Here is a 144,179-nt window from a genome sequence, read left to right as displayed (position 1 = left end):
TCAGCTCCAGGGTGCTCTACTTCATCCTGACCTCAGGTTACTGTCTGTGCAGTTTCTGTGCATGTTCTCCCTGGAGTCATATTCTCCATTTTTCACCCACTTCACAATTCTAAATTGTAGCTAGATGTAAATGTGTATATCATCACGTGATGCCTTGAGATGGACTGGCATCCCATCCTGCCTCGCACACACTGTTTCCCAGAATAGGCACCAGATTCATTGCGATCCCGACCTCAAACTTTAATCGAGTTGTAGAAGCATGTCAAGAATTATAAATGGAAATAGGTTGCAGCTGAGCTTGATTTCTAGCCTCATAGTAAAGGGTCTAAATACTTGTGTAATTTCAGTATTTATCTTGAGTGGGGTCCAGCTGCAGCCCTGCAGACCGAGTCTCCTCCTCCTACTAGCTTGTGGTTAATGTTGATTGGCTAACTCACTAGGTAGCAAACTGACATTGGGCCAAGATGTGCAAGGTTATAAGTACAATGTCGACCTTGCCAAGGCTGAGCCAACGCTGGCACAGTGCTGTACAGGGAAGGCACTAGCACGCTTATGCAAATTCAGAATAAAGCTGGCTCACCTAAAATCAGTATTTTGGTGTTTTTACTTGAAACTATTGTGCACACTTTAATACCGGTGAGTCATCAGTCGTGTGGTGGCCTGTCTGGCAGTCCACTGAAATGATTACATTTCTGCAAAATCTTTTCACATCTACTAGTGGAATGAAACATTACATTTGTTCTTAAACACAATTAGATTTTCACTTTTTTCTATCCTCTATACATCAAGGCCAAGCTGTGTCATGCTCTAGAAGGACGTTGATTACATTCAGTCGATTATCTAGAACAGTCTTCAGCTTTTCATCAAATAATTTTCTGTTTTCATGTTTTACCCTTATTGTTTTAACTGAAGTAGTAGCTTTACCATGTGATCTAAGTTGAATGATGGGAGAAATAACACATTTACAAACACTACTCCACATTCTTATGGAGAAAAATGTGTTCATTCAGGACAACCAAGTAAACATCGCTTTACAAATTCTTAATATCCTGTTAGAATTATTGTCCTTTATATCATAGTGCTGCTGAATTCTCCAACCGGATTGGTCGGAGCATGTTAATTTTCTGACAGTTGTTCTGAATATAATTCAAATGATAGGTTTATGTTAATGCGGATGCCCCTTCACAGGCACTTGTATAGCAGATTCTCAACATAATCTAAGGCTAATAATAAGCAGATTCAAAAATGTGTTATTAAACAGAAAACATATAATCATTGATAGGGAAAAGTTTTCTCATAGGAAACATTTATTTAAAATTTATGGAAGGAGTCTCCAGTCCACAGGTTCACTGAAACTGGATGGTTGTAGTTTTGTAAAAACCTCGACTAGACAACATGCATCTGTCCAGTTTTGGTGAGCCTGTGCCCACTGTAGCCTCAGATTCCTGTTCTTGGCTAACAGAAGTGGAGCCAGATGTAGTCTTCTGCTGTTGTAGCCCATCCACCTCAACATATGAGCTGCTGCACATTTTGAGATGCCTTATTGCTTAGCATGGTTGTAAAGAGTGGTTAATATCTTGAGTTACCTGTAGCATTTCTGTCAGCTTGAACCAGTCTGGAGATTCTCCTCTGATCTCATCAAGGAGTTTCACCCCACAGAACAGGATGTTTTTTTTTCTTTTTTTTTTCTCAAAACCACTGTGTAAAATCTAGAGACCATTGTGTATGAAAATCCCAGGAGCAGTTATTGAATTACTCAAATCAGCCTGCCTGGAACCAACAGCCAAGTTGCGGTTAAATTCCTACTGTGATGTATGATGTGAACATTAGCTTGAAGTTCTTGACTGGTGTCTGCATGATTTTATGCACTGCGCTACTGCTACGTGATTGGATAATTGCTAAAATGGCTTTAACTAAGAACTGGCATGAACCAAATCCACCACAAGCACAAGATTAGATTAAAGTCATGAAGGATATGTTTATTATGGAAAAAAGAACCTTTCACCTAAAACTTCAAAATGATAGATTTAACACATACTGGTCAAAATGGATTGAATGTGTTACTCCAACTCATCCTAATGTTTTTATTTTATATATACACATACTTTATTGCTGCTAACACCTCCCACAATTACTGTAAGTTTTCCAGAAAAAAATTCCACATCAGGATAAGGACCTGTTATGCATTCTTGACCCAGATAATCCCGAGAATGGACACTAATGAATTTTGCTGATGTTGAGAGTCAAAATTATGGAAAAGAAGCATTTTTATTTCAGTGGATGATGTGAAAGGCATTTGCTATATGTCCTTACCAATAAACATTTAAATAATAAAAGTCATTCATTTCTGAAATGGTGCTGCGGTAGTGTGAAGGGTACAAATGATGAAACAAAGTAATTTTTTGGCCTAAGTACAGTGATGGAGAAATGACACAAATGAGCACATCATTTTTAAATATCTGCAGTCTTTATTTTTGCAAGACTTTGATGTGTTTAATACATCTTTTCTCTTACGTTTTTAGCATGTCCCCCCCCTCCCCATGTTAAGTCTATCCTCTGAAAGAGCAAGACTTGTACTGTTATAACCTCTCTCAGAGACTGACTGCTCTAAACCGACTGCTCCATATTTACATTATTTCCTCTCTGTAGTCAAGTCTCTCGTAACTCCTTTTCAAAGATGGCGCTGTTCCAACTACACAAACTTCATTCTGTAGCTCAGTATTCCTGCTAAAGACCGTTGGATCAGAAAAAAGCAGTCATCCCAGACAAACTGTTCATCTCACCTCAACACTGAAGGACTTAAATGGCCATTCCTTCTTTGTGTGCAACAGATGGAAGGTTTGTTGTGGAGATAAGTTACATTGCTCTCTATTTATGCTCTCATGCACAACAACCTTAAAGGATACATTACTGATGTGTGTATCAGAAACTCGATTTTCCTCCATCTAAATATGAGTGAACAACAGACCATCCAAAAAAAATGCTCAACCACAGTTTAGGGCTTCCGAGTCACCAGGACTGGACTCGAATCAACAGACTGAAGAGATTCCTGCTAGCACTCCAAGTGTTGGGCATTGTGAATGGCAATTTAAAAAGTGCATAGGACACTAAGACACTCATGAGCTCATGGTTAACACTTTCCTTCACTCTGTAGACCTTTTACAACATCTTACTTACTTAACTATTGGAGGGGAAAAAAGGAATGACAATGATAAACTGGTTTATAAACAATAAGCTTTACATTACATGAAATTTGAAGCCAATACAAATTTAGGTAATTTATGAAACTGTTAAAATGCAACCATCTACAGATATAAATATATTTTTCCAATACTGCACTTTATGGACGCTATGACATGTTTGTAAAAGAACTTAGAGACATGCAGTTAAATAACTTACTGTACAAGAGCAAGGAGGGAGCAGTTCACTGAGAGACAGATGGGTTAATTTTAGAAAGTGTAACGTAAGGACCTCTGCTGTTTTCTAACATAACACTGTACTTGTCAGTCATCAAAAAGAAAACCTACAATGTACAAATGGCCTGCAGAGCAAAAGAACAGTCCACAAGCTGCAAAATAGTAAGCTATAAGCCACCGTTATGAGAGGCACCTTTTTCTCCCAATGTAGGGACACATTAAAATAACGTACCAAGGTTACAGGTTAGGGGAAACTAAGCTTCTATTGTAATGCAGAGACGAATATCAGATGGAAAGAATGGATTTAAATAGGGTACTCTCATAGGTCTTCAATAGACCAGTGGGACAAACAAATGAGAAGAAGTAAAACATTTACACACATACAGAAACCACTCCACCTCACTCAAGTCAGCATCATCAGTCATTCTGGACAAGGCACATTTGCTGTAGTACCCAATATATAGATTTACACCTTAGAATACAATTCTAACAAAATTAAAAACCATCAAATAAAACCCTGTGTTAATTTCATTATTATTCTTCCATGACTCAAACTCCGTCCTAACTAATTCACATGTACACTTTGTCCAGGTGGATGTGATTTCATCCCATGTGAAGCACCTGCGCACAGAACAGCCACCGTGTAGTCAGGCTGTTTCAATCGCAGTGTGCATGCTATAGCTGAATAAAGTTGAATGGTCATGTCTGTGCACACTCCTCACTTACAACAGGTCATTATCAGGTCACCTTTTGTACAGTGGCCATAATGGGCCTTTTATGAACCAGTCGGCATTCAGATGAGCAGAAAACATTCCAAAGTTTTCAGCTCCATTTCCCCAAATCACTTCGTACACTTTTCTGATAAGACATGACATCCCTGACAGAAATTTGTTTAAAAAAAGGGGCCTTTCAAATCTGCACATACTAGCCATTTTTACTCTGTACCATCTTTTGTGGCTTGGCCCTCATCTTGTAAGATTATAAACAGAAACACTTGGTGCAGGGATTTTGTTCTTAAGGCTTGCCAACATCTATGCCACACAAGCTGGCAATCCGAAGCATACACACATAACAGGTGTTTAACTCTGGTGATTGTGTACCTGCTACATTTTGCTTCACTCAGTCTAAATATGGTATAGGAATTTATTAATAAGCTATTTTAGGAAAGGCTCTCTCAAACAAAAAGTCATTCACACTAACAATCACACTCTTGCATGTGCGCATGTGCGCGCACACATGCACACAAACGCACGCACACATGCACGCAAACACCTAAATGTAGAGCAAATCACAGCCTGTAAAGCTCCTTTTGGAAGAAAAAAAGAATACATATCCATGTGGTACTGTAAACACTGATAATGACTTTGGGAAGCAAAGTCCAGGTGAGAATGGTAGGAAAGGGAGGTGTTTCTGTTTCAGAATCCCATGTACATGAGAGTCCTTTTGTATTAAAAAGAAAAAAAAAAATATTAGGGTGAAGTTATTTGAGTATTAATAACTTGAGAGTCTTTCCTAGATGGCAGACAGACCATAGTCTTAAAGGCGGTCTTTTATCTTTGTTTGTTTGTTTTTTTTTTTTTTTTTTTTTAAAAAAGGCTTCTGACAGTTTCTTCTCCATACTAATGCTCGTCCTTCTCCTCTGAAGCGCTCTTATCTGGTGTGGGAGGTCAGGAGGGTCAGAGCAATGCCTGCCAGGATCAGCACCAGGCTGTACGGTGCCAGCCGCACACCACTGGAGGACTCCTCTACTCTCGGAACTATGCTGGGTTTGCTAGGCGTTGGTGTGGAGAAATACATATCCTTGTCGTTATCACAGGAGGATGAATCACAGCCACTGCCACTACCCTCTCCACTGCCATCCTCTTTAACAAAAAGAAAAGAGAACAACTGAGTTAAAATGATTTTGTTCAATAATGTTAGTGATTTACTAAAAGGCATGCTACAAGGTTTCAGCAGTGTCCACATTGTAGTGTTTTTCCCTGCTCTAAAAGACCCATTTGAAACAAATCAATAGCTTGTTACTTCACCAGTTAGATAAAATTGATGTGTTGGAAGCAGGGAAAACACTAAAATGGGCACAGAGGTACATGAGGACTAAGCCTGGGAAGCACTGCCCAAGGAATGATGTAATACACACAGCAATGATGTCATGATGTTAAAGTACTGTATGTGTGGTCAATTCTTACCGTTGTCGTTCGTGATGTCATGTCCACTGTGAGCTGCTTTCAGCCATGTGGTCATTTCCTTCAGCACAGCAATCTGTCTGCGAATCACCACATCTGGCTTGGTGATGTCTACTTCCACATGAGGATTGGACACCTGATTGGCTAAGCCATTGCCCAAGACCACAGACTCATACCTGAGACAGTGAAAAAAGAAAAAAGAAAAAATAAAAAAAATAAAAACAATAAGCAGGTTTAAAGAAACGTCTTGCTGTAAGTAGAATGATAGCACTCAGGAATTGCTCCAGCTCACCTGCTCTTGGCTGTGCCATTCCAGCACTCGTCACCCTGAGTGACCCTGTCTCCAACACAGACCGTCTCCGGTAAAGTAGACCAAAACTTTTTAGCATGCTTCAGCTTCTTCTTCACATCTGCCACCTGGGTGAAGAGTTAAGTGAAAAATGCTGTTAGGTTTCTTGACTTTCACTTCTATCTTAGACGTAAAACGCCTTACAATTAAACTGGCAACAGTGGCAATTTAAATAGAGACTCGAGTTCCCTATGTGGAGCCAAGCAGTAAAAAAAGTGTTTTTACCAGTCTGTCCATGTTGGTGCCAGCTGCAGTGGTGGGTCTGGCATCTGGGTTGTATGGCCGGAAACGACCAGGGAATCCAGAGTCTTTCGTAGAACGCCGGGTGCGTAATTCTTTCCTCGGCTGCCCACAACCCTGGAATACCTGAAGGACCCAAACAGGATGAAAATTTTACAATTACAAGGCATTTATTCAGTTCACCTGTTCTTCTATGTGCCTAATATGAATAATAGGAATAGTGATAATTTTGCTTATTTTTTTTATTTTGTCCAATTCAGCACCAATCTAAGGGGAAATATAGAGTAGCAAAAGTCTCTTATTCATTGGTCAGAAACAATGCTGATGTAAAATACAAATAAAAGAAATCATGGAAATTAACAAAGCACAGAAAACAGAGCATGTGCAAAATAAATTAACAAATATTTTATTTATTTACAAATTATAAATATTTTTATTTTTACCTTTCCTAAGAGTTACAAAGTCATCGAGCGTCATTACTTACTCAAACATTTGCACGGATTGCTTCAAAAGTTAAATATAATGCTGTTGTAAACTTTATTTTTCACTCTGAGATGAATGAAGTTTATTATTACTGGTTGAATAATAAAGTAACCTGAGCAGTCACTAACCTTCTGCGAGATTTGCATGCTGTTCTCCTGCATGTTCATGATGGCCTCTGAGATCTTCACATCAATGGGGTCTATTACTGACTCAAAGTTAAATGGCCCCTCCAGTCTCTCAACCAGACTCAGCATAGCATCTAAAAGGCAAACACATGAGTGTACTACGTAAGAAAGTACAAAATTTTAACTAAGACATGAAGGACCCAAAGCACTGCATATTGTAATATTTTCTCAGAACCATCTGGTTCAACTTTGCTTGAACTTTGCTTCACTGGCCATTATTTAGGTTTGGTGGGAAAGGGTAAACAACAGAGTTGTGGCCCTTGAATACTAGAACTAAGAAATGCGTATACACATAGTTTCTAATTGTTGCTGTAACTGATGTTTACCACTGGGGGGAACCACAGAGCTGGATAATGGTGCAATACAGGCTGCCATACTTAAAGCTTGTTAAACAGCAAGTGGGCTTAACAAGGCGCCACAAAGCTGATGTACTGGGTGAACAAAGCCAGCCCTAGCCAGAAACTGTGTGTGTGTGTGTGTGTGCGCGTGTGTCAGAGTGAATCTATAGCAGTCTATAGTATAGTATTAGAGGCACAACACACTACATTTAACAGGAACACACTTGTTATGTTAATAACAAATATCAAACTAATCCTCTACAACTAAGCCATTATCCTCAGCTCTTGTAATTCACAGTGTCACAGTGTTTACGCTGGCAGTAAATAAATGGATTTGCCCGCACACCCGTTCCTTACCCAGGAAGTTATTCCACTCTGTGTCAAGGTCGGCTTGGTTGGCCAGGCAGCCACGCATCACATTGAGGCAGTAGTTTTTACAGGGCTTGAGAGCCACTTGACCTGTGCAGTATGGGCAGTACAGCATCTTCATAGCAGCACGCACACAGCTTGGAGAGGCACTCACCTGTGAAGGAGTGACCAAAAAAAGTGAGCAAGTGGAGGACTTTTAATCAGATTCAGCTTAAAAAAAAAAAAAAAAAAAAAAAAAAAAAAGTGCAAAGGTCTGCAGCAGAGGTTGATGAGTAACCAGACCACTCGATTACGGGAGAGAGCTTTTAATCAATAATAAACCAAAAGGTCAAAGAACCTTATTAAGGTCACATTCTCTTTCAGGATTTCCTTTGAGATGTACTCACCGTGGAGACTTTGCTGACCACATCAGGTATGAGCGCCAGGCCAAGGGTGAAGGTGCGGGCAGCGATGAAGGCTCTGCTCAGCTGCAGTCTTAGTTTGCGCGGCACATCACCGAACGGCATTAGCTCCTCCGTATGCCGACTCACGCATTCCATGTATGCATCACTGAACTCGTGCTGTGCATTGACCAGGCGGAACATCCGCTCAAGAAGTTCGGCCCAGAACACTGACAGCATGTTATCGAGTTGCACAGCAGCGCTGCCTGATGCATAGTAGAGCTGCAAGTCACGAAAAAAGTGCTTGAAGAGCTCCGCGTTCTTCATATACATCACCCCGTAGGTGAGTACGAACATGTCATGCAATGACTTCTCGGCATTGCTGAGCAACTCTTTGAAGAACTCTACAAGAGAGAATGGAAAAGGAAGAGAGGCTGGATTAGACAGCAGCTTGACATTAAATTTTGTTCATTATTTACTGGGACAGAATATTTAGCTATATCTCTCTGTTGAACAGAAAGGAATTTACAACCAGTAACACATACACAAACATTAAACATGGTTTTAAACATTACACAAACTTTTTAACAACCTAGACATGTAAACTGATTTACATTTCCAAAAAACTGCTCTATTGAGCCAAATTGATATTACTTTGTCAGATACTTTGTAGAATTACAATCAAGAGAGCCAGATTTCATAATCCACCATGTTTTGTTCTTTCTTGTCTGGAAAAGCCACTAGAGTTGCCAGTAAGACCAGATAAGTATGGGTGATTCTCAAACACATTACTGCATTTTCCATTCAACCCAACATTGTTCTATAAACACTTTCTTGCAGCTTCTAGGAAAATAACTTTTTATCATGGGAGAAAAGTGCTGACAGGGGGGAAAAAAGGGGAGTGAAAGGAAGAATGAAGAGCGGCCTACTGTTCAAACGGTAACATCTCACCCATCAAGCCAGTTGAGACTGACCACCATCAATGGCATTTTTCTGTTGTCACATTCCATTCGCTTTTTTCTTTGTCTCGGCGCTGCTCCTGCTCCGTCCTTCAGAGAGGAGCTTTCAATAGGATTACTGAATAATGCAGACCCCCTTCGCCAAAAAGGGACCTGTACCCTGCCTCGAGCCTCTCTCATTCCCTCTGCTCTGCTTTCAGTTCATCAGTTCCTTCAGAAAGCCCTCTTCAGTGGAGACAAGGAACAATGACCTACTTCATCCTGTGGAATGTCAACCCCCCCTCCCCACCACAAATAATCCAGCCCCTCTCTCCCATGAAACTCTCTCCCCATGGCCCAGGCTTTCTTAATCTGAACAAAATGAGAATTCCACTGAAATGCTTCACCTTTTCTCCCTCACGCATACACAGAAATAAGCGCTAACACACACAGCCTGTTTTCTTTGTATTAACTTTTCCCTTACTAATTATTTAGAGCAATTTGGTGCATTTATGTGTGTGTCTTAGTAAAAGAGTTGCTTACATGCCTCCATTAATTCAGTCTAAGCACCAGGACTATACCAAGATGGGATTAGGCCAATACTGGACTATATCAGAACTATACAAGCACACCACACACTGCTTTCAAGCACACTGACATGCACATATGCTCAGGTCAGCCAGGCACCATCATTTCCACTTCACACTGGCATCCACTCAGCAAAATGGCAGGTGGTGCGTGTGTGTACAGGGAGGGAGTTGAGGCCGCTCCTTTAAAAGTCGCTGTGTAACCAAGGATACCGGAAACACTGCAGTCTTTACGTTCATCAGTATTTCGGCAGGCGGCCATCAGCCCCTTACTGACATGGGAAGAGGAAAAGGGCATGCAGCTCAAGCTCTCGAGTGAGATTATAACAAATTCCCGCCCCAGCTAGACAGGGAAGAATGCCAGATCTGACAAAAGGTGAAAGTCACAAAGCAGAGCCATGACTGGGACAGAGGAGTGAGGGGTAGGGAGATAGCTGGAGAAGGAGAAGAGAGAGCTGGATCAAGTCATAGAAAGTTGGTGAAAGTATATGATGGAAAAAGTATAAATAAAGCCTACATGCATGAAATGGAGGGCTCTAGAGTAAGTCACTATTCAGCAGAGGGAACTAACGCAAGAAACCAATATATAACAATGAAACATTTTTTGCAGAGTTTTGTTTTTTCTTTTTGAACCAGCAAGGAAAGCTATTTTCCAAGTCACTCCAGCGTAACTAGTTTTAAACCTTGTGCACGAGGTCTGTTAAGTTTCTGTATACTTTCAGCTTGATTAAAAAAGTTTGAAAGATTTACGAATCTTGTTTCATCATTAAATACAAGTTCATGGAGCAGTGTAGTCTGCCAAAAAACGAACAAGTTTTGAGACCCTTCTGGTATTTCCATTAAAGTGAGCTATCCATTAGCGAGTAGTTATACGCTAGGCTACCCATTTGGAGAATATAAGTACATTAACTTTAGCAAGGGAACTTAATCTTTAAGCACAATTTTGCCTTACTTTTAAAAGGCGGCTCTTAAAATGGAAGCCTGTTTTTCTCTACCATTTTCCAGTGGTCTGTACACTTGTACTATTGCTAAGGAAAACTCAGGTAACATTTAAACGTGACTGTACTGTCCAGAACACAAAATGTTTTTTAAAAAAAAAAAAAAAAAAAGGACAGGCTTCTGGAAATCAAATCTCTATGCTCTCTTCTATCCATCCTTCAATTTATTCCATGTTCCTTGACCTTTCCTGTCCCAACCAGTAATTGCTTCCCATTTGTACCAATTAGTCGGTGAGTTCCTTTCTTTTCTTGTGGGATTGCAGGCACCCTGCTGCGCAGCTGTGGTGCAGGACATGAGAGTTTGGGTAGGGGGTTTAATCCTGCAGACAATACTGACCTGGCCACAGCTATCCAGGCCAGACACAGCAAAGGAGAACTATTTTGGGCTGTGATTGAAACCTCGAGACTACTCTGACCACGTCCCACACACAAACACACATGCTCATGTTCATTTTATCTTAATGACCATTTATCTTCAGCACTCACTGTAAATATTCTACTTTGTAGTTCTGTTTGCCTGATTGTGGGTGTGTCATTATCATCTACATCTCAAGTCCACTGTATACAATCTGTGCTGGTTCCTGTGGGCCTGCTAACTTGTTTGATGTCTTAATGTCAACAGTTTACTCCACGGACCTCTGATGGGAGAAACTCACCTACTTCAACTGCTTCATCAACTAAACCTGAGCAGCTCATTTATGTTTTTAAGAGTTTCAAAATCAAGTTAAAACAGATTCACATGGTCTTATCTACATTGTGTGTAGTCGTCATTGTTGCACCAAGAGAGTCTGACATATTACAGTTGTAGGGTTGTTTAGCTGGTTAAACAAAGTGCCTGTGCCGTTTTGACTGACTAGCACTTCTAAGCTTATTCCCACGGTAATAGTTCAAAAGAGCTGAGAACCTGGAGCTGGCACAGAAATGAAAGGCAGAGAAAAGGAACAAAGGGCAGAGAATGGGAGCAAGGAGGAGGCAAAAAGGTGGGGGGGTGGGGGAACAGGGTTGCCACTGCATTCCGAAACGTCACATTCCTAATCACATCTGGCTGCAATAGAGGCATTCTTGCTCACCATCACTCCCTTAAGCTTTTCTTGTAACAGTGTAACACAGATACACACCCTGCTAGAAAAACTATTTATCATAAACATCCAGTTTCCTAAATGCAAAATGCTATGTCTTTTTGTGTTGGTGTGTTTGTGTCTCTCTCCATAAAACTCCCTGACAAATTACTCTCCCCACACTATGAAGGTCACATGATACTCGCCCTGCACTTTCTCTTCCACAGAAACATATATTAATAAAGTGTCATGTGCCACCAGTGTACAAGTCAAATTCCACATTCATCCACACCATAACATTTCCTCAGTCTTGCCAGTGTGTGGGGGATTGATTCCATTTTAAAGCGCCCTGCATTTCTGCCAAATACACACCGACTCGACTGCCACTAACTAAGCTCTTGTTTCAAGTATGGATGTGCTGTTTTATTATTCAGACATCCACAAGAGTTAATGAACAGATATTTGGTTAACCACTAGGAGAGGAGGAAAAGCGTATTTAATATGGCATAATCAAGTATCATTTACAAGTCTAAAAAAAAAAAAAAAAAAAAAAAAACACACAGCAAAAGCTTTACTGAAAGTCAGCTCAATACATCAGAGTGCACGCTCTGGCATAGCTTAAAATTCTAACCTCATGTATGTTATAACTGCTACGCAGTTTAAAATGCTACAGCCACTTGGACATTTGGGGCAGGATTTTGGAAAATCTCACTGGCTTAATGAACTTTGTATGACCACAGTGGCAATTTTATAATAATCTTAAGGTTCATACAGATTTCTATGTTATATTTACTAAACCAATAAAGGAAAACAGAAATGAACGCTGCATGCAAGAGCAATGGCAGCATGAAATAAAAAGCATCACAGAGCGGTTGAGATGTGCTGTGTGCGCGTGTGTGCGGGCGCATCTGGTGTAAAACGGGTTTAATCAAAAACCAAGGTACCCGAGTTGCTTGCATTGTCACTTAAGCCTTGTAATGGAGTTGTACTGGATGTTATTGGAAATATATACTCTCTTTTTTGCCCCATGAGCTTCATGAGGTGCCCCTGCATGAGAGTGAAAACTGCCCATAACAGCCGATTGTCCCTCGTACCTAGCAGGCATCTGACATCAGTGTTAAGCTACGCATCAATCACATTAGCTCAGGTGAATCAGCTAGTAAGTGTAACAGCTCCAGTAATTTCCTATCCGAATCTGCTTAACTGGCATTAACAGTTAAGGGCATTATACTGAAACTCCTGAAGTGGCAGCTAATGGCAGCCTTCTTCATCCCAAACCACTTCATCTCACACTGTTTTGTAATTTACCGAGTTCACACCTGTAAGACTTTATGACATGAATGTGATGATAGGCACCCAGTCTCTCTTTGTGTCCATGCATGTGGGGGTTTTTCCCTCCTGGGTGAGTCAGCAGGGCTTGTCACGTGTTCCCATGCACCCCACCACCCTCAGCACAGCAGAAACCTGATCTCCCTCCCCCTGCTTGATATTTACAGCCACATGCGCAGGAGAAAGGAAGCCTGGCTCTGGACGTGTGTGTGGTCTGTCTGACAAGCTTTTCTGTATATGTGTAAGAGAATGTGTGTTCTGTGGGACAGGTGGAAAGACGGATGGGAACAGACAGTCTAGGTCTCCGGACAGCAGTGTTCGAATTACCATTCCCTGCTCAAATCTCAAATCAGATCCCGGTGGGTGCATTATTGACATCCTTCATGAAAATGAGCTAGCGTGAATAGATAAAAATATTATATATATATAAAAATACTGTAAAACACTGTAGTAAAAGATTTGTACCCCTACATTTATTTGATTAAGCCTACTCTGGGGAAAATAACAGCACTAAAGCTCTTCCTGTAATGTCTAAAATGGTGTAAGACACTTCTAGACTGATACCGGATGATTCTATTCATTCTTTCGATTAATTTTCTCTTCACAGATCACTTATTTATACCTTAGGACCTACTGACAGTAGAGTCTATTGACTGGATTCTCTTTCTCTTGTTCACAGTCTTTCTTCATTCTGTTAAATATAACCTATAAGATCTAAGCGATTTCTCTGGCATGTATGATTTACTTATATGATGTTTCTCTCTTATTATCTGTGTTATTTAAACTATCTGGGTCCTTAGCCTAGAATAAATAAAAAGTGTGCAGGCTTGTCTAGACTTTTTTTTAATTTGTATATGGCATGAATTTAAATACAAGCTTAATAAGAGGCGTAATGTAACACACCATTCGCCTTCACAACACCCTCTAGTGGGACCAGCCGGGAGTTTTGGTCAAATTGAAACGTTGCTGGGCAGAGCAGAAGCAAGCAGAGGTGGCCGACAAAACAACAGGAATGAACGTGACTCAGAATAAAAATAAAATCTTTGAAAAGCATGTAATGGAGTTGCACAGATGTGTTCTGGTGGATTATAGCTGGACGTAGGCGCTTGCATTGATACACACAACCTGGTCAACATGACCAACATGAAAAGTATAATTTGTGTAGATGTGTGTGTGAGACAAAGAGAGCATGAGCCTCACGATCAAAATGTTGGTGTCTCTGCGTGAAGGTGCTCTGCAGGTTGGCGCTCAGTTGGGAGACTGGGGCCTTCAGATCCGAGCGGCTCTGCTGACTCAGCTTCTCCTCCATCTCCAGAGTGCAGCACGAGAAGCCTTGAGGGCACACCTTCAGATGGGCTTCTGTAACAAACAAAGCAAGAGAGAGCTCTTACACAAGTGCTTTTTAAACCACTACTTGTTAAATCCTGAGAGAAGAAAAGGAAGCTTAAATGCAAAAATCCATGAAACTAGAGCTGGGACAGTAAGAAAAATTTGTGGTATGCTACGCATAGATCCCAGTAACCTGGGTTTCACTACATCATGGTACAAGCACTCCACCCTTAACTGAAATGTTTGAGATGTAGGTGATAATGTTGAATGTTTCAAAATAATCTAAGCTTCAGGTTTCCCAGCATGAAGGCCACTATAGATTGCCGTTTTAACTCATCACAAAGGTCATTTGCAAACACTAGCAGCTAGGAATCTAGCCAGGAGTAGTTAGGCAGGTATAATGTTTAGCAGCAAGATATGGAGGACCAGATACATTTTTAGATAATGTTAAGCCGAGTGCACAACACATGACTTTCAAGATCTCAGATACACAGAACCACTCACACTACACCACTTTAATCACTTGCAATCAGTTGTTTGGTGCAGGTAGGGGTGTGTGCACTACATCACAGACAAGGCTCTACACTTCGCAGACAAAACACTACACGATTTTACAGCTGGAGAGATCCCCGCCTAAGCACGCCTGATTCTCAAATCATGTTTTCTCAGGAAAATAAACAGAAGAGCTGTCTAACATGTGACTTCACCCCTTTTTGTACAGAAAAACGGAAGAGAAAGAAGAGAAAATGTGCAGGAAATATTGGTGGGGGAGATGCAGACCACAAGGACTGTCTGTTCTGTAAACAAAACTGGAGGTATAGTGCAAAAAAAAAAAATGCAACAATGCCAGGACTCATGTTATGTTTGTTCTGGGATCATGAAGTGTGCACTGGGCTTTAATAAGCTAGCAAAGGGAATATTAATTATTCTTTCTTCTAACTAACATTAAGTAGCTTGTAACCAGAAGGACTGTTGGTTTTGGTAGCACAGCAGTCAGTTATGAGTCATTTCGGATTCACTCCGCCCAATGCAAATTTGATGTCCAAATCAGACACTGAGGTTGCACATTAGGTACCACATATCTGTCTGTGTGTGTGTCTGTCTGTGTGTGTGTCTGTGTGTCTGTGTGTGTCTGTGTGTGTCTGTGTGTGTCTGTGTGTGTCTGTGTGTGTCTGTGTGTGTCTGTGTGTGTGTCAAGCTAATTCATGTGCACAGTAGATATGTGTGCTGCAGCAGGCAGTGGGATTCAGAATGAGTGGTGCTCACTACAGTTACGGCATGAAATGAGTCATACAACTCTGAAGCACATTTAGTCTAAATATACATGTCAAATAATAACTTTTGTTTAGTCAAAGTCAGCACCGAGTAGGGTTTTTTTTTCTTTATCTGGCTGTTGAACAAGAACAAAAAAAAAAAAAACCCTGGTGTCCACTAGCCTACTGAGTCTACTGAGCCCAAACAGCAATGAATAAAAAAACTAATAGCCTGGACACGTAATCTGCTTGTCCCAGGCATCCTGGCTACTGATTTGTCAACCCCTGAAAGAGGCATTATGAAACAAGACCGGTTTAGCCGGACCCTAGTCCACTGATGTGTCATTCGAGAAGTCATTCACATCATCGTACCAACCACAGCGAAACAGTGCAAGTTGAGAAAGCGTTGGGTCTACATTCTTTTTTCGTGCGCACTCATATTTCAAGCAGAGTTTTGCCTGGAAGTTAGTTAATATTGTGAATACTGTGGCAGAGCTGTCTAACATGTGACTTGCTATGTCTCATTAACATGAACATCAAATGAGATATGGCTGGTTCATTTAAAAAATGTTAATTTTTAAATAACTGGGTAGTATTTTGCTACATGTGCCTTTCAAATAACCACCCAGTGAACTTGACCTTTCACATATAGATTTATGTGATGTGAAAGCGGCACACTCATTTGGCAAGTACACTGATAGCCCTGTCTTCGGATTTGTTGCCAAGCCATGGTGACTGGTGCTGTTCAGCGGAGAAGTGTTTTCAAAGATGGCATAAACATTCAAGGCTTGGAGTCCAATATTTCTGCTGATCCACAGCCTCCGTGAGGCAAAGTGGGCTTGAAGAGTGTGCAAAACAAGCTGACTTGTTACGATAGTACAGGGGGGAGTGGGAGTCAATGCGTAGTCACAGCTGCAATAATGTTTTGTTTTTCTAACTTTTTAGCGCAGTTGCTGGAATTTAGAGACAACACAAGGGGCCTTTCAGTGGACAGGCTGTTTGGTTTTCCCTGCCAGCCTGCTAGAACTGTAGCTACTCCAGTCTGCACTCTACAGACAGACACGTCCACTCATTCACAGCAACGGCTGCTGCTGAGAGCCAAACAGGCCGTTTTACAATATTTACAACTCTGCTCAAGTGACCCAGGTCTTAAAGCACACAGGAAAACAGGCATAAATGGATGTGCCTGAGGGACATAAGAAATAAAAAGGCCACAGTTTTAATTTGATTTCAATTTAGGATTAGAAATGATGTTTTCTGAGCAAACATGTTCATGTTTTTAGCTTTTACGAAATTACAGAACTCTGGGATCACTGTATCTAGTCAGTCAAACTTCTGCGATGCGGCACTAATACAGTATTATTAAAAAAATTAAATAAATTTAAAAAAATAATAAAAATAATAATAATAATAAAAAAGTGATGATCAAGTGCTAACATGTGCATCATGGTGCTCACAGCCACGGCTCCATAGCTCACAGTGACTATAGCCCTGTCCCAAATGGAGTTTTAAGCCCAGTGGCTTAGTGAGGACACAGTCTTTAAAAGGAGCAATACCTGGTTTTAGTGTTGTCAAACGCTCAGTGGTTTATTACTCATTCAAATAATGTTTCATGTTGCTCCCTGCTTCAAGTAAAAGACTGCTGTTGAATCAGTACTGATGTAGGCCATGCCAGAAACACAACTTAACCATGCACATATACATGCCATACTCCTTTCCACACACTTGTGCTTGATCTGTTTTGAGATGAATCTGACTCACGAGATTTGATCCAGCTATTAGTAAACTTCTTATTATACATATATGAAAAGGAAATTCTAAGTCTAGAAGTGTTCTAGCTGATTAAATATTATACAGGAAGAAAAAAAACACTTCAGTACACAAACTCATGACACCACATTACAGTGAACACAAACGAGTTGCACGCTATCCTGTCCAGGCTCCAAAACATGTTACCCCCCATGCCCTCCTCTCATACACACACACACACACACACACACACACACACACACACACACACACCATTAAATCCCTCCCACCATCATATTTCTCCCTAACACTTAGCCCTTTGTATGGGGCAAAGTGTGAGGGGTGGGCAGAAAACCTGGGTGAAACAAGTAAAACACACAGAGGTGAAATAAAAAAAAAATGTGGAACAGAATCTTGGGTCTAGTAAACTGCTGTACCTTCAAGCTGTCCATAGAAACTAAAAACACACCTCTGGGATTTTGCCTACTTTTAAATGGGTATAACAATGTACTTAGGGCAAAATTCAAACTTATGATATCTTTATAAAGATTGTAGTATAATACATGGTACAAACTTTTAATCCTTCTAAAATGTTTCTAAAATCATGCTTTGGATCAATTAATGAATCAGTCTACTCTCTTACTCCTCTTTACAGTGCCACACACAATTCTGTAGCCCATGACTACTTGAAGAGGGATCAGTGGTCAAAGGGCTCTGGCTCACCTGCCTAATACTCCACTATCAGATGTGCTGACTAAATCTGGAATAAAAGACATGTTGTAATCAATTGGAGAAACACAGGCTGAGTGAATTTTCTCTGTCCACAACCCTTCCTCCAACACTTTTTTCAATCAATTAAAATTATGCAGAACCTGAAAAACACTGAAGTATTGCATATCGTCTATCAAGACCATCTGCAATGTACCACTCCATATAGGTGATACCCTCTTAGGCTCTGTGTGTGTGTGTGTGTGTGCGTGTGTGCGTGTGCGTGCTCAAGAGCAGTGAACAGGCAAAAGCACTGCTGTTAACTGTTAGACTGGGAAAGATGAGGCCACGGTTTAAAAAAAAAAAAAAAAAAAAAAGGCAAGCAGCGAGAATGGAGAACTTGGTACAGGTACTGAAAAACAGAAGCACTCTAGTTAGTACTATACTGAAACTGCTGATCACAAGCGCCTGTCTTCACTGATCAACTACCTACATTCCAGTCATTTTCATTCCTACTCAACCTATCACATTAGATCTTCCACTACTAATCACACTTTTTAACCAAAACTTTGCCAAAGACAATCAGTAATAAACCTTGCATGTTCCACAGAAACCTGGCAAATTACCAAATGATTTTCTACACTGTTCTGCCTGTTGTAATAGCCTTAAAACGAGTTTCATTATGTGACATACTTTGAGCCTGTGCTCTTTAAAGTTGTTATTCATAAAAAGGTAACTAACATGAACGTAATGTTCCTCTAGTTTCACCACTTCTACTTAGTGGTAAGTGACCTCACAATAAATCTAAATGAGCTGCGTCAGTTCTCCATTAACGAAGAAGTCACTTCCTGTTTACATCCTGCGTTTTTCAGCAACAGTCCATTTTGGTAGAAAGAGGAATGTGGGTGAAACCTAAATTAGCTCTCATGCCCTTACAACCCTGACCCCACCTTTTTTTGTGCCCCCAGCCTTTCTCCAGAACCCAGACAGACTTCAATGCCCGTCGCTCCACAAAACCAGCTTCCAAGCTTAACCATTAGGGTCAAAGGTTAACAGCCACTCCTCTGAGAGAGGCCGTGCACTCTGACCCTGCCAGGCACTGGCCAGCAGACCCACCACCCGCATGCACACACCAACACACACATTCTTCCACCAGCCCTGGGCCTTCTGAAGTCATAAATTCTCAAGGGGATTATTTCAGGCCGCCAGCCCTATAAATTCGCGATGGCCGCCACATCAATGTGCTGTGACCAGAAAGAGAGACTAATGGGCTCCCCTTGGTGTCTAACTAATTCTTGGTGTCTAACTGTCCATTCTTGTCTGCAGTGGGCCGGGGAGGCTGCAGGTTTATATTCCAGCCAAGCAAGAGCCACAACTGATAGTCAACTGAAGGCCAAGACCAACTGAAACAGGTGGAATCAGGCATGGCTCCTGCTTGGTTGGAACTGGTTCTATATGGATAAGCTAAACTTATGAAGCAGATCCCATATACCAACATATGGGCTACTGGAGTTGCGCTTAATTTTGTTCAAGTGTAAATCCAGTTTTTCAAAATCAACAAGAAAGGCAACTTCAATACTCAAAAAATTATTATTAACCCAACCCATACTCTATGAGAGCACTCCTAAGACATGCACCTACAAAACAGACTCAAGAGCAAATCTACAACCCCCACAGTCATATCTTACTGCTCATTTTCACTTAACATAAGCTGCAATTACTACTGAGGGAGGGAAACTCCCATTTGTCAGGGTACATCTTTCTCACCCAGTGCAACAATGATAAACATACCCTCCTGCAAGCAGAGAAACTACACATATGTTCCTATTACAGTAGGTAGAGAATGAAGAATTAAGATTAAAGGGATAAGCAGAAGAGTGAAGCAGAGCAGGAATAATAAGGGTAGATAAAGGCTGTATATTTGATTTGTAAATCATGGATATTATGCTGCTCTAGCTGTAGCTTCCCAAATCTGGCTTTCGTGTCAGGACAAGACACCACTGTTTGCCTTCAGCGCTCTTCTCTCTCTCTCTCTGTTCCAGCTGCTGGAGCAATATTTTTATCTGTCGTGCATCTCTTCCCTCCATGCTGTGTGGCCTGAGGCCATTTTGAGTGTGTCACTTGCATACACCCAAAGCACAGCAGTATGCGTCTCACAGGCTGCTCAGGAAAACAACCTCCTCTCAAACTTGCCTCAGGTAGCCACATGCAAAGATCATCCGTAAACTCTGGTAATCATTATATACTATATGGCCAAAAGTTTGTGGACACCTGACCATCATACCCATATGTGCGTTCTGAACATCCCATTCCAGATTTAGTTCCCCTTTTGCTCTTATAACAACAGCCACTCTTCTGGGGAGGCTTTCCACTATATTTTGGTCAGGCACCAATCCCGGGTGAGGAGGCCTGGTGTACAATCGGCATTCAAAATTATCCCAAAAGTGTTCAGTGGGGTTGAGGTCAGGGCTCTGTGTGAGCCACTTCAGTTCTTCTACTTCAACCTTGGCAAACCTTGTCATCATGTCTTTACTTTGTGCACAGGGGCAATTTCATGCTGGAACAGGTTAGGGCCTCTTAATTCCAATGAAGGGAAATTGTAATGCTACAGCATATGAAGACATTCTAGACAATTGTGTGCTTCCAACTTTTTGTCAACAGTTTGGGAACAACGCACATATGGGTGTGATGGTCACGTGTCCACAAATGTTTGGCCATATGGTGTACAAATCCTTTTTCGTATGACAACATGAGATAAAATTAAGCTTGTTAAAGTACACATTATTTGGTGTACAACAGATATTAATTATTGCTATATTTATTATGCTCCTGATCTGCAGTTAAAGTCCTTCTTAGTGTTTTAAACAAGTTAGTGCCCTCCCTCTAAAAGCTTGATGAGGCGGAAATACCACAAACATCTTTTTTTTCCCCAGCAAACCAGTGGTTTTGTTAAAGCTCTATACCACTTATACACCATGTTCAATGTGAAGTTTCCACCTCAATGGAAGTGCATTGAAAAGGGATGATTGTAACCTGAAACCAGTATTAGAGCCCAAGAGCTCATATGGAGCTGATCAGCATGGGCATTGTTATTTCTCCCCTATTTCCATCCAGTATTTCTAAAATACTAGCAATACATGTTTAGAACACTTTTGCCCAAACAATAATGACTCTCATGGCTTGCAATAAAAGTTCAACCAGACTAACAAAGGCCTGGTTTATACGAACTGTCACAAAATAGCAGATTACATCAAGCAAGGCATTTTCATTCATTTCCACCACAGAAATAAGTTTGTTCTACTTCAACAGATAAGTTGATTAGAAATGGGCATCTTCAGGACAAGCTAATGCACACAAGAATTCGAATAAGTACAAACTGTTCTGGGTAAAAAGAATTTAGAATCCTCAAAAGCAACTGCAATAGGACTGGCCACATTCCTAAAGGCTGACACCATGAAAAAAATGAGCTGAGAACACTTATTCTATAAGAGCAGCATTATTACCAAAGGTATTCTCTTTCCCAAATCCTCCCTCTATTCCCAGCACAACATTACATACACCCCATTTGTCACTTCTCCACTAAGCACAGGTCCATATAGCATATTGCAGATACCCAGAATCCTCTTCACTGGTGTACATTTTCTCCATCTGCCTGTCCTTAGAGAGTCACCAGATCCAATCCCAATGCATGGGTGAGCATTTGTATGGGTGCGCAGTTGTACCCCATGGGGCAGGTGTTGTGTTAGTGAGGAAGCAAATTAACAAGACGGATATCCAAAGCCAAACAATACAGCTGACATTCGCACTGGTCAGGAACTTTCAGAAAGGCACGGACAATTCCCACTGCACTAACAAAATGGACAGGAAGGAAGGTCAGAAAGTGCTTTTTTTTTAATAATATCATATGATCATGATTCAGATCCAAACTTTTCTCATTACATCCTTTATTATTCAATATAAAACGTTTTGATGACAAAGATTACAAGAGGAAGAGGATCTGAAATGTACTGTAGACTTGAAGCCCACAGAGTGTAGAACAGACAGTGGTGTACACATCTGCTTGTACTAGCATTAAAGTAAGTAAAATATGGCCTAGAAGAAATGTTTATGTTGAGAGTCCATTCAAGTCTTGACTAATATAAAGGAACATTAACATTCACCTAGAAATGGTTTAGGAATCGGGCATTACACTTGCAGCCACTATAATTTGCAACAAAATGTTTTACAGTAGGGCAGCCAGCCACAAGTCCTTGGAAAGCATGTGTGTAAAATGTTTCCTTAAATAAATCATGAATTAAAAATCTCTTGCCAAACACAGCTGTCAAAACACTAAGCAACCAGATTTTTTTCAGATGGCACTTGGTTGACAAAAAAGAAATGCATATGCAGAGGCAGATTTCATCAGAGACCACGTCTGTCTGTCTCTTTTTCAAAAAGTCAGCCTTAGAGCAGCACACGTTTAGTCACAGACTTAAGAGTCTAGACAGCTGTGTGATCATTAACCAGGGTGATATTGTAGCATGGTAAAGGCTATAGTTCCTCTCATCTTCTCTTTAACATTTAGCACAATTCCAGAACTTACCAATCAGAGCACATGGCTATGATACAACACAAAGCAGACTTGTGATGAAATGGATGGTATTGTGGGAAATTCTCATTAATAGCGCCTTACATGAAAGGTGTTAAACTGAATTGTTTGCGTGTACAGCAATGCACAAAACGGTCTTCTGCTTCTAGTGCGCCTCTGATACCTCTGAAACCAGCCAGAGCGTCTGACCAATTAAAACTCCCCACTGGTGAACATTCCAAAAGGTTGTCATCCATGAACATTCACCCAGAAGCCCCAGGAAGATTCTACAGCATGGATCTGGCCTCTCATTCTCTGTCTGGCTCCATCTCCCTCCCCAGTGTGCCGTCTCCGGCTTTGTCTCTGTACACAAAAGCTCCCTGCCTACACCACTTCCCAGGTCAGCTCATTGTGAAATGTTTAACTTGTTCCAGAATTGTCATAGAAACTCTATGAATTTGCTTTCAAACAGCTGACAAACGAGCATTTAGCTGGAGAGAGCAGGGACTTTCTGTTATGCATTAGGGATTTGGGATACGCAGGAACATTGGAATGTAAGGCCTCATTCCAACAAGGGAAGAACAATCAGGTCACAAGTTAACCGGCAGAGTTGTGTGTGATTGATGACCTTCAACCAGAGATACAGCACAGTGAGGCAGTCTAACCGAGCAGAGCCATGCAGCCTAGTGAAGCTGCTGAGGACAAGTGAACAGAGCAACATTCAGGTGGAAGCAATTCCACTCTCAAACCATACAACCAACAAGAGTGAGTTAATGAGTGAGTGAGAGAGAAAGCTAAGAGGCTAGAAGGCTAAGAGGCTAATTACAATGCTCTGGCAGGTAAGTGGAGACATTGCCAGCTTGAAATGCATCAAGACGACGAAGACAGTTAAAAGGGAAGGGAGACATGAACTCAAGGAAAAACATGGGCATAAAAAGAGGGCTGAATGAGCTGATGACACCAGTTGTGATCAATGGTGTTGAGAATGAATTCGCTATCCCCACCGAGAGCAAAAGCACACAGCTGTTTGCATACACGCAAACAAATGTGTGTGCGCGCATGTGGGCATGCGCATGCACACAAAAGTACACTCTTAGAGGATCTGAAGTGGGTCAGTTTGGTGGAACTCTTGGGGCAGACAAAGGGAAAATCTACAGGCAGTACCTTAACTAAATATTGGATTAATATTTGATGTTACAGGGATCAACAAACATGATCACGCTGGTCAGTAAAACTTGCCAAAATAGACTCGATTCAACTTTAGTCCAAATACATTGGGACCATCTTTGCTTTGTTGATAAACAAGCAGCACTTTGCTCTGAACCGGTACAAAGTTTGCGTTTGCCTTTTTGCAAAATTAACTGTAAAACGTGTATTAAAATTGTACAAGTGAAACACACATTTAATTGTACTCTTAAAAAATTTCATTCACTTTTACAACAATACTACTTCCCTTTAAATCACCTGGTCTATAACAGAAAAGAGAGGGGACAAAAAAGATTGCTAAAGATTTGTAGGAAAAAGCAGTGATTCTCCAGACATCACGTCACACAACACTTTGTTACAACAGAGGAAGAGCCTGCGCCAAAGCCTGGCTCATCCCTTGTCCCAAAAGACCTTGTCTCCATACCCTGCTCTTTGGTGCTTGAATGAAAAGAGACAAGCTAGGACTTTCAGCTTGAAAACAACTTTTCCTCCCTCTCTGAAAAGTGATTTAGTGTTGCAGGAACACCATAAAAGCAACTCATGGTATCAAAAGGGAGAAAAATGCATATCTGGAGAAATCCTAGTTCTTTTCGCAAAGTATATAATGTACTAATAGTCTCTCCACATATATCCTAAAGCCATTTTATTTCTTACACATTTTTGTGCAGGTCACTATTTCAAAACAAAATGAACCCATTAACCCTCAGAACATTCAGGGCTTCAGAAGTATTTAAACCCCATGTGTTACATCTTCCCTTCATCAGTAAAGCAAACCTGCAGAAGACTTAGATGACCGTTATAAACATTGTCAAAGTGTAGGTAAGAGGGGATGAAATTTGCCAGATGTTGAACCTGAAGGACAAGCAGTAGAACTGAGTGCTCATTTACAAGTAATAGAGCAAGAGGGGCCCACTGGCAAGATGAGGTCAAACCCATGATCATGTTTCCAAGTCCTCAATGCGACAACACGGCCACAATGATTCTGATATAGCTGTTGGGCTCAGGAAACTGGATAGCAGTGATGTTGGTGGGAAGAGCAGCACTATTAGCCAAGTGCAAAAAAGGGAAACTTACACCAATGTACTATGTTTTAGTCAGGGACATCCCTTATCTCATCTCCAATGTGATACAGGCAACCATGTCAATAAATTATTGAGACCTACGAGTAGAAGCCGCATACACAAAAGCTTTCAGATCAAACATAGCCATCTCCATTTACTCAGAGAAATCTATCAAATTCCTTCAAACACCATACTAAGCCTAAAACCTTTCCCCAATCCAGCCCTCAGAGTATTCAGGCTGACGATGGTAAGAGGAATCACTGATTGATTCCGTCTATCGCAAAGGCTATGAACTTGGATGATGCCAGAAAATGTGTCTGCAGCTTTAAGGGCTTTAGACACAGCAAATAGCAAACCTCTCTCCACTCTGCCTGATAATTCCTGCTGAGAAAAATCACCTGCATCTCTCCTGCAGTAAGCACAGTAACAGCAACGCCACATACAGCACATATCCAAAGAGGATTGTTGTAAACAACTGCCAATAAATAAATCTAAAAACTCCGACCACCTCTTCCTGCATTTAGACATGGCACTGATGCGATATCCAGTGTCAGTGTTGGGCTGATATTAGCAAAGAATGTTCGTTTGGATATCAGGGGGGATATCTGTAACAAATCTAGCATGAAATATCACAGAATTTCTTTTAGCAGAACGCAGACGTAAAGCAAGCATAGTAATAACCACCTAAGTTAATATAACAAAAGTGAGTAGCTAGCTATTGTGCAATATAATACAGAACCTTCTTTTATTTTATATTGTCTAATATTGTACACATTCACACTGTAGTCTTAATGATTTCAGTTATTTGGAAGAGTTTAGTTAAATTAAAAAACTGCAGTTTTGTATAAGGTTAGTAGAGTGTTAAATGTTTGAGTATGGTGATTTTAAATGGCCTTAAGTGCTTCAATTAGAATCAGTATTGGCATCCTTATCATGAAAAAAGTATCATCCATTCATCTTCAGTAACCGCTTTATCCTGACCAGTGTCGCAGTAAACCCAGTGCCAATCCTGATAAAACTGGGCGTAAAGCAGGAGAAGTCACCCCAGATGGGACACTGAATACTTGTTGCAGGTGTTTTGGGAGCAAAACATCTGGACCATCTGGGGGCACTGAGGAAGGGATTATGAAAACCATGGCTTGGTGACAAAGTTACATAACGATGTTCGGGGGAAAAATTTTTTAAAGACGTTTGAAAGAGTTGGCTTGTTTAAATACTTTTGTTAATTTCAGCCATTGTATGGTCAGTTTTAGGAGATGGCATCTAAAGTGGAATGCATATTCAAATTAAAAAGAGGTCTGTGAGACCCAGAGCACACATCAAATCAACACTGGCTTTTTATCCTCTTCAAAAGACTTTATGACATGTTCAGAAGGTCTGTAAAAGTGGGATTAGGGAAGCACATAGGTGGTGGGGAAGTGAGTGTGAATTACCAGTGTGAGCGGAGATCTGGTCTTAGGCTCATCAAGGCTAGTCCCAATGAAGCTTATGGGAATAATTAGGAGGGATTATAGAGGTTCTGGAACGTTAGCTAAACTGGGGATTCTGCCCAAAACCCACAGCAAATCCCTGGCCCATGTCCTTCCTATGTCTCCACAGCCACAAAATGTGTCTCTGGAACCATAAAACCACCACAATTATTGGCACCATCAGTACTATTACTCCCTTTAACATCATTAATAGCAGACGGCAACTGTCTCAGGGCTTAATCTGCAATGCCACAACAACAAGGGAGTTTCATTTGGAGCTGTGCCTGCTAAGGGAAGGGTAGCATGGAACACGTCAAATTAGAGACTCTGGGAGCTGGTGGACTCATGCTAGTGCTCTCTATTACATGCACAGATGAAACACGACAACACAATGTCTTCTTTCAAAAACTTCACATTTTCCCTGTTGTGCAGTTCGTCTCTGCAACGGATCCAAAGAGCATGATTAAACATGACCTCGTAATAACAATGTCTGTCAAGGCAAACATACAAAACAACGGGTTTTGGTATTAAATTCAACTGAAAGAGAGAAGAGAGCAGAAAGAAAAACAATGAAGGATAATAAAAGAGAAGGGACCAGACCTTGGATGAGGCCTTGGAGCAAGCCAGAACGGATAAAATGGCCCAACAGAATGAGGACAAAGGAAAGAAAAGCTTCTAGATGTTAAAGCTAGATAAAAAGGAATGCCTGCATCAACACTTCCTACAAAGCATGCTCTTGAAGACAAGGCAGGATGCATGAGCCAATTGAATGGGCCCCAGGGAGCTCCACATGCAAATTGGAAGTGTTAACAAGGAGCTTTGGTGGCGGCCTCTATCTGCCTTGTGGTGAGGAAAAGGCACAAATGTGCAGGCAGATTTTACAAAGCGTCAATCAGGAGTGGCTCTGCACTGTACCGCACAGCCTGGTTCACTCAGAGAAGAACAGAGAGTTAAACAATGTCACCAGAGACACAAGCTTCAAAGCTGTTAGAGTGGAGGGGTACGAAAAGGTCAGTATGCACATGCCTCATCCATACAGAGAGTATGTGTGTATATGAGTAAAAGCAAACACATCAGAGCCTGGGCAAGGCCCCAGAGATGTCCACCTATTCCCCAAAAGTGCCACACACAAGCCTGCTTGAATCACACATAGTGCCAGCTCCTTTTGGTAATTCCTGGGTTTTGTTCTCATCCTCAGACTAGGCTCCTCTTCCATCAGTCAAAATCCCCCTGTAAGTTTCACTCAGTGGTGCAGCCCGTCAATCCTCTGCTGGCACAGGCTTTGTTGCTGCTTGGGGCTCTGAGCTCCCAGTGTGTGGGTCTTGGTGGTCTCATGTGGAATGTATTTTGGGGGGAGGACACCCAATTGTTCCTACACACAGCATCCACCCCCTGCTGGGCCGTCACTCAGTGGAGGCTGTGCAGGGGGGAGTGTCGGGTAACCACGTAGAGAAGCCAGCTCAAAATTAATGTTACAGTTACAGTTGGATAACAAACCCCAGTGGTTTTCAGAGAAATACTGGAGCAAAACGGGACACGAGACTCATAACTTGAGTTACATTCAAAGACCACAAGCACAGTCAAAATGTTAACGCGATTTTTGGCTCCAAGCACGTTGACTTGACCAGCTGAATTAGTAGCTGATTTATAGCTTCCTGTATTCAACCACCTGGAAATATGTGCGTCTCAAGTCCACCGCTTGTTCCACACATTGTGAAGTAACTGATGACTTGCCCATTATCTAGGCCATGTGTTTCCAAGTAGAAACAATCCTAAGGCACTATAACATTCATGCCTTAATCTCAACATGTGCACTAACTAATCTACAAAGTGAGCCAACTTTCAAAAATGCAAAGCCAACAATTCCAAGACTCATACATCCTCAAACACCCACTCACACTTCACGCAATGTCTGTCAATGTGTTTCATATCTTCTTTCTGATAGCCAAATCGTCAGCCAGCCACAGGGCTTGGCCATGACACAGGAACAGGCTGCAGCAAGGTCATTTTAGCCTCGCCCATGGCCTGAAGCTTTAATTACCCTTACTCATATCTTCGTCCAGCTCAATAACGGTACCTTAAAAATGCTGCCAATGCCCTAAAGTAGAAATATATATATATATTTTTTTTTTTCGACTGAAATGAATTTCTCCATCTGCAGACTGATGACAAGTTAGTCTAAACCTATATTTGTACTGAAATAGCAAAAATGTGACAAAATGTGTAAAATGCACATTTTTAATTACACTCACTGCCAACTTAATTAAGAATACCAATTATCCAAACAGCCAATCATGCAGCAGAAGTGCAATGCATACAATCATGCAAATACAGGTCAAGAGCTTCAGTTATTCTAAAAATGTGATCTCAGTTACTCTGACAGTTTTGAGTACATTTGAGAATTTCAGAAACTTTGAATATCCTGGGATTTTCATACACATCAGTCTCTAGAGTTTACACATCCAGCAAGTGGCAGTTTTGTGGGTGGAAACGCCTTGTTGAGAGAGGTCAGAGGAGAATGGCCAGACTGGTTCAAGCTGACAGGAAGGCTAAGGTAACCCAAATAACCACTCTTACAAATAACCACATCCATGGTGTACAGATAAACATCTGAAGAACAAACAACACGTTGAACCTTAAGGTGGATGGGTTAAAACAGCAGAAAACACATTGGGCTCCACGCCAAGAAGAGACATCTGAGGCTACACTGGGCACAGGCTCACTGAAACAGGACAGTTGTAGATTACAAAAACATTGCCTGGTCTTTTTCCAATCTTCATCTGTCCAGTTTTGGTAAACCTCAGATTCCTGCTCTTGGGCTGGCAGGAGTGGAACTGGCGTGGTCTTCTGCTGTTGTAGCCCATCCACTTCAAGATTCGACGTGTGTTCTTCGGCTGCTTTTCCATTAACCACGGTTGTAAAGACTGTTGTCTGCATGCAATATTCAAATATGGTCAAATTCACTAAGATCACATTTTTCCCCCATTATGATGTTTGTTGTGAACATTAACTGAAGTGGCCAGTGAATTTACTTTACCTTTAATAACTTTGTAAAAAACCAATATTATATAAATATGGGACAATAATTCCCTTCCTCCTTAGACTCTCAGATGATTTTATTTCATGCTGATTTCTGATGGCATTTCCACCCACAATGATATGCTACTGGCTCCAGTGCTTCAGAAATGATTCTCTGCTTAGCAGAAACCAGCCAAGTCAAAAATTATCATGACAGCAGAAGCAGGTTTTCACACACTTCCAACACATTAACACACACACACATCTTTAAGCAACACTTCTCGTTTGGAACATATGCGTTTGAGGTCAGGGAGGTTAGTAGAAAAGAGGGCAAAATATTTTTTTGCCACATGTTCTTAAGCTTGCAATCTTACTGACAACAGGGAGGAACAGCTTCTGTTGAGCCAGGATCAATTTTCTTCATTGATACTGTTGATATTCTAGTGGCCCATTTCCTGACAAAAGAGTTAATCCTTAGTCACTGACAAAGAGAAATATAATTCCTGATGCATTTGCTCTTACCCAACACTACAAAGAACACGAGGCTGTGTTCACACGAGCCCTGCTGTTTAACCGCCACTGCATATTTTACATGTAGCAAGAGAAAACAGCCAGAATGCAGCCGGGTTTACTCAAATACGCTCTGCAATATAAAATATGTTCTCAGAGCCAAACGCGTCATGACTGGTGAGTACAGTCAAAAGTATCTTGATTGGTTTAGAAAAGTCAACTTCTGCATTCATGACATATTTGAATAAGTGAAATGTATGAAGCCTCTTTATCATCACAGCTAGGCTAAATATTGAAAAAAAAATATTATTGTTGTTGTTGATGATAATAAATCAAATCTAAATAACTAGTCCACACCAATGGATATGAGACAGAACTCAGAGGTAACTGCACTGAGTCTCACGTAAGCGAGACTTGTTTCAGGCAGGGTTTTTTCTACAGCAAGATAAATGCATGTGTGAACACAACCAAACACTTCTCTGCTGCAGAAATAACTACTCTGCTATCCAATTAAAATCTAGATGAAACTGATCAGGACACATTAATTCAATTGGTAAATTCTTATTACATCAGTTTGTGTGTATAAAGCAAAAAAAGGCTTTTTAGTACCTTATTTAAAAAAACTATGGGCATGGCAAGACCCTTACTGGACTCATGTCTTATCTCTGCAGTGCAGTGATATTACAATTAGTCAATTATTTACCGGACTGCAACTGTGAGACATATGGTGAGAATGAGATATGACCTCCAATTTAAAATGTCAAAAATATTTCAAGCATTAAGCATACCCCTGTAAGAACATGTATAGATGTACATTATAATATGAAGTCGAAGAACTGAGGTTGCCGGTTCTTCAGTTATAATGCACTAAAGTAATTAGGACAGGAACGGTCCTCCGAGCATAAAGAAGTACGAGCCTTTGATCTTCACCACTGTCCATACCTGAGGCATGACATAAGACCCAGCTGCCAATATGAAGCAAAACAGACTGCTCGAGCACAGGAAAAAGTGTTCCGCTGTCTCCCAATAAGAAACTGTTGACACAAAGAGATACCAATCTGGTCAGTGCTAACCACTCTCCTTTTGAAGAGCCACTGCGCAGCAGGAACTCAACACACACGTTTTACAACATCTAGGCCAATCATCAACCATCACAAACAGTGGGGCTTTTCTTTAAAAGGCCAAGACCCTCTCTGCTTTGGTTAGGAATGGGAGGGTGTGAAAGCTTCAGACCTTAGTGGGGAACTGTGTACTTCAGGGCTTAAGTAACTATGAGGTCCCCTAAGATATTATAATCCTTGGTATCTCACAAACAGAAGGGATCTGAGGAGACCAACTGGTTGGCGAATAAACATCTTAAACCCCAGACAGTGATGAGAAGCTCAACAAATGTACTCCATTAGACTGTGGAAAATTAATTCCACTGCTTTTTTCACACAGGCAGATAGTTCCTCTGTTCAACCTCCTCCTCAAACACTAAACACAGTTATTTAAAGTTAACACAACTTCCAACAATGGTGCCCAACCCTTGTAAATGACAATAAAGGGAATGGGACCAACTACAACAATATAGAGAGCCAAATATGTCAGTGTTAGTCTAGGTACACTTTTGCATAAAATCTTTTCAGCTTTGTCAAAGGAGTTAAAAAAAAAAAAAAAAAGGAATAAAATTATACATTTATACCATGACAGGAAACACTTAATCATTTTCTTGCCCTGGATCATGTGCAAAACCCCACAAGCACCAGGTCTTAATTGAAAGGATAGAAATTCAGCAGGCAAATACTATAATTTTTCCACCACAATCTGAAAACAAAAGATGCTTGTGGCTGGAGGATCACTAGTCATATTAGAAGCTTTGTCTAAAAACTGTGCGCTTGTTGTTTAGGTTCTTCTGGGTGAAGATGAAATGGCAGAACTTTATAACACCAAGTTCACAATGTGTCTATTATTGTATTATATGATTTACAATACCAACGGGCCAAAACATCTGAATGAAGAATACCGTTCTGATGAAAAATTTTATTTGGCCAGCTTAGCTGGAACATACCATCCGAAAAAAATGCAGAGGGCAAAAATAATAATACCCTTGCTGATTAATCACAGAAAAGCAGAAAAGTTGGCTTGGAAAGGATATAATTTTGGCCATCGGTGCTGCGTTGGATGTGCTTGGCCTAACTGTGGATAGAATGTGGATTCAGGACCATGGAAATATGGAGAATAGATGTTTTGACTACCAGGTGAAAAGGAACAGTGCTGAAAGCCAAAACCAGAAGGGGACACTGACAGTTCAATTACGTTCTCCTGTGGACCATTTTCACCCTAGCAACAGGAGACATTGTTATCCAAAAGCAGAGCTTTTTGTGTTCTCTTTCTGCTTTCTAAGAAGCCTCCACCCTTCAGCAACAGTAGACCTTGTTACTCTCACTGGATCAATTATCTCAGGCTCCATTATTGACAAAGAAAAGAGTCCGATGCATATCAGGGTCTATTGTGAGATGCACATGTGCATGGCACCCAGACTGGTCAACAAGCCATTATAACACATTCTTGTTAACCATCATGACAAAACCAGAGTTGCACTACAACAAGATTATCAGTGCAGGTGAGTTTGGGTACAATCAGCCAGATTTTACATTACAATGATACACCGGGGAAAACAATGGGCTTTTGGCCTGGTGTAAAGTACAAGGCAAATTACAAGCAAATGGTGTCCGTGATTTGAGACAGCTGTTCTATTTCTCACATGTAATGCAGCTTACAACTACTAAGACTTGCATGAGTCCACCTGCTAACTTCCCATGATTACAGTCTCATTTGACATGCCAATCTCATGAACCAATAGACCAATAGGCTAAAGTTGATGCAAAAAAAATAGGCAAAGCTGTTAATATCAATTGTGTAAATTACATGTCAACAGGACAGGACATATTACATTACTAGGGTTTATGTCTACATGTTATTTTATAGTCTGTAATAATAACAATGATGCAATCGTTCCAAAAGCAAACACATAGTCCATAAAAAAAAAAAAATTACCATTATGACGGATTTGAACGAGACTAAAATCACAGAGCATACTCTCGTAATACTTACATTACACTACGTCATCAGGTAAAGTGATTCCACCCAAAATCGGGCTTCAGTTACTGCAAAAGTGATTCATTCATCACAAATTACACATTAGTCCCAACCACCTGGGGACAAATCAGAATTTCTCTGCAAACGGGTTCATTTTACAACATAAACGCTGAAATGTCACTAAACATGGAATAAAAATAAATAAATCAATCAATAAAATCTGACCTATAGCAGCAAGTTTATAACACATCTGGACTTTTTCCTGCCTGGGAATTTATAGTCTGTGGATTTAAAAGTTGGAGACAATAACAATGTTTACTTATGTAAAGCAAAAACATTGACGTTAAACCCAGCATTAACAGTATCTGTAACAGGGGCTTTGGCTATCATCGATTTAAATGTTAGGGGATAGAAAGTAGACTCTCCTGATCTAGTTAATTTTTTATATGACATGGCCCTGTGTTCTCAGCTGCTCAGCTATATAAATGAAAGCCAAATGCCATAAATGTAAATGTACATGGCAATCAATACAGAGAGCACTATTATCCTAGTCATGTGTTTCTCACTTCAGGTGAAAGAAGTCCCAGACAGACAAATCTTTGTTTTGTGTGTGTGTGTGTGTGTGTGTGTGTGTGTGTGTGTGTGTGGACTGGTGTGTTTTTAACATGAAGTCTAGCTCACAGGATTGCCCGAGAGCCACTGCCGGGCCTTTGGGCCAGACTCTTAATCTTGGGAAAACACTGTAATATCCTTGAAATGCTTTCTCTTCATTTTAATATCACTTTAGCTCATAAATAGTCCAAAGAAATACATGTAAATGTAAAAGCCACGGATTTCCTTTACTCCAGGCAAACATGTGGACTGATATAAACAGAGCGTATCCTGGAGTCAGTGTTGCTCATCCCAAGCATGCAGAAGAGCTCCAAGTCTTCCTCTCACCCCCACCCCCACTTCCACCCCCACCAAGATAAAAATCACTGCATTTACATGGCCATTATGGGCCACTACGATAAGATTTTGGTTTAGAATTGGAGAATTGAATGGCTTTTGCGTCTAAGTGCTGTACAGACACAGTGTGAGTGCTGTTAAGTATATAAAACACCACCAAAACCAAGCTAAGCAAACATCGGTAGCCCTGCACATAGTAAATGCTGCTCCGATTTGCTTCCTCATACAAAAAGAAACAAGAGCCACCGGTTTCCCGACGAAAAATCACAACAAGACGTTTAGTCTGCGTGGTTAAAAGAAAATACAGCACCTAGCCGATATAGAATAGACTTAGCATTGCATTTACAGGTTATTATTATAGAAGCTATTTGTGCTTAGCTACTGGCACAACAAACTTTTCCACTCCAAGCAGAAGCTTGGGCTATACAGGCTATCTCTTGTTCATTGTAGTCAGCTGTGGTAAGAGTAATAAAAGTGTTCAGAGTCAGTCACTAACCTACTTGTCTTTGAGAAGCTGGAAAGTTGAATGAGAAAGGCCGAGAGTGAGGCTTACCATACACTCCTTTGTTGGGGACGTCGTTACTGTTGAAGCCCTTGGAGCTGTACGCCGTGCGGACTTCATTGCAGTTCTTTGACTTCTGTTCACTCGGGCTGGCAGAGACAAAAATCACTGCGGATACACAAACTGCAAGCGCAACAATCGCCTTCATCGCGGTGTCCAGCTGCCGAAAGCTTTAAGCACACACAACCGGTGATAAAACACAGTTTCTCCTGGGTTAAAATGTATCTCTGAGAGCCGCGTCGGATTTCCACATGGAGATGCGCCGTCTCGCTGACTTCACTTTAAAAGCACACAAAGTTTTAGCGACTCGACAGACTGGTGGACACACGGTAGTTTTCCCAGAGCGTCCGTTTCTGGAGAAAAGTTTGTCAAAGCTAAAAACGACTAGGGATAAAATGAGAACTTGTGTTTCAAAAGACTTGGTTTCTATCGGCAGTCTTGCGAGGGCAAACTTTTGCGTGAAAAAAGCCAGCTGCTAGAGAGCCCCGCGCTAACGAAAAAACACGTTAAAAACACAAACCACGTATTAAAACGGCTTCGGCAGAGCTTTTCACTGGAAGGTATCCTCTCGGATATTGATTCCGTGTGAAGAGAATAGAGAATGAACAGAATGAAAGTTTCTGTGAAGTTTTTTCCTTCTTCCCTGCGCTGTGGAGTAGTCAAGACGGGACGCTTTATGGCTGGAGTCACTAGCCGTGTGCTCGAGCGTTGCCTGCGCGCGCGCGGTACGACGTCTACGGCGCGTAGACTTTGCGCGCTCACGTGAACGCAGTTCCAGACAAAGCGGCGTGCACGCGCAACACGCGTTCACCTGGGGGTAGCTGGCTCAGGTATCTGAACAGGGGGGTGGGGGGATGGGGGTCAAAGGACAAGTTTAAAAAAAAAAAAAAAAAAAACTAAACTCTGGAGAAAGAAGTATTATTTCTGGAGCGAATTCTTCTGTAATCATTAACCTTACAAGATTTCCTTGTTTTAATGCTTTGAAAACACACTTTATTGCCCATAGTAATAATTTCTGCATATATATATATATATATATATATATATATATATATATATATATATATATATATATATATATATATATATATATATATTTTTTTTTTTTTTAAATAATATAACCTTGATTTATTTATGTGCCACACAAAGTAAGAATGTCTGTGTGGTTAATTAGCATGATCTCTCACTAATATATGAGAGGAATATAATCATTAATTAAAGTCAGTTTATTCTAAGAAAGAACATTGCTATTGCAATTATTGGTTCCGCTACATTTAGTATATTGCATATTACAACCTCTCTATGCCCATATAACAACACTGAGTCTTCTTCTGTAATGTTTGATGAGACTGAAGAATATAGAGCAACAAATCTGAGACCACTCCTCCATTCAGAATCTCTCCAGATCCTCCAGTGTCCTTGGTCCTCTTGTATAGAATCTCCCTCTCAGCTCACACCACATGTTTCCAATGGGGTTTAGATAAGGGGATGACCATGTCGAAAGTTTGACTTTGGATCATTGAGTAATGTTTGCATGGATGTGGATATATGTTTTTGATCTTTGTCCTGCTGGAATATCCAACCATGACCCATTTGTAGCTTCTTGGCACGGGTAGCCAGATTTCCATTTCCACTGGTACTTTGTGGAGTCTATGATGCCATGTATCATAACAGGGTTTCACAGGGCTTTTAAAGGGAAAAAAAAGGCCCCACAACATCACATCACAGATCCTCCACCATACATACCCATCTTGAGTGTTTGATGCCAAAAAGCTCTATTTTTGTGTTATTTGACCATAGAACCAGCCAAAGGTTTTACGTCAAAATTTCAGTAGTGTCTGTGGTCAGACAAAAGAAAAGGCATGGTTGGCATAGAGGTGTCTAATTGTAGATTTGGAGATTTTTGTGACCTCAAAGTGCTACCGTCATCTCTCCAGCTGTGATCCTTGCAGAAATATTTGGCTCTCTATTCATGCTCCTCGATGTGTGTGTCCTCTTCCAGACAGGTTTATTACAGCTCTGGTTGTTTTGAACTTCTTAATTATTGCTCTAACAGTGGATTTTCTATTTTTTATAGCCACTGCTTGGTTTATGACTTATTTCATTTGTGTATTGTCCATTCTTCCCCATGTTGATAAATGACTAAAGGCCTGTGTCTCACGTCATATGTATAGTCCAGTGAAACAGGAAGTCTTTAATGATAGCTTAAGAGTTCCTAAACATTTGGGTGAACTTAAGTAAAGTAAATATATATGTGAATTTTGCCAATAATTGTGATTTTGGTTTTGTTAAAATGTTTTTTATAAGGGTTTTGTACTTCTTGAGGGTTGGATTTCTGGATAAGATTAAGCTACTTAACCACAAAGACTTTTTTTTTCCCCATAACCTTTTTTCATTTTACCCATCTTCACCAAGGGTGCCAGTAATTCTGGACTTGAGTGTATAATGTGAATTCAGGTAATATCAGGTATCAGGGAACATGGGGCACATTAAGGAAATATTGCTTACTTTCTTCTCAGAATCATATCTGTGCTAAGCATTGTACTAATCAATAAACCATGATTTCAATATATTGACATCACGAGAAGGGGACATGCAGAGAGACTACATGTAGAGCAACCCAAAAATAATATAAGCTTTTTATATTTAATATTTTAATTGAATAAATACTGATTTTAGGATAGGACAATCATTTTGAACATTTAAAATATTAAATATTTTATATTTAATATTTTAATTGAATAAATACTGATTTTAGGATATGTATTAGACAATCATTTAGAACATGTTACTATTACCAAGTTAGGTAGTTAACCGCATGGTTCAGGTAGTGTGTGACACATGCAATGAATTTTTTGCTATGGAAAAAGAGAAGGGAAAACGAATGGAAATGGAAATGGAATGGAATGAATGAATGAATGGAAAACGGACAGTGAAAAATTTCTTCAAGGTGCATGACTTGTGGAGTGAGGTGAATCAGAAGGAAAATGTCAAGGCTTTATAGACACACTCAAGGTAGCATTACTGCCAGACCAAAACAGTTGCTGTTGTCAAGAGAAACATGACTCATCAGCAGTGTTATTATAAAATCATGATTTTTCATCTCTTGATTTTTCCAAATATTTATACAATTTTTATCACTCTATGCACTGAATAATAAACATTTTTATATTGGATAACAGTACACGGATACATTTCTTTATGAAGAACCATGGACACAATATGTGTCCATTAATACCTTACCCTATACCATAGAGAAGCACAGATAGTGAAAACATGCAGATCCTATTATATGGCCCTGAGCCACAAACACATGCAACCTTCTGATATGTCTGCATGTCATGAAATGTGACACAGTCATGTGAACACTCTGAGTAGCAGAGTTTTGTTAGAGGTGATGCAATCCAACTTATGTTTCTGTATCATGACAGCAGGAAGTGTGTCACTCTTACTCACTCGATTACGATTCAATGCATTATAGATATTAATCAACTCATTTAAGTGGATCAAACTACACAAGTTTAAGAAGAGCGTGTCAGATAAGAAAAAATGTTTAAAAAAATGTTAAATGTTGAACACAAATTGCTCTTGGTTATGATATGTTTCCTCCAGCCCCGTGGTAAAAATGTAACATACTGTAGAAGTCATGACAGATCATAAATTGTGAGGAGATTCTCGTGATGCTGTCTCTGGCATACATTTGTGAGTGTGTGTGGTTGCTGTGAGATTCTTGAGGTTAGGCCTACTCAGTAAGTGAGAATGAGGGACAAATGGAGAATGCCAATTTTTAACTTGGCTTTAACTTCGTTTACAGAACATGAGGATTAACATCTGAATCACTGATTTGTGTTTCATGTTTTAATAGTTTATTCCTGTGCAGAAAGTAACTATAGTAAATCTTTGGATATAATAAAATCACTATAACTTTAGATTGCTTTTGATTGCCAAAAACACACTGTTTTCCAACTTGACCAACACTCTCATTTTCTTATTGGATCCCAAAATTATCGAATTATTTTTGAGTGTACTGTATTTGTGTAAGGTTTTATTTGATGTGGAGTAGGAGTAAGATTTAAGTAACAGTATAAAAATACAGAATAAATGTAATCACTTGATAGTTAGAAAAATTAATTTTTTATGGCCTATTAATAAATAAGATATATAAAACAATAAAAAAAATATAAAAAAGAGTTTCAAAATCAAATATAGAAAGCACACTTTATACTTCACTGTTGAAAGACATTCCCTTGTGCACACCACTACAATAAAGTAATGATTTGGAATACTATTTGGCTGACTCATCTAAAGTAGGCAGTACAGAAAATGTATGTTATTTCCTATGCCGATGTTTTGACAAGCCATTTGGTTCACCATGTGACCAAGAGAGAGGCAATAATTTATGACTGATGGCAAAAGCTAGAAATGCAATTTATAGCCTCTTTAAATTAGACCCATGATTTATCACTTAATGTCACACTGGTAATCGTGTATTTATGCACTCTTGGCCTAAAGTATATTTTCCCACACCAAACTTCATCAAGAGCACACTTGGGGCCTCAACATGTCTGGATTTGTGAAAGCATGTGTATGTATCATTGCGGCTGTGTGTGTGTCTGCATGGTTTGGGGGAGGCTTTCAGCAACATCGCATTCCGACTATTGTGTTCTGCATTCCTCAGCCGGCCCCATTCATTCTGTGTGACTGTGGCTTGGAAAGCGGCTGGCCAATGGAAAGCCACTGAGGAGTTCTGGGGATCTCTTGACTATGGATGTGAAAGTGGGCTGGTGTTACTTTCAATGGACAACAAAAGGTGAGCACTATTTGCCTCAGAACTCTCACTAATGGACAAATTTGTGGCCCTGGAATTTCACAGAACGTGAATGGGATTGAGTGTAAAAAGAGAATTATGCTTGTTTCAGAAATGGCTCTTAAAGCAACATCAGTTTCATTAACATCTCAATGGGAACTAGCTAGTGTGAAACATTTTGTTACAGCTTGACATCACATGGCTGACTACTTTACAATTAACCTATATGTAACTTTACAAATGATCTATACATGATGAGTTTTTGGTGGCAGAATCATTATCTCGCAGCGATCTAACAATGAGCTGATAATGTCGGCAAAAATTAGCCTAATTGATGTTCTCAGTAATAGATAAATCAGTCTGTGCTCATTTCTCCAGTGCCCCATTCACCCCCACATAATATGGACCAGTTGACCCTAAAATTGGGTCGTCCTTGTATTGCCACTTTATTACCCTAAGAAAACATTCATCCTACGCATCTCAATGGGTCTGTTTGCCCATTCTCCCATCCCCATTAACATTCAGAGTGTAGGCAGGAGCTGGGGTCAGCTCAGCTGCTGCCTCCCTCTCTCAAGCCCCCACTGGCCAAGGCCTGATAACCAGGCTTTCGTTACCATTCTAAAGGTTCTTCGCAAGTTCTGAGAGAAAGACACAGCTAGAGACGGGTGAGCTTTATCTGGCTTTGAGGGAGAAAGGAGCAAGTGTGAGAATGCAAAAGACGCTGCCTCAGGGTGTGTGGCCCCACGGTCAGTTAGGTGGCCAGATTAGGCGGGTAATGGGAAATAAATTAGAGCCTGCTAAATACATTGGTGGGGGGCATTAGAAGGTAAACACTCAGGCAAAATGAGGTTTGTTTGCTGCTATTGGTGTGAAATTCTATAGCTGTGTCTGACACTTTTTTTTTACAGATCAAAGGAGTCAATGAATGAATAAGAAGATTGCATTTTGTTTATGTAGTTGGTCTTGTGTGGCTCCTCATACCTTAATCAGTCTGCATTTTTGACACATACTTGTGAAACTGGATATCAAAAAGGCGTCTTTGAGTTGAAGAGCAAGAACACATAGACTTCATAAAGATCCCTTTGTGTCTCATCAACTAACAAGAAACCCTCTCTAAAACCACAGAGAAAATTTCACAGCACAAAGTGAACATGTTTATTGACTTTAATAAATATGAAAACTGTGAAATCAGAATGCAGTCGCAAAGCCAGAAAACATCTTAATCTGGTTTGGATGTGACACACTCTGTTACCAAATACTCCAAAAAGTATCCATATTGGCTTCCACAAATCACAAATACTGGTCAACCAAGGAGACGTGCTACAAATACAAGAAGAACTCGTCACTGAATGTTGAACTGGGTAACTGGTGTGAGAGAAGGTCTTCGCGAGTGCTCCACGGCTCAGACCTGCCAAATGGCCTCAGACACTCCTCCACTACTCAATCAGCTGTAATATAAACAGGAATGAGGGAATTTGGTGTTTAATTACAGGAATTCTTAACATAATTCACTACAGGCCAGTGTGTAATAACTAATCTAATACCCACTGGATTTTAGATGTGATTTCATTCGTGAGTCCTTGATTGTTTACTTGAACTTACATGCCTATTGCTTTCAGATGCTCCAAGTCTGCTATATGTCTGGGCAACATATGACTACGCTTCATCAGACATAGCTCAAAATATGAAACCCTTTCCATAATTTACAAAAACATATATGAGAATCTTTATTACTCTACACTGTAAAAAAATTACTGTACATTTACAGTATTTATTTTACAGCAAAATACTGTTTTATTATTTTACAGAATTGCACTGTAAATGATTGGGCAATTAGAGCAGTGCATTTGTTAACAGTAAAATACCAGGAAATGCAATGCATAGTGGAATATTTAATGTTTTAGTAAAGATTCTTGTTGTGTCCACATCTGAAAATTACTGGATCTTATTCTGTGCTGAACTCTATTAGGTAAGCTCATACCCGCTCTGATGTAAGTTTATAAGCTAGTAAAAACTTCAGGTTGTAAAGCACAAACTTTCTTCTTTTAGTGTGAGTTAATTCAATGGTAGAAGTGGTTGAATCAGTGCGAGCTAGTTGAGGGAAGTGGTAGTTAAGCCTTAGAGCTACAGATCAGAAAGTCGTAAATTCAGATCCCAGCACTGCCAAACTGCCATGGTTGACCCTTAACCTTCAACTGCTCAGTTATTATCCTGCTTCAATTTTAAGTTTCATATAACTTTCAAAAAAGCGTGAGCAAAATGAGTAAATGGAAAGCAAGTGGATTATATTTTCTTTAAAATTTACAGTACATTACCGAAAACATACAGTGATATACTGTAAAAATTTAATTACCTGTAAATATATTACAGTACTTTATTGTAAATATGTCCTATAATCGTACAGTGAATTATTACATTGGTCTCAAGTAACAGGATTATACCTTTGTGTGCCAATTTTAGAAACAAAGAAAAACAGGGTCAAACACTTGAGCCATCAACACAGAGCCTCCTTTCTTGGATGCCATTGTCTTGGCAACTTGTAAATCAAGGCAAAGATGAGAGGAGGACATTTATGGGTGTTCACGTAGGCCATATCTTTAATCATCCACCTCCAGTACACACCTAAATATGACATGGCCTGTCACTGCGAGAGTCAGAGAGACAGACAAGGATACAGAGAAAGAGAAAGAGAGAAATATATATCTCCAATGAGAGAAAAAGCAAAGAGAGAGAGACAGATGGAAGAAAAGGTAGCATGACTCTAAAAGGGAAAGTTACCATTGTAATAAACTGTTATCTCTCCAAATAAAATTCAGCTGGTGTCACCCTGCAGTGAGAAGGTTTCACAACGACATACCAATCCCTTGATCTCCTGCAAGGATCATTTACTGCAGAGGAAATGAGTGGCAGAATTAGGATGCAACGTGGTGTGTGTGTGTGTGTTTGAGTGTCCAGGAATCAGACAGACCCCATGTCCACTAGAGAAGCACTACATTTCCCCAGACCCTATTAGTCACAGTCTTCCTCCTCTAGAAAGTCCAATAAATTACAAAAGCATGGCCTCTAGAAAAAAAAAAGGGGGTAGGTCCTTTACATACAGGAAGCTCTGTTCTTTGTGTAAAGCCATGTGTAAAACACCAGAGAGCAAATAATTTCCCATGTAAAACAGATGACTGTAATATGGGATAAAAGCACAAAGGGATACAGTTAGGATATGTGTCGTATTTATCATGCTCTGAGAGTACATCTTTAATGGTTTGGCAACTGAACAGGTCCTTGTAGAAGTACAAAAAAACAGACGTTCATTAAGTAAAAGCAGAGATAGCACACATAAAGGGAGAAAGAGTCTTCTTTCCTCAGTCTAGATCATCTTTCACTGTATATACAAAGGGTCAACTGCGGTGTCCTTTCAAATTCACTGGCCAGTTTAAAGGACAGTCAGGAGTTGATGAAGAGGGAGTCTGGAGTGGAGTCTGTGTAAAACAGATTGGAGGGTTCACTGAAATCCAAAGAGAAGGAGGATGACGAACAGAAGGAAGACACGAGGGACATACAGGCCGTCTGCTGCTCCGGGTACAGACGCTCCGCCATGTGTGTCTGTGGCAAGCCTCGGGGTCAGGAGCAACTCGTGAAAGGTCAAGTCATCCATTGCCAAATTATCTGCCAGATCTGAAAGAGAGAGAAACAGGAGACGAAATTAAGTACTCATACAATGTCTAATTTGAAGTGGAAAGCAAGGGAAATCTTAGCCTCTTACATTAAGTGCAGATTAAAGCTGGAAAAGCTCTTTCCCACCTTTCAGTGCTATGGTATACTGGTGTAACACTTTAAAATGGTATACTGCTGTAACATTTTCAGCACAATTAAAAAAATCTCTAAGGCTGAGAGTATTATCATATTGACATATAGATGGCAACATTCCAGAGAAATAGGAGGTCACAAACATTTTTAAAGAACAAATGTTAGGAGAAAAGGGCAGAAAATGCCATTTCTACATAGTTTTCATAAAATACTGAATGCTAAGAGCAAAAGCCTGACAGCTTCCCTAACCATGTAATGTAGTACTTGCACTGTTGCTGTAATGTATATGTAATATGTTGCTGTAATGTTATATGTAAAATGTTGCTGTAATGTTATATGTAAAATGTGGAAGTTGGAAGCAAATGCTACCGTTCTCTACATTATCTGCTTTCTATCATTGTGTGACATTGTACACCTGTCTAGATTTGTGTGTTATCATCATGATTCAAAGCAAATGTATTCTGTCTGCAACAACTTGCCCATCAGGCATGCCATCATCCCAAAAGGAAACAACTTTTCATTTATGTCAGCATCCCATATTGGGGCGCATGGTCTGAGAAATGCACAAGAGAGACACTGATATAAGTAGTGAGTTATGAGAAAGGCCAAGAGGATATCAGTTATAAAAGACCACTAAAGAGAGGCACTTCAACTATGTGTGGAAGTGCCTCCTATCAAGCCAGCTGTGCAGACCCTCATTCTTTCAGAGACTACACACACACACACAAGAGCATGTGCCAGACACACACCATACACACAATAGCCTACACACATGCACCCAGTGAAGCAGCTCATTTCTAACATAGCTTTCCTGTGATAGCAGCATACACTCCCTATTATCCCAGACACAACAACCACACAACACAGACACACACACAGACACACAAAATACAACACAACTTTTTAGCTGAGTCCTAACAAACCACACATATCACTAGAATCTGAGGGCTAGGATATCAACTTTAATCAAAATACATAAATGCCATTGACACGCTACATTTTCTAAAATATCTTAATTATGCATGTATAAGGGCCAAACCATCAACCCAACCCATACTATTTAGTGCTTGGCAATTCTAGCAAATTTCATGAATACCGTGGTACTATATCTTATTTTGATCATTTCTGTCTTTCTTCCACTACTAGTATATTGTATTGTTAAAAAAAAAAACAGATGTAGACATCAGTTTATCGCAGGAGGCATGGGCATTTAGAGTATTTCAGCCGTGCAAATGGCCAAAATACATATCTCAATACAAATTTTACAGACAACTAAATAACATGGTGCATGTTTCTGTGTGTGACCACACACCTAGCCCCCAGCAAGAGTGTGGACTGAAAGTCTGGAACCCCTGATGGATCCTACGAGTTAAAGGGGTTAAGAGAAAATGGCCATGATTAATTACTTAACCAACTGTTAACAGTGCCTGTGTCCCACCATATAAGGATATTCGAGGATGTTCTTTAGGAGGAGTGGATGCGCTCATTCCTGTGTGTCTGACTTTAAGACAGAACAGGCCACAGGGTTAGAAAACATTTTTTGTGCATAAGGGCATTGTTTAAATCATTCATAACAACTTTTAGTAAATAAACATATGTTCACATTTAAGTTTATTCTACACACATCATTATAAAGGAGGCCCCGGTCCTTAATGTCACTCACTTCTCCACTGTACTGTCACTGCTTCCATTCTGGAGCTACTGCTCCAGGGAGGAAGTCCACCATTTGCCCGAGTGGCTGCATGGTGCTGGGACTGGCAGGAAAGCCTGAAACGTAATTAATTCTGGGTCTTAAGATCGGCTGGCAGTGAGAACCAGGCCAAGTGCAGGACAGGAAAAGAGATGGAGGCCTAATCTTGGGGAGGTGTCTAAATGCCAAGGGGCCCATTTCAGTGCTGCCACCTTTAAAACAGGGGAAGGGGGTGAACAAATAAAGCTTGGGTACTGAAAACTCCTTGAAATTTCTTTGCAATTACGACAACGCTTGAACGCGAGCCAGAGGACAATTAACTTTTTCTTCCCCTGCCTCCATGGCCAGGCCAATGGTTAGGGCACACCTCTAGCATGAAAGGCTGATTTGTCATTGTGACAGCAGCACACTGTACAGCCACTCCCATTAAAGCAGACATGCAATTTGATACAGCTTTTATATACACTCACCCTGCTTGAGAAGAGTGAATAAACCACCGAGGCAGGCATGCAAGTGTGTAAGAGCATTGTTCAGGAAAACTATGGTGAGCTGCGAAGGGGTATGAATCATTTAGTAAAAATCTTGGCCTTCAGAAACATGCAGTGAGTAGAAAAAAAATGCAAAAGGGGGTGGGTAACTGGTGAAACTGAACACTCCACACAAACGGTGTTTGAAAAAGGCCTTGTGCTGCAGGGTTTTCAGAACAAGCCAATGGGGACTGAGAATTATAAAAACAGTGGGTCCACTAGTGGGTCCCTACTCCTTAGTACTGGGACTAATGTGCTATTGTAATTGGTCACAAATACTCGTGTTTGTGTCAGGGAAAAGGAAAAACAGACATCAGAAGGAGGCTTAAGCTTTCTTCCTCTCTCAAGGATACCATAAGAAGCCTGTGCATGGCTTGAATAATTTACTAAAGGAATGTATGGATGCAGCAGGTCCACTACAAATATCAACAGCACCCTCACTGGTGATGAATGTAACCAACATGGAACATTCTGACACACAATATAGCAGGGTCTTCCTGGCGCTGGAACAGTCTACAACCCCCCACCATGGCTATCAGTTTCCCAGAGGATAACGCCCCAAGGGTCAGCGCTGTGCCATCATGGACTGGCTTGCGTTATCACAAAGTTGCGAGGTCCTGTTACCACTCAGGGTGAAAGGTCAAAAGGCAGCCATTGATTGTTAATGGTGGGACATAGCTGGCTCAATGGTAGTCTCACACATACAAACACAAAAACACAAGCTTCATGCAGAGTCCTCAGGTTTATGGCAAGTCTTCAGAATGGAGAATGGAATAGTAGATGATTCTGTAAAGAGAAGTGGACTGTTTTGTTTTCTTGTAATCATGTAAAGGTCAATGTGTTTTGACTGAGTGCAACTTTACAATGTATCCATAAACCCTTTTACTCACGGAAAGGCTGTTAATTTCAGCAAAACAATACAAAATTAAGCCTAATGACCAAACACAACTCTAAATCTAACTAATTGCAGCTAAGCATAAAGGGTAAGAACAAATACTCTTCAGGACACAAAATGTATTAAATAACAGTGCACTAAACTATTCAAACTGAAAAAAAAATACATACTCAATATTTACTCTCTAGTGATTTTTTTTTGAGAACACAGTATCCATGCGATGATATTTTGACGAGGAGAAAAAAAAAGAGAAATGAAATCCTTATACTCCCAGCAGACTCCACTGTTATCCATGTGTCAATTTATTGCAGAACATTCCTCAAATCATAAAAGCTCTCCAGGAGGACTTGGACAGTATACATTATACAAATTTTTTTCAGATGTTCCAGACAAAAGACGAACATCCCCCTGTACATTCACAGTGTTTATCCTGCAGGCCTGAGCCCTGTACAGGTGTGCCTCAGAACTGCATGGTCTATGGAATGTGAATTTCCAAACACAGGTGCTTCTTATGAAACAGGAATTGGTTCATATTGCAGCTGCATTTGCTGAGTTCATGCTTATGAAAATACACATGAATGTAGTAATTTTATAGAGAATCCCACCAGCTTAGCTGGTCTTTTGACATCAATGCTTCCAAACAAGTAGCTCGAATACAACTTTTAAGGCAGACCTGTCTGTCAGTGTATGTATGATTAGACATAAAGAGCAGATTTTTACGCACTTTTGCATAAATCAAATTATGGTCCTCGAGGTAGGGCACGGAGGTCTGACATCAGATAGTACATATCTACCCCAAACTAGATTAGCTCAAAGTCCGTTTCAACTTGTCAGAAATGCTACAAAGGCTATAAGATAATTCTATCATGTGTGCTAACAACTGTCCCATTTCCGATACTACTAAGAGCAGAAATATAAAGGTGAATGATATAGGCGGCCAGGGACACACATTCTAGGCAGATAAGTCAGCAAATGTAAATCCCGCATGTCACACAAGATGGATCACTAAAACATCTGTCACACATGCAGTTTTTTTCTGTAAATGTTTCAGCAGCTTACCAGGATGAGGTTATGAGTGAACATGAACTAAAGTCACGGTGATCTGGCAATTTGCTGGGAACACACCTAGTAAAATTTTCAGTAATTCTCTCAGTAGGCTTAAGTGTGAACACAAGCTATAACATTGTATGGTAGGATAGTACAGAGTTATAATATGCAAGTCATAATGATCATTTCGATATGGGTAAAACTAAAATGAACATAATCAAATAAACAAGGAAAATATCCCACATGACTTTTTACTCTTTGGGTCGGAAGTTTTTAACATAAACAAAAAAAGACTACTGAATATGTCTGGATATTAGACAGAGTCTATAGCTTTTAACTGTTTGAGTAGAGTGCAAAATTATGTGCCAGCTAAAAAGTATTTTGGGATTCAGAAATATTTGACAAAATTACCCTGAAAGTTATAGACATTATATTGAAATGCAAGCCTGGAAGCACTTTGAGTGTTCTCAGAGGACAAAGGCACAGAATTTTCATCCAAAGATCACCTTTTTTCCATTTGAGGTCACTAGTTACTCAAGTTACTTTAACAGTTGCGTATGTACCATGGCTATATCTGTTGCGATCAAAAGCAAAAACAAGGTCCAAAAAGGCAAATGACAAATAGCAACAGACATAAAATCTTTTTTTGCAGAATATGACAGAGAACTCCCTCATCTTGTCTCATCTCATCCTCCTCCTTCCTGGAGTAATGTCCAGGAAGATGGGGCTTCTTAGTACTGTATTTTTGGTTTTGGTTAAATTTGCTTATTATTAATTTCATTAATATTTGTTAGTTATTTCAGTGAAATAGCAGTGTGTTTTATGTGAAGATGTCTGAACAGACCTCCATGTCAATTAAGGTTGTGTTGTAATTGTAGGGACTAGCGGCCAGCTCAGGTCTGACTGTGGATGAGTGAGGAAGGGAATGTGAACGTCAGCTTCCACACCCATTTTCCTGACCACAGGGTCAAACCAATAGGTCTGCCAAGAAAAACCTAGCAACCCTGAGAAGGCTGAACCCCACCTAAAGCACTCAGCACAATGTCTTAAACAACATTCACTCATGCTCACTGCTCTCTCACTGCAGATCTCCCAGAGAGAGAGAGAGAGAGAGAGAGAGAGAGAGAGAGGTTTGGCAGTAGCAAATCAAAGCAAGTGAATACGTGGTATAATGGTGAGGAGAAATTAATTGCTCATGTGAGGGGCTTCATCACTTCTAAACTGACAAAGCCTCTTAGAGGAGCAGTGAAATGCTTTCAAGGTTATAACACAAGTCCTGTCATATTGGCTACTACAAAACATTTCAAATAACCTGGAGGAGTGAAAACATTCATCGAGAAAGACAAGTGGAAAAAGAGAGGAAAAGACTGTAGCTGCTAAAAAAAACTCAGCCAAGACGATAGAGGCAGAAAACAAGAAAGGCAAGGAGCTTGAGTGGAGATGTGCAAAGGGCAAGTCTCTATGTCCCTCCTAATGACTCAAGCAGACTAACGCAGGAAATATGACTACATGTTTGTAGATAATTGATTCCTTTCCCCTAAAGCTGGACCGCAGCAACCCATGGCCAACATTCCCCACTGCTCTCCAATGGGCCCCTTGGTGGGCCAAATTCAAGTCAACAGCTATTAATTAGACACACTGGTGTCTGCAGAGGGATGACCAACACACCGCAGTCATAATGCTGCTCTCAATAAAACCTGACACAATTAGATTTGCCCTTGTGTATTTATATCCCTGTACTTCTGGTAGAGACAAATCAGATGTTTAAAGCCAAAGACAGAAGGGCAGATCTAGAAAGAAGTAAGGCAAATGTCTCTACAAAGACTATGTTATAGTGTATGGTGGACCCAACAAAGTGAACAGGAAGACATTTGAGATTTGCCCTAACTAGAAGATGGCAGATTTTACTACATATTTTAGCTACATAGCAATAAGAAAATGTTACTATAGGTAAAGAAATAAAAATGAATCTGAAAAGAGTGAGAAACTTTGCCAGTCACCACACTAGCCTGCTACTGAAAATGGTTGTAAAGAAATGATTCCAGACATTAATCAGGCACGGCATGGCTCGCGTGGAGGTGGAAATATTAACAATAGAAAGGATTATGGGTAATTTGGAGAGCTGAGCTGGGTTTGGTGGAAAAGCACTAGTAGTTACACAACTAGCAGGAGAATTAATAATAAGCGCAGATACAGAAAGCAACAAGGAATTGCAGTCATTTCCCTTTGAGTCGTCTAAACCATCACTGTTATTAATGAAATAACTCTTAAAGCAATTCCTAGCAATGATCTGGACCAATGATCTTTTGTAAATATGATTAAATATAAAATTATGACAAAATAGAGAAGGAAGAATGCAAGCCTAATAAGCTTGTTAATGTTAACTCACTAATATGAACATGCCTTAAGCATTCTCTAATACATTTCAAGATACTGAGAAAGCAATTATTTTGCATTTTATTGCTAAAACTCAAACCATTAAATCCATGTATTACATGAGACCCTGCTTCCCTTACCACAATTAGATGATAACCCCTAATGTGAACAGCAACTGTAACTAGCTTGCTAGCATCAGGCTTGCTAGGTAACGTTACCTAGTGAGCCAGATCTAATGCCTCAAAACTGTTCATATTCAAACAATATGGAGGATTTCCCAAATTATGGTGTATGACATCACATTCTCAAGCCCTATAGTGTTAAATGTTGAAAATAATGGTGATTATTTGCATTATTAGCCCCATTGAAGCAGCCAAGGAACCAACTGTCTGAGAGATACGAGTCCAGCAGGAGAGATTAAAGGACACATGCGTGATAATACTTATGCAGGAGACTACATCTATGAATCAATGCCATTGCTCTTTTGTACTACTCATTATTATTCAAAAAGTCCCACTGCTTTAGAGTTAGCTATTTAAGTGACTTTGTCTCAACATTAGCTCTCAGTTACCGGCCTGCATGGTCACTGTAGGCATGAATAGATGAGCACCGATGCTTTCCCCTGGCTTGAGTCTCTAGAGAATGTAGTCATGTTGACAGACATGCCACAAGAAGCCGTCTGGAGTCAATTTGTTACGTCAAGAGCTCTCGCTCTTGTAAATAAAACTCTTAAACAAACAAGCACAATTTTTTGAAGGAGAAAGGCAGGACTCTTGTGAATGAAGGACTCCCTGTAGATTATGGTAAATATTGTTTGGAATTATTTAGGATTTTCTCTTCTCTTCACACAGCTGAAGTCAGACTTCGGCCAATTTTCCCACCATCTTCATGAATGGCCTCCTAAAGTGCTCTCTTATATGAAACAATGCAATGTGACAGGTTTAAATTCCCAGTGATCAACTTGTCTTATAGTGGGAACCAGCAAGAACCCTAAAACATCTATAGAGGCCATCCATCACAAGCTCGTGCACATCAGGCCAGATGCTGTTTACACAGATGGTGGTTAAGTCTCATTATTTTTGTGAGTGTGTGTGGTTGGACGTTTATGTGTGAGCTGTGCAAGAGCGGGGAGGGACTGGTGTTTATAAGCCAAGGGAGAGGGGAGGGAATTCTGCACAATCCTCCAGATCCGTTGCACCATTCCTCAAGGCAAACTTCCGCTCACTACAATCAGGATGATTTGCAGATGAGATGGTGCCGCCACTGCAGCTTCCTCCCGGGAGGGAAACAACCCTTTTGCTTCATTTTGGTTTAATGAGCTCATTTTCCAAACAGGCCATTAACCAATTCAAATTCGAGTCAACAGTACTATAGGTAGACTGTGCTGCACCATCACTATAGCTCTAAATCCCTGAAATCTATCCACCATATCAGATTACTGGACCATCCAGTGCACAAGAATGTGATCAAGTGCCTGCTTAACTGCTTCCCTTCAAAGTCTTATTGCTGTACCTTGACAGATCAGAGCTTTCCCGCTTCACATTCAAAAACAAGAACCAGCACTGGATCATCATGTCTCTGTGACAGCATTGCTAATTCCAACATGGTGGAAGTGTTTGTGTTAAAATTCCTTTGTCTGATTGGCCAATTGGTTAAACAGCATGTGTCATATGTGTGTCACACCTGTCACTGCAGAAACCATGAACTACACTTCCCAGGATCCTCAGCCAACCACCCATCTACATCATATAAACAATCATATGACACATATCCGACTAACAATCATTAAATTTTGATCAAGCACACCTGCTCAGAATTATACACACCCATCTTAATCAACACAGAGTCCCAAGAGATCTTTCTGAAGTCTCACTCCTGAATTCTGCATATGACGTTACTACCTTATTATTCTGTATATCCTGGTTTGAGTTTGGTTTTGCTTTTGATCCTGATCCTGGCTCTGCCCATTTTAGTCTGTTTGTAGATAATATGACTCCTTGCCTGATCCTCACTCTGATTATTGCCTTGCCCTTTTTGTTGTTTTTTTTTTGCCCTGATCCAAGCCTGTCCGATTCCTGACAATATCACCTCTGGCATTTAAAGTAATCTCCATTTTAACCCATTGTTAAAACGACAAATACTGCTGCTAGTACTATTCCCATGTACTATTATCACTTAACTGGTGCATAAAACAGTTTTACAGGTGCCAAAAGTTCTGGAGCCATAATGGCCTATATAATTGACCATAAAAATTCCTTTTGAATAAGATTTACTTATTGGTGTGGGGAGTTCTGACGAGTTGTGGGAAGATGTTCTTGAGAACATTAATATATCCTCAGTTACTAAAAGGCATAATTTGACCAAATTTAAAATACTGCATAGGCTCCATTTTTCAAAAGCCAAGTTACATATAAAAAAAATTCCTGAATTCTCCCCAATGTGTGCAAGTGTAAAATTCAGGAAACTTTAGTATATCAATTTCAAGAAACTTTAGTACATCAATTTTAGACATGCTCAAACGTCCATACGTTTTGAGAATCTGTCTTTCATTTTTTCGACAAACTCTGTTTGACAGACTTTGCTCTACAGATCCATTAGGAGCTATATTAAGACCAAAATACCCGAATCTGATCTGAATATCAGAAACAGGTCATCTCTCTTGGTGTCCTCTTTGCCAAAAGATTAATTCTACAATTATGCAAATCTAAAGCTCTACCCATGTTTGAGTTGTGGTTCAGAGATCTAATTAGTGTGCTCCATTTACCACAAATGCAATATAATTTAGCTGATAGATCTGAAGCTTTTGGTAGAATGACAACCAATACTGAGTCATATAGGAAAATAAAAGAAGACATTTTTGAGATGCCCATTGTGCTGCTCATGCTAAATATTTTTAAAAGGTGTAACTGTAAGCTCTGTACTTAATGTCCAAATGTTGTTTTTCTTTTCGAGAATAAAACTCGAATTTTCTTTTGCCTTTTTTCTTCTTTTTTCACGTTTTTTGTTTAGTTTGTGTTTACATTTTTCTTTTTTTCTTGACTCATTATCTCAAGTTTATTGTCCTAATTTTGTAATCATATTTCACAAAAGTTGAATAAAAATATTCTCTAAAACAATAAGTATGATCTACTCAGATAAATGTATTTCATATATGAAAAGCTGTTTCAATTCTAACAAATAATGTAATTCTAATCAATAGAAGTGATTATTTGTATGTACAAGTTAAATATGCCTGTGCAAAAGGTGCTACACTGGCCAGTTATGACAAAGCTGTCTATTGATAGTGTTTTTACAGTTTTGTGTTTTCACTTTTTTCTGTCACCTAATTGAACATATGCAACAACATACTATCTTTTTTCTGCTTACAGACTTGAAAAAATGTGTCTGAAAAACAAGTTTCAAAAGTAAATATATTTAACCATTTAACTAATTTGAGCTGTGGATTGAAATCCTTTGCATGGACTGTCAACTTCATCTAAAAATCCCTTTTCATTTAAAATGCAGTTTGCTTAAAAATATTCAGTGTTACACTTGCATTTATATTATGTATACTTAGTCATTTTGCAAGCTCTAAAAGCAAAAAAAGTTTGAGTCTGAAAACAATAATCTAAAAAAAACATGATTCTTATTGTAGATTGAAAAACAACTTAGGTTTATTTTTATCTATTTAACAGCGCAGAACATCTAATCGAGTGAAAGATTAATAAGAACATAACCCCATAAACCCCCAAGAGAGATCCTTTTAGTTTCACTGTAGTTACTGAATAATTATAGCAGTTACTGAGTAATATGCTTTAAGATGAATAAATGAATAATAATCTGCCATGACCTTAGAATTACTTTGAGTTACAGCCTATAAAATTCCTTTTGGCATTCATAAAGTAATAGACATGTGGTATGTTGGCGTTAACAGAAACCGGGCTCTTTGCTCCTCACCTATCAGGTGCTGGGGGTCAAAGGTGCCACATGGAGCTCATTAGCATTCCAGCCTCCAAAATGGAAGAAGCATGGGATAAGGTCTGTGTATTTTGGAAAGAGCGAATTGTGCATACGCGTGAGTGTGTGTGTGTGTGTGTGTGCCTGCACGTTCATTTGTGCGAGTGAAACACACTTCTGGTGTCTATCACTGTCTCTGGAGTTCCACTCCATCCTTCTTCATGCCACTCAACGTGTTTGAGTAAATTTGTAGCAGACCTGAGGTTCGGGAAAGGCCCAGACTCTTGTGGCGAGCTGCGTGTTTCACATTGCAGGAATATTTCCACGCTCTATTTTGCTAACCTCTGCCTGCTGATAAAGGGCCAAAGAGCACTGAAAGGGAAAAAAAAGAGCGCCTCCACCGCACTTACAGTGACCGAGTGTCTGCTGAGTGCTGGAAAATAACAAGAGCTCATCTGACACAGAGCTCACTGTGTGGTGCAGAGCTAGGGCACTTCCAGTCCTGCAGGGCAGCCTCTACTACATGGCTCAGGGCCTATAGTGACAGCTACATTTGTCAACTCTTCCTGGGCTCTTGCCTGCAAGGATAATCAAATGGGGGTATGGAATGCAAAGCAAAGACATCTTTCAAGTATATGAAGGTGAGGCACAACACTTCATTCCAGAATTTCTCCGGTCTAGGGTAACAACTGTCATACAAAGTAATATAAAGGGAGCAATATAAAGAGAAGAAAAGAGAGGAGAGAGAGCTGGAGAGAATGTTGAGGAGGGCCCAAAAGGATCCAGGCTAAAGAGGAGTGGAGGTACAGGCCAGAGAGGCAATAAAAGACAAAAGGCACCAAGACCTTTAAAGGCAACTGCTAGGTAGGTTTTGACTATTAAATATTAAATTCTTTAATCAGATCTCCTTTAGCTTAATGTCCAGTGTCCGGTTAGCCTACTTTATATATATAAAGTATATATATATATATATATATATATATATATATATATATATATATATATATATATACACACATACATACACACATCCATCACCCACTAGCTATAAACACACTAAACAGAACAAGTTTACAAGTTTGGTTTGAGTGTAATAGAGCACCATCAACAGACACACACAATCATATATAAACAATCACTATTCAATATCTTAATGCTCTAATGCTTCATTAGCAGTTTGACCTGTAGAATCTATTAATGAGTCTATTAACAATCTAATAAATACAACTGCATCAATCAACTGCAAATACCTTTCCATACAGTGGCATCTGGTGTAAATGGACTAGCAGGGCTAAACCCCCAAGCACAAGAGGACCACCACTAGTAGCTAGAAAATTACACAGAATGGTATATAGAACCGAAGTTAGGGCTGATTCTTTCTAACCAAAAGTAGTTTCATACAGCTTATCATTGACAGTCGTGTCAGGTGATTACACATTTTTCAAGTGCATCTGGGTTTTTCAACCCATGTTGCTCACGCATTTTATGAGCAACTTTCATGAGCACTGATGGAGAAGGCGCATGTGAAATACAGCCACTGTTGTAATGAATGTGAATGATATGGATTATTTACACTATCATTTTTTTCCAAAATGCCTTTGGAGAAGAAACTAAATGTGTATAGCCTAAGCAAACAATCAAAGTACTAATTACACAAAAGGACATATGATGGTACTGTAAATTTAGTGTTTTTTGGTTTAAACAAATGGGTTACAACCTTTCTATTTACTATGATTAGTATTAACCAGAAACATGATATAAACTAGTAGAGCATTACAGACTTTTAAAACAGCTGCCTGTCTGACTTATAGTGTGTGTCTGCCTTTAAGTGTATGTGAGAGTATGTGTGAGCGTGTATAATAGTTTATTTAGGCCCACAACATTTTCATTATGCTTTATTATTAGACTTTGTGATATAATGCACTGCTCGATGACATGACATAGCCACCCATCTAATATCATGACCAGCCATGTCTGCTTCCATACCTCTTCTATACCTGATTGTATGTAGAGTTCACCCACTCAAACAAAGAAACTAATCAGTTAGAAAACTGTACAGGGAAGACCATCACTGCTACGAATTTGACACTAAATTGGAATTTTGAGGTAGAAACACTTGTCACTGGGATGGTACCCTCAATGAGACATATTCTGTACCTTTAGATAGAGTCATTAAGTAAAATGAATGGACTTTAAGAACCACTGTTGTACCTTACACTGATTAAACATCAGAGAACAAAAATGCACCTGACAGTGTAGAGTCATGTTATCAGGGCCTTATGGGGACACTAGCCCTGACTCTATACATCACTGGGTGTCCGGACTGGACACACACAGACAGCCTGGCCTGGAATAGCTCTGCTGCCCTGGAATGCTCCACAGAATGCATCGGGGTTAATTCCATGGCCAGAGAGAGAATAGGGAGGGCCTAGGAGGGGGGGTTAGGATGCCTGGAATCCCAAGCCAGAGCGAATCACTATCGATCAATCACTTCAGACCATCCCTGATGTGGTCAGCTGACTGACAGCTTTGACTTAGCAGGGTCTGAGTCCAGGCCATAAGCTGTCTGCACCTTGTTGCTGACTTGCCAGTCGCCCCTCCTGGGACTCTCTCCCCTCTGCAGAGCTTTGTGAAACCAGATCCATGTCGTCTATCTCCTGGCACCAGGCACAGACAAGCCTTCCATTACAGAATCTGCCTGCCGATGACCTTTGGCATACTGACCCCTCACTCCCTCAGGCCAACTCGCCCAAAATGGGATGAAGAGACTCAGAGGTCAACCATATTTTACTAGGTCATCAGCAGCTACCAAGTTATCAGCTGCTATCTGTATACCTGCCTCACCAGGGACGCCCACAAGGTCTCCAAACAGTTTTAAACACACACACACACACACACATACTTAGGCGCACAAAGTCTTGATGTATTTAACACAGGTCCATGCAAGGACAGCTATAACACTCCTCTAACAACTGGCCAAATTCCCTTCATATTCAGTAATTAAAGCAGTAAATCCACCCAGATAGGGTTTGGTAGTTTCAGAAAACATTTGGAGCACTGGACTGTGACATGAGTCTGACTGGATTTACTGCCTGTGTACTCAGTGTGAGTGTTAATGATTAACTTTTCCCAACCATTTCATATGTAGTGGACACACCAGATTTTTAGCCTCATGTCTAGGCTTCTGATGGTGCTACCCAAAGTGCTAAAACAACACGGTCTGGCTGTGTTTGTTCAGCTGGGCCAGTTTTGTCAACCAGTATCAAACTCTTTGCTCCTACCCTTCTCCTGTTATTCTTTGCTTGTGTGTGGTTTCTTTGCATTTGTATGGTTTGTTGGCTTTTTAGAGCTTTGCTTTGTATCAAGAGAAACCTCTCCTGTTCTCCACCTTTCTGTGTTGTTTAACAACAAGAAGATCAAGAAGTAACTGATAAAGGTGAAGTACTCATTACCTGTTCAACTGAGGTGCAACCTAATAAAATTAGTCTAGATGTTCCAGAGTAGAAAAGAGAATGTGGCAGTTAATTAAAAGCTAAAGGAGTGAAACGAGTGACTGACTTGAAATGTGGCTGGGTGTTTAATGTTTCACTAGGGTGAGTTCCCTCAACATTTTGTGAAAAGGAGAGGAGTTAGACTAGCAGTTCATGGGACATGTTAGAAAAGCAATATCTAAATATCTACTATTAAATTCGCGTTTAAATGACTAAAGCTTAAACAGTAACTGAGTACAACTGACCAGCAAAAATACGTAAACGTTTGCGTCGTGTGGGTGGACCGAGTCCTGAAACTCCAGTGCATTCGTCTTCATCATCACAATCGCCACTTTCTAGACCTTCCTCATCCTCCACCGCTTGGTTCAGTTGGTCTGGATCTCTTCGTGCAGCGCCGCCTCCTGGGCGAGCCCTCCATCGCTTCTCCGGTGACGTCACCATCCTTAACAGCTGAGGAGACAAATAAGAGTTGGTGGTTTACTTCCAAACATTTAACAAGGGCTTCACCGTGATCCGCATATGTCGTTTCATTCATATGTCATTTCATTCATATGCCATGTCATTTGATATGATTATACTGTAATGAACTGCTAAAAGTTATACAGTAGCAATATGTATCAACCCAGATATCATCCATCTCAATGAATTTCCTAATGAGCTCTCCAGAAGGGCTTTCACGAAAACTGAGTTATCATAGAGCTGTTATTAACAAACCAGATATTTTATTTCTCTACATTATATATTCACTGGTGACAAATAACTGTAATTTAAGTGCTATTAGAGAGGGATATGTAATTTGTTGGAAGACACTTCCAGTTGTGTGCTGCCCCAGTTATGTTGATGACGAAACCTTTTTTTTTTTAAAGTCTGTGCAACTAAGCACATAAGCATCTCAGCATATAAACTGAAATAAATATGAATCTTTAAAAAATTATACTGATAGAATAATTTTTGCACACCAGAAAGTAAAATGTGTTATAATTGTTTACTAAAACTGATTCACATGCCCTTTGGAAACTATATCTTTGTATTATACCTTTAAAGATAAGTGCAACGTATTAAAGGTGTATTTTACTACCATGTTAATTGGTAAGGTCATTCGGTATATTTCACATGATTGCCATACGGAACATACAAAAACACAATTTAGAAACTTAAGCCTTTCACATGATTTTCCAGTCAGGAACCGATATTTCCAATAAAAACAGTAGATTTGATATCTGATATCAAATGTATAATACATGTAGTATTCATTTAATGCTTGATGGATTCAGCAAAATGCTTTTAAGCCATGCCAAAACAAAATGAAAGATTTCTCTTGAATGGAAAATCTAATGTGGGAAAGCAACAGAAACAACATGGATGTTCAATACGTTTTCTACAACAAACAAGTTCTATGGTTTGCCAAAGTAAATTACTCTACATTCCACGCCTTCTGCTTTCCCCTTTCATCTTTGCCTTCTGTCTTCTGACTCTTTCTTTTTTATTGATTTCCTTCCGATGTGCAGACGCAAGCATGTGCTTGTTGTTGGGTTGTTTTTTTTTTTGTGACTTTTTTTTTTTTTTGTCTACAAGAGAAAATTGAGATCAGATGGGTCATGCTCCGGACTGCTTTCCTCAAAAACAAATCTGCAAGCCATGGCCCATGACAGGGTCCTTAATAAGGTGAAAGGGAGAGAGAGTGATAATCATCAAATTGCATCAAACAGAGGGCAAACAGCCGCAATAACTTCTTCTGCACACCACACATCTGTGATTTTAATGCTGGTTTAATGCTCGAGGTCAGTAAGGACGCACATACATTTTCCACCAGAGTACCAAACAAGCCTCCATTCAGGGCCAGATACTGGAGGCATACATGAGTCTCTCTCTCTCTCTCTCTCTCCCTCTCTCTCTCTCTCTCTCTCTCTCTCTCTCCCTGAAAGCACTTCTACTGCTTCTGGCCAAAGGAACTTGTGGTAAACACTGATTCTTTTAAACAGGCTGTTCACCAGAGCTCAGTCACACTGAAACAGCATCGTTCTGTATGATGAAGGCCCAACCAGAGTGAAATCCTGCAGCAGAGGGGCTTTATAGGGTGCCAGCTACGGAGACTCCTTTCCACTGGGTACAAAATGTTCCACGGAATGTAAGCGAACATAACACAAGCGTTCTTTTTTCCCTACACTCAACTTTCAGGGACGAAAGGGCCATTAATGCATCTGGCCCTCTCTTCTCTTGGGGCTTTTCCAGTAAGCAAGTATACCACAAGTGTTCTTCTTTTTTCCCTATGTTTGATATTTGGTGACAAACGGTTTTTAATGCATCCGGCTCTCCCTTGTTTAAGCAGCGGGTTTGCGTGTGCCGCATGTGCCAGAGGCCTCAATGCAAGTAGCTCTGAATTCCATCCCAAAAATGGTTGCCTGGAAACAGTGGGAGCCATGCTGTCCCGCAGAACAAATGAAACTAAAGGCAAACAGTCATAAAGGGGGAGCATGAGTGGCGGTTGAGGGGATTTCAAAACAAACCCCCAATAAAGTAGGCTGAGGTGGAAATAAGACGAAAAAGGCTTTCCTTGCTTGGTGCCTTGTTTGACGTGAGGTTTGTGGAGAACAGGATACGCTGACAGAGACCATGAACTTCCCCTCACCCACTAACACGTGCACACACACACATAAACACACACACACACACACACTACACCCTGCTGCGGTGGCATGGAGTGGTTGCACAGAAAGTGACGTTTTGCTCCAGGCAGCTGGGTCTCAAGAAACACCACAAGAGTAAAAACCACCTTCAATCAGAATTCATTAAAAACATTCTCTTGCGCGCACACACACACACAAACACACAAAGACTCGATGCAGTAGGAATAATCGAAGAAAACAAATAAATGAAAACATCTGAAAAATCAAGAACATGCCTTATATATTAGGAACAAAATCAAGCCCCTTTCCCCCCTCCTTTCTCTTTGTGGTTTGCAGGCAAGAGCCGCATAGATCCTCTGGAATGTTGCGGAGCAGAACAACACGAAACATGCAATCAGTGTGTCTGCGATCCTCCTCTCCAATAGCGGCAGGTCACAATGGAAAACAGAGAAAATGGGTCCGCTCGAAGGCCAGCATATGGTGGATTGTTCAACACATTGAGGAGAGCCACACAGGACCACAGTACAGCTGTGTTAACACTGAACTGCACCACTGTCCAGTCTAACAGTGTTTTTACATTATCAGCATACCTTAACCTGTAATGTCAGGCTTTGTGTTATTCAAACCTGCAGCCTTCAAAGAGTACTAGGTCCTTAATTTTCTCAAAGTAACGCTTCTTTGCCGACTTGATTCCCGTTCTTCATTGTGCTCATGTTTTAAATCAACATCAGTATGTCATAAAATAAACAGGTGATGATATTAGTATGTGACTCATCTTTTCTGTTACTGTATTGGTGTCTGTTTAATAATTTCCCAGCATCAGTCTTCCCAGGATTTCGACTCGAGCGTGTACTTGCAGGAAATTACTGCTAGTATATGTGTAAAAGGGGCTTAGCACACTAAACATGACTGATGTTATGATGTTCTGATGGTGTGCATTGATAACTTTACCACTGAAATATCAGTGTTGTTTGCAGAAACTCCCTGTCCTAATATCCACCTGATTTCCTCTTTGAAGTTATCACTCTTCCATCAGTATACCTTACCACTCCCAGATTTAGCAGTTCTTTTCCCTCTTCAGCTAATAATCCAAGTGTCTCCACCTCAACCGTAACTCTTGTTTACAGTAACATCTGCAGCAAGAGCCTAGCAGACTCCTTGTTCTCTAGCAAGAGCAGACATGTTTTTTTTTTCTGCTGTCTTTTGTAACCACAACACACAGCATGGAGGCAGTGAGTGAGAGACAGAATGTTGTTAAGGGCCACGGGTGAAGGACCCCAGAGGGAACCCAGATAATGCCTGTGGTTTGGTCCCATGCGTCATCCAGCAGCATGTTATTCTGTGTGCGTGTCCAGCATAAAGTGGAGGCATCTTCCCTTAATAAAGCCATGACCTTTGTGTATGGTTGTAGATGAGGGACTGAAGAAAGCGAGTTTCCTCTGCCACACTTTTTGAGGAGCATCAGGCTGTGCACATCCTCTCTTTGGACAAGTGTGGACATGCGAAGACGTGTAAAGTCTCGTACAGCCTGTGGACTGGAGCTTAGATACAGTGAAGTTATGACTCCTGCCAAGACCCGTGACTAAACAGCTTACATACTGTACCATTGTACGCTTTAATTAAGAGCGGTATGAGCACTCGGATCTTTTTCAGGGCACTTCAGCGTAAACCTGCCGTATTTTATTAAAGTAAAAGAACCTGAAAAACCAAATAAGCTTAGTGCTTAAATACGTATTTAATTTCATCTTAATCTCAATTTCCTGCATACTTCACATTGTTACATTATTAACTCGGATCTACAGGGAATTCACTTGAATTTGCTCGCTAATATGAAATCACACTCACACACACACACTCACACTCACACACACACACACACACACACACACACATGTTTATCTGACTATCCTTGTGAGGACCTTACAGTGACATAATTATTAATGCAATTAAATAATGCTATGCTATGCTTAAACCTAACTTTAACCTTAACTTCAGTAAACAAAGTGTAATATTTTGGCTCTTCTGGTTTTTCAAATAAAAGCTTCAGTTTTTATTATTATTATTATTATTTTTTTTATTTATTTATTTATTTATTTATTTATTAAAAAAAGGGTTTTTCTCATGAGAACCAGCCAAATGTCCCCACAAGGTCAAAACTGTCAGATATTCCTGTCCTTGTGGGAATGTTTGGTCCCCATGAAGATATAAAAACATGGCCACACACACAAACACAGGATTTGTGTCTGTAAAGTGTTTAAAGGAGGTTAAGGATATCTGGGGGCTCAGATCTACCTGAGAGTGGTATGACTTATGGCAACATCAGAGAGAAATGACCAGGAAGCACACAAACACACTTCCTTTACACATTACTTAACTTTTATTAAATAAAAAAATGTCAAAAGAGGTTTTAGACTACCACTTTACTCTATATATTTGTCTCTTGCCACACGTTCTCCGGTATACAATCTGTATTGCGAGCAGCCATGTGCAGTAGAGGAAGCTGCAGACAGTTGTCACAGACAGATATATTCTCCAACATCAGTAAATGTGTGCTTGAGAGAGAGAGAGAGAGAAAGAGAGAGAGAGAGATTGTGCTCCATTGGGCATTTAAAACTGGGTGTGTGCCACTTTTACAATGAATTACTATGCTCTTACCACAGTTTTCTAGGTCATGTTAAAATCTAAAGCATGTTTTTGGCATCCTAATATTTCTCCTTGCTCCCCCTCCAGCCTCCACTACTTACGCATTTTCAACAAAATAACTTGATTATATATTTGTGCTCTGTAAATACATATGCAAATTTATGCTTTGGAAAAAAGAACAGCATATTCATATTTTTTAAAGAATTATACTCTTATGAATGTATATCCAACTTGAAGACAATTGCCAAACCTTAAACAAAAACGATCATCAATAAATGCAGGTATTTTTCAAATGAGAAGCCAGGAATAAAAAGGTCAGCTTCTGATGTTCTGCTGACTAAATCTGATTAGAGCCTTCAAACAGAGAATGCATGCCTCTGGGTTCAAAACATTAGCGCTGCAATACCCAAAGTCATGAGGTCTACGCCCAGGAGTAGATTTGAATATGGATGTTACAAAGGGCATGAAGGCATTACTGAATCATCTCTACCAATATTTTTTGTATTACCCAAACTGTCACTGTTAAGCTTAACAAAAGCTTACATAAATCTCAAACTCTGTTTAGTAAAGGCATTCATTTGATTGGCTTGAAGGAGTATTTTTGCCCAGTATATTGCTGTAATAGTTGACAAATAATGACTTTGAGAAAATATAGCCTGGCTAATCTACAAGTGAGCTAGCCTTTCTATGCTAGCTAATATTATTTTATAGCAGGAACAATGATAACAGGTACATTGTCTTTGTAGCGTGACGTTATGAATATTTGACCATTCAAATGACCAAACCTATGCCTGTTAGTCTAGCACAGCCTCTCTGATGTTACCAATTTGTCACCCCACAACACCTATACACACCCTAATTCATCATCCTGCCTATTGGACAATGACAATGTTTAATGTACACTATACTGAATTGTTCAGCAATATGATGAATATCATGTGATGATATGATTGATTGTTCAGGTGTCCACATACATTTGCCCATACATTTACATTCTATAGTAACAGCTCATTTAGAGTGACTTGTATGATGGATGCTCCACATAATTTATGGCTAATAAACTGATTTTTTTTTTTTTTTTAAAAAGCATGACGTTATTTAACAAAGCAAAATGTGCAATCATTGATATGGTCCATATAGACCACTGTAACAGTCTGTAAGTCTTCCACCACACCATGGGAGAGAGGAGCTTACACTTTGTGGTTTTTTTGATAACATGACAAGCTACATTTCTTTGTCTTATTAACTTCAACAGAGGAAAAAAAGGAGTGGCTAATGAGGGAATGACTGTTTATAGCTATTATAATGTAAGTGATGACAGTAACAAACTTGTCTCACAGATGTTCCTCAACATTAGACGTAACTATAAACGGTTAAAAAACACAATGTGCCATTCATTAATAAATATAAAATTGTCATCATTGGTAAATCATTGTGGTATAAGAGGAATAAAACACTTCATGATATGCAGTTATAGGAAAATATCACATCAGGCCACATCACACCATCCTGCTGTGGATTATTTTCCTATATCATCATCCCCATGTGTTTTATTCATTGCATATTGCATGTAACATTGGTATGTATCTTAAGTTATGGTTAAATATATTCTTCATTTACTGTATGACGTGACCATTTGTAAGAAAAAAAACGTGTGTAGTTTGGTGTCTATTTTCTAACTTTCGGCTTATCACTGATAGCCAATGACACTAAGCAGTCCTTTCACACTCGCTATGTGTGAGATCGTACTCCCTCTCCTTGTCTCTCATTGTAGCGATGGAGGTTAGGGTCGAGAGGCCCCCATAACAAAAGGGAAGAGAGGCGGAGGGGTACACGACCCTCGCAAGTAGACCCTCTGATGACCTGGCGCAGACAGGAAACAGGAAGTGGGACCTCTGACCTTGCCGAGAGGCTCCCATTGTGCTTCCTGGAGTGAAAATTGCTGACGGAGGTCCACGTGAGCGCCGCAGGACTTAGACGAGCCATGAGAACGAACCAGCGCAGCCGAACTCTCCCAGGCAGCCCAGGGGAGGCTCCGATTACACTGCAGTGTGAGAAAGAATGCAAGAACGCTGCCACCTGTAGGCCTCTTCCTCTCTCAGGCCTAGAGATTTGGGAATCAGAAATGACCTAAGCTGCATATATGGTGAATGACTTATGCATGAAGAAGGAGGCGATTCAAAGCAAATTCAAGAGAATTGTGGAAGAAAAAATTTATGAAATTTAGCCATCGTTATGTATGCTATTCATTTGCTCAAGTTAACTTGAAAGCTGCAGGCTCTCAATAATAGGGCTGGCTACACGGGCATGACTTTGCTTCAATATCACCTTTCCATTGGCATTACATGACTTCCTGTTTAATACAGATCCTAAAATGATCACAAGTAAATACATACATAAACGCAATACTATCTGTAACAATTATGCTGATCTTAGCATCACAGTGCCTGTGGGAATGAAAATGGTGCTCCAGCCTTGACATCTATGAATGTATTATAATTTACTTCGAGTCAGCCCCCCTACTGCATCCTTGCCGGGGGGCTCTTGTCGACCTACAGTGGGGTAATTGCAGTCTGCCGGGGGGATTAAGTAGAAGATGGGAGGTAAAGTGTGGAAGAGGAGGGGTAGATCAGCCTTGGGCTTCCGGGCTAAGGGGGTAGGAACGGAGCAAGAGAGGGAGGACAGAAGAGGTTCAGCCTCATTAGCAGCCAACTAATTGGGAGGAAAAGACCCCTCACATTCTCCACCTAACCTCCTAGCCAGCAGGGTAGAGAGTGACAGATAGAAGCAGTATGAGAGGAGGATGAATAAGAAGGAGAACAAGAATGTGAGATTGAGTTGAACAGCAGATGTATGGAGAGGAAGCGAGGGAGAGTGGTAAAACAAAGCGAGAGGACTCAGGGGTAGAAAAGTGAAAATAAATGAGAGACATAATTCCTGAGAGACAAATAGTAAAGAGCTGAAGAAAGAAAAAAATCAGAGCTAGGTTAGTGTGGGGAAAGAACACTGTGGGAAAGACATACAGGTTTCTATCTATTGAATGTAAAAAGGCACCTATACAGAGAGGTGAGTGAGGGATGAAAGAATGGAAGACGGGTGCAGGGAGGGGGTGGGAAGTTTTCATTTCAGTGTCGAACTTAACCCCATGCTGCACCTCTGCCAATAAGGAGTGTCTAAAGCCAAGCTTTTATATCAAGTGACACACTTCACTGGAGGAACTCTCATGCTTGTACCCCATTATATATCACATTATATAGATTGACAACTGCCTCTTCCATCCGTAACACCACACTGCAGCAAGTAGTCCACTTGGAGGAGAAGTTCCTAGACTGTGACCTCACCAAAATCAAGGACCTCTACTGACCTCTGGACCTATTACTGACACCAAACATCCAAGCAACCACCTCTTTGTTAAGCTGCCATCCCAGAGGTGCTACAGGTCCATCACCTCCCAAACTACACACCACCGGCACTGTTTCTTTCCAGACGCTATCCAGTCGCTCATCCGCCCCAGTCCTTAGCAGCTCTTACTGAACCACCTCAAAATTTTTTGCAATGCAGTTTGCACACACTGAAACTTTTGTCTTATGTCTCTCGTCTCATGTCCTGTTTCTGTGTAGTCATAAATGCTGTTGCAATGGCTATTGTCTTTGTCTGTCCACTGTATAAATTGTGTCTGCTGCACTGTCTGATCCTGCTGCACTGTTTGTGTGTTGCTCGGTCTGTTGTTGTTGCTGCACTGTATGTTTTGGTGTACTGTTTAATGTCGCACACTGGCACCAAACCAAAACCAATTCCAGCAAGCACTACTCATAGGCAATAAAGTGTTTCTGATTCTGATTAAAAGTCCAGTTCCCTGTCAGAACACACACTCGACTGCCATTACAGAGTGCATTTGCTGGCAAAGGGGACTGTGTTTTCTTCTTAGAAATATATTTTCGTTGATCTTATGGGCAAATGTTTCTGACGTGACAAAGTTTACAAAAAAGTAAAAAAAAGTTTTTCACTCTAAAAAAGTGGTGCAACTGAAAAGCTTTCGCTCCATCATCAGGCCACTGCAAGTTCAAATCCTGATGATGCCACAGCCATCCCTGACCAGGGTGCTCTCTGGGTGGGACGGATGTCAGTGAGAAGACAATTACTTTATACATTTCAAGTGAATACTTTTAGAGTACTTCTCCACTAATGAAAAAAATATTTTAAAATTTAATATCCAAACACCACCAAAGCTGTTTATTAACTATTTTAATATCACCATGCCCATGTTTTCTGCAATACAAAGCAGCAGTGAGTGGCAACAGGTCAAACACACAACCACAACAGAATGGATTTTACACTTGTCTGTTTGAATGTTAAACACATGTATACATAAAGAGATAAATTCTTCTTTTCATCTGACCTTGAGAAATTATTTTTTAGTTTCATATGTACGTAATAAGCATATAATGTACCATTGGCATTGTTTCATTTTCGTAGATTTGGTAACAATTTAATTCTGCTATCTAATTTGATTAAGTTTAAAAAGCTTAAGTAGTTCGGACTTTCTCATATTTCCAGTCCATTAAGTTGACCCTGACTATTCTATACAATAAAATAATTACCATATTCTCCGTCCAGAAGCATAACATACAGAGAATTACTGACCAGCAACATAGAAAAAATTGTCTATAGTAAAAATTTTTAAAAAGTACTTTTTCAGTGTACTCTGCCCAGTCCTGTGCATGCTTTGTGTGTGTGTGTGTGTGTGTGTGTGTGTGTGTGTGTGTATTGAAAAGAGAAACAGGGAAGGAGAGGGACATCAGGAACAGGACTGCAGTGTGTCATATAACAAAGGGAGATGAGAGCAGAAAGACTCATGGGAGAGAATGAGAAAAAATGGAGCATGAAAAAGAAAAGGGAGTGAACATGGATGGAGATATAGAAATGTAATAAGGGAGAGTGACACCACAGGACAAATTAAGAAGTCATGAAGTCCAGATGAAGAGAGAGTGAAAAGAAACAGAAATGCAGGGGAGAGTACAGGATGGGAAGAATGATGCAAGCAGAGAGTATAAGCTGCAAACGCAGATGCAGTTGTATGTAGCTTGCCTCTTTTCAGTGCAAAAGCACAAAATCTGTTTTATTTTCATTCCAACAAATTACAACACATCTTATTGACACTCCTAGTGCCTCCTCACCTCTCCAAATGCTCAAACACTTCTCAATGTTTGGCTCTGGAATCAAAGGCCAATCAGATAATTGCAGCATTTTAATGCGAGCGGCAGTGCTTGCTGGGAGAGAGGCTGCCCTCTGCAGTAATCCTATACTCTGGGAATTTCAGCAGATGGTTTCAATGAACTTAGAGACAGCAAGACATGTTACACAAATATTAAAATCTAATTCAACAATCAGTGTAAGCGAAACTACATGCATTGCTACAGAGTTCACAGATCATATAAGCACATGACGACAATCTGCAAGTCTTTCTCCCTTTTCTCCCTAGAGAGTCTGCAAGCAACACACTTATATAAACAAAAAACACAAGGATAAATCTTCTATAAATGAGAAGAAAATCCTTCTCCAGCACTCTCCCTTTCCCAAAACACATTCTACTGCCTAAAGTGCAACACTGAGCTTCCTTCATGACCTTCATACAGCAGATCTATGATCATGTAATGCTGTTTGTTTAACATAGCATCACCACCACTGTTTCCCACATGTGGGTTATATTTGTATATGTTTTCTTAAAATGTTTAATATATTTTGGTGCATTTAGGGTACAAAAGTTCAGGGTCAGAGCTGACGAAAAGGGGAAAGAGAATGAAATGAAAAGGGGAGAGGAGAGAGCAGAGCTATATATATATATATATATATATATATATATATATATATATATATATATATATATATATATATACATATATAACTGGTAAAGTTATTCTTTCTCTAATTCCCGAGTTTGGGTGCTAGCTAGTAACTTTAAAATTGCATATATGAAAAAAAAAAAATAATAATAAAAAAAAAACACTAGATCTCACACAACCCCCCCAACCCCCCCCTTTCAAGAATCCATTAATTCATTGATTAATTTAATTCACTGATTCATTCTTCTTAAGTAACTGCTTTACCTGTGTAGTGCTTGTGAGTTAATACACACATTGCTTCCAGACCTCAGGTATAAGCACAGACTTACACACTTCTTTGACTGTTAAACAGGATTTGTGCATTTGCCTAAAACTCCATCCATGATTTTGACCTTTTCAAGTTGAGCGATATCGGCCTGATCGAGCAGCAGTATTAAGTCCAGTTCTACTGTCTGAAAGTTTTTTGTACCCACAATACATATGTCACACAGATATGTAAATTTGGGCATGTAAATCAATTTATTATCTCACGGCCACATTAAAATGTGTGCATAATTATTTGCCGGCACTTGATATAAAAATAAAATGTATGCTCTTATTTTTTTATGTTGTTACTGCAACTGCTGCTGTGCTCCTAGTTCTATTTTATAAGCTGCCAAATAGTTAGGGTGGAAGTCATATCGTTAAATTAAGACAAATTTGCAGTGATTATTGTGACACTAGTACTATTCATAGCAGAATATCGGCAACACACTAGACTCCTAATAGATGTTTAATCCAGTGGTTACAGGCGCAGGTAAAAGGCTTGATTTTTACAACAGGCAAACAGATTGAAGCAAAGTTGTTATGAACATTCAGTGATGAAGCGATTAACAAACAGGAAAAGCAAGGCAAGACTAGATTCAGAAACCAGGGGACAAACAAAGATCATAACCAGATAAACAAAAAGGCAGTGTGTCTTGGGATTTGTAGTTGGACAATGTTGATGTGACATTTATTTATTTTTTATTGTCTCTAGCTTTTGTTACATCATATTATATTTGACAGCAAAAAAAAAAAAGATCTGCCTCCTCAGTCCACCTTTTCTATACCCTTTTTTTTTTTTTTTTTTTGCTTGAAGGCAAGTGCCTGTGTTTAAACGCATTGGTCTACATGCTACTGGAAAAAACTCTGTCTAAGAAGCTGCTATTCAAGAAAAATCCTGCAACCTCAGAAATGTGAACTGCATGCAGGGTACTTTCCTGCCTTGCACTCAGTGTTCCCAGCAAGGACACTGGACCACCAGACCTCTGCCTGGGATAAAGCAGTTACCGAAGATGAATGAATGAATGAATGAATGAATGAACCGCTTAAAAAAAAATCAACTTAAGCATCTGTGTAAACCGACTTTGAATATGAATAACTTTCCCCACATAAATACTGACATATCTTTGAATATGGGGATTTTTCCAATTTTTGAATACTTTGAATATGGCTGATTGTGACAGTATGTAATGGAAAACGCTGATGGACTGTTTGTTTGCTTTGTATGAAAACTCCTGAAAACTGCCTTAACATTGGCACACAGACAATTCCAAAGAGGATTGATTATCACGCGATGACATTTACATGTCCGTGAAAAATTTGGATTCCTTCGATTGTTTATTGTTGCTTTGACTATTTACTGCTGCTCATAAACAGGTTTAATACATTTCTGACCTAGATAAATTAGATTAAAAGATGTTTTTGAAGATTTAAAGATCACATTAATTACATAGTTGACAACTCATCAATTCACCCACTTACAGCGCTACAAAAACTGAACACGCACACTTGCATATGGTGTGGGCTATATAAACGTGTGTAACATTATGTCCACAAACACATCTTTCTGATTCCTGAGCACCATTAAACAGCTGATAATTACTTTCATATGGTATGCATTGATACCATCCAACAATATTTTCAGTGCGAGCAGTCCACAGCAAACTTCAAAATCAGTGAAAGGAAATTCTAGTTCAGCATGCAGATAAGAGCTCATATGTTCTTTGAGTGCTTGCCGACATGAAATAGCTTCAGCTCACAGTCATTTTATTTCCTTAGTTTATGGAAGCATGTTACTTTAAACTTGGCCCGACTCAGGCATTACATCAGCCACGTTTAGGCGTGAGAAAGCCGATACTGAAGAGTCAAAGGAGGCTAAAGTTTTCTATTTTCTAATTCTATATAATGTTTCTGGGTGTTTAGCACAGTCCTGTTACAGCGCTGTTACAGCGTCAGGAGAGGTGTTAATCTAAAACCAAACACTCTACGCCTCCCTGCCATTGAGTTCCACAACTGCTAGACACCCACAAGCCACTAGAGAGAAGCCAGTCACGCCAACCGTCTGAAACAATGTCTCTAAAGTTGGGGGAAACTTAACTGTTCCATAAAAATGACTCGGTCAACACCCAGAGTTGTTTTATAGTTATAGAGCCATATCAGTGTTTCCCACAGATCTGAAATATACTTGAGCCAGGGAACTGAAGACTGGGAGGGGGGCTGTCATGTACTAGTATGTTTAATATATATTTAAACAGATATTGCATGTATAATGTATAGGACATGAGGATAGGAAAGACATGACAGACATTAAAAATAAAAACTAACACTATTTCTCTCTCTCTCTCCCCTGCCACCCCCACAGTCTCAGCTCTCTCTCACCCACACACTTTCCTCTCTCATCTCCACACTCTCAACTCTCTCTCTCTCTCACCCACACACTTTCAGCTTCAGTCTGTGTAAGATCTCTCTCAAATAAGTATTCCATCTGATAATATTTTTAGAAAGATAATCTAGCCTTGTAATCTAGCCTATTGATTGACGTCTTTCCATAGGCGCAAACTGAAAATCATCCAGGCCTCCCAAACAGATATAGTCTAGATGAAATTCTAAATATAAATGTACATTATTGTAAGAAATCATGGCTCTCATGCAGGAGTAGAAACCGCTGACAGATCTAGAATATTACTGACGATTTTGAAGAAGAGTCCAGCTTCACAGTACAGAGCGATAGTTATAAGTGGTGTGAGGATTGTTATAAGAGTGTTGAAAGTGTTTTCACATTGCAAAACGATATTACCTTACTACATTAAAGTGGACTGTAAGTGATTGAATGGTGCAGCAGGATGCGTTATCCATTATTTTGTTTGCCACATCACTATAGTAGATTTGTCCATGTTACTGTTTTATAAGCAACATTACTTTAATCCAGCAGTCTGTCCTCTTTGTTGGTGATGGTTGGATATCATCATGTGCTCCACTATTGCATAGAAAAAGAGTACTAATGCAGCAGTTTGTCTAGTTTTTTAGAATTACAGTTAGTAGCTAGCAATCAAATGTAAATAAAGAGTCCAGGGAAATAACCTACGCTCAGATTCATGCTGAACAGTTTAACAATGGCTAATTGAATAATTTGGCTTGTGTGGTTGATTATTTAATTTAGGATGCCATCTGGTCTGCTAGCTTTGTTCAGTTTAAGAGGAGATCATTTGTCTCTGAGTCCAGAGGGGATGGACAGTCTTTTACTGCCATTCTAATTTGTTGTGCTTCTCGGCTATGTTGTTTTGTTCAGGTCCTGTATCACTTGTTATTTGATTATAAGGTGATTTAAAATGATTGCCCCATTGACCCATATGTCGACTTGCCCCAGAGGAGGAGTGATCCTAACCCAGACCCCTGGACTTCCCACACCTCCTTGCTTAGATCTGTCTCTCAGTCCGGTTTAAACAAGAGCACGATGTTAATCCACTTAGACATGCCTGTTGAGAGCAGGGCCACAATGAGCTTCACTTTCTTGATACCAAAAAAAAAAAAAGATAAATCCCCAGTTTGGAGGGCTTTATACAAACCACCATTGAGAAAACATTCTGGTGATCTCCAATGCAGAATTCTGCATGGTGCTGTGGCTGTGAATGCATTTGTATCTGTTATAAATCTAAATGTTAGGGATAAATGTGTTTTTTGTGGGCTTAGAGAATAAATTTGTAATTGCTTCATAGAATGTGCAAGACTCCAACCATGATTTATTATTTGTTTTGTTTAGGTGGTGTAGGGAGGAATTTCTCCGCAGGCTTTTATCTGTGGAGCAGGTTATTATCAAAAATAGAGAGTGAATTGGCTAAAAGACAAAAACAAATGAGAGAAGAGATTTGGTCAGCAATTAGTAACATTGTTTATTTCTTTGGCGAAAAAAAATCAAGTTTTTCTTGAATTTTAATTGTATAAGGAAATAAAGGACATGAGAAGTTTAGAATGGTGTTGTAAGGACCTGATCTGTAAGGTTGTTGATGAGGATGTTTTTTTTTTTTTTTTTTTGGATAATCAATGGCAGTAACATTACTGTTGATGAATTAATAAGTGCAAAAAAGTGTACTATGAATGAACTTGTAGTATGAATTGTTACAAGTGTTATTAATACAAGTTTTTGGTTCAATCTTTCTCTCTCTCTATCTCTCTCTCACTCCCTATGTCTCTCTTTCTCTCTATTACCTAAGTGTGGAAAACTCTTAATATAGAATAGACACACACAGCAGGGGGGTCTGAAGAAATCAGTTCAAGCTTCCCTAGCTGAGGGAGATCATCTCTGCTCTTACATTAAACAGAATCCAGTGAGGGAAGCTCACAGTCAGCATGTGCTGTCTGTACAGATCGGTGAGCAGAGCTCCTGACTGTAGAAAACTAATGGAGACCTGCTTTACTTGGAAAAAAAAATAGCACACAGGCCTCAGGAGAGACAAACTGTGGCAGATTAAAGTTATCAGATAAACCCTACGCAACAGTCACACCAGATGTTACCCTGAGCTGTTTGAACAGCGATGTTGTAATCTAGCAAAATCAGTCTTATTGTTCATCTTAAGAAAACAGAATAAAGACATTTAACTGTATTCTGCAGTGTGTGTTGTTTCTGTTATAACTTGTTCAAATCTGTCTCACATGGGACAGCGTATAATGAGGGTAGCTTGTGGAACTTGTAGTGTGATAGCTGACGTAGTCTTTCATGCTTGGTGGTATTTGTGTTAGAACACCACAGAGCTGTCTGCACAATACCCCTGTGCATACATATAATAGCAGAACTCTTAACCAGCATCTCTGAACCTTTTACACAACTATACAAACACACAAGTCCTTTTGGCTTGTGTGTGTGTGTGTGTGTGTGTGTGTGTGTGTGCCTGTACATTTATAAGAGCTGCAGTTGTGTTTGCCCATCGCACACTCAGTTGTCTTAAGGATGTCAGCAACACTGATCTGCCCTCATAGCCTCCATACAGCTGATCCATGATCATGTGATGTGTGTGTGCGTGTGTGTTTGCTTGGCAATTTGTGGTTATACCAGTATGTCATGAAAGTCTATCTGCATTTATCTAGCACTCATTTTCAAGCGAACCCCAGGCTATCTGCTTCACATAGAGTTTGGAAGAGAAGAAGCCTGCTGGCATGAGGTAATGCAGTGGAGTAATTGAGAAAATGACGGCTTGTCCCAGAGGAGGAGTGAACCTACCCCAGACCCCTGGACTTCCCCCACCTCCTGCTCAGATCTGCCTCTCCATCCTGTTTAAACAAGAGCACCATGTTAATCCACTCAGACATGCCTGGTGAGCGCAGGGCTGCAATGGGCTTCTCTCTCTCTCTCTCTTTCTCTCTCACACACACACACATACACACATACATAAATTCTCTTGCACACATACACCCAGTATACACACAGACCAGCACACATACAACATGTCCATAAACTTCAAGTCTCACTTGATGACACACATGAAACACAGCAAAGCAGTAGTTCACACACACACACACACAAAAGGAAGCAGGCTTAAGCCTGACTTATGGCTCTGCACACCAAGGTTTCAACACCACATAACTTTTGCTATGACCAAGCAGACACAGCCAAGTGGAACTGAGTCAAGCAAGTGGAACTGAGATACCTCAGAGCTCTCTCAGTGAGGAACTGCTAGAGCCGAGAACCATGGTTTTCTGCTACAGACAAGGGCTGATGCTGCAGCACCCCCAACTTTCAGGATTCCTTTAACTACAACTGCTAACATAATTATATATTGATAAAGGAATAAACAAACTTGGAGTAAAATGAAGTATTCTGAGTAGTTTATGTCTGTATGTTTGTATGTCGGAGATAGTATGCCTCTGATACAACAGTGTTTTGCAAACGATGACAATTTTTTATTTATTAATGATAATGACACATTGCTTTTTAACTGTTAAATGTTAAGGGATGTTAATAAAACTTGAGTTTTAGGACAGAGTAGTTCATGCTGTCTGGATTCTCAGTAACTTGACATGCTGTGGTTCTTGTCTAATTAAATTCAAGTGAGAGAAAAAAAGAGAGGCTGGTGAGAGAATGACTGCGTATAGTTGCTCAAATGTAATCAATAACAGGAACTAACCTCTGTGTCAGGAAACAGACTGACTTTTACAAAACGCCTACACTCTAGACTCCTTCCACAAATGTTAAATAATTGTCTCCTAACAGAAAACTTCACAATATCAACACTTATATCATTTTCTTTGTTAACCAACACCACATTTTTAATTAATTTATGATTAGGCTTAGATTATGTGGTGCATCCACCATACAAGTCCCTGTGAATGAGCTGTTACTAGAGAAACATTAACATATTAAAGCGTATCATTTATGTTTAACTACTATCAGAGCCGTGCCGTTATAGAAAATTAATCAACACCTTCTAATTTGAAAATTGAACTGCACTTCTGTCATTGTACATACACGTTCTCTTTTAAAAGAAAAATCATTTGACTATCATTCAGGAGTGACATCATAGCTCCTGCCTCATGGATGCTGCTTAAAATTCCAGCACCACAATCTACAACGCCTTCTGCGTCCCTGGCTACAGATACGACCCAATAAAATCAAGCTATTTAGAACATCCTAACCTACTGTCTGATTTGTTGTAGACATTTTTCATACAGGTTTGAAATAATCAGCATCATATATAAACATTAATAAATACAAAAATAAACTGCATATGAACCAATAAAAAAATTGTAAGCACAAATATTTGTGTCAGCATCCTGTGAGGACAATAGTAACAATAGTAATGGGTAAGAAAAAAAGCCGAACACACAGAAAGATCATACTCGTAATATATAATGTCTCTTACAACGATGGTTCTCAAACTGGGGTTTAAACAATCTTCTGTGTCAGTCTCTAAAACTAGACATGAGAAAACATGAAGTATATTCAGTAGCAGAGATTCAGGATTCAAACACACACCTAATGCTACAGAGAGCTACATGATATTGACAATCCAACTACCTAATAGAAGAATGGGAAAAGCTCTGTGCTTCAGATACGCCGCCTAGAGTGACGCCAGTGAAAGCTGAGCCATGTTTAATTTTTCTCCATTCTAACACACGTGTTTTTTTATTCATTATATGCTTATAAGTATGTGAATGAATGACACAAATACTGTGTCATTATTAAGTTTCAGTTATTGTGTTTTTATCACACTGAATGTTTTAATCAGGTGAAAATGGAAATCTAAGACGCACACTCTGAGAATGCTTATTATTGCTGTATCAAAAATGTGTTATATCATATCATCCTGAATTTACATTTTGTATATTGATACACCCCAGTTATTTTGGTATTTTAGTTATTGCTTGATTGATTGATTACTCAAAGTAAAAATTCTAGTGGTTTAAATTATGTCAGAGTAACATAATTTATAATTTACAAATTGCATTTATAAATTCTAAATTCTAAATTATTATTTATATGAATTTATAATAATTTATGCATAAATAATGTGAACATGACACAAACTGTTTTGAAGCTTTAAACACATGTAAGTGGTTTGTGCTCTGTGTGCAGAAAGTTCAGGAATTTAAAACACTAACGATTAAAAAAAAAATGCATAGACTCGCCTAATGTGCTTAATATTTGAATAGTTTGAATAGTTATACTCACAACAATGTGTATGATCCTAAGTTGTAAGGTTATTACACTGCAAAAATTTTAACAAGCCCTTCCCACAAAATCACATCCACACACACAGAGAGAAAAGCTGATGTCTCAACCACCTGTTGTATTGTCAGGGGACCAAAGCAGGCTTTTGCTGTGTCTCCAGCACTGGTCTGTTTTGAAGATGCCTGCAGCCCTTATGGCTGGGTTCCTCCTGATAGAGCACCTCTACAAAGCTTAGTGTGTGTGTTAAGTTGTGAAAATAGTGATACAGAGAATATCAGCATGTGATTATGCTTCTGATATGAAGTGAGGATTGTTTTACAGATGTGTGTGCATGTGCAGATTTACACTCACCTGGTTGATGTGTTTGAGTTTGTCAATGATCTGGCTGACGACAGGCTCGGGGTGCTTGTGTTTGGTGTCTGATCCATGAGGGTGGCTCTTCCTCGGCCCTGGACTTGAAAACCTATTCAAACACAACAAAGTCGTTAGGCTATGTGCACACACTTACAGACCATGCAATCCAGTTATTTTATGTCTCAAATTACAAAAGAAATCAAACTGAAATCTGCTATAAGCGTACATGTAAACTGAAGCTTAGTTATGAGAGTAAACATGGACTATATTGCCATCTAGAGGTGAAATAAACAAAAAAACTCCAGGAATTAAATGGAATTTGATTAAAAAAGCTTTTAGTACAAAATCTAAATTAACAGTACCTTTTAAGAGAGAAAATTAAATAATAAAAAACCCAATTAGACAAGAAATTAGAGCTCCCTCCCAAGAGAATGGCTTTTTTATGTGTTGATTTTCATATTACATCCTGAAAATAGATTAGAGATTTGCAGTGACGCTCTATAAATCATCAGTGGATGATCATATCCATTTACACACAAAGCAGCACAACTGAATCATAAAATATATACACAATTATATAAATATTTCTGGAATTTTTATACATAGGATGTACAGAAGGCATATGTGTGTGTGTGTGTGTGTGTGTGTGTGTGTGTGTGTGTGTGTGTGTGTGTGTGTGTGTGCATGTGTGTGTGTGTAAAATACATGCTTCTCTCTCTCTCTCTCTCTCTCTCTCTCAGAGGACCAGTGAAAATCGTGTTCCAGTAGATTACTCCCTATTAAAATGTAATTAGTGTTGATGCACAGAGACTTGCTAGGACAGAGGCTGAGGAACACAGAAGCACTGAACAACTACCGCAAATCCCACTCTGACACACAACTTATACTTGCACTAACACTACACTGTCAACCTTACAACTCCACTACAGTCAATAACACGTTTCATAACCTGTTTGATTGTGGTACGCTGTGAGCATTACCCACAGAATGGGACTTTTCATCAGTGCCAACCATAAAGTGGATAAATAAGACTTACCATTACATGACACAAATACAGGTGATTCATTAAGAAAAATATTACCAGAGAGAGAGAGAGAGAGAGAGAGAGAGAGAGAGAGAGAGAAGCAAAGATATGAGATCATGGGCCATTCTTAGCAATGACATAACCCATCATCAATCACAGTCTCATCAACTCTATGCCCTGTTTCTTCATTAAACCAAATTACATTTGCATACTTATTTATTCTCCTTATTAGCCTTGATGGCAGCCCACCTTCCGCCCTTAATTATCACATTAATAATACATACACATATTCCAGAAAAAAGAGATATGAAGATAGAAAAGATGAACAGGAGAGAGAGAGAGAGTGAGAGATATAGAGAGAGAGAGAATGTAGGTACCTAGAGTTGAACGGTTATGATCTCAAGATAATTTATTAAATATGACATTTGTGCAAAGATTAATTAAGAAGCATCTCTTCAGTGTAAAAAATACGGTTGTCCTAGCAAAATTCAGATGCTAGGTACCAGGGATAATTAACATAATATTTCACTAACACACAATGAATTGATAAGAAGTGCAGTATTTTGGAAAAACAGCATCATCTCATTGCTCACAGATATCTTTACCATTCACTTCATTGGCTTACACACTGGGAAATCCCTCCCAACCGTATTCTTAAATTTACAAAACTTACAGTCACTTTGGAGATGAATATTCGTGGGCAGGATATCTGGATTTTTTTTCTGCTACCTGTGTCACGTAGCTAAGGCAGAGTGAAGTCAGAGACTAAAATACAAAAAGCTACAGCTAGAAAGTTGAAAATCGTATCTGAAGGTGCAGACTCTTTAAAATGTACCAAAAGACGCCTTAAACTCATAGCTCATTAAAAAGATATTCATCTTCAAGGCTATTGTTTAGTAGCTATTAACTAACTGTTAAGTAATAATACTATTAATTATTCAGTAAGTACAGTGGAACTAACAAGAAAGTATGTTGTTAAAAGTCTGGACGCACTGATGGATTCTTTTTTTACAGTTTAAATTATTTTAAATCATTATTTTGGTAAAGGTTTTCCATTTGCCTATTTGACATGAAATCTATCAAATTAAGTAACTTAATTGTAATTGTTCAAGTCCATTATGTTTCGATTTAGGTTCATTACACAAATCTAGGTTACAGAAGAGTGAAAAAAGGTACGATGTTAAAGAGATTCTGACGCTAAATAGCAATTACCATGGCAACCAACAAACCAGCATTAATAAAAATGTGTTAAAACCATTTAACAAAAATGTGTTGACCAAATTAATTTTCTAAACATGCCTAAAATCTTCAAAAGTCTTTGCAGTCAAGTTTGCATACTAGACATGGTAGTTGACGGAGTTTTATTTATTTGTTGACTTGTTTGTTTGCATTTTAATCGTATTGTTCAAAATGCTAACTAAAGGAAAAGGTTTTGTTTTGAGGTAAATATTCTTGCAGTCTGTTTAGGCCCTCATAGCCAGTCTACTGCTCAGTCAGATCCTTCCAGAGTTTTTTCTTCCAAAATCCAGTTCTCTGTAACTTCCAGACACATCAAGCACCTGGAGGAAATGGAGGAGCATAGAGACCAGAAGAAGGAGCAAGAAGTTGTACAGCCCAAAAATGGTAATGTTCAATCTCCAGAAAGGGTCATTAACTAACTGATCCTGGAAAATCATAGCTCTTCTGTGTATTACATGAGCTTATCGGAGCCAAATCCACTGATCCACACCACTAAAATGCAAATGCACCTATGACTGGAAGGAGAAGGAGGATAAGGACAAGTGCAAGGATACAGTATAATTGTAAATGCCCTGGAGAAGCGTTCTCTAAAACTTTATTTGTACTTTGGGAAATAATTTCCCTCCCTATGATCCCAGGACAATTGGAAGATAACCATGAGGAAGAGCAACTGAAGGAGGAACTGAAGGAAAGAGAGCTGAAGGATAAAGTTGAGTCTCCAGAGAGCACCCCTGACCTCCACTGATCCTGTGTGATTCCAGAGGTTTAGGAATCCTCTATCTCCTATTTAGGTTTAACTGAGTCACATCAGCCGATCCACACCTATCGAACCTGATTCAGAAATAGTAATCCTTGAACAGTCATCATCTTCACTGCTTCCTGTGTTTGTTTATTTGCATCATCAATAAGTAAATGTGATTGGGTAAGTAATGTGGACAATTGGAATAGAGGCTTGGAGAGGGAAATAGTCACAACCAGCAATACTGTCAGGATCCAGGATGAGAACTGTAGGGTGTACAGTTCTCAGGGTGTACACTGTGTGTGACTTGTTTGATGAGCATGATGCAACACCGGGACACTGTAACTGGCCTGCAAAATCATCGGATCGGACCTCAATCCCATGGAGGATTTGTTGGCTCAGCAGGTTTAAGACACTGACGGCATCTTTACCTGACAGAATTGGAACTAACAAGAAAGGTATGTTGGTAAAAGTCTGGACTCGCTCATGGGTTCTTTTTTTACAGTTTAAATTCTTTTAAATCATTATTTTGGTAAAAGTTTTCTATTTGCCAAAACACAGGAATGAAATGATGCACGCAACTATTTTTTTGCCCAGGGAGCTGCCTCTTTCACTCACTGGCTACACAACTCATCTGGAGTTTGTGGTGCTTATACTGGTGTTTCTATTGTCCCAATTTGCCTTTTGATACTATGAATCTTTTGAGGGCGGCATGATGGTGCGATGGGGAGTAACGTCACCTCATGCATTCTTTAGTGCGGTATTCAACATTTTGATGGAATTTATGATTTTGTGGTATGCTTGAGGGAGCACAGTTGTGCAGCGGATAGTGTTATCGCCTCACAGCTCAAGGATCCCCGTTCAACCCTGAGCTCAGTTTACTATCTGTGTGGAGTTTCATCCATTCTCCCCATATCCATCTTGTTTCCACTACCTCCCAAAAACATGAATGTAGGTGGACTGGCTAAGATAAATTGCCCCTACAGAATGAGTGTGTGAATGTGTGTGCATGGTGCCATGCAATGGACTGGCCATTCAGGGTGTATGATCGCCTCCAGTGTTCCCAGGTAGGCTCCTGATCACCACAACCCTGACCAGGATAAAACAGTTACTGAAAGTGACTGGTAGTGAGTGTTATGTTTGTTGTGTTTATATCCATCCATGTTCTGTGTGCATTATGCAGATAGTTTGCAAGTAAAGATTACTAGTCAAAGGAATACAAAAAAAAAAGGATTTTTCAGAATATGGGTGAGAAAAAATAACATGTCACAGAAAAAGACTTGGAACAATTCAATGAAAGAATAATAATACCTGTGCAGAAATGCACAGGCAGGAACGTAGGAATGGGAAATGTGTTTTTTCCCCACTATTTCCCACAAAGTTATGTGCAAAAGATGAACTACACTGCTGTAAGCAGTGAGTATGCATGTTAATAGGTGAATTTCTGACTTTGGCTGGATTGTCTCTTTAATACACAAACTCTTTTACATGTAAATACAAATAGATTTTTAAGAAATTACAGTCCCATGGTTTAAATAGTGCATTTTTCCCTTTAAAACACTAGTTGTCTACTAAATATCTGCAAATAAATATTTAGTAGGCCACCTCTAGAGAGCACTGTACTGAGCCTAGCAGACACTTGTAGAGGGATTTTGGACACTTCCCCATGCAGAATAATTCAAGATCCTTTACATTCTTATGCTGGTGTCTGCATTTATACAATTTACTCCACAGATTTTCAAAAAGATTAAAATCTGGAGGCTGAGATGACTGCTGCAAAACATTAATGGCTAAACTGCGTTGTTTTAAATGTTTGTGCATGATTTGTGCAGTGCAACTTTCTGTCTCCTCTGCATTGAAAGCTCTTTGGTTTTCTCCATAATCACAGTTATGTAAAGTCATATTTGGACAAATGCAACAACAGAGATCTTGGAAACTGAGCACTAAAGCAATCAAGGCTGTTAATTTGATACAATATTTATCTTATATATTCCTTAGTGGTGCCAATACATTTACTACATTCCTGAGAGAAAATACTATTCAAAGACAGTCTTATAAGTCTTACAAGAATTATTGTTGTTAGAGTAAAGTTAAATATGTACGCATAAGAGGCGATCTGTTGTCACTCTAAAAGAACTCTTAAAAGTTCTATGTAGAACCCTATAACAGTGTATCCCAGAAAGAGTTGCAAGAACCCTTTTTGTAAGCCTAAATTATCCAATAAAGGTAACCTCTGAATGTTCAAATGGAACGTGCGAATAATTCTGAAGTTGACTCTATTCCGAACAAATTATAATTTCATCACAAATGTCATTTCCATGCATCTGCACATTCTTTCCTACAGCCGTAGACTATTTGTCTCTCCCTATGTCTGGTTCTAATTATCTCTGGAAGGTAGGAGTGTGACCACTGACATTCTCTGTCTGCTCCTAAGGCTTGCTGCTCATCAGCCTGATTGAGCTCTGCTGCTGCTTTCTATTCTCCTCACCGTCAGATCTCAAATCCGAAGCACCTGAGTGAGCAGCTTAGCTACATAATGCCAATACACGCCAATAATACAACAGTGACATAGATATGACGTCCACCAGCCGCTACGGCAGCATGACACTGGTGTGAACCAAATGAGAATGTAGACAGACACAGAGAAATAAACAGATTCCAAAATGTTAAAGTGTTAAAGTTGTAATGACATAATTATAAAGTTATAATAACATAATGTCATAATGTCATAATGACATTTGCACTGTAAGGTACACAGAAATGCTCAAGCACAGATAGAGTTGTACATGAAGCTCATTTTTAATGGCACAGATGCAGAAATGTAGTCTGCATTGCTAAGAGGCCTGTATTATCCTGGCTCGGATCAAAAGTGAGACAAAGTTATGGAAGGTAGAGGTGCAGAGACACAAGGCAAAGTGAAATATGGCAAACTCCAAATTGGGTTCCACTGGGTGAGTGGAGAGCCAGGCAGAAGCGGTGAATGCGATCGAAGGAGCAATTAAGCAAGCGGAGAGAAGCAACAGCTTCGACGACATTAATAACCCTTCACGCAGCCTGAGTCAAGATTTACACCCCAATGCCTGTCAAGCGAGGGATGGAGTATGCAGAGCTCATCACTTCTCAACAAACACAACCTTCAACTCACCTACCTCCACTCTCTCTGCCTCAGGCACACAATACAACTAAAGTCAGTTGACTCCCATATAAGCCATACCTCAGCATTACATTGCAAACGGCAGCATATAGTATGTTTCTTTGTGAGATTATGGCATGGCAATATCCTAGGAAGAAATGTGGGAGGATAAATGCATAACATTCTGCTCTATTATTCATAAAAGCATTAGATGAAATTATGCATGATAACATATACATGACGCATTAAAGAACTGAACTAAACTAAAATGAATAGTGCGTTTTTTTATGTAGAGTCTGAGTGTACTGTGACACTGTTGTTGTTTACTTACTTGTCTGTCATCTCCTGCCCATTCCAGCAGAGGGAGCCGTTGAGAGCCGCTGGCTCTCGGCTGCACAGAGTCTCCCCAAGATTTGCGTAGAAGAAACTGAAGCCCCTCAGACTCTGGATAAACTCTCTGAAAATACACATAAAAAAGAGCAGAAATATGAAATGGGTGATTGCTTAAACAGGTACATGAATTAGTTGAGAGAATTCAAATGGCAGCAAAAAGAAAAGAATAAAAAGGAAGCAAAATAATATAAAAGAAATGAAGGGGGAGGGGAGCCTGTGAAATCTGATCTCCTCCATTTCCTTGTGTTTCCAGTAAGAATAAGTTGATTTGTAGTGTTTTGATGGTAAATGGACATTGAGGATCAGACTGCACAGCCTGCTGCGCTGGCCCACGCTCACTCATCTGTTCATCAGCGACAGGCAGGGAGGAAGCATGCAAGATGGAGAAGGCAGAAGGCTGCTCAATGTCACTGTCACGGCAGGAGACAAAGCCAGTGTTAATGAGCCCCTCTCTGTCAGCATCACCTCACACACAGACACACACACACACACACACACACACAGACACACACACACAGTGCACATTCTGACCTGCAGACACACCTGTACAGATCAAATTCCCACTTTCATTACTGCAATACATATTGTATAACCTTTATGTCTGTAAACAAAATAAAATATTCGTGTTTTTACTTTATTCAGTAGAATTTTGAGTAAAAAAATTATACAAATGACTAACAAACTGTCCTTGTAGTGTTGGAATTTAAATGTTTTTGGTCATATACTTCCTACACATAGTAACACAGTAACACAGTAACACACACACACACACACACCACACTCTTCTCAGGCCAGCACTGCTCAAGCCATCATTAAGAGGAGAGTCCAGTCTGAGCTGAATGCAGGCCCTCTGGACGGCTAGGTGAAGGTTAAGGGCAGAACCAGAGGACATCACTGAACATTATAGTTGCTGATAGCGCACTGCAAGTGTGTGTGGAGTGCTGTGCTGAAGAGCTATCTATTACAGCATGTCAGCCAGCTCTCAAGGCTTTCGCTCTAAGAGACAGCAGTGGACTCTTTGAGTTGTACGAAAGGCACAAATGCACCATGAGTAGCTCCAATCATTATTCAGCCATTAGATACACTATTGACTTACTGTCATTTTTTTCTCTTTTTTTCAGAAGTGGAGCAATGAGGAATCCAACAGTGTAATGTACTACAGCTATCTCAAGTAGTCAAGCACTTGTGTACAATTGTCTACAGTCTAGCCCGCCAAATCTGTTATTTTAGATGCCCTATCCAGACTGAACATCTTTTGACAATACATTTGTTTAGATATTCACCAACTACAAAAGTGTTAATTAAGTGTTACTTAAGTGTATAGAAAATCCTAGTTTTAATTAAGAAGGATGTTTAAATCAATACTCTAATTTCATGTACATTAAATTAAAATACCATCCTCTAATTAATTTATAATATCCCAAATATAATTTTGGCAAGCAGCCTAGAAAGGAGTTTTGTACCGCATGAGGCACATGTAAAGGAATTTTATAGTCAGATCTGATGATGTTTTTATCTGACAAATGGTCTCTCACTCATTCACTCACTCACTTTCAGTAAACACTTTATCCTGGTCAGGGTGGTAGTGGATCCAGAGTCTATCCGAGAACAGTGGATTGGATGCCCATCACACACCCATTCACACCTAGTGGCGATTTATCTTATTCAGTCCAATTACTTGCATGTTTTTCAGAGGTGGAAGGAAATCAGATAATGGAGGAAACGCACACAGACACGCCGAGAACAGTAACCCGAGCTCAGGATCTAACCTGGGACCCTGGAGCTGTGAGGAACCGTGCCACATAACAAGTGGTCAATTGCTCAGTAATATAAAAACACTTCCTGGAACATTTACATTTTTCTGAAAAAGTCATTTTGGAAATTATAAATTCCAAATAATAATAAATTATAATAAAATTTGATCCATGCTCTTGACACAAAAATGCAGAAAACATATAATCATAACATAAGACAAAGGTCTATTGAGAAATGAAGGCTCCTAAGACTTTTCATTATCACTGGGCAGGTTTGAACCTGATCACTTTGTTTAAAAAATAATAACAAGATTAAAAATATGCCTAATACAGTGCCATGAAAAAGTACTTGCCCCTTCCTGATTTCCTCTATTTTTTGCATATTTTCCACACTACGTGGTTCCAGATCATCATACAAAATGTAATATAAGACAAGAAGAACATGATGAAACACAAAACATAGTTTTTAAATGATCATTTCATTTATTGAAGGAAAAACAACTGCTACCAAATGCTTTTGATAACTGGACAGTCTTTCACATCACTGTAGAGGAATTTTGGCCCGCTCTTCTTTGAAGAATTGTTTTAATTCAGCCACATTGGAGGGCTTTTGGGCATGAACTGCCCATTTAAGGTTCTGCCACAGCATCTCAATGGGGTTCAAATCAGGACTACTCCAAACCTTAATTTTGTTTCTTTTGAGCCATTCAGAGGTGAACTTGCTATTGTGCTCCAGATTGCTGTCTCGCTGCATAACTCAACTATGCTTGAGCTTCACATCACAGACTGATGATTGAAAATACTCCTTCAGAATTTTCTGGTAGAGAGCAGAATTCATTTTTCCATCAATTATGGCCCAGGCCATTGATGCAGAAAAACTTTCCCACACCAGCACAATACCACCACCATGTTGTTGGTATTATGTTTTTTATTGTAGAATGCTGTGCTAGCTTTATGTCAGATGTAAAGGGACCCATGTCTTTCAAAAAGTTTCACTTTCAACTCATTAGACCACAGAACATTATCTGAAAAGGTTTAGGGGTCATCAAGATGCTTTTTGGCAAATATGTGAAAAGCCTTTATGTTCGTCTTGGTCAGCAGTGGTTTTCGATTGCAATTCTCCCATGGATAGCATTTTTAGATAGTCCCTTTCTAAATGTGGAATCATGAATGCTATTTTTTTGGTAGGCCAGCCACTTCTAGGAAGATTGACCACTGTTCCAAGTTTTCTCCATTTAAAGGTAATGGCTCTCACTGCGGTTTGCTGGAGTCCCAGAGCCTTAGAAATGGCTTTGTAACCCTTTCTAGATTGATACATTTCAATAACTTAATTTCTCATCTCTTCCAGAATTTCTTTGGATTGCGACATACTGTGCTGCTTGTTGAAACCTTTTAGCCTACTTCATATTGCTGGAAAGGTTCTATTTAAGTGCTGTTGAGATTCACTAGGGCTGATTTCAACAGGGTTGGAATCCATCTGGGTGTGTCTAGTCTAATTGAATCCAACTATCAATTACATTTGGTTAATTGATTAACTAAGGGGGAAATTACTTTTTCACAAATGACCAGTTGGTGTTGGATAATGTTTTTCGTTCAATAAATTAAATAATAACTTTTAAAAATATACATGTTTTGCGTTTACTCAGGTTGCATGTGTCTTATATTAAATTTTGTTTGAAAATCTAAAACAATTAAGTATGACAAATATGCAACAACAGAAAAAATCAGGAAGGGAGCAAATACTTTTTCATGGCACTGTAGCTTTTTTTTAGCTAACACAATTCTTTGAGTTTGAGTGGGGCAACCAAAAAGCATTCATCCTATTGTCTAAAGACTGCAAGTTTGAATCCCAATGCTGCAACAGCCATCCATGGCCAGGAGAAAGAGTTATCATAACACTATCTGATTACTATTGAATAAAACCAGCAACATTTTTATGTTAACATAGTAATATGAATTGTGATTTCAATTATTAGTTTACAACACAGACCACTACCGTATCAGCCAATTTAAGTTGATATTCATTAAAACACTCGGTCCTTTGTAACAATGGTGTCCAATGGGTCCTATCCATTCCTCTGACCTTAACAATTCTTCTGATTCTTAAGAAAAGGTCCTCTCTACTTCTGTGAATAGGTTTAAAAAAGAAACGCTTGGCAAGGAACTTGTATTGCAAATTAGGAGACTTCTTAATGACAAAAATAGATTTTCTGTGAATATGGTTCTTGATCAGTTCATTACCATGCCTTTAATATAGTTAGAACAGAAAATACCACAAAACTATGCAGTGTTGTGGCTCGGGTGCACATCTCCGTATTACACACTTTGCTACTTTTGTACTGAAAATACACCCGTTCATTCATCCATTACCTGCGTTGTCCAGAAAGAGTCTCATCTGGATCAAAGTTGACGGGCTGAATGACTAGCGCCCGCTCCACCGGTGATGTCACTGCACGAGCCTTGCGCTGGGGTGTGTGTGAACACATGCTGCTCACCTGAAAAACAAAGAGAGTATTTAGGTCTCATGCCTAACTGCTTACTGTCACACTAAATAATATGTCCGAATGACTAAACCTCTGGTGACACACTTTGCTATTGTTATACATTGCTTTGTATGGTAGTGTGCAGCTTTGAACAGGGCCTAAGCATTTCATTCAGAGCTGAGGCTGTGTAACAAGAAAAAAAAAACCTTTTAAAATTGCCCTTGTCAACTTGTAGTTTCCCTTGAGGGAATTCCCGCTGGTATCTTCTGGGCCTTCCAAGTGTACAAGTGCATGCTGAAAACAGTTCTGGAATGCAGGGCAAGAAGGAAGACAATAACAAGCCAGAATGCCCTGAAACTTTTTTCCCTTATTCAGCTAATCACTTGGCTCGCCGCACAGCCTTCATCTCCAGTTTGTTTATTTAGGCGACGTGTGACAATAGGATTTACATAACAAAGTTACACCGCTGTCAAGCTAGTCAGCCACTTGCACCTTGTTCTTTCACTAATCATCATCCTGCGCAGCCTCTTGTTCTCTCTGATAAACGCCATTGTTTTTATATGGGACAACAACATCATATTAAACACAGAGGCCCTTCTCTGTGCAGGGATGATAATAGAAAGTGTCTATTGTATTCAAGTGTAATAAAAATGCAAATGCATGTTACTGTTTAGCTTGTGCTTTAATGAATTGCTGCTGGATTAATTTCCCAGGGGGTTCGGGGAACTTAATTCTTAATTCTGGACTGAATTCTGCGGTGTAATGTTAGCGGCTAATTGTGCCCGGCTGGCTATAAGTGAATATGTGCAGTACACCAGCTGCAGAATACCAATGGGAGCAAGCATCACATAGACGTCTTCATCAAAAGGTGGGGGAGAGAAGACACACACAGAGACACAGACACACACACACACACACACACACAGCAGTTGTGAGATGAAGATGACAAACACATCTGTAAGAGATATAGGACAGCACAATCCAACCTAATCTCTACCTACCACATCTGTAGCATATGTGCAACTAAAAACAACAACTATTTCAACATATTTTCTGTATTCTGAGTAAAAACAGAAAATTACTGAATGCTTAGTGCTTATAATGGAAGTCTAAAGGGAATTTGCTGTATTTCATCAATACACATTTCTGTAATTGTACTGTATTGTAGAACGTATTTGTGTATTTCAATTGTACCTTAAGTCTGTGGTTATGTATTAGCGACACAGTTGTGTGAGTCTGATTATGCCTGGATAGAACAAAATCTTCAGAAGAGCTTTCATGAAAGTGTTGGATAAAGCTCTGTAAAAACAGCTTTTATAATACAATTTGTCATGTCTTTGACATCCTAATACTTTTACTGTCAGAGTGTAACATGTTTTGAATTCATGGTACATAATCACAAAGGTAAACATTCATTGACATGCCCTTAAGCTTCCATTATAAATAAATTTTAAGGAAATGGGATTTCTGTTCTTTTGTCCGCCCAGGACGTGTTGAATGATGGCCTGTGATTAGACTATGAAACACATGAGTAGTCCTTTAAATAACGTAGTGTTGTTTATGTTTGCATTAAATTTATTTTCTGCAAATGATTAGAGATTTTTGTATTGTTGACTTTTACTGTGTACTCTTTTCTAACCTTATTCCATTGTTATTAATTGTATTATATTTAACACATCTTGTTTATCACATAACACATCATAGCATTCATGTGGCATCCAGTAGTATAGCTAGCAGGAATCATATTAAATCAAGCAAGGAATTGGGATATGCTGTTATAAGAAAATAATTAGCAAAGATATTTCTCTCTCTCTCTCTCTCTCTCTCTCTCGAAATTAATGAGACATATCTCGTCATGTTAACAAGAAACCACAAAGTCCTCTGTCCTGAAGACCTTCCCATAATGTAAAATTTAAAGTTATAGCTTTACCTTTTACTGTTACAAAACGCTGATAATGGAGACTCCTCCCAAAAATGGTAAATAAATATCTCCTCCATGAATTTTTACACGCATCCCCCCCACATCCAATTTACACCCAAATTTGGTCTTGGTAATTCCCACTCAGTAGCCAACTCTCACCTATCACAAGAGAACTACCAAATGGGGAAGTTGGGGGGAAACACATACTTCCTCTGAGACACTTAAATCCAACCTCTGCATCTGCTGCCCATGCTGCGTCACAGGGCAGCGTAACACACTCGGAGGAGAGGGCTATCTGCCCTTTTCTGCATGCATGAGCTCACAGACACCCTCGATTTACTAGTGTTGCTATGATTGACGGGGGGACGACAGTAATGCCATCTCTCCCGTCCTACAGGCAAGGCCATTATGCATGCTTTTATTCTGTTGGATCATCCACCATGCAAGATCCTGTGGAAGTTGTCACTATAGAAATCATCATGTATTATAGTGATGGCATTAATATAAACCTGTGTTTTACTGGCAGTTAGCACTGCTAACAGAGCTGCAGTTACAGAAAATTAATCAACACTTTCTCACCAATCATATTCCAGAATTCACAGCCTAAAACACACACACACACACACACACATACACACACACCCCTTTTGAACTCAGTGATATTACCATCAGTGTAGAGCAATAGAAACTCTTTCTACTGGCAAACCCACAGGGGAGCCACAGAATTTTGCTGAAGCACATGTAGAGACAGGAAGAGAGAAGGTGATCACACTATTCATAACACAGTTTAAATTCAGATTTATATTCGATCCTGATGCAACATGCCGTATATTAGTGTAAGTCCAGATTCTCTCGGCAACACTCACACTACGCACACACACTGCACACGCTCTTTTGCACCACTCTCCCAAACACACACACTCGCACTAATTCACAGCCGTGGCACACTCTCTTCTTCTAACGCTCTTCCTCTTGCTTGCTCTGGGGAAATCATTAGTGGCCAGCCTCTCCCAGCGTAATTTTGTGTGTGCAGAGCGGCCTTTCCCGCCCCTGGCTTTGATTAATGTGGGGTTTGTGCTTTTCCTCCGAGTTTGGCGGCTGCATGTGTGGGACTCGGGGGACCTGTGGCACAGGGGAGAGTGTGGGTGAGATTGTTTCTCTCATTAGCAGAGTATTAGTAACATGGAGAAGTGGCAGCCATGCTACTGGATAAGACCGCTGAGGAGATAAGAGCCGTGTCAGCGAGGGTTCTGAAATATCTACCAACTATCTTTTATCTGTACCTCACACACCCTGAGAGTGGAGGAAAATAGCTCACTCACACAGTCTCAAACACATGCCTGTGTAGTCACAATATGTATACAGTACATGCTGGATATTAACTCCCAGCCATGTGTGGTAAACAGCAAACCAGTTAAAGAAATACTCCAACATTGTTCAACTTAATCTCTTCCAACTGTATCTAAAGGTACTATGTGCCTGATTACTGTGGATAATTTCGATTTGTTTCACTGCACTGAGAAAATAATATAAAGTCATCAGGACAGCTATTGTGTTTCAAGTAAACATGTTTTTCCAATGTCATAACTTCATAATGAAAGTCTAAAAGCAATTGTTGGAGAGTCAATAATGCAAAACATCTTTATAGAATGCACTGAGGAATATTTTTCAATGTCCAAGTGGGTTTCCTCTGGGTTCTCCAGGTTCCTCTCACCTCTCAAAAACATGCTGCTAAATAGATTGGCCATGAGTAATTGCTCCTAGGTGTGAATAAGCGTATGAATGTGTGTGTGCATGGTGCCCTGCAATAGACTGGCATCCCATTCAGGATGTATTCCTGGCTTGCGTTCCTCGGATAGGCTCCAGATTCACCGTCACCAGGATAAAGCGCTTACTGTGATGAATAAATGAATTAAAAGTACTCATGAATTTATCAAAGCTATTTGTAAATTAAGATCTATATCTGTTTAGTTTTTCTTTATACATAAAAACTACATAAGAACAACTTTGCTAAGATATTTCCTTAAGTCTGGTTTATGTCATTTTGAATTCATGTTATGTATGTGTATATTACAAACATTCATTGATTGAGTTCAACAACTGCCCTTAGACTTCCATTAAACTTGAATATTGACTATTTCAGTTTTCTGATCTTTTCTCGGTACAGGAAAACATGTGATGCAATCATACTGGCACTACAGATGCAGTGAATATAGATCAGATTAAAAACAATTGAAAAAAATATTCCCTGTCTTGTTCATGCATAAATTATTGAATGCGGCATAAAGGTTTGCCTTGAAAATAAGTTATAAATACACTCGGAAGAACAGTCTGCTTTATGGAAATAAATGATGCAGCTGACTAACTGTTCCCCTTATGCCCACGCTAAAACTTTCTGACATCTTTAGATGCAGGTGAAGTCTGCAAAATTGGTCCACTGAGGAGTGAAGAATAGTGGACACCCAAAGAGCGCGCCGGACAGACGTATTTTTCTCCTCTATGATGCCAAGTGGATAATCAGAGAGCAGCCAGTCTCCTTACTGCAGCCATCCACATCCATCCACATCCACCTCCTTCCATTTCCCCTGAATGTTCTGGCTGTGTGTTTGTGTGTATTCCTACTTTCTTCTCCCTGAGACATACACACATCAAACTCCTCAACAGCCAGTCATGTTCTCCAAATCACTCTCCCCAATCCTTTTAAAAGTGTTTCTTCCCCTTACATCTCTCTAGTGCCCTCAATTTATGTCTCTCTTTCATCCGCTCATCATCATTAGTTTTCTACTTCTGCTCAGTAACTGGTAAAAATAGTGCTTCATAAATCATGCATCCTCTCTTTGTCCCTCTTTCTCACACACAGAGATGTAATAGAGGGAAAAAAATGAAATAATAGAAAGAATGGAGATTTGATGAGTGGAGTCGTCATCTTGGGTCAGACGTGATATGGAAGTGTTTAAGTAGGGTGAGATAAACTAAAAACACATAATCATTCTAAAAATGGTTGGTACTTCACAAGTAAGCAAAAATGTTTCCTTCTCTTGGACTGATTAAGACCAACAGCTTCAGACTTCTTTCCAGTGACAAAATATCAGTGTCCTGTTTGGGCACGCTCACTTAGTCTTACCCCTTCTAAATATAAATCATGGATCACTCCTCTGGTTACACACTATAATCAATAGAGGGTAGTTCACTTCTTTACACTCAAAACTCTCTAAACCACAGATACACACATACACGTGCACTTAGGTTCTTCTAACAGAAGGTCTGCTTACACATCTCTACTATATTGCAGTCAAGGGCAAGGACACTGCAATATGAAACTGCACGCTACTGTGATGCCAGTGCTACTGACCCTATGTCCAGATGCCCTACTCCATATTCTCTACAAGTGAAAAAGTTTATTTGGGTATTATGTGTCCTTTGTGTACCTTATTTAAACACTAACCTATTGTAGTGCATTGTGGGATTTCATGAGCACGCTAGGCTTTTGGACATGGCTATTAGTGGCGTAGCCAAGAATTGATTTCAGTGAGGGATGAGGAAATATACTTAAGCAAAATTACAATGTGATCTGTACAATTATATTGATAAGCCTGACACAATCATGCATTTTGGGTGGATGCCAGTAAGGAGGAGCAGTGATGGCACAAATTTATTTATAATTGACACATTATACCACCAACCAATCCTGCCATATTCATAAATTTGCCATAAAATACATTTAAGACAGTTCGAATGATAATGACTAAAATAAGACTCTAGTAATAGGGGTAATTGCTTTTCATATCATAAAACCAGATCTGCAATTATTTTTCTCCTTCTGCAGTAAACCTGCAGTACTGTCACCTCGATATCCCTATGGTCAGAGTCTGGCATAATCCTGTTTCTCACCATAGCAGCTGGTACCCAAAAAATATGATTAAACAAACTAACGGACGTGTTCATTCGATGTTTGGGGCAGTTAAATATGGAATCGCAACGATGACTCTGTTGACCTTTCATAAACATTGTTCTGGCACAATTACAAAGCAAAACATGTTATTTGACACTGAATTTGCTGTAATGATTTTCATAAAAGGTATATAGAATGAGCTGCACTGTGTGTATCATGCTAATCATCCTCAAATAAGTGTTTGAAACTGGAAAAATATTTCAGGGGGGTTCAAATTGGAAATCCACCCCCTTAGCTCTGCCACTGATGGCTGTGTAATGGTAAAACATTCAAATTAGTGCACTAATAACTAACTTATATATATAAAATAGTGAATAAGGTGCAGTGTCTCCCCTAATCTTATACACCTGATTCTAATTACTTTATTACCTAGCCCTTTTGGAGCTGAGTCAGGTGTTAGAGCAGAGCAAATGAAAAAATATGCTGAGTACGAGGACTATAGGACTGGGATTGGGAGTCACTTTGGTGTTGTGTAAGTAGATTAAATAGACTAATGTATGGGTGGCTAACAATGTCCAGTGCTCCTAGGATAGGCTCAGGATCAATCATGACCATGATAAAGCAGTAAGATAAATTATTGGGGTTTTTTTTTGTCTTTAACTTCCCTGTAACTTAAACCATATTAACCATCCATCCATGCATTTTCCGTACCGCTTATCCTACTCAGGGTTGCAGGGGACCCTGGAGCTTATCCCATGGAACTCGGATCACAATGCAGGGGACACCCTGGACGGGGTGCTAACCCATCGCAGAGCACAATCACACACACATTCACACACCCATTCACACATTAAAGACAATTTAGAGATTCCAATCAGCCTACAACACATGTTTTTGGACTAGGGGAGGAAACTGGAGTGCCCGGAGGAAGCCCCCGAAGCACAGGAGAACATGCAAGCTCCGCACGCACAGAGTGGAGGCAGGATTCGAGCCCCCAACCCCGGAGGTGCAAGGTAAACGTGCTAAGTGCTAATCTGCCGTGTCCCCCACACTAACATTGCTAACATAACTGCCTTCTCTATTAATTGGATTAGATTAGATTGATTATGGCTGAAAAGAAACTAAACTTTATTGCTTTGTTGCTAAATGTTTCTTCATCACACCCACTTCAACTCAGGGAGAACCTGATAATTACCTGATGTGTTGAATCAGGTGTTTTAAAGCAGGAAAAGCCCTAAAATGTGCAGCGTGTGCCCTTTCAAGTCTGGAGTCTGACATCCCAGTTTCACACCACCTTATAGATGAAATCGAAAATGCTGTTGCAGCAAGCGGGTTGTTGCTGACATTTCACACTTTAACATGGAGCCGAAATAAAGTGAAACATACTGTATGCAATGCCTCCATCTAGTGCTCTCTGAGAACTGAAGCCTGGACTGAGTACACACTTCCCAAATAAACCATGCTGAAGTACAGTTAAATTTATCCAAATTATACTTTACCTATATAAGGCACAAACAAATGCTTGTAAACAATTCTAATCAAATCCTCAAATTTCAAACACTGGACACACAAAACGTATATATATATATATATATATATATATATATATATATATATATATATATATATATATATATATATATATATATATATACATATATATATATATATATATATTCATGCACATACACATACACACCAGACGCTGAGTATCAAGCACAGTAGAATCAAAGCAGCATCATTTCAGACACACACAGCAGAGTATAAGAACAGATTTTATATAAGGGATAAACAAGTATAGATGTTTGTATGTGTGCACGTGTGTATGTGTGTGTCTGATGGGCTTATGGGTGTTAAAGATACCACCATGCAGAACCTGGATACAGAGCAAGCTTTGAGCCAGCACTTTTTCAATATTTCATGAGCATTTGCCCTCATACACACAAGAGCAACTGGAGTGTGTTATTGCTCTTTAACTCCTTCTGCCCCACTGAAAGGGTCACTGCTGAGCAGGGAGAGGAGATGCACTTGGGAGCTTGTCAGGCATTGCTTTCTGCAAAGTGCTGGATACTGTGCTGCTGTTTAAGCATTTCAGAGAGCAGTTACACAATTTAGAGCTAGAGAGCCACAGGGCATGTGGAGAATGGGTTAACAAAACAAAAATGGAAAGTTTCTAGTCAGTTAGATCTTTTTAAATACCCAGTATGTGTAAATCAGATGTCACTCATTTCTTCAGGGGCTTCATCAGTTAATGGAATAATTCAGTGTTTTTTAAACCTGATCTCTGTCTACTGCATCTGTAGTGTATGTGCAATTACTACTGCCAGGAATTGACACGTTTCCTTGCACTGAGAAGAGAATGGAAAATTTACTCACTTATAATGGTAGTCTAGGGGCAGTTGTAGGGGCAGTACCAATTTCAGTTCTTTTCTCAGTACAGGGAAATGTGCTAAAATTATTGTCTGGTGTAATTGCACATGCACTGTAGATTCAGTGGATATAAATTAGGTTAAAACAATGACAGCATAATTCCTTTAAACTGAGATGCCATTAATGCGTTTGCTTGGTCGATCCTTTGAACAATCCATAGTCATTTCTCAGCTGGATATATACGAAAAATGGAGAAAGCTATAACTGTATAAAACCTGACCCTATTGAAAACAGAAGAAAGACTAGGCTGGCATAGGCTGAGCGTTTCATGGGCGTACCAAAAAGCAGTAGAACATTGAAGAAGAAGTTAGCATAATTAGCAGAGACAGCGTAAGGAACATAATTGCAGCTGCTCTATGAATACCTGCCCTACTACTAATAGAAAGAATGGTGTCTGTGTATAACTGACCTGTGCATTCACTCTGCTCTTGGTCCCTACAATGTGTCTGAGAGCCATCCGGATGATGACATGCAGCCTGAGCACCACTGCCTCAATGTCCTGCCCTCCTCTCATGGCAGCTGCCAATGTGCCCAGTCCCTCCACATAGGCCCTCCAGTGTGGCTGTACCTCAGCTGCCCCCCCAAGACAGGTGCCCATGGTTGCAAGGCACATTGCCTTGCATGGTCGCACCTCCAGCAGCCCTTGGCACAGTGGGCAGTACCACAGGCGGAGCAGTGCCCGACCACACTCCCGTCCCGCCTTCAGGTGCTGAGTGGTGTTCACCACCTCGATGCCCAGGTTCAGCGCCTGAAGGAAGAGACGCGTGGCCAGCAGTGAACGTGAGAGGCGCGTCATCATTAGCTTAGGGTAAGAGCCGAATACTGATGCCTCACGCCACATCTTGTGCATGCACTCATCTGAGATTGGTGCTGCTGCCCCATTGCCCAAGAGGCGGCGATAGGCAAGAGGAAAGAGGCGTGAGAAGAAGGAGGTCACCATGTCATCCACGTTGGCATCAGAGCCAAGGATGTAGAGAGACATATCCAGGAAGAGCTGAGTGGCAGCACCATTGGCTCCAGTACCCAGGCCTGGGAACTCCTCCCTCAGCAGGGTGAGAGTAGAGTTACGGCCCAAGCGCAAAACCATGTCAAAGGCCTCTGAAAAAGAGAGAGAGAGAGAGAGTGAGAGAAGAAACCATTCATATCAATTTATTTATTTATTTTATAAACCTAATTAATCCTGTTTGAATACAGAGTTATACAGAGTTAATATAAGTATATTACACGTCAGAAAAAATCTAGTAAATCTGACTAAAGTCCCTCATTCTCTACAGATGACAGACGGCAAAAAAGAATCTAAAGTTTCCCATATCACTTGGAAACCACAGTTTTTAGAAGTGACCTTCCTGAACAACAAAGGATGCTTTTCAACAGTTTTAAAGACTTAAATAGAGAGCATTCATCCACCCTGGAGGCTGTTTGAGATGCTGAGCAAAGAGGAAGATGCTGAGAGAAGAAAACAGCACAAATTGTAAGCCAGAGCTCAGAAATAATCAGATGCATATGAAAGCTCTCAGTGGAGTCTTATCAGTGCAGAAGCATAGAAGGGCTCCTTTCCAAATCCACAACAGCAAGCGGGGGAAAGGGGGATGCAGAGAGGAGAGGCTGAGATTTAGGCACATGAAGAGAGGGAATAAGATAGGGTTAGATGAGGGGGGCATATCACTGCATGCATGTGAGTCACTGCTTAAGAAGTATGCACTATGACTGTATGTAGACTATGTTTTGTCACATACATCCACTCAGTTGCTACTTTATTAGGTAGCCACACCCATCTACAATGTAGGCTATCTAAACTTCCTTGCACTCACTCCATTGGAAATGGACCATTACTGATCATATGATATTTAAGGAGTGGATCTTAACAGTAGTGATATTGGAAAAACAGCGTGTGTAGTGTTAGTATGAGTTTATCAAGTACAGCAGTGTTACTGGGAAACACAACGTACACTTCAATCACAAACGGATGTATTCATAAATCATTCATAGTAGCATTTAGACAAGAAATTTTGTATTCATGAAAAATCCAGTTCAGAAAAACGTTTCTCCTGATTGTGTGTCAATTTATGCATAAGAAACTAACCAATGTAAACCTTGACTGATACAGCTTCAAATCATATAAATCGAGTTACTGCACTTTTATATACAGATTACACTTTCAAGTTCAGATAGCTTTTGTATTTTACACACAAATCTTATGAAACTTTTGAGAAACCCAGGCATTTCATATTAATGGCATTATCTAAAGAAATATTACCTATTAAAAAAAAGCAAGCAAGCAAACATAAATCCATAAATTAATAAAAATTAGACCAGTCATTCAATTAAGAAGAAATGCAGCTGTGTAAAAGGAGGACATGCTGTGATGGCGCAGATGGTGTGCAAGTCAGTAATGTGTGCCAGGGCATCTTCTTTTAATGCTGTGCAACATTTTATTTATTAACACTTTATTAGAGCCAGCACTAAGTGACCGATATGTGACAGATCTGGCATGTCTCGAAATGCAATGTGCCGTATACTCCCAGGTGTGCCATCATTGGGCTTCTCCTTTTGATACATGCCAGTCTGCTCTTCCAACACGGCATGGAGGAGGGTGCATTGGTACAGTGTGGCCAACAGTCCCGAGACACTTTGCATTGAATTTAAAAAAGCAGTTTCCCTGTGTGATGTGTTTGGTGTCCACAATCACCTGGGTACAGTAGAAATATCTATCAAGCTTTCTCTTTTTCACCTCATTTAATTTACATTTAATTTGGCTCCAGATTTTGGCCTTTCAAGGTGCTGTTACACTGTTAAAGAATATATATTTCTATTAGCATAAACACGAGTTAAAATAACTTCCACTTCTATCTCTGAGAAAGTCTTTTTTGTCATTTACTCGTCATTTCAGCTGTGCAAGCTTTTATGGAGATTTGTGGGCGTCAGAAGAAAATCAGCATTTCTGAAACTCATTGTCTGAAAAGATTGATGAGTGAGGCTTATTGTGTGTAAATGAGACACACCTACTCTATTAGTCCACCCTGTAGGTGTACAGTTCGAGAATATAGGTAATTTTTTTCCATGCCCAATCATTATCTAACCCATGATCTGTCAGTTTCTAGGCACAGAGCTGCTGTTACGTGGATATTTTCTGTTGGTTGACTATTCTTAAACTTGACAGTGACATCCCAGTAACCAGACACTACTATATTTTTTGCCATGGCTATGCTGAAAATGGGCCACCACACAAAAAATATCTTGCTGAAGGCCATATGGTGACTGTTCTACATTAATAAAGAGCAAATAAATGGACTACAGTCAGTAATTGTACAAAAAAGCAGCTATATGGTAAGTTTACATGATAAACTGGCCACTGTTTACTGCTTTATCAATATTAATCAATCAATCAATTCTCAGTACTAACAAATGAAACAACAAAAAGCAGTTATTTCAATAAAGGAAACTTTAAATGGAAATGAATAAGGATTCAACTGAGTGAAATAATAACTTAGTGAGTGAGTCTAAGAAGAGAAAAGTGAGGAAAGGTACCCAGAAAAAGTCTGGCTCATTAATGAACAGGTCAGTGAGGCTGAAGGTGATCCAAAAGAGTGGAGACTCTAATTAGGCCACGCTCCTGGAGTGCTGTGACATCAGCATGCTGCTAAGCAGACTGTTTTCAGACGCAATCATTAACTGCACCATCCATCTCAACCAGCGAGTGCCGCTGTCAGGGGCTAGGGCTGTTACTAAATCAACACAAGCTGGATGAATCTATAACATTCACTGATGGAGTCTAGAGAGAAATCACTAAGCTGTAAAAGGGTAAAAGGTTTAATGTGGCCATAAGACTAACAAAAACAAGGTCTGTAGCCTCTTCATCCAGCCAATCTGCAGGTTCATGTTGCACATGTTTATATGTGTACAAGTTTGTGCTCCATTGCTTGTGCAAGGTACTGCAAAATCCTGTTGCCGTGGTTGCTAGATAAAGGCTGGTCCAAGTTTTGGAAAGGTTCATCACCTAATAAAAGCTTACTTTTAAAATTAGAAACATGTTCCATCTGAAATACAACAGTATAAATGCACCAGAAGCCTGAGGCCAGACCCTATAACTTAAACTTAAATCATTTTTTTTTTCACCTTAGCAGATAAAAAAAACTGCATCATTTTCTTTTGGAGCCTTAGGACATTGCAAAAGTAGATTATCAGGAAAAAAGATAGAAATATTCATGTCTTCATAAAAAAAGAATTGTCAGATACTGTATTAGCTATGATGGTTTTAAAATTGCCCCAAAGGCTCTAGCTTCTGGCTGATAAGAGCTCACAAAGTGTAATGCCATGACGATTGCAGTAATGTAGTGGAAGTGTGTTGCTCAGTATTGTACACAGATGAAACATGGCTGTAGTGAAGGATAAAGGTTTGGAGGGTTTTGAAAGGTTTGGATAGAATAGTCTGTTTTGTGTTTCTGTGACTCAGCCTTAGTTGACCTTGTGAGCCTCAGACAGGCTTACACTTCCTTTAAACAGTGAGCTCACACAAGTAACAAATTCTCAGAAGCGAGAACTAAACACACATAACAAAACCAAGCGTACTCACAAAATGTTAAGCACATCAACTCATATGCAAACACATTAATTATCACGTAAGATGACACTCTTTTTGAAAAGGACAAACATTGGTATCTCACACACACACACACACAGACAGAGAGAGAGAGAGAGAGAGAAAAAAAAAAAAAAAACATAACTCCTGTTAAATGATGTATAATTAGTGTTCAAAGGATGTCACTTGATCAGTAATGTCATTTATTATTCATCAGACTTTTTGCTAGCTAGCAATCTGGACACTAGATTGATGAATCTTAGCTATATTAAGCTCTCACCAACACACAGATGTAAGAATGGCAGCAAGTCAACAGTAATACAACCAACGAGACAGTGTCTATTCCACTCCACTGCATACCATACATTGCATCAGTCCCGCTCACCTGCCTATTGATCACACCTGCCTTTCATTTCCTATGCCTTATCTGCGTGTACGATATACCAGATTATTTTCAATTGTTCTTTGGAAGGTTTTGTAATATTAATGCTTGCAATTCTGAGTGTTTCTCTCAATGGGCCTCATTCGTAGGAGTGTTTTCCACAAGAAATTTGGTATTCATGAAAGTCCCATAAATTCAGAAGAACATTCATATCCTACACATCCTGAGTGTGTGTAAATTTAATTTCAATGGACACTGTCACAAAGCAGCTTTACAGAAATAAATATTCAGGATATAAATTGTAAATGTACGAATTTATCCCTAATGAGCAAGCCAGAGGCGATGGATTTGCACATAAAAAGACTAACTAATGTAAACATAGATTTGATGGACTTTAAATATAATTTGCATAGATTAGTGCACTTTTATATGGATTATACTGTCAAGTTTAAATTGCTTATTTTAATTATGTTTACAACATTTAGCAGATGCCTTTATCCAGAGAGACTTAAAGAAGTGTCTTATAGTCTCTACCAAAAACACGTTCCCATGCTAGTTAACTAGGTCAGGGGCTAAGAACCAACACAAACCCGTAAATTAAGACAAATAAAACTAGTTATTCAACTGTGACAAAGGAAACGCCGAAGTATAAACGGAGGACAGACTGGTCTGTCCGTGCAGAGCCATAAGCCGTAAACAAATGCCTCAGCTGACGGAAGATTTAGTCCACGTCAGGATGAAAGCTGGATTTTAAATCGGCTCCGTTTGTCACCGCATCTTCTTTTAATGCTGCGCGACACTTCCAGCATTTCGGCCATAACATTTTTTAAATAGCTGTTTCCCTGTGTGATGTGCTTAGTGTCCATGATCACCTGGTACAGTGAATCTTTTATATTTCTTTTATACTTCTTTTATACAGTTTTTATGTCACATTATGTTCTTGTCATCTCACTAAATTCACACCCAGTTCACCTTGTCCCTAGATTTTGACCTTTTCAGGTGCTGTTACACTGCTAAATATTTTTATTGGCATAGAAGTGAGTCAAAATTACTTCCACTTCTGCCTTTTCTTTCACCACTTAGTAGTCATTTTGTGTTTCCAGCCGTCTGAGCGCTTGACCTTTTACAGAGATTTTGTGGGCATCACTAAATGCAAATGAGCTCTATCGGGAACATGTTTTGCACTTTATGGGTGATCAACATACGCACGTGAGCACAAAGAAAATCATCATTTTCAAAACTTTTGTAAATCCAGTGGAAAATCTGAGTTCAACTTTTTTTGTTGTTTGTTTTTCCGATTTATGGTTTATTTCTGCCCTTTTATCCTGTTTGTTTTTGTCAAGCCTGTTTCTGACTACAAGTTTGCCTATCAATTTGGATTTGTTCTTAAAAGGATTGTTCTCACAACTGCATCTGCCCTCGACACAGTTTGTTACAGACAGTGTCAGTGCTTGACTTACTGATTTAGTGCATAACACAGAGTGTGGTTTCTTAAGGGTACAGAGCGTTACAGATCATCCATCAAAATGCTAATATTACCCTTATCAACTGAAGTGGCACTACTGATATCATCAGTACTGGTCTCCCTTTAAAAAGGTTCTGTATTTTCAAAATAGTATTTTACTTGGATAACCTGCGCTTTTCATTTGTGGTATTTTGTAGTCTATTTTTGATCAATTTTTCTTTGGCTGTTTTAATTATGTATGAACATATATTTTGATGTATTCTTGTCTATGCTTGCTCATCCGTGATCTTGTCCAACAGACAAAAGAGACATTTCAATTCAGTAGCTTCTCTCCTTCATATACACTTCTAAAGCCCAAAGACAAATCATGTGTTTGAATCACTTAGAGATGACTAATAGAAGACAGGGGAAAAAAAGGACAGAGAGAGGGGAGAGAAAGAGAATCTCTCTTAATGTGATGCTTTATTTTAGTAAAAGGGTCATACAGATCAGTTGAACCGTGCACTGTTCTGTGCTTTCCTATCATTTCTCAGATCAGGGGGTCTGCATCCACCGGCAGGTCCCATATCAGGTATCCTCTAATGGAGTAAGCAAAGTTGCCTGACACAGCACGGGCATGTAGTGAACAGAGAACTCTTATCTTTTCTAATGGATTACACATCCCCTTTACCAGGGCACTGCTATGGCGTGACCTCATTGAGCAGAAAGCTTCTGTCCGATAATGCTCTTTATAGAAAGAGAAGAATCAGCTATATAAAGGAAGTAGGATATACAGTCTATGTTACTGTGCAAGGGGAGGATTTATATTGAAAGGAAAGCATGGCTCACAAGACATGTGGATCACATAACACACACCATACAGAAAGGCAACGGATTATCCGAACCTTCTGTTTCAATTCACCAGGAGACAGCATCTTAATCAGAAATACTGCTTATCTCAAGGATCGAATTTTTTTTATGGACAAAATTATTACACTTAAGATGAGCTGCACTTAAGAATGGTGAATGGCTCGGTCAGCTTATCCTTTAAATTATGGGCATGTTCTTTATAGGAGAGCACATCAAATTAACCAAAACATTGGCATTATTCTATTAATTTGACATCTGGAGAATTAAAGTGTCATAAATGTCATACTTTTTTCTCATTAATTCATGAATTTAGTATCCTGTACCTTCATTAAGTGCACACAATTAACTGTCAACGCACAATATTAAAAATTAAAATGCTAAATAATAAGATGTGCTGAATCAAGTGCTATTTCTGTAGAATAATGAGAGTGGAAATCATATTTTTAAATTAAACCAAATAGGACTATTCTTGTAGCAATGTATTGGCAATATACTCCTATTCAATGTTTATTTCAATGCCTGTCATCTTTTCCTTGTATTAGTATATAAATCATTATATAAGCACATCATTATATATCACATATTGTTGTATTAGTCTTTGTATTTTGAAACTGTCTCTTGCTTTTATGTTACATCTTTTTACTTTTGACACCAAAGAAAAAAAACTGTCTGCTTCATCAGTCTGCATTTTATATCCCTGATTATCCCTGATGCCTGATCTATCCCTTGCATTAAAGGCAAGTGCTTGTGTTAAAATGCAGTGGTCTAGACGCTATTTAAACCCAGATTTCAACATCTATATTTCACTAAAATCTGGCAGCTTTGGAGGTTTGAACTACACTCAGATTATGTACTCAGATTACTCTTAATGCAGGAATTACTGTTAATGTGACTAACATTACCCAAATATAACTTTTGAACTTAAGTTGCCAACTCTGAATATGGCCCTATGTGAAGATAAACAGCCATACATTTGTATTTCTTGGTATTTCACGTCATAGAGACAAGTCACTCAGTAAATACATAAACAAGTCCAGAAATACAGGAAAGGCTAGCTGATTTAAGCATGAGTAATGAAAACTCTCTCAATCACTCCATTAACAGCTAAAAGATGCACCAAGCAAGGATACTCTGCAGATGGAGAAGATCTAATTTCTACTTAGTTGGGTCATTTATCACTAATGTCAATGGATGTGTAACCAAGTAGCACTGCTATACCGTATCTGAGCGAAGAAATAGATGAACACCAGCTATGACCACCCACTGAATATGTAATACATCAGGAATATTAGAATGGCATGGAACTTAACAGCAAGCCAGAATTACAGATAGACAGCAATTGAAAAACTTCTAAATATGGAAGATTCTTTATTATAGGTGCTTAAGTATAAGTGTCGCATTTATTGGCCTGTAAATGGGCCTTTAAATTCAGAACCTATTTATATAGTCCAAGCACAAAAGGTTAATATCAAAATCAGCATCAGAAATTTAAGTATGAGTCTGTACTCGGCCCAGCACTTCATTTTCTAGAATCATTTTCTTTAAAAATGCCAGAGGTAAGGGCATCATAACACAAAAACAACAGATAACTAACAAGCAGTAATAAAAAATAGGATCAAGCTATGCTATCAGACAATTACTGAACCATGTGTAAAGAAATAACCGGTTATAATTATAATAATAATTATATAATTATATAATTATAATAATAATTTCCCCTCTCAGAGCAGTTCAGAGTGCAGTGAGCGCTGCTTTCACGTCATCTTGTTTTAGGTGCACATCATGTACTTTTGTTTACGCTCCCATGTCCTTTTGTTTCTGTTCTAGTCCTGTCATTAGTGTGCTATCCGATTGTGTTCTACTGTTCTGTGTTTAGACTTTAATTAGTTTGTCTATTTATACCCTGCTATTTCTTAGTCTCATCGCAAAAAGTATTATCATGCATTTGTTACTGTCATTCTGAGTCTTGTTTTCGTGTTCTACTTTCTCGTTGTGTTGACCCATAAATGTTTATTGTGACTTACATTACTGGATATGCCTACGGTAACTTTGTCTACCTGTCTTCTGACCCTGGTTATGGACTTTGAAAATGATTTTTAGATTTGCCCAAATAAAGCAAATGCTGAGTTTACACATTTGGGGTCCTGCCTTCACTAACCGCATATCACATTATGGTATATAGAAACATCAGTGTTTATACCATATGTTGCATCTGGTCCTCTTTAATGGATCCATATTCCTTAACCAATATATGGTTATGTGGAGCAGTAATCATACCTAATGACTCCCACAAGCAGCTCATACTATTACGGAGCCATACTGTATTTAACAGTAATATTTAACATCAAGCTGTGGTCGTATGTTTGCTGTGTTTAGCTACTATCCAGTTAAATATCAATGTTGGTGGTCTTTCACTGGCAACTACTCTGCAAGCGCACGTTGTTCGGCAAATATAATAATTTGCAGATTCTGAAACTAACATACCTTAGTTGGACAGACACTTTTTAGCTTTTTTTTCGTCTCATTGTTAGTCACCTCATTTTGCCTTGATGAACACCTGAACAGGAATATTAATTCAAATTAGGCTTTAATCAATATGTCCATGCATTAGGTGCTTATCTAAACAAGTTGCTTGTCCCAGTTGACAGGCATGCAGTAGTAATCCCAGTTCTGCTTCACAGACCATTCGGACATCAATCAGAAGCCCATGAACTCATTATCCCTGCTAGGGGCGGATCATCAATAAATTAGCCGTGCAACGAGCACAATCAATTTCCCTGATGGAGTGTCACCTCTAGCCGCCAGGGAGAGCGATGAGGAGGAGCGGTGCCACCTGGCCATCACCGCTAATACAGTCACTACCTGCCAGATGAGAGCCATGCTTCATACATCACCTAAACATTCTGTTCATTCCCACTGGCTCCATTGATTAGAAGCAAGGAGCTTATGCAGAGCAGAAAGGATGATGGAAGGCTTATAATCACTTAGAGCTCGAGTGTAACCTGAGAAGACATTGGACACACCTGTGGAAGCCCGTCTGCGGGTTCAGTGTGAGGCGAATTACATCTGACCACCAGGGTGCTGCAGAGATTTGTGCGGGAACACAGCTCACGCTGAGAGGGGGTTGGTGCTTCCAGTAAGGAGGGAGCTAGAGTTCTGGTAAGGGCGCAATACCATCGTTCAGGCCAACGCAGCGACGGATCATCAGATGAGGGCATTAAGTTACTCACTTACCCAAGCCATCGCTCATCTCTGCCGGCTGCTATCACTCTCAGACAAATGGGTTGCTATAAACAGATGGATTTCTGACCTGAACACAGCAGCAGATTATGCTCTATCTTTCTTCATCCTCCTTGCACCAGCGTGGATGTTCTGATCTGAGCATAACAACACAGCGTAAACATTGCCAAATGTTATCTTGGATGCACCAATAAGGCATTATGTATAGTGTGCACTTGAGTCCAAAATTGCCAGCAAATTTCTTTCTATCCAGGACATTATCAAAACATTCTGCCTGACTGAAGCACACAGCATTATTAAGGACCCCTGGTCAACCCAGCCACTCTTCCTTTGGCCTTCTACCATCTGGCAGGTACTTGAACTATAACTCTACAGAACTTTCCTCCCTGGGTAGTTTTAGATTTTTAATTTACTTAGGGATTTGTGTATGTATGAATGTAAATATCAGTGTGTATGGATGTAGGCTGTGTACATGTGTAAATGTCTTTATATATTAACTGTTCCCATTTCCTTTTACTCAAATATGCATTTTATTATCACAATGCATCCCTGAGGCTCAAAACGTGCCAGACATGACGGCTCAAAACGTGCCAGAACTTGCCCAGAGAGCCTTGCTTTGAAACCCTTATGAAAGCCAGCCTGAGTCAAGTGATGGTAATCTCACAGTCACATGAAACACTCAATAAATCTTGAGTCACAGCGATTTCTTCAAAGTGCTTTTCTACGAATGCCTACCATGCTTCATGTGGTATACTTCTGATGAACACATGACACAATTCAATGGCATTCTGTTTTGTTCAGGCTTTAACACACAGACAGACTGCACCTCTGAGAAGAGCACACAAAGACGACAGAGTACAAAAAGAAATATTGCCACAAAGAAAACAAGTGAATCCACAGATGACAGAAAGACTTTAGACTTTCCTCTCTGGCCTACCTTTCTAAGGATGGTATTTGTTTTAAAATAAATAGAAAAGCTCACCCCACACCTCTCCCAGACCTTTTTCATCTTTCTTTCTGGTTCTGCCATTCCTAAATATCACACCCATCCATCCAATTACTCTCTCTACCTACTGCATTTTATTTCTAGTTTGGGTGTTACTTAGCACTACACACACATATTAGCTGCCGGAATCATATAAATAGAAGGCTTTAGTATGAGTAATGAAGTGATAATGATTGAAACCTTGCTTCCTTTTTGAAGCAGGTCTTTAAAGGCAGATAAAAGAGCATGGTGCTGAATTTAAAAGCAGAGCAGTGAGGGGATAGAGGCAGGTTTTGAAGTGCTTGCGCCAGATGTAAAGCACACTGAGAAGGCAACAGTGGGAGAGGAAGTGTGAATAAGGAAGACAGAAAAATAAATAAAGAAAGGCACACAAACAAAAAAAGGAGTCACTTGTGCTCAGTCCATCAAAAGTGAATGTGGACATCAAGAGCTCAGTATCTTTATGCTTTCTATTTCTTCATTCTTCTATATCTGAGCTCCTCACACAACACTGCATACATTCGCTCAAAGATGGAGCTTTATAAATGGCGAGAGTGTTAAATGTGTCTAACAGCACATTTAACACTCTCCCCATTTATACTCTACATACTTATAGGGATTCTTTCAACACTTCATTGTCTTGTATACTTATTGTCATTACTGGACAGTTAATGAGGAAAATTAGCTGAGGGAAGAACAACCTCAGTCAGACGGTCAATAAAATTTTACTCAGAAGAAGTGTTTGGTTTTCTTATTCCTTATAGCGCAGACAAAAATTTTGATTAATCTTGTAAAGTTTCTTTTTTTCCTCTTTTCAATCCACAATGCTTTTATTTGATGCAGTCTAGTATTTAATAAACTATAATTTCACCCTTCTGTTCTTGTGAGTGTTTTAAACTTTAAAAGCATTTCTCTAAGATCACATTCTCTCTTGAAAAAGACTTTTGTTTCAGTTGTTGAATTTTGCCAATAGATTTTTCAAATATGCAATAATATAATCTGAATCAAAAATTACATACTTTACACTCTAACAAGGTGTCTTAGGATGAAACATGAAAGTCTTGCTAAAATTGTTCTTGTGTAGTTTTATCCAACTTTCACACACTGGGGCATTAAATTAAAAAGTTAATTTGGTTACTTATGCTTTCCTGAACATTTTGTGCTACATTTGGTGACTATTTTAGTAACACAACCACCAAATCCTCCTTCTGATAAAAGTAGTTCCATCTCTAAAGATTTACATAGGACAAATTACATAGATTTTGGGATCAATATACAAATATCTTTGACTCAAGAACTCATTAATTCTCTGTAAATTCTTTATCTTGGTCAGGGTTGCAGAGTCTATTCCAGTAACACAGGGTGCAAGGCAGGAGAATTCATAGAATTCATACTAGATGGGACACCAGTCCAACCCAGAGCACCATGCACACACATTCACACCTAGAGCCAATCTAGCCTAGCCAAGCTACCTAGCTGGATGTTTTTGCACAAAGGGAGGAAACCAGAGAACCCAGAGGAAACCTACGTGAACACTGGAGCTGTGAGGCGGCAATGCTGCTGGAGCTGCTGACCCATATACATTATATTGCTATAAGCCACCACTGTGTTTTTACACAATTTATTATTTAGATTATATTAAAAAGCTTAACACTTTGGTGTAATTTATTCAGACTTTTTAGCCTCTTGGTGACCTGCTTTACTGGCATTAGCACTTCTTTGGTTGTCATATAAACAGACAGCATATTTAAAAAAAAAACAGATGTAAATGCCACATCTTAAATTAATTTCTTTTTGGATCTTTTGTATACAAATATGATGAAATGATATATTTGACCAAGAAACATCTACACCAGTTATTCAGTTCTACATGGCCACCTGGGATGGGTGACAATGTATAAAAAGAGCTGTCTTTCTTATACTTACTCCCAGTATAAATGTCAATATCCTTAAATTAAGGCAAACATTCTGTAATTTAAGATAATTGTCCTTTTTTCATTTGACATCAAGTGTTCTAGAGTACAGAGCCAAAACCAAAAAAAAAAAAAGTATCATTGTTAACTTTTTTTCAGGCACCGCTGTATCTGATTAACCTCAATTTCCAGTGTCATGAGTTTGAGGCAATGTAACTCAAGTAGGACATATTTACCTGCTTGATAAGCAAGACCAATCAGGTGGAAAGAAGCGTGACTGTCAGCTTCAAGTCTGGTTTGATCCCAATTAAAGTCATGTTCGTTCATGTGGAAACAGATGTTTAATTTAGGTGTGCAATGTAAAACATGTATGATTCAATGATTTATCATTGAAAAATTAAAGGTCACACTTTTGAGCAATGCATATCTGCAGACCATAATCATGTGCATATGTACATGTGGAATATAATACATGTGGAAGTGCTGCATATTATCCTGTGCATGCAGGACAGTGGGCAGCATTTCAACATGTATTATATTCCACATGCACACAGGAGAGGCCATGCCAGCCACTATTACCATCAGTAAAAGCTTCACACCGTTGAATATTCTTCAGTATTATTATGTGCTTTAAATGACTCACTATGACCCACCATTATATTTGATTTCTTCTTTGTCTTTTGTGTTTACACAGGCTGACACACCATCAAACAGGACATTCAGAAGCAAAGCCTTTCAAATTTAATCAGATTTCTAAATGCCATATTCATTACTATACAAACAGAAGGCATTAAAATCAAATGTGGAAAAAGTCAAAACGGTGCCTTGGGGTATGCATTTAAATCAGATTGTCATCGGACTTAGCTCGACTGCCTGCTTCAGATGATGGAGCAGGCAGCAGTTTTGAAAGATTCTGTCTAGTTGGAAGGCAGCGTTGCTGTTATTAGCTCTGATCCATGGCCCCTCCGGCTCCTAGAGGGAGCTGATCCCCCAGCTGACTAGGACATTAGTTCCACGCCGCAGAGCACTGCTCAAGTGCGAATGGGCAGTCAGGTAAGATCCATATCTCAGCGCCGCTTTGACAGGTCTCTCTGTCAGCTGTGATAAATGCAGCATGCATAGAAAGCGCTGCAGGTGTAGGGCTAGATCAAAAGACCAAATTTCCTGCTTCAATAAAAACAACTTTGAGCTGTAAGTGCAGAGCCGAAGTCCAACCGTGTGTTGTAGTTAGCAGAGCTCGGGTAAGATAATCAAAATTGGACAGCGCTGCTGTGGAAAGAGCTGATGAAGAGTGACAAAAACTGCTAAAGGGTCTATATGCTGGCAGTACAGCTGCTCTGTGTGATTAAAAGTTTGCTGTCACATATAAGTACCTCTGTGAGACCAGTCTTGCTTTAAACCTTATTTCTTTACTACAAGGTGATCCCTCAAAATGTGTATTTTTGCTCTAGCATTGCACATTTACTGTGCATTCATACTTAAGAGAATACCAATGGCTCTGCAGGAGCAGAGAATAATTTTCACCTAGCGGTTGGCAAGCTCTTCATAGTCATGAAAAATCCCCCCTCTGAGTCACACTTATTTACAGGCACAACTGGAGAAGTGTTTACAGTTATTTTGCCCATATCCCTCCAGGAAACTGATTTCCACCACGTCTGATTAAAAATGCTCAAGCTGGGCATATCTTTGTAATTCATGTGCGCTTGAATGAATATCCAAAAAAGAGGAATATTGACTGCGAGTCAGTAGGCAAAAAGTGTGTATGCGTGTATAATACTGACTGTGAGGTAGCTGGCAAAAAGTGTGCATGTATCTATGAGAGATAGAGAAGGAAAAAGAGCAGAGCAGGATAAAAAGCTGATCCACCCACACAGCTGTGAAATCATTAGAGTAGCAGACCTCTCTGTTAGTTTGTTTGCCTCTTGTTAGGTTGATAGGAATAGCATTACCATAGACGTTCCATGCATGGCATCACCCCTGAAACCTCTGTCTCTTCAGCTATCATTCTGATCAAAGATTCACACCACACTCTCCTCCCAACACATCTCTATTCTTCTTACCTGTGTGAATTAGGCTGCAATATTTACCCGTATTATATATGTGCCTTCTTTAAAATATTGCAGTCTATTTACTTCTAGTGAATGGAACATAAGCACTTTGCAAGCATCAGTAAAAGCAAGAGAAGTAAAACAAATTAAGTGGTTGTGTTTGGAATAACAGAAGATATTAATCTTAAATACCCAGTGCCTTTTATTACATTGTCTATACATCTTTGGTTCATGTGCTCACCTCAGCACTATATACATTATTACATGAACCTCTCAGCAAAAACAATAACTATATCTCTCCTTTTAATCATAGCAGCAGTCAAGAGGGAGAGAGCCTCCCTCACCCTTTCTGCTTCTCTCTCTGGCTTGCAATTTTTTTCCCCTCATCTTCTTTACACCATATCTCCTTCTCTCTCTCGCTCCCCAAAGTCATAATGATGAATGGGTGAGAGCTGGCATCTGGACGCCCACCGGCAAGAAGCGAGGCTGTTTTCAGAGGTTCTCCTAGATCTGGATGGAAAGGAGATTAATTAATCCAGCAGACTGGGAGGCAGGACACTCTGGGTATAGCACTATGTGTGTGAGGAATGAGGTTGATGAGGTCTTTAAATAAACGCCACAAAGGTACGTAGAAGAGCAGCCAGAGGCAAGGCATACCAGTCTGTCCTTGACCTTCTAGCACATACACACAAATCTCACCATCAGCCGTTCCCAACTAAGGGGGAGGGTAATGTATGGAGGTCTATTCTTAAACACACAGCATGGCATTATTCCCCTCATCAGTACAGCATCGCAATACTGTGATGAAGAGGTAAATGATCCGTCTGCCCTCACAACCACTCCGTCCTTCAGACCTGCCGAATATGCCCTTCTCAGCCCCATCCTGCTATGGGGAGGGAACTCTGGGGATTGAATCATCTATCCACACTCAATGGCAGTCCCATGACTGAAAAAAAAAATCACCAGCCCAGCTCACTGAGAGTCATTTGTTTTAAAATGACGACTGCAGCGGACAAAAGAACCTTCTGTAAAAACTTGTCTTCCGCTAAACATGAAAAAGTGAAATGTGTGATTTAAAGGAAGACTGGCAACTGAGCTTGTTTTTGTACATGCTTTGATCAAATGTCCCCTTAGGAACAATTTTCATAGTGCTGAACACACATACACACACACACACACACAGATTCTTCAAACTAACCCACTAACCCAATATCAGCCACTGAGTCCAACATACTAGACAACACTGTCAAGCATTGCCTTTGCAGAACTGAAGACATTGTTGGAGAGACAGGAAGTTGACCCAATCTGGAAGAAGACCTTGGGAAAATAAAAAAAAGGATGGAGGGATATTCCCATTTGTCTCCCATCCCAACGGACAAGTGCAGTGACCCACATAGAGCAGACTGGAATAGCAACAGGGTTGGGGAACAACAGAGATGGAGGAGTGAGTCAGAGAGAATAGGGCTGTTGAATGTAAATTTTCCTTTTCTGTAGCTTCTCTTACAGTTAAACCCCACATGCAGGATCTATTAGATAGGGTAGGAAAAAGACACGTGCGCTTCAAGCCTGATAATAAGAAAAAAGCCTGGAAGGCACAGCGTATTACTGACAACATCAAGTGTGTGTGAGCAAATTGTAGTTTCTGTTGCTAAAATAGCACTAACATGGCAGCAAGATTTAATTAGTACAGACATTCCCCTAATCTGGATGATAATGTAATTACCACAGTCAATTGCCAGTTGATAAACCACTTGAGGACCTGCATCAATCCCAAATATTCCACAAACTTTTGTAGCCTTCTACTAATAACACCTTAATTTTAAACCTCAGAGAGAAAAAACACACTGCACTGAATGGACCATGTCAGACACATACACAGTCAGTGGATGTTATTATCCTGTTATTATTTTCTTGCCTTTCACAGCAGATTTTCCTCTCTTTCAAAGCGACATTCATCTCCGTCATATCCTTTGGTGGAGTTGCATTGAATAGCACCCCAAGCCATTTAAAAGCAGAGAATAAAAACAGGAGAGGAGAAAGGAAGAGAAAGGTCATCGTGTCCTTCCGATGAAGAGGTAGCTCAGTATTCCACTCTCTTTATAGTGTAGCAAATGCACTTTCATAATGCAGCTTCCTGGTGCCATCAACAGACAGAGATGAAGAAAGAATAAGAGAGAATGAGAGAGAAAGAGAATTTTTATTACAGGCTTTAAAGACCTGACAGGCAAAGTGCCAAAGTGTGTCACCAAATATAACATTTATCTTCTAATATGAGCAAAAAAATATATACTGCAAAATAAAAGCCTTTGCTTTGAGCTTTAATTCAGGGTAGGATAGTGTTATCAGCAAAAGGAGTAGATTTCACACTATAATTTACCTTCAGGTATTCGATTTATATTGCTCTAACTGTGAAGGCTGATCACAGACACACAACAACAATATACAAGTAGGCTTGTACCTACAGACCAGACCCTCAATTTCCTTTATGCCACACTACAGCATTGTGCCTCACTGACCTCAATGTTATCCTCAACTATGAACTGATTTAGATCTGCTACTCACCTTAGCTAACCACAAAATGTCCAACAAATCCATCTTACTAGAAAAAAAACACACAAAGGCCACTGCTAAGATCTACTTTTCAAATACTTTCATTCATTTTGATTAAACAGCACAGCCTACATGTAGTAGCCTGACCCATTTATACAAAAGAACTTCAGCAAAACCTTAGCAACTCATCCAGAAGGTGTTGAAACAGAACACTCAAAAGCTTCCCACGGGTTTCCCGACTACTGCAGCATAGGAATACAATCATCTCTATTGGCTAAATATAGAGTCAAACTACACTAAGCAGAACTGGTATAAGCTCGCCCTGTGGGTTACCTTACCGCTATCCCCTTGACTTAATGCTCCATTGATTTGGTTCCTGTTTTCTCAGTATCAACCTTAGCACACTTACATTGTTTCATTAGCAGTGGCTCTGATGATGGTTTCCACTGAGTCCCTGGAATACTGAATATTTACATGTAACCTACACACTATGAACCAGAAGCCTAATCAGATCAGGTTTACAAACACACACCCTCTTCAGACTCACTGCATTTAATACTGATTCCAAATCAAAACAAATCTAAACAAATCAATTTTTTAAGCCCATGCCACATCCAACTTATACCTCTGCAGTCAAACATGTAGCTACGCTTATTATCATTAGCACTACGCTATTCGTATATTACAGGGATTTCACATTTTAAGTGGAGACTAGCTTCTTCATGTAGAAACTCAAATGACCACTGCGCTGTAACAGGCTAACAAAAGATGCAAGGCTAAACTTTTATCTTCACATATTCTTTAGATTTATCCTTTTGAAAAATAAAAAACCTTTAAATAAATTATTTATAATTCCAGACAAGCATTCATGTGAAGACATGGGACGTAGTTGATGTTTAGCATTCAAAAAAGGAGGAAGCAGATGAAAAAGAAAAACTTAAATTGACGCATATAAATGCACCGAGGCTACTGGGAGGTGGAGGGTGTGGAGCTCAAAAAGAGTTGCTGATATAAAAGTCAAAGTCATGCGAAGTCAAAGGCATCTATAAAGGATCATCTTTGGCAGATGAAAAGGAAGAGGGAGAGAAAGTTTAAAGACTGAATGAAGCAGAAGTTCAAATATTAAATGGAGAGAAATGAGAAGTAGAAATGAAGGACCTTGGGTACTATATCACGACTGGAACTGTCCATAGTGCTGAAATATTTGGCTGATAACCAACCAGCACTCCACCAGTAGAGGCCCCTAACAGCTTTATTTCTGTGTGTTTGTGTGTGTGCGTGTGGTGTGTGTATGCGTGGCAACAACTTGTCAGTCAGGGGTCTCCTTCTCCCCCCTGTCACTCACACACAGAGTGGACAGCAGTGAAGTAAAACTGAAGACCCCAAAGACGCCAAAATGCATTTGAAGCCATAGCCAGTCCTGAAAGCTATATACACAAATCAACCAGACAGGCCACAGATAGGCCACAGATAGGCCACAGATAGGATGGGGTACTATATAAAAGCCCTATGTGTGCTGCAAACAAGTCCGGCAATCAGTAGGAGGTCCAGCAAGCTATGCATGGATAACTCCTCAGTACTCTCCATGCCCACAGCTCTAGCCACTAGCTGCACATTGCAAATTTGTTCCCTTGCTGTCAATTCAATTGCAGTGTGTCACGGTGAGCCATTAGACAGCTGCAAGGGGAATCCCAAAGCAATGGAGAGACAGACAGAGAGTGTGTGCCTAGGTTTGGGCTAATCTAACAGACTCATCTTGTTAGTTTCTACCCATATGAGGGGATCTTTTTGTACTCACAGATGCACATTACTGTGATCTAATCCTCCAGGTAGAGCTAGTAACAAAAGACCTAAAACAATCCCTTTCTCAACTCTTTTACGCAGCAGGCCAACATCCCAATCTTAAGGGAGCCACTGTCTAAGAAGTTGAAGATTAAAATCAATTTGAGGCTGATGCTGACAGACATCAGGGAGCAGATCTGCTGCAGTAGGTCTCGATCAGAGCAGTACAAAGACAGAGAACTGTGGTAAAAGAGCTGACTGCCGAGAACAGCAGAGAACTCATTTCTAGGTAATGGATGAGTCCTGAAATGCTGATGGCAACCTCCAGCAGTGCCTAGTAGGACATTTGTATCCAGTTCCAAACAGAAATCAGACACTCTTTCTCTTTTTTTCCTTTCTGTAGAACACCTGATAGAGGAGTTTATACCACACTTGGTACACCTTAACTGTTTTAAAATTGCCATTCTATTCAAGGGCAGAATATGTTTATCTGTGCTGCTTGTGTAGATAAGAGTTGAGTGTAGCAGCACTGTGAAAGCAGACCAAATATGCATTGCCAGTGATGTAGCACCACCATGAAAGCAGATCAACAGTGTGTGACCCATGATGTATATACATACATCATATACATAAATATTCACAGTCATGTTGTTTACTGTTGTTTGCTGTGATGTGGGTTGCAAGTGAATGCCTAACTTCTACATTCACATTCTACATATCAAAAGACTTCAATTCCAAATTACCTGCAGTATAGATACACAGGCAGTGAGTATCAGCTCTCCATAGAGCTTCGCTTTATTTTTCCCTGTTCAAAAGCTGCTCATCCTGCACAGCTGAGCACTAATGAGGACAGTGAAATGTTAAACTCAGCAAGCAGCTTTGACCCAGACAGAACACGATCAAACACAAAATCCCCCAGCTACCTCCTGCTGGACATTTCACTCAACCACATACACACACATACAGCAACTGAGAGAGTAGCATGTCTGAGAAACAGATCAATACTACAAACTAATGCTTTACCTATGCTCAGCATTCATTTACTCGCAACCCAGTGTCATTCTGAGCACCAATTAGAGAATTGAGTAAGTTTATAAGATGGTGCTTTGGTGCAAATGCTCAGTCATAAGAACTAGCTGGTTTTGGGGTGTGTGCACTGGGAAGATGAATGCCATGTAAAGGAGGAAGACAAAAACATGGCTCGTGTAATTAGGCTGGCTGTGATCCAGTCAGTCGGCCTCCCTGATCCGACCACCTGTTGGCACACAGAGCTGTCTGAGGCAGGTTAATTAGACAAGCTGGAGCAGTCGGGGATAGTAAACAGATCCTGAGCTAGTCACCAACTAACAAGAAGACGCACTCAGACACCCACACCCAAACATTCATGCCCATCCACCCACTACTCCATCACCGCACAAGCACATAGCCATATACTGAGGGAAAGCAGACCCAGCAGCACTTGCTCAGTCTGGCAGTGGCAGATTAAACAGAGGAGTGAACTTGCAGCTGTCTAATGATCAGCTGCAGTCTGGCACAAACTCAGCTCCTCAACTCAGGAGCAAAGCTGACTCATTCCCTCAAACACTGAGAGACTTCTGCTTAGGTTATGTGTGAATGTGATGCAATCAGCAGACCTTGTCCACACTGGCAGCATCAGAAGTGTCTATTAACAGTTTGGATCTGCCATTTACCATCAGTGACGGTATGCAGCTAGGTGCATTTTTAGACTTTATATTTAAAGCTGACTCAAATACTTGAATTCATCTTCACTAACTGATTTATCCTGGTCAGGGTCACAGTGAGTCCAGAATTAATCCTGGAATGCTGGGTGCGAGGTGGGAGAATTCAACCCCAGCTGGTACACCAGTCCATTGCAGGGTACCATCCACAAATTTAGCATAGCCAATCTGCCAAGATGCCTGTTTTTGGACAGTGGAAGGAAACTGGGGAACCTGGCGGAAACTCACATGAACACAAGCTCAGAATTGTACCCTGGAGCTGTGAGCAGCAATGCTACCCAGTGTGCCAGCATGCTGCCCAATACTCAAATTTATGTCACACTAGGAGTCGCACACATCGTGAGTCTTTGAATATTATTTTAGCTTGCCAGGCTACCCATGAGACTTCTTCCACCCAAAAGGAATGGAAAATTAACAGCGAAACAGTAGTGGTCATCCAAAAGAAAAAAGAAAAAGAGGAAGAAGAGAGCCAGAGTAGATGGTATGGTGATTGTGAACCTAGTAAAGCTGATGTAGTTGCCAGAATAATGTGACTAAGCATGCACAGGTCTAGAGTGGAACACAAGTTAACAAAATATTCTAAGACTGGTGTTAGCCATCTGTTTGAATAAAGAAAGTTAAATTCATGATAAAGTTGTGCAGTGTCATGACAAATGGCACCTAGAATATGTCAGGAAAGAAAGAAAGAAATAACAGTTAGAGAGCAGCAAGTGAAAGCAAGAGTTAGAGTGAGGTAGAAAGTGAACAAAATAAAGCTGGGAAAGAGGCAGAGGTTTCATTAAGATACCGTCAGGCTTGGAGAGATGTGAAGCTGCTGGACAGTGAGATAAGTGTTGAGAGGTGGGTTAAACGGGTCGGACAGTATAGCATACAGCCAAAACACAGCCTGCAGCCAAAGAAGGAGTATCAATAGAGGAAACAGCCCAAGGCCAGGCAGGTAGTGAGCAGCCCAACTGATGAAGAGAAAATCTGTATTCCCTCTAGCAATACTCTCTTCTTTTCATTTATCTATCCAGTCCAAACATGCCTAGGCTATTAAATGCTGATGCTCATTCAGGACCATGGTGCAACAGTGTTAACTCCACCATAAATTTACTCATGTAGAGAATTAATTTGCTCTTCCTCTGCTCTTTAGCCAAGCCAGTATAAAACAATCTCATTAAGATTTATAACAAATTTTCTGCTAACAATTCTGTTTAGCACTAATTAGAAATATAGTTGCAGAATTATTCCTTGCTCCAAAACCAGAGTCTACTTTTAATTGTTAATCTACATTAAAAACCTTTCTCAGTCCTTGCCCCGGATAAGGCATGCTAATAGATTTTCACAAACACCCAGGGGCTGAGAGAGAAAAATAATCCTGAGAGGGATTTTTGTTTTCATTAACAAAGCACTCTTAGGAGTTCAGCATAGTGTGCATACTCCAAACACTTCCCACACTCTGTCAGACTCTGGATGCTTCTCAGAGCCTTTAGGTAGTTATAGCAAACTCCAAAAAAAATACTAGCTGGCTGTAAGTAAGTCCAGCCTTAGGCCCCTGATGCCACAGCCACTTCTTGCTTTTACATTTTTGGGTATTATTGCTCCTTGCATACAGGGCACACATTGGAGGCTTTCCTGGCCACCTTACTAAAGTGGCAGACAATGAAATATGCTCTACTTAAGGGCCTTTAATTTATGGTCCTGAGGTGACAAATCTGCCATTAATGAGGCAAGCCACAGTAGAAAAACCATTCCTCTAAAGATTCTCTCTCCTCTCTACCAACACTCTCATCTTATACAGCCAGAGGGTTGAGTCAACATTCCTCCATCTACTGACTGCTTTATGGAAAAATCAAGCTTTCGTGCCAAATTCCCCCTGCTGTTGTCTTGCTTTTACAAACAAAGGCCAAAATGGCAAAGCTAAGCACTGGAGCTGTAAGCATGGGAGATATCACTAAAAACAATGAAACAATAGAAAGAAAATGGAAAGTGGGAGGACTGATGCAAACAGACCCACTGAGAAAATGCAATATGATGCTCTGTAGGGGCTCTTATTTGAGATCCAATACCATCAAGCACAATTACTCAGACATACACCCACAGAAACACACACACATAGACACACACATACCCATGCACTGAATTGTGTTAAGCAAGGACATAGTGACATGACTCACTGCTTTCACCTGGCCATTAAGGTAAGATGATGTGCAGATGGCACATACTACACACATCACACTTTCAAACAGCTTAATTCCCTCCAAGGGCACAGGTGAAAATGTGGAGTATGTGTGAGACGTGTGTGTAGTGTATAAAGTGTGAAAATGGCATAGGTAACAGATGGTGAAGTGGAGGCCAGCACAGACCAGAGCAGCATGACGGTAACAGGATGGCCAGTCGGCCTCGAGCAGCATGGCCACAACAGAGCAGAAGCCACTCAGCAGGACACTGAGCTTCTTCTCACAGCTACAGGAACCATGGCCTCTCTCAACCAATCACAAAGCCACACACAGAAAGGAAATAGAGTGGGGGGTCTTGGGGGGATGTATGGAACAATGTTTTAACAGGTCTGCTCTCAACATGAGGTGCAGGGTGTGAGGTAGAATGGAAATTAAGATGAGAGGAGGGTAAGAAAAGTAAAAAGACAGCAGGAGAGGAATAAATGAAGATGTAAAGAAAAGAAAAAATTAAGAGTAATTAATTAAGGTCATGTCATAGTGAATGAACAGAGCCATTTCATTCTCCAAAGTAGCACTGAATAATTCAGCCAGCAGGTTAAAGGTGCAAGTGTCTAGTATGGAGTTCAGACTCTCTATATCCCACATGCCATGTTCACATCATGCCATACAGAAAATCTCCAGTGTGCCATTAACACTACATGAACCTGTGACCTTTGTGACTCCTCATACAGTAACAATATGCAGATGCGGGAAACGATGTTGAATTAAAACTCATGTATAGCTACCACAGTGAACTAAGTAAAAGCTGTAGTTATGACATTTGTTCTGTACCGTCCTATCGCAGAAACACAGAAAAAATGGCTCCAAGGTTTTTAAATGTCTAGCTAGGTGAGTTGCACCACATTTTTGTACCATAAGTCTTTTAAAAATTTCAACTAAAACTGTTGATACCTAGTTTTGACTCGTTTTGCAAGCGAAGTACTGCTAATATAACAACAGATCAAATATTAAAGGAAAGCAAGTGGGGGTGACCAGTTGGCATCATGCCATGTATAGCACAGTAACCCATATTTGCTATTAACTGCATTAACAATGATCTGTCAAGTATTACCTTTAAAATTCTGATTTCACTTGACCTCTGGAGTGACACAATCACCCTCATCTCCCCAGTGTGTGAGAAAGTGTGAGTGAGAGTGACAGGGAGATCCTCTGAGCACCAGCATGCCCTGCTCTTCAGGGGAGCCCAGCAGCATGTTCAGACTCAGTAAACAGCTAAAGTGGCAAGAGTTCCTTAATAATTAAAGGAGGAAAATTCCCCTAGCCGGTCAGAGCTCTGGCCACAGCCCATGCCCTCAACACTTCCCTCAGCCCACCCATAGTGTAATCAGCGTACAGTGAACACTGACCTGAAATGAGAACGTTGCTAATAATGAATGATATCTAAAGCAGAGGAGTTATGATGTTTCTTTATCAGAACATACTAAAGGTTTAGCTCTAGTGATAATCTAGTGATAAGGAGCAAATCACAACAGGTCGTACTGTTATAAGAAAATAATCAGTGACAAGGTGTTGTGATGCCCCAAAGTTGATTATTTTACAGCACATGCCAAAGTGTTTCATTCCTATTATATCACAGCAATTCCATTATTTAATTTATTAAAGATCAACACAGTGTACCTTTTAAGCTTGTAATGTTACCAGGAAACTGGAAAGTGCAAAATAATCTGCATTGAAGATTCTACTATGTCAGAAAACTTACTGACCGGTGAGCTCACACTGGAAACTCTGACCAATCAGATTCAAGAATTCAGTAGCGCTGTAGTATACACATTGTTAGCTAATTTGTTAGCAAACCTTGAAATCATATGGCAAAATCTGTGAATTTTACAAATATCTGTATGAGAAGCTTTACACCAAAATATTACTTATGAAATTATTACAAAATATAACTTATTAAGATAAGATAATCCTTTATTCATCCCCCAATTGGGAAATTTGCAATTTATTAATTTACTAATTATGAAAAATAAGATATAAACTTTAAAAAGTGCTTTGACTTTATGTCTCAATATCTTAAAATCATAGAATTCACAGATAAAATCTGGTGTCAATTGCTTACCAAGACAATGTTGGCAAGAGGGATAATGAATCAAAGTCTGCATAAGAGCATCAAAAGGCATAGGGCATACCTTCTGTATACACATCATACACATATTTAAACCCGTCTTCTGCTGCATCTGTGTCAGTCAAGAGGGGAATGCATTATGAATGAAAGGGCACTCAATCTGGACAAAATCAATACTAACATGGTTCAAGTTAACTGCACCAGCACGGGGGACCCTGTTTGTCTGCTGTCTCACTTCACCACACACACATACACACACACCATCATCATCATCATCTTTAGCTAAGACTCTGTAGTAGCATGCAAGCAGTTATCTGGCTCTTTCAGCATCACTAAGAGCCGGATGTCTGCTTTTCATTGGAGACTCGATCTCACCACTACAATGCAGGCATTCACAAACAAGGACAGAAAGGGCAGCAAACTACTCATCCTCTTCCCATTTATCCACCCATGAGTATCCATCCATCAGTAAGAGTGTGTGGCTGCTGCTGTCAGAGGCCAGGATCATGAAGACAGAGGGTGATTGGGCATGGCGGACGGCTGCCTTCATCATGCCAGTTAGTTCCGGGTTTGTACCCTGAGTTCAGTGTCTGAGTGGGCAGAGAAACTGACAAGCATCTATTAAAAAGGCTGACTCCTTTTCAAACAGAACTTTAAATGTAAGGAGTGAAAAAGAGGTAAGAGACGCCCTTCCACCACAGTCTCGGGTCATTGGCTGACTTCACATATTGCATAAGCTGCTCAATAATGTAAGATACTAAATGAAAAATACATTAACTGGATTTTAAATACATGGGCAGTTCAGGGCCAAGAGAAGACTTTCAGTGCCAGGGTTAAGATGATGAACACAAACATCCACCATAAGAGGGGGTAAAAAGAAATGTCCATGGTGTCAAAAAGCAATGAGCTACAGAAATAAAAAATGTCTGTCATTAAAAGTGTAGCACCACCTGAGCCCAGACATGCTTTTATAGCCTTGAACTTCAACAGCAGGGTTAACTGTAGTAACCAGCTAATACTGGGAAGCTGCTACACAAAGTATTGTAGTAGTATGCTTAGGACAAAAATATTTTTAAGAAAAGCTTAATTTTATACTGACATACAGAGTGCTAAATCTTCATTTTAATTTAGTTTAAAAGGATTTTGGATTACCTAAGATTACAAGCCAATATCCACCCCATCTACTGTCTAATAAACAATTCCATTATATAAACACTTTTCCCTTAAAGTCTGCGAGATGAAGCCTAATTGCAAGCAGCTCTGTGAAGAGAGGCTTAAGAAATAATTTAGCATCACTTCAAAACAATTCTTATTTTCAGCATTCAGAAACATAATATGCTAGTCACATACATTTCAATGCTGTATAACTATAAGCAGTAAGAATCAGTCATAAATCTGGTGTACATGCCATAGACGAAAAAAAACAAAAAACACTGCATCAGGTAAAATGTACTGTTTGTCCTTTCCTGTTTGTTTTATTGTTTTTTTTTCCACTAACTTGGACATCACTATAAACCATTTCATTGTTGTAGTCACGAACTCAGCTTTTTGCCTTTTCTTGTGTGATAATTTGGCTGCTGGTGTACCTTTCCCAAGCTACAGTTTAAATAAAAATGCTAATGCACCCCATGCAGTGCTTACTGCGCTATCAATAGAGAGGCAGCCGCTGAAGTTAGAGAGAACGGACCAAATCAAACGACAGACGGACAATTACACACACGAACACACAAAATGCACAGAACAGTGGGTAAGTTTTTTTAGCAGAGAGCACAAATGGCAATATTATGCATGACAAAGCGTGTGATGATAGCCAGGTGAGATAAGCTAAGAAGGGAGGAGCAGATAGCGTTAATGGAGGATTTACAAGTGCTGCTGGAGGATTTGTATCACGGCCACCACTACGTGCTCCAGTGACAGAACTGGGACATACTGAACAACAAGAAGTGGTGATGTAGTTTTGATGTGAAGATCTCCTGTGCAGACCTACAAGCATAGGTGGGTATCAGAGTTAATCTACATGAAGTGAGGGGCAATGAGCATTTTCCTGTATTATGGGACATTTGCCCTCAGCTTTGCAGGATTTCTCAGCTGTGTCTCTGGGGCTCTCTCCATCTCTCACTCTCACCATCTGCTTCCTCGGGACTCCAATCCACTGCTCCACTGCTCCCTCTCACTCACAAACCACAAACATTCAAACTACATGCTATTTCAAGGAATAGCTGCCACACCACAATCAATGCAGTATTCCTTGTGGAATTCCTAATAGACAGACAAGCACCATGTCTGAGAGATGAGGTATACCAGTACCTTCACTCCAGAAATATTTTTCCAGCCAGCATTGACCACACAAGGCCTTTAATGACCAGAAATTTAACTCATCTTTTATTTGTGCCAAAATGACCCACATTTACTAAAAGTGGAACAATTAAAGTAAACAGTTCTTATGAAGTGTCCCACTTTTTCTCTTGTGAACACTGAAAATGTAGTGTAGATATGTATTTTAAATTACTTTATGTTTGTCATTTTTATTTTAAACAAAGGGTTAAATAAATATATATTTGCCTGCTTTCACATGCTTAGGGATCTTCCTGATGGCAGGTGTGTGAGTGCAACATGAGGTGTTTCATCTTAAAAAGTAATTTTAAGGTGAAACATTTCATGTTGCACTCACATGTGAAAGCAGGCAAATTCTAGACACCCTAAGGATCATTCAGTTGTTGTATGTCTGAGAGAACCCTTAAATGTTGGAACCATTCCAGTATAATTAGAAAGTCAGAAAACTGGGGCAGCGATAGCTGATTGGTTAAGGCACTGACCAGTAACTGGTTAAGGTTACTGATCGGAAGAGGTTCATTTTTCAGCATTAGCGCCCTTGTACTGTTGGGCCCTTAAGCAAGGTCCTTAACCCTTCAACTGTTCAGCTGTATCCTGTCTCGGTTGTAAGTCACTTTGGATAAAAGCATCAGCCAAATTAGTTAAATATAAATGTAAAGAACATTTAGCTATTGAAGGAACCCCTGAAGAGCTCTCAAGCCTAGTGCACAGTACACAATTTTAGACCTGATTTCCCAGTCACAGACTAATTTTGGGGCTCAGTGACTACCCCTCAGCTCGACAACTACTTGTGTGTGAATGGTTCAGCAATGCAAAGTGTGTGAGCAAATGCTGAAGCTCTAATATTTTCAAGCATGTTTGATTTTATAGTCAATGAATTGTGCCCTGTGAACCCCCTTGCAGTGCGGATAAGCAGCCAGTGAGAATCTGAAAGGAAATCAAATTCATCTTCTGTAATGCACAGTAGAATCCTGAATCCAGTTTATTATCCATCTATCATATTGCATCTATTAAAAAAAATCATATTGCGTCAAACATATTGTGTCTATAAAAAATTATTTGGTATTTCATACCCAAAAGGTCATTAAGAACAACAAAAATACAAACACAACATGATTCCTGGTGACGGACTGTATACAAATAGCTACTTTTTTGCACTATACTTCCGGTTCTCTTCGCAGAACAGACAATCTTCCCAACCCCCCCATCTCCCCAACCAATTCTTCCTTCACCTTTTTATCTTATTTCTCTTTTTTCTCGTTCCATCCAAAAAAGTGGCACAAAGTCGTATGATAGACAGCTCTCACATTTATATTCCTGAGAAAGCATGATTTGGGGATCCAGCGAGCTCATCTGTGATCAGAAATCATCTAGTGTGTGACTCTCATCTGCAAGCAAGTGTGTAGCGTGCGTATTCTCACTTTGTGCCCAGTGTTCCTGAGACAGGCTCTCGATCCACTGAATCCCTGACCAGGATAAAGCGGTTATTGAAGACGAATGAATAAATGAATGAACATACTGTGTATTTTACAACTGTATTGCTATACATCTATTGTATAGCAACACAGGGACATCTATTGCAAAGTAGGACACAGAAAGTTCCATTGATTTTTGTCCCCAGCAACAATGTCAAATGAAATTCACCCAAAAAAAACAACTATACTTTAAAAAAATGGGTTTCTCAGTGGTTCTTTGGATGGTTTATAGTTCTACATTTTCAAATAGGTTCTACGTGGAACTTTTTCTGAAAAGAAAGCTGTTCCCCCTGAGGTACATACCGAACAACCTTTAGAGTGAAAAATGAAACCTGCCTAAATGTACACAATATAATTTTCTGTACATTAGGTAGCTTGGCTTACTTAAGTGTGGATAACACTCCAGCCTGGTCTAGGTGTCTGCAGCCACAAAAACAACCATAAAGCAACTGAGTTGGAAAACTAATTATAAGCTGATTGCAAAAGATGCGATAATGACCAGTCTATTCACGCTCATCAGGCAAACGATGCACGAAGGGCTTGTTTGTGAGATGACACTGCCTCTTTTACCATCATTAAGCTATTAAATTTGCCCCAGGCGATGAGAAAACAACTTCAAAAGCCTTGCATGTCTGGCTGTTATTGGGTTATGGCAAAACTTCCACAGAGAAGTAAATTATTTCAATGATTGAGTGAGACAGGCAGTATTAAAGATGAGTATGGCTGCAAAAGAGCAATACTTCCAAAAAAAGATGCAAAGACTAGTCTTAGGACTTAGAGTTGAGACAAGCACTAATGAGAACAGACCATGCTGTGCATTAGGGTTCAAGTCATTACTGTAAATCTGACAACTAATTAACATTGAGAGCGAAGAAGTCTAATTGCAAGAAGTGTGACTTAGTGTGCTTACCTGTAGAGTGCATGATGTAAATGTTTCTCATAATTATAGCTAATCCAGAGGAGAGGGCATAGTGTCAATGATGTTAGCTGGTTATGAGATTTTTAATGAGATACATATACAGTCAGGACCATAAGTATTTGGACAGTGACACAATATTCATAATTTTGCCTCTGTACGCCACAACAATGGATTTGAAATGAAGCAATCGAGACGTGATTGAAGTGTAGACAGTGGATCCAGAGTCTATCCCGGAAACACTGGGTGAGTGGCAAGACAAGAATACACACTATATGGGACACCAGTCTGTCTCAGGCCTGGGTTAACTTAATGTACTTGTTAATTTAATTTAGTTATTAACTTATTTCCTTCCTCCATTTTTCATGACAAACAAGCAGCAGCTCATATAATTTGAGACTATGTTTATTTGTTCAGCACTTCATATGGCCAACAGTTTGTGGACACAAACACACATCACACCCATATGTGGGTCTTCCCCAAACAGATGTAAGCACACAATTGTATAGAATGTCTTTATATGCTCTAGCATTACAAACCTGTAATGGGGGCTCAAACATGTTCCAGCATGACAATGCTTCTGTGCACATTGTGAGGACCATGAAGACATGGTTTATCAAGGTTGGAGTGGAAGAATTCGAGTGGCCTGCCCAGAGCCCTGACCTCAACCGCACTGAACACTTTTGGGATAAACTGGAATGCTGACTGCACACCAGGCCTCCTCGAGCGACATCAGTGTCTGATCTCATTAATGCTCTTGTGGATGAATGAGCAAATCCCCACAGCCACGCTCCAAATTCTAGCTGAAAGCCTTCCCAGAAGAGTGGGGGTTGTTATAATAGCAAAGGGGGACTAAATCTGGAATGGGATGTTCAAAAAGCACATATGGCTGTGCTGGTCAGGTGTCCACAAACTTTTGGCCATATAGTGTAGTCTTTAAATATTTCACACACAAATGGGGGCTTTCGGATAAAGAAATGGCAATGTCAAAAGAGGTGTTACAATTTATGTCTAGAAAAATTGAAGCCTTAACACAAAGCCTACCTTGGGAAATGATTTTTCAGAGATTCAGATCTAAGCTAGGATGTTTGGAGAATAAAAATGCCCTAAAATAAAAATCAGTTGTAAACCCTGCTGATCCAAAATATATACTGTTCTTTACTATTTCCAGTGTGGCCTGTACTAAATAATTTGCTCCATACATAATCTTTCTCACACCTTTATATTTAATTGATAGATGTGAAAAATTTAACGGAGAGCAAATGGCTTAATTGCTGGAACTGTGATCCACTAACATGCCTCTGAGTTTGAGTCCTGCTGTGGGTGGACACATTTGGCGTGGCTGTTTTATTTTATTTGAAATTTCTTGCATTTACACCCCACAAAATCATGAAAAATCTAGTATCAAAAAGTATTCTCAGCATAAACAGGGCAAACACAGTGAAGATTTAACAGGAGAGAAACTATGACTCTCCTTTTATATTACTGTCTTTGATATGGGAATTGCATGTTAATTTGTTTTTTTAATGAATAAGAGAAGGTGTAAATTAGTCCTGTCTTTAAGCAGCTCAACAAAGCCTGGAGTAGCTTAAAAAATCCTCCTAGGCTCAGCCACATTAATTAAGCTGTCAGTCACTATTAATGACATGTAGGTTACAAAAAACTGATTAAGATTATGATCTTTAGTTTTGTAGTACTTCCATTATCACTAATTAGCCAGTCAATATTCTTTCCAAATCACTTATTTTAATGAGCATGTTGCTATTTTAACATATAACAAAATGTGCTTTCCTGTATATGTAGGTTTTAAAATTTTATTTAGCAAAGAGGAAATCACTGCTACCCCCCAATGATGACTAATACAAGTATATTCAATAAAAGGTGCATTTTCCAATGGGAGTTATATAAAACAAATTAAATAAGCTTTTGAAATGGGCTGCACTTTTTGTTCCTTAACACAGTTAGTGAACAGGCACCTCTATATGGAAATGTCAAGAAAATATTCAATTGTCAAATACAGCTAAACAATTGGGAATTGAATGGTATGAACATAACAGCCAGCTTATGTGACAGGCTGCACCCTTTCTTCATACATACTCTTGCTCTAAATATGCTCAGGAAGATAAAGCACAGAAAAACAGAAAATCCTGTGAAAGCGTGTCCTTGTTGAGCTCTTACAAGCTCTGAGCATATAGTTCCTTTTTCCAGGTCCTCCTAATTAAGTAGGTCAGTTGAAGGCAGAAACCTTGCCTAAGGGCACTGTAGTGGGTATTCACTGTATGCCCCATCAGAGACAGTTATCAGTATTTGAGTCTGATTCTAAAGGTTTAATCGCTGTATGTGAGTACACCTATGCAATTAGCAAAGGAAAATACTTGCCAACACATACTGTGAATAAAGCATGACTGCATATTAAGCTGTTTTTTTAAATGCCTGTGTTAAGCAATTATAAATAGAAAGGAAAATGTAAATCAAGCTGTCTCTGGGACTAAGAGGCTTATGTGTTATTATCGACAATAAAGGACACAGTGTTACTAAATCCAACAAGAGCAAAAAGAGGACAGCTAAGAAAACTAGCTGTGCTCAAAAGTGTGCCATGATGCAAGCAGCTTGTCATCAGATCCATGGGAAAGTCCCAGTGACAGAGCCTCTTAACTTTTATGATTGTTTGACAAAGTTCACTTCAAAGGAATGAACCTTTAGCCGTGTTTTGCGGCGGCATGAAAAAGCCAGGTTGGCTTGGGGAGGGGCAATACGGGCTCATGGGAGTGAAGGACGAGAGAGTAAGGAAGATGCTGGAGTGGAGAGGGGGAGCCCTTTGATCTGTCTCAACAGCAAAAACTACAAAAAGATAAAAAGCAATGGGGAGAGGAGTAGAGAAGACTGCAAGCAAGGCTCACTCGCTATTCCCCAAAGGACGGTGCCGGGGCAAAAAAGAAGAGACAAGAGCAGCCTGTTTTAGAGATTTTGCCTGCTTGGGGAGTTTTTCCAGGCCTGTCACTGAAGCAATTTGCATTGAACGACATTCCGAAGTAGACAAGTGTCCAGCCACCACCAGTGCCTCTAACATTGTTAGTATAAAGCAATTACCTGAGGCTACCAACTCGTACCAAATAAGACAATTTGTTTAAGCGACAAGTCAGTGGATCCATTATAGGTCTTCTTATGCGCATTAACCTGTAAGATAACCTACTCTTCAATCCCTAGCTGCTACCATCATGTACTGAAGTGACTGACCTTGAAAGAGGGCCGCATTCTGGATGATGAGGAGTTTGAGCTGGGCGCTGCTGGCCTGCAAATTCGACTCCAAGTTCTGTTTAGCAGTTAGGAGGTAACGCTCTTCCATTTTGCGAGAGCAGCAAGTGAGGCCTTTCGACTGACACACTTGCAGGTCTGAGCCTGTTATAGACAGAGAGAGAGAAAGAGAGGTGTTTGTATTTCATCAGTCAAAAAAAGTAAATAGACATTGCTGCTGTAATGTTCTGTACAATCCTCCTGAGATAGTGTTTGTCTAATGAGTTAGGCTAGCATTAGAGCAACAGCAAATAGGTTGTTTTAGACAACCCAATGCTTAAATAAGCTATACAGACCTATAGCAAAACAACCTCATCCAAATACCAATCATCCAATACTATATAGGTAGTTACACATTCACGTACATGCACACAATATGGCCAGAATATTTGAAAGTCCTAGAGAACACTCTGTATTTGGCACTATGTTAATGAGCAGTATGCAGGACAATTTCTTCTGTTTTCTTTCTGAAAATGTTCCATCCCAAAATTCACATAGATCTTAAACCACTTTCTCATCAGAATAAAAATACATTCTATTTTAATGTGATTAATTAGCCTCACTGATACACAAACACCCAAGTATACATCCATGCTCAATCCTATATTTAATTTTTAAAAACTAACACTGTACACCATTTGCATCAACCCACTACAGTCTAATTGGAAACCCAATCATGCATGGCTGGTAGACAGATAGTCTCATGAGATCCACAATAATGTATGAAAAAAAGCAAAATTTTACTGTGGAATTGAGGAGAGACAGTCAAAGTTGCAAATCTACTGTGCAGAAAAGAGAAACAAGGCATAGACGAATGTCATCTCATGATTTTGTGATGTCTGATTTGTTATTTTTAAATAAGTGGCTTATAATTAACATTCTTTCCTTTCCCAAATGGGAAAGCTGAATCCATCACTATGGTTTTGGATGTTGTGATGCTCCAGGGGATTGCAGAATACACACACATTTACTAGCACTTCAGTAAATCTTAGTAGGGGTTGTAGAGGTAAATGCTAGTGTTTCAGAATGCATGTGATGAGCAGTACATTTTTATGGTACACTCCTATTCTTAAGGTTAAATCTGGAACCAGGATTGGTTTGTCCATTAAAGGTTCTCTGTAGGACTCTATTGCAGAATATCAGAGAGGATTCCACATTAGTAAGATAGGAACCATTGGAACCATTGGAACCATAAGTACGGCCAAGTCTAAAACCCAAACGTACAGCATCTGTCCTTCCTGGAGTAGCAGCGTTGTTGAATTCTCGATTCTGACTGGTCAGAAGGTGTTGATTAATTTTAATCAATCTTCTATAACAGCATTGCTCTAGCAGTAGTGCAACTTTGAAATATTCAGTAGGTTTTCCACCACAGGAAAGTTTTGTGTTTTTTTTTTCTGTCTTATCAACTTCAAGACAGAGAGAAAGAGAGAGGCTGGTGAGGAACGACTGTTTATTGCTGACTTTTGGATGTTCCACAACATTAAATGTAGAAATAGACAGTTAAAATCATGCCATAACGTTCACTAATAAATGAAAAATTGTAAGTGCTGGCAAATTACTGTGATATAAGAAAAAAAAAAGTGGGCCAGTCATTCCTTACTTAAAACATCAAAGTAAAAAATTCTGATCATTTTTGGGAATGCATAGCTCAGACTCAGTGATAACTGGCAGAGCTAAAATGTTTTAATTACCTTTTAGTCCATTAATTTCCTTCTAGCTGGAAGTCACAGACCATTAATTCTATATGCAGCACCGTCTAATTTTACACCATTGTTCCTAAATAATGAGTGTAGAGCACTTCTGCAGCAGAACTGCGGTCTGTGCCAGAACCACACCCGGTTAAAATAAATGAAGTGCATTTGTTTCTTGTAAGCCTTGTTCCCAAGTCTTAGATTTTCAGCTCTTAATTCTGAAGAACCATGACCCTGCTCAGCTTTGCGTTTTCCCTATTGGAACTCGTTTCTCTGTTTTATAACCACTTCTCAACTAATTATGAATTGTGTTCTAAAACAAATTAGAAATGTTGTGAGCTAAAGAAAACCAGGAGGAACAATAAACACTACTGTATTATTCCAGACGTGCACTGTGATACTCCTGCTGTAAACCGGAGGACAATGTAAATGTCACTGTGTTATACTTACACAAAAGGCAACAGTGTCATGTTCTTGTAGCTATATGTCAAAAAGCAAACAAACTAAGGAAATAAAAATATCAATTTCTACTTGGCAAAAGGAAGTGGAGAATCAGCAAAGAATCACATTAGAAACATCTCATGCAGATGAATTATGTAAATGATCACAGTGATGGCTGATTTGTTGGCAGCCATTACAGTGGCCATGTCTACTTAAGGATCATAATTGGATTTACAAGGTTCTAGTGAATGAGACAACATGGTAAGCTTTGTTCTTCATATTATACCCATCCAAAAGGTGAGCCTCCCAGAAGGATTTTATTTAAAAATGCAAATTCGGATGAATGTAAGACCTTGTTCTGTTCACCAGATACATAAACAAACAGAAAAAAAGACAAAATGTGCATTCAGATTCTATTGGGGTAAATGGCAGTAATAAATTTTACATGAGGAGAGAATTTATTTTCATTAAAATAATTTTCAAACTAAAATCTCCATTGTACAATGATTTACTGTTTATGTATCTCAATAAACGTTTATATGTTTGCAGAGCATCTATTTCTATTGCAGAGCTGAACTGCAGATAGGTGACTTGTGTGTCTTTGAGCTGCTAAGGGGGTGGAACTAGACTGATTGATGGTGCTATAAACAACCATCAGATGTGTCAAATTTTGTCACAGCGCACACGGTGGGTGAAGATGATAGCGAGATGAAGAAGGGGTATGAAAGCAGGAGGCTGGGGGGGATGGGGGGCAATGACACAGTTTAGGGAGAGACAAAAGATATCTGGGCTGGTACACAGGAGTCTGTGTGAAGCAATCTGGAAAAACACCACAGGTAACTATATATAGGTGTTAGATCACTTGGGGCCACAGTGACACAAGATTATCACCATAAGTGACTAATGCTGACAGATGCCAACAGGCAGTAGAATGATGGATGGACAAGTCTAAGAATGATGGATGTCTAAGTGATGAAAATGTGGTATTTCAATGTCTTGCTACAAACTTATCAAAACTATTTAGTCTGGTAGAATGACCTTTAACCCCATAAAACCCTGCTTATTGTTTATTATTCAAGTTAACACACATTTTTCATAAATACAGTGAAACCAGTAGAAAAAGTATGTCATTACAATACTACAGGAAGTATGTATGCACATGTGGATTTGCCAAACGCTTACTATATGACTTTAAACTGGGTTATGTTTTTTTTTTTTCAAATACAATTTTAAAAAAGGACTAAGAGCTAAACAAAAGAGCAGATTCTGAAGTTAAAAAAAATATACCAGTGCAAGTCTATCAGGCAAAGTACTTCATTTTGCAAAGTTAATTTGCTTAATTTTGCAGAACTAATTTATCAGTTATTGAATAGGGCTTTAGTGTAGCAGATGCAGCCCCAGGCTCCAGACTCCCAAAGAACACCCAAAGGACCTCCAGAATCCTAGAATATGTGTTGCGAGAGTTCACATCCAGTATCCAGATATGGTGAAGTGTTTGCTTTCATGCACAGTTCAGCACAAATCATTCTCAACCCATGCCTTTTTTTTGCCCCTCATCCTCACCATTGCTAACAGAAAGACCTTCAGTAAGCCACAAAAAAGTGAATAACTGGTTATGGCTTTAGCTTTCTCCAAGTAACTTCCAATAACAAAAATCCAATACCAAAAGACCCCACCAAAAAAAGCAAACCCTCCTTGCCTTGTGCTTCAAATATAGGGTAGATCAGATAACCTACAGTTTAAGTGTTATTTGTGATTATAAAATAGGCAGTTGTCAAAAGTGACATGCTGAAAACTGAAAAAAAAAACAGAGATCTTGCAAAAACATTGGATACTAACATAATTTAACCAGATAAGTGAATAAATTTATTACCATTCAAATTCCTCACAAACCCACACCCCACACCTTTAAGTGAATTGTAACATATTCTGAAAACACACACACAGAGCCACATTATGAACGGAAAAATAGCAAGGGAGAAGCTGCCAGATTGGCCAGCTACCGACTTTTGTACTCACGCTGACAGGCTTAATATCCTAAATCAATACTTTGAGATTGGCGACAGATACGATCACGTTAATTTCAGACTGCAGGGCAAATTTATTAAGCCGTCAATAGCAAACTGCAAGCAGAGAAAGAGCAGGTATGAAAGGATAAAGAAAGCAGGCAGATTTGGTAATTATCTGCAGCAAAACAGACAATTTCTGCCTGTCTTTCATGCAGAGATGATAAATGTATTTCATTAGAAAAGTTTGGAGCAGAGAGGAAAAGTGAAGGCCTATGGGGATAGATTATTCCCCACAGAGACACCTGTACAAAGACTGTATCATACTGTCTAAATAAAGCCTGCTCATGGGGACTGATGGTAAAGGATGAAACTGTATGTAGACGGGAAAGAGAAAGTGTCTTCATAAAGCCTTATAGATAAATCATACTGTCTCATTGTTCACAGTGTACAATGTTACACAAACTCTTATACTCTCTTTTTTACAGTATTTCACTCCCCCCTCTATGGACACCAACACTCTCAGGTAGTGTTCTATGTGCAACCAACACACCTCTCCCCCCAGTTTTATTTTAAACATCCACCACCTTCTGTTTCTTCACACTGAGCGACTTGTCCCCGTGAGCACTCACTGTCTCTACACTGCATAAAAACGGCTTAATGTGCATGGGGATGCATTATTAAAGAAAGCTACCTTGGCAAATCAGCAACTTCCCTGTCAGATTTAATTAACAAAGTTAATAAAGTTATAACTCCTTCCGACCAATGTTCTGCACCTCCAATTAAAGACACACTTCCGTCATCCATGGCCTTCATGAATTCACTTTTCCTGCAGTGTGATCTGTGTTCCTGTCTTCAGTAAATACCTCTGCAAAGCCCAGATGAGCACAGCACTTCCAGTTCCTGAGGCGAGTGCACGCATCTCATCCAGCTACTCCTCCCTTCCAGCTGGGAGACATAGAGGACCATCAAATGCATAATCACTTTCCTAGGCAACTATCAGCACAGAGTAATGACTCCCTAAAATGTTTTTAGTTAAAAAATTGAAATGAATTGGTGAAAGTTGTGCGGAGGTTGTGATGTTGAATACATTGCATTATGAATACTAATGAATAATAACCCAGGACAAGAATATTTTGATCATCAAGGTAATGTTAATACTGCTCTAGCTATAAATACTGGTGTTAGACTGCTATTGAGGAAAAAGGTGCAGCTATCTATGCTAGTATTCTATTGACATTTCATTTTTGGACACTTATCACTGTAGCTTTTATAGACAATGAAATAAATACTACAAACAGCTATTATTGGGGCAATATTTTAATTTCTTTATATAAGCACCTAGGCTAAGAAGATATTGTTCGTACCATCCACTGAGTACAAGCTTCTCTTGTAAGCTTATCTCCATAGAAATCTCCAGGAGTTGCAGGTGCTCTCAGCAAGAGGCTCAAACTGATAAGGCTCTAAGCCAACTGTTTGCTTATCCAGCTCATTATTATTAACAGTTTTTAATATTACTAGTCATGGCACTATTCTGTGCCGCATCACTAACTTTAAATAAAGTTTTATTTCTGTTATTGCTAATGTTGACTACTCCTCCCTCTCCCCCATCAAATTGTAACGTCACACACTCTGACCCACCCCATAATTTTTCAAATCAGGATGGGCATGGACTAACAAAAACCAAGAGTATAATTAATGTTTAAAGCTGTAAGGGCAAAGACAAATAATGTTAATATCTAGTCTCAGGCTCAGATGCTCTGTCTGTAGCTGAAAGAACGTCTGATACTTCTGTACACTTTTCTGGCCACAAGCTTCAGAATTTTAAAGACTGCAAGCTGACTGGCTTTCTACACTTACGTGTATATGCACCTCTGTGCCCCAGTTTCCAAAGGGAACACAAACTTATGAACACTGTGACATAATGAGTTTGTTGGTGTAAAATCAGGTCTCCGTCCTTGTCCAAGTGACCCATGATTCAGTTATTGGTGAGAACGCAGGTGACTGTGAATGGCAATAGAGGTTGACAGGAGGTCACAAAGTCATGGGCAGAGTATCATTAGAGCTGTAGTCTGCAACTTTGGAAGTTGCAGACATGGACATGACAAACAGTATGATCACAGAGATGATGCAACACAAAATGTTCTGCTGGAACTAAGAAATACAGCATACGATTCTTTGCAATACTACCCAAAAATAAAGACAACCCCCAGCTCCATAACAATATATTTAGTTTCAGAGCACATGTAGTTCAATGCACTCTCATTTGTTTTACTTTAAATGGCTTATATAGAATTTTAGGAATATTTTAGCATATCTGTAGCATTTCTAACAATAAAAATTGGTCAAAAACAGCTCAATAAGTGCATCAGAAATTGTGACTGAACTGAAGCTTTGGGTAGAATTGGCACAATATTAAATGGTAATCAACAATAATAGGCTATTGTATCTTTTCCATAATAAAAATTCACTTGGATGACCTTCAGAGGTAAAACAACATTTATGAGAGCTATTAAGAAATATCAAAGCACCCTGCAAATTTTTAGACCAATTAAGAAAACACCCACCACATTTACTCTGCCTGAAATTCATAATATGATGAAACCCACTGAACCAAATCAAAAATACAATGCAACAAAAAGTCATATTGTGGTATGGACTTTAGCAAGCAAACTAGGTGTGAAAACTGCCTACGAATTCTTAGAGTCTTCAGTGAAACAGTTAATGGTAAAAGTGATTGGCTATTTGCAGTATCACTCAGTCTGGCTCTTTCTGTGAATTTTTAAAATGTTATAAAAATTTATAAAATCCTTCTAATGCTATAAAGCGTCACTAATAAGGGCATGAATTACAAATGAACGCTATTAAGAATGAGGGGCTCTAGTGACAGTTCTTTCTAGAGTCCTGCACCATCTCAGCTCACTAAAAGTTATGTCAGAGACCTGATGATAACATAATGTAATTCTGAAGAACAAAAACCTAAACTCTAACATGTCATTTTTCCTGAGTCCTTCAGGTGTACATACCTCAGTTTGTACATGCAGGGAGCAAACATCAGGTCACAAGAGGCAGACTAAATTTTTTTTCTCCTTTCACTCCTCACCACAATCAGATTTAGCCCTGAAAATCTATATAGATCTATAGTTTAATTGAAAGTCTGGTTTCAAACATTGCAAGAAAATGCCATAGCTGCAAGGAGGGCTAAGCCAAGGCTTATGATCCGTCACCTTCACATGAACAACTCCAAATGATTTCATTTTCGAAAACCTGGCCCAAATCATTACGACATAATTACAGAAGCTCCAGGGACATTTAGCATGATCCAAGAGCGCTGCGTTACTCACGGGGCCGTTTCGTGCACCCTGACACAAGAATGACAAGTTGCTCCACTTTTTTCTTTTTCATCCAAAGACGTAAAGCGTCTTATTTCTGTCTGTTGTGTGAAACTAAGCTCAGTGGGGAATTAATTATCCAATACATGCATGAAATATATTAAAGTATCATCTCTGTTGCTACAACGTCCTAGAAAACAACACTGTATCTCTGCACATGATGAATATTTTCTATGTTCAAGGGCCACAAGAGCTCTAGTAATGCCATCTACAATTAAAGCCATTAAAACAAAAACATCCGCTTGTGGGAGGTCAGTCTCATGCTAATGGTTTGATCCATTTGTGCAGATGGATAATAACTCAACTCTTTTCTCATTTACATGACACACGCTGCTCTGAGAGTGTGCTCTGGCTGTAAGCTGGATGCTGATTCTTCCCTGTTTCGTCTGTATGGATCCCAGGACAGCCAATCTCCAGCTGGAGCTGACCTCCTCTCCTCTCCTCTGCTACTAATTACTCTATTATTAATTAATTACTAAAGACTGGGGAGGACCTTCTTACAGCAGCATTGAAAGTCTTTTTCCTATGATAATCTTCCTTTAGGAGGCCACACAATTTAAAAAAAGCAATGCAACCAGTCTGAGTTGTCTGTCAGGGAACTTCGTTTTGGCCATGGTGGCTGTTTTTAGGGAAATGGCACATCAAGAGCAACAGCAAGGAAGTGAGAGAAAGGTAACAATTGTTAAGCCAAGTTCTACTGGAGTCGGTGCAACATGTTAAGCCTGAAAAAACAGCAATTTGTCCTTTATGCTCTGAAATCCAATTCTCATTAATATGTGCAAACCTTTCCTCATGGACAGGGAGGCTGGAACATTTGAAGCTTCCGTAACACAGAGGAGAGGTTAAAAACTCTACACTGGCTTTTTTGGTTCTGTGCCCCTTGGCACCACATGCAGCATCATTAGAATTCAGCTCAATCTTGCTGTGTCTATGCAACAGCCCCCTCTGCTTCCAGCACAGACCAAGCACTAAGCATTTCATCTCTATCTTGTGCATGCACACAGAGCTCTCGTTCATGACCACTAAAAAAATTAACTGCCTGTATTTGTAAACTATTACATTTCATCCCACTCACAAACACCACTGGAGGCAGCAACTGGCAAAAGTACTGACAAAGTAGTAAGTCTATATCCATGACTAATCTTCCCACATAGCAACATGGGCATCACATGGGTTCAGGTTTACCAGAATGATAGCTACGGAGTTAGTTGGAATATATTCCAGGGAGACATGCTGTTGAGATTAAGAACAGCATAACAACATGAGATCATGATTACACAGCTTCCAGTCGGCATTTCAAGGGCTGAGCCACGAACCAAACATAAAGTTAACAGAGTCAAGCTTGCATACACATGGCTAAAGGGTATTTATAGGTTTTAGTGTATGTTACTGTCGCCTGTAAATGCAAAACGCCACAGCAACAGCAAATCAGAAAACACAACAACAAAACTAAGAACACAACTGCAAATCAAAAACACAACAGCAAAACCAGAAACACAAACATCATCATTAACTCAAACCTGAAAGAGTAGGTCCTTATTGAATATTACAGTTGGTTTTGTGGGTTTTGTTTTGTTTTGCTGTTGTGTTTCTGAAATTGTTATTGTATTATTGGGTTTTTTTTTGTAGCATTTTTGGTTTGTTAATGTGTTTTACACTTCTGGGTCACCTTAGGGTATGCAAGTAAAAACTGCAATACTGATTTTAAATAGTGAAGAATCAACACAGATGCATGAACTCCTGGCAAAAGCTTGACGTGTGTTAAATTCTCAAAGGAATGAATGCAATCATAGGATGGTGACAGCTGCACTATAGAGTCTGCAGTTGCTCCCATTTCAATTAACATTAAGGTTTTCTGCATTCATTTACCACTCCAACGCCAGAGACATCCACAGAGTTCCATTTGGGAGGTCGGTAAATTCTGTTAAAACACTCTGACCGATGCTTCTCAGTTATGTGTGGGAGGCAATGAAATGTTTCACAAAACCATCAACACAGCCATTACTGATTCACAAACCTGTTAGCATGAGTGGTGGTTGCTTGTAATTGAGTGAGGAAAATTATATCTTCAATTTTTTTAAACAGTTTTGCAGTTTGTACTTTGTGTATTATATTATAGCTTCATTGCACATGGGTAGTGAAATTAGCCTCACCCTCTTGCATAGGTTGACATGCGACAAGCATTCCCTAACATTCCAACCAATATGTGGAGTGCATCCAGTTTATGCAATCAATCAAAAGCCAAGTAAAGGGCTAAGTAATAATTATTCAGAGTCTGTGACTCTACTTCACAAGAATTAGCATGATTTCACATTGCCTGTGGCATGCAACTCTCCAAAGCATGCATTTGGTTAGTTACCTCTCTAAAGAGTAATAGGGTTTTGCGAGGCTAACAAGCTACAATTTGTCAATTATACAAGTCTGCACCTGAAAAACAGTTGTTTTAGTGGTGTAATTTAGAAAATTTAACAATGCTTGTAAAATGCTTGGTGTTGTAGCCACAACTTTGAAATCAGAATAATTAATATATTGAAATATTTTTAACTTTAAAGCCATATAAACACTTAAGACAACTGTGCCATAACCTGTCTCATTTGGTCCCCTGTGGTAACTTACCAAATATCAGTTTGTACTGCAGGTGCATAGAGACATCAGCTTTTATATTTGATGGATCCACTGCAACAAGTTGATGCATAATACATGACAAGCTTTTAGGACAAGCATGTAGGACCACTTTGATACTCGTTTCCTGTTCCTGTAAGTTATTCCATTTCATTCCAGTCTAACCCCAGTGAGGGTCATATGTTAATATTCCTTCCTCTGAGGTAATAGAGTAATGGAGTATGCTAGGCTATGCCAGCTCTTTTGTCCCATTTGCCGGACCTGATTTAAATTGCAAATATGAAGAATTCAAAAAAATTTAAGGAACATTATGTTGATTAAATGCCACTATCAGAGGGTCTGTGCTAGTTCTTGAAGAAGAGCCAGCTCTTCTCTAATTTTACACTATCAACGCTGAAGCAGAAGAGTCCTCACCACTGGAAATCAATGTAAAATATAGTTTATTTAAAAAAAACAGTGTTTAAATGGCATAAGTCAGACTAGCAAGAAATTAGGCAAATACCTGATTGCTGATACTTTAATTATTTCATCTGAGATTTATGACACTGGTTGTATACAACAGTGATTTTGTATCATTAGTACATTTACTGACACTGATTTTGTACTGCAGTATAATTAAAGCAAGACTATAAAATTGGTTTTGATAATTTAAGTTAATAATCTGACTCAGAATCACTCAAAAATGAGACAATATATCAGATTTAAGCATTATAAATAATCTGACTCAGGATCACTCACAAAATGAGACAATATATCAGATTTAAGCATGATAATCTGACTCAAGATCACTGACAAAAGGAGACAATATTTCAGTTTTAAGTGTTAATAATCCAACTACACATAGATCTAATATCAATAAGATCTACAACTTTGCACACTGTTAACACTAATAGGCCTAACAAACACTAAATTAGTTTCACAAAAATTAAGCATTTTAAATATTACAGCTGCAGTTTCTTGAAAATTGTTTTGTTTTTTTTTGCACGGTTGAAGCAGAACATCATCAAAAGCGATAAGGGAGATGTCAAACAGAGGGTCACTTAACCACCAGGTCCATTAGTTTATCTAAAGTTCTCAATTTTCTCTACTGGGAAATGTGGCTGCCCCAGTAAATTTACTGCTATAGCAGAGACTGTATACAAGACAGGAATACACTTACAGTTCTCCCCAGGCAATACTGGCAGAATTATTACATCTGGAAACACATGAGTTCTCACAGGGAAGCAACTAAACACTTTTTTAATAATGACTTGTCCCTTCATTTAACACCTCTCCTTTGCAAGGAGCAGAGGAAAATAATAAGAGAAAGAAAAGTAATGTGATCATGTGGCTCTGGGAGACAGACGAATCTGTAGGCTTCTTCAGAAGAAGGAGCTCTTATGAAAGCAGTTTAGAGATGTTCCTCTGTAGTTACTGAGAAAACCAGTGATGTGTTTTTCCAGCATGACTGATTTACCTGAGACCGGTGCGTCCGGAGCCCACTTGGTGCCAGGGTACAGAAACTGGAAGGATGAGCGCACTTCGTGGCACTTCAGGGGCTGACCGCTCGGCTCAGAAAGCGGCAAAAACAAAGCGTACAAAACCCACGACCCGAGGAAGTTCACTCCGCTCATGGCCACTGAGAGAAAATAAACCAGAGATTGCACTTAATAAAAGTAGATGTTTCGATCACTCAGCATGAGCCGCGTCCTGATTCTGATGGTCTACTCTAGTAGTAAGCGTCCTCTTGTTAGGACACTGCAGCCCACAAACTATTCTCCTGGTAGTCTTCCTCTTCCTCCAGATCAGCACGGATCCTACGAGTTAAACAGCAGATCTGCGCTTGATATGAACAGCCTTCATGCTCGCAGTGTGTTCTTTTATAAACTCTCCTTCCATTGGCAGCATCCACAGCTGAAGGGTTGCCAGTTCTGCACAGAGGCGCGCACATGTTGTGTGCTATAATATCGCCCTCCAGTGTGCACTCTGGATCTCTCACAAAACGAGACAATATATCAGCTTTAAGTATTATAAATAATCCGGCTCAAGATCATTCACAGAACGAGACAATACATCAGATTTAAGCATTATAAATAATCTGACTCAGGATCACTCACAAAATGAGACAATATATCAGCTTTAAGCATAATCTGACTCAAGATCACTCACAAAACAAGACAATATATCAGCTTTAAGCATGATAATCTGATTCAGGATCACTCACAAAACAAGACAATATATCAGCTTTAAGCATAATCTGACTCAAGATCACTCACAAAACAAGACAATATATCAGCTTTAAGCATGATAATCTGACTCAGGATCACTCACAAAACGAGACAATACATCAGCTTTAAGCATTATAAATAATCTGACTCAGGATCACTCACAAAATGAGACAATATATCAGCTTTAAACATGATAATCTGACTCAGGATCACTCACAAAATGAGACAATATATCAGCTTTAAGCATAATCTGACTCAAGATCACTCACAAAACAAGACAATATATCAGCTTTAAGCATGATAATCTGATTCAGGATCACTCACAAAACAAGACAATATATCATCTTTAAGCATAATCTGACTCAGGATCAATCACAAAATGAGAAAATATATCATCTTTAAGCATAATCTGACTCAGGATCACTCACAAAACAAGACAATATATCGGCTTTAAGCATTATAAATAATCTGACTCAGGATCACTCACAAAATGAGAAAATATTTCATCTTTAAGCATTATAAATAATCTCATAATCAAATAAATAATCAATATTTCATCTTTAAGCATGATAATCTGACTCAGGATGACTCACAAAAGGAGACAATATTTCAGTTTTAAGAGTTAATAATCCAAATACACATAGGTCCTAGATCCAGTATCAGTAAATTCTACAACTTTACACACTATTAACACTAATAGGCCTAACAAACACTAAATTAGTTTCACAAACATTCAGCATTTTAAATATTACAGCTGCAATTTCTTAATAAAAACAATGCAAATAATCTAGACTATGTCTGTGTCTCACCATTTAAATTACTTACTAAACTGCAGCTTACTGTGTAAGACCTTGATAAAATATACAGCTCATCATCTCTGGAAAGTAGTGCACATGTAGAGACAATGTTTTCAACTTTGGAAAATGTGTTTATTGTTCAACAGACATCATCTAAAAACTTTGAGTAATGTAGGCAAAGATACAGTTATTACACTCAGTTTAACATTCAAAGATGAGACAAATGAGACACTCAGACAAATAATCCTACATTATTTTGGACAACTACAAGCAAATATTTCCAAAATGTTCCAGGAGAAGAGGTTTTGTTTGCATGAGTCTACACCGCCATCTGGTGGTCTTACTGTGTGTATCTGTGTGTGCCAAAAGGGCTGATTTAATACCAGATACAAGAGTATTTTCATTTACCCATATGTAGATAATGAGGGTGATTAGGATACTTAGAACCAGCACCATTAACCACTACTGTTATATTTTTCAAAACTTACTATGCTGCTGTGGGGGGGTCACGTGATCTGGCGGATTACAGATGGATACCGTGCAATTTTTCAGAGAAAATTTCGAGTATTGCTAAAATTGCAAAGTCATCCACCCGAAAACAGCAAGACAAACATTTGCATGCAACAACAACAACAACAACAAATCAACCAGTCATGCTTGTGTACATCAGCTGGTGAAACAACTACCTGCACATATTTACATCCTTATCTAAAAAGGCAGATACATACATACAAGCGTATTGCATTGTAATTCAAACCCAAAAGTAGGCTATGTCATGACTAAATTTAGTTGTAGGTGAATTGGTGAGGTTTTTCCCTGTAACCGCCAGTTTTGCATGGATTTGCACAGCATATTGTATTAAAGCTGGATGCAAACCTGCAAAACTCGCCGTGCAACAGAGCATTCCCAGTGTTGCTCCAACTGTCCTGATGCAGATGACCGGCAATACATGAAGTGCACACACTGCAGTAGATCAGCGGCCACTACCTGCACTGTGAGCACTTTGGAACTGCCAGGACGACAAACCATACACACAAAGTGCCATTGCATACTCTTTGGAGAGTGTGTTAACAAACAGGACAGCAATTCAAGAAGGTCTACACATGCTTCACACAGGACATGGCTTCCAGACGCTGAATGTCCACTGTCTCCTGCCGGAAGGAGCATCTAGCGCAGTAGATACTACACTACTTCACTGACTACACAAGATGCACCTTAGCAGGAAACGTGTAGATGGGCTTAGTTTGCTTACAAGCACTGACTCCAGTTTAGTGTCTTTATAGGAGACAGGATCCACGCCAATCTTCCAACAACCTGCAGGACAAAAAACATCAGAACATCAGAGTAAATTACAATAATCCCAAATGACAGAATTAAACATGAATATAGATATAAGATATGTGGCTGATCACTGGGAAATGGTGAAATAATGTCCCAGAAATAAACAGATCAACTTTATTTACTTGTCTAATTTTTTGCGTGCATGCAAAAATTACAAATGCACAGAATTTATATTTTTAAGAGGGGGAAAAAGTTTCCAGAAACATTAAACACTGCAGCAGATTCATGAAAACACGGTATGGAAACACGTGAAGTTTAAATTTCCAACATTAGTTTCATAATCTGGATGTTTAATGCGTAACTCCCCTTTTTAATATAAAAAAAAAAACCTCTTATGGAAAATAGACCTTAGCTGCTTGAATATGTTTGCTGACCGATCACGTGGTCTTCCCAATCACTTAATAAAATATAATATTGAGGAGGTTAAGCAGATTAATGAAGGGAAAAAAACAACATTGCACGAATCAAGAACCACGTGGCTTGAGTTTCTTTGTAGAAATCCATTTAAGTTCAGTGATT

The 144,179-nt window shown here is 39.5% G+C and overlaps 2 protein-coding genes and 1 long non-coding RNA gene across 3 annotated transcripts; 1 reads left to right on the top strand and 2 right to left on the bottom strand.

Moving 5' to 3' along the window:
* Window positions 1-2,448: 2,448 nt before the first annotated feature.
* Window positions 2,449-35,104, bottom strand: gpc4 (glypican 4). The gene is made up of 9 exons (XM_026917574.3): window positions 34,306-35,104; window positions 14,054-14,212; window positions 7,950-8,347; window positions 7,552-7,717; window positions 6,800-6,930; window positions 6,174-6,314; window positions 5,892-6,016; window positions 5,603-5,775; window positions 2,449-5,278 (listed from the first exon to the last, which is right to left on the bottom strand). Exons 1-9 carry the CDS (start codon window positions 34,460-34,462, stop codon window positions 5,067-5,069), a joined length of 1,662 nt encoding a protein of 553 aa, XP_026773375.1. The 5' UTR covers window positions 34,463-35,104; the 3' UTR covers window positions 2,449-5,066.
* On the top strand, window positions 13,038-17,984 carry LOC113528827 (uncharacterized). The gene is made up of 3 exons (XR_003402998.3): window positions 13,038-13,212; window positions 14,904-14,997; window positions 17,840-17,984. It is a non-coding gene; the product is annotated as an uncharacterized LOC113528827 (long non-coding RNA).
* A 5,250-nt stretch (window positions 35,105-40,354) lies between the features above and the next one.
* Window positions 40,355-141,571, bottom strand: gpc3 (glypican 3). Its single transcript, XM_026917573.3, has 8 exons — window positions 140,772-141,571; window positions 129,107-129,268; window positions 95,735-96,423; window positions 86,970-87,094; window positions 82,784-82,909; window positions 76,315-76,426; window positions 57,130-57,334; window positions 40,355-42,790 (listed from the first exon to the last, which is right to left on the bottom strand). Exons 1-8 carry the CDS (start codon window positions 140,926-140,928, stop codon window positions 42,618-42,620), a joined length of 1,749 nt encoding a protein of 582 aa, XP_026773374.3. The 5' UTR covers window positions 140,929-141,571; the 3' UTR covers window positions 40,355-42,617.
* Between the last annotated feature and the right edge of the window lie 2,608 nt (window positions 141,572-144,179).

Source organism: Pangasianodon hypophthalmus, chromosome 7 (assembly GCF_027358585.1).
Source record: "Pangasianodon hypophthalmus isolate fPanHyp1 chromosome 7, fPanHyp1.pri, whole genome shotgun sequence".
NCBI classification, from domain to species: Eukaryota; Metazoa; Chordata; class Actinopteri; order Siluriformes; family Pangasiidae; genus Pangasianodon; species Pangasianodon hypophthalmus.
The sequence above is the reverse complement of the archived record's forward strand: the minus strand, read 5'-3'. Positions and strand labels throughout refer to the sequence as shown.

Bases quoted from the DNA above. Each gene is read 5' to 3' on its own strand.
- gpc4 (XM_026917574.3), bottom strand. From the start codon at position 34,462: ATGAAGGCGATTGTTGCGCTTGCAGTTTGTGTATCCGCAGTGATTTTT. The intron at 14,213-34,305 runs GTAAGCCTCACT...TGTTTGTTACAG, and splicing joins CCCCAACAAAGGAGTGTATG to AAGCCCATCTGAAGGTGTGC. The intron at 5,776-5,891 runs GTGAGCTGGAGC...TCACTGTCTCAG, and splicing joins AATGGCACAGCCAAGAGCAG to GTATGAGTCTGTGGTCTTGG.
- gpc3 (XM_026917573.3), bottom strand. From the start codon at position 140,928: ATGAGCGGAGTGAACTTCCTCGGGTCGTGGGTTTTGTACGCTTTGTTT. The intron at 96,424-129,106 runs GTCAGTCACTTC...TCTCTTTTTCAG, and splicing joins GAATGCGGCCCTCTTTCAAG to AGGCCTTTGACATGGTTTTG. The intron at 76,427-82,783 runs GTAAGTAAACAA...GTGTTTGAATAG, and splicing joins GGGCAGGAGATGACAGACAA to GTTTTCAAGTCCAGGGCCGA.